At 45.7% G+C, this 144,179-nt stretch overlaps 1 protein-coding gene and 1 long non-coding RNA gene across 3 annotated transcripts; both read left to right on the plus strand.

The window, feature by feature from the left end:
* Nucleotides 1–30,157: 30,157 nt before the first annotated feature.
* KCTD15 (potassium channel tetramerization domain containing 15) lies at nucleotides 30,158–94,853 on the plus strand. 2 transcript variants are annotated; one of them, XM_048516161.1, is made up of 5 exons: nucleotides 30,158–31,909; nucleotides 38,179–38,357; nucleotides 69,140–69,284; nucleotides 80,528–80,833; nucleotides 94,032–94,853. In XM_048516161.1, the coding sequence occupies exons 2-5, from the start codon at nucleotides 38,194–38,196 to the stop codon at nucleotides 94,185–94,187; spliced, it is 771 nt and encodes a 256-aa protein (XP_048372118.1). In that variant the 5' UTR covers nucleotides 30,158–31,909; nucleotides 38,179–38,193; the 3' UTR covers nucleotides 94,188–94,853. The 2 variants fall into 2 exon arrangements, with proteins under 2 accessions (XP_048372118.1, XP_048372117.1); XM_048516160.1 differs by lacking the exon at nucleotides 30,158–31,909 and adding an exon at nucleotides 32,115–32,437.
* An 859-nt stretch (nucleotides 94,854–95,712) lies between these two features.
* Nucleotides 95,713–101,601, plus strand: LOC125443578. Its single transcript, XR_007246145.1, has 2 exons — nucleotides 95,713–98,821; nucleotides 98,956–101,601. It is a non-coding gene; the product is annotated as an uncharacterized LOC125443578 (long non-coding RNA).
* Nucleotides 101,602–144,179: the final 42,578 nt, after the last annotated feature.

Genomic DNA, 144,179 nt, shown 5'->3' on the forward strand with positions numbered 1-144,179 from the left:
GACTTCTCCTCCATAAATCTGTCCAAGCCCTTTTTAAAGCTATCCAGGTTAGTGGCCATCACCACCTCCTGTGGCAGCATATTCCAAACACCAATCACACGTTGCGTGAAGAAGTGTTTCACTTTATTAGTCCTAATTCTTCCCCCCAGCATTTTCAATGAATGCCCCCTGGTTCTAGTATTGTGAGAAAGAGAGAAAAATGTCTCTCTGTCAACATTTTCTACCCCATGCATAATTTTATAGACTTCAATCATATCCCCCCTCAGACGTCTCCTCTCCAAACTAAAGAGTCCCAAACGCTGCAGCCTCTCCTCATAAGGAAGGTGATCCAGTCCCTCAATCATCCTCGTTGCCCTTCTCTGCACTTTTTCTATCTCTTCGATATCCTTTTTAATATCATTCCCTGAGCACCTTACGTTCCTCTGGTAGTAACCTGCTGAAAATCCCTGGCCCCCAAGACACCTGGCTGGCTTTAACCAGGGTCAGAGCTTTTTTGGCCATGGCCCTGACCTGGTAGAACTCACTTCCACCTGAGATTAGGGCCCTGTAGCATGGGGCACAGTGTTGCAGGGCTCTGAACATGGAGATGTTCTGCCAGGGCCACTGCTGAGGCAGTCATGGCCTATTGACTATATTGATTTATATCCCACCTTTCTCTCCTGTAAGGAGACTCAAGGGAGCCTACAAATTCCTTCCTCTCCCCACAACAGACACCTTGTGAGGTAGGTGGGGCTGCCTGAGAGAGCTCTGAAGAACTGTGACTAGCCCAAGGTCACCCAGCAGGAATGTAGGAGTGTGGAAACACATCTGGTTCACCAGATATGCCTCTTCCACTCAGGTACAAAGCAAAGCATAGCCTTCATTGGCATAAACAAACAGAAACAAAGCTAACAGTGGTGATATTAAAACACATCAAAGGACATCAAATAAATATAAACTGTTACAAACTCTGAATTATTTCCATGGGAAAACTTGTTACCTCTTCACAAAAAACAGAGTTGGAATTATTCAACAAGAGAAACAATCTGAACAAATCTGTTAACTCAGGCTGAAAAGGAGGATATAAATTGACATATTTGGATCTAATGTTGGCAAATCTAGTACAGTGTAGTAACTGGTGAGCTGGCGTTTCAACTTGAATGGCATTACAGCTGAGAATCAGACCTGGTTCTCTAGATTAGAATCCACCTGCTCTTAACCAGTTTAAGGACATTGCCCATTTAGTATTCATTTGAAAGTATATCTCCCTTCATCTAATGTCGGAAATAGGGATAGGCATTTGGATATTAAAAATAACACAAACTTTTTTTAAAAGTCCCAGTTCAGGACAAAAAACAAATGCCAGGAATACTTTTAAAGTTTTACATCTAGCCACCTACCTAATTGGCTTAGCATTAATGGAAGCCACAAGGAAGTGAGAGGACTCAGCAAATACCGGTAATATAATTGACTGGGATGTTTTCCAGGCAGTAAAGTTACACAGCCCTTGTCATTGAAGAGTATCATGCAGATAGATCAGCCTTTCCAAATCATGCTTTGTTTACCTCAATCACACTGCTCAGTTACTAGCTTAGGGAGCACTTCAAAGAAAAATAGTAGTGGTCCCTGTTGGTTTATTATTCTGTTCTCTAAACCTGCTAAGCACAAAGGAACAACATTTTATGTAACATCTTGGCACAGAGGTCATCCTGCAGAGTTGGGCAGGTTTCCCAGGACAAATGGGTCGCCCAAGCCACTTTGAGTCCTGTTTTTAAGGAAAAGGCCAGAATGAATGAATGAATGAATGAATGAATGAATGAATGAATGAATGAATGAATGAATGAATGAATGAATGAATGAATGAATGAATGAATGAATGAATGTACAAGGGTGACAAGTTTTCTGGGTAGAAATCAGATACCCAGAGAAGATGTCATTGATGCTATACCCTTTCAGAGCAACCTTGGGAAACCTGGCATAGGTGGAAAGGTGGCGTGGAAATGTTTAAAATAAATAATTAAATCTTGTTTGGTGGGTTTTTGCCACTGGTGGGCTTTTTGACTCACGATATATATTGAATCAGCTCCTTGGCCCTTCAAGTCCGGTATTGCCCATTCAGACTGTTCTGCAAGATCTCAAGTAGAAGGTATTTCACATTACCTACCACCTGGTTCTTTGAACTGGAGATGCCAAGCCGTCGCTCTACCACTGAGCCATAGGCTTCCTTTTCTGCCTCCATACTTGTGGTTCCTTGGGATGAAGTACAAGCTCCAACATTCCTCTTGGGAAGCAGAAAAATAAAAACCCAGTAATTACCACCCCATTAGCCTAATTAGCATCACTGCTACAGTTTATGATCTTACAAGGATTGGGCACCAATAAGTTACGTCTTTCCAGAAAAACAAGCTGGGTGCGGGGCAGGTCTCTCCCTAACAGGTAATTGTTTTGTTGAAGATTGTCTTATTGTTAAACATTTTAAGCTGAAAAAGAGCTGCTTTTAGGATGGCCCTGTTGATTGGAAAGCTGCCTCCAGTTTCGCAAATAAGAGAAATGTGCAGTCTAAACTCCAAAAGACATGCTCAGATTATAGACTTCTGTATTTATTTAAAACCTTGGCTATGTTGCTGTCACTTTATAGACTAGAACCTCCTGGTCAAAAAGGAGACCTGTACTAGTGGAGGGAATGAACTCCTGATTCTATTGGTAACTTCTTTAAAAAATACATATACGTACACATGCAGTGTTACTTCAGAACTTAAGGGCAAGACATTTCCATCCAACTACTGGCTTTCAAGTGCCAGGGGTGAAGGACAAGTTGTTCAAGCAAGAGATGGTGACCCAACTCCAGGTTATTCTAATGGAGAGATGGCGAACCTTTTCGAGACCGAGTGCCCAGATGGCAACCCAAAACCCACTTATTTATTGCAAAGTGCCAACACGGCAATTTAACCTGAATACTGAGGTTTTAGTTTAGAAAAACGGTTGGCTCCGAGGCATGCATTACTCAGGAGTAAGCTTGGTGGTAGTCAGTGGCTTCACTTTGAAGCAACCGTGCAACTCTTCCAACGGGTGAATCACGACCCTAGGAGGGTTTACTCAGAAGCAAGGCCCATTGCCAGCAACCAAGCTTACTCCCAGGTAAAGGATCGTGCTTTTGTTCTTTGCATGTAAATCAGTGGGGTTTAATAACAGGGTTACCTACACTGCTTCCCAAAAACTAGGTCTTAGGTTTAATGCTAATAATCGAGCCCAGCGGCCCAGGCCAGCCTAGATGTGTGTGTGGGGGGGGGGGGGCACTCTGTTTGCACGTGCCCACAGAGAAGGCTCTGAGTGCCACCTCTGGCACCCGCACCATAGGTTCGCCACCACTGTTCTAATGAGACAGGTCATCTGGTCCCTTTACAATCTGGTTTGCACTCCAGGTATGAGTTCCAAAACAGCCTCGGTCGCCCTGCTGGATCACCAGGGCTGGCAGCAACTATGGAGAGCGTGTCACGAAAGACTCACCCAAGTAGCTGCAGGGTTTTAAGATTTAGACACTTGGATCATCTCTGGCTTGGAGAAGATAGTTGGCCAACTGATTGCATTTGTGGCTACTAAGAGGAACAGAAATGCCAGCATGAAGCATGTTTTCTATGCCTCTGGAACAGCAAGAGCACTCCAAGAAACTTTCTGTGCGTGTGCCTAGGAGGGTCTTATTTGACTGTTGTGTTTGATGGTGTTATTTACATACGGCTTTAAATCTTTTCGTTATGATTTAGGACAAATAGATTTCTCCCGAGTCTGACTTCATTTTAAAGGTTTAAAATAAAAAAAAAATCAAACCCTATCCAGACAATAAAGCAAGACATGTTTACAAACGGCTCTCTGTTTCCTCTCTTATCAGAACTGGGTGTTCCAGTCAGTGGATTGTATCTAGGAACAATTTGCCACTAGAGGAAGGGGAGCAACTGTTGCTGATTCCCCGCCCCCATCCCCGGCAGTGCTGCAAACCCTTGATTTGTCTCTCACGCTGTTCCTAAGGGATCCCCTGGTTGCCAGAAGAAGAAGAAGAAGAAGAAGAAGAAGAAGAAGAAGAAGAAGAAGAAGGAGGAGGAGGAGGAGGAGGAGGAGGAGGAGGAGGAGGAGGAGGGGAGGGGGGAGGGGGGAGGGGGGAGGGGGGAGGAGGGACCACTGGGTTTGATTCCCCGTTCTGCCACTTGAGCTGTGGAGGCTTATCTAGTTCACCATATTAGCGTGTGGACTCCAACACACACCAGCTACACAACACACACACCTTGGGCTCATCACAGCTCTTTGGAGTTCTCTCAGCTCCACCCACCTCACAGGGAGGTGTACAGGCTAATCTGAATTCCTGCTCAGGGAAGTGCACCCGAACCCCTCATTTTCAAGCTTCAGAGAACATTGAAAGTAGTTTTATTTAGGACCTCATTTGACTAATTTGGTTTTTATTTGGCTTTTACCAGAAAGCCAGTATGGTGTAGTTAAGAGCAGGTGCACTCTAATCTGGGGAACCAGGTTTGATTCCCTGCTGTGGAGGCTTATCTGGTGAACTAGATTAGCTTGTGAACTCCAACACATGTTAGCTGGGTGATCCTGGGCTAGTCACAGTTCTTCGGAGCTCTCTCGGCCCCACCCACCTCACAGGGTGTTTGTTGGGTGGGGGGAGGAAAAGGAGATTGTAAGCCCCTTTGAGTCTCCTTACAGGAGAGAAAGGGAGCTATAAATTCAGTGCTTCTTTCTCTTCCTCCAACTGTAAAGCCATTTATGCTTCTGGCCATCGCAACATCCCCTGGTACATTTTAATTGCTCATTTTGATGAATGGTTGTTCTTGATACAGATGAATCGCCTACAGTGGCGTTCCTGCCTAGGGACAGGGGGTACCCTTTGTCCCCGGGCGCCCCCCATTTGGTCACGTGGGGGGGCGCCAACATTTCATGGTCGTTTGTGTGTTTTTTAATTTTTAAAGTGTTTTTCACGCTCCGGCCTGCAGGGGGCGCATTTTTAAGGCTAGCGGCACCAACATTTCAGGGTACCATCCAGAGATTGTCCTGATGATACCACCCAAATTTGGTGATGTTTGGTTCAGGGGGAGCAAAGTTATAGACCCCCAAAGGGGGGCGCCCCCATCCCCATTGTTTTCAATGGGAGCTAACCTGAGATGCGGCTACCCATTTGAGGGACCATAACTTTGGTCCCCCTGAACATAACCTCACCAAACTTGGGTGGCATCAAGAATGGTTAACAAATGATACCCTGAAAATTTGGTGTTACTAGCTTTAAAATACACCCCTTCCAGGCACCCCAAGAAATTTGCCCAAGATTCTTTGTTTTGCTGTGACTTTGCTCCATTGTAGCCAATGGGGAATTTCTAGTGTGTGTGTGGGCAGGCTGCACATTTTGAAGATAGAGACACCAGACTTTCAGGGGTGGCTCCAGGAGGCCTCCTGGTAATAGCATCCAGGTTTGGAGGCCTTTGCTTCTGGGGGGGGTTCAGTTTATGGGCCCCAAAAGGGTTATTGGGTTTCCCCGGCTCCTGCACATGAAAGCCTGTGGGCTGAGTTCTCTCAGAACTCTCTCTAACCCCACTCCAGAAGCAAAGCTCACCAAGCTTGGATCCTATTACTTCAAGGCTCTTGGAGCCACCTTGAATGTCTGGCCTCTATCTTCAAAATGTACAGCCTGCCTCAGAAATTCCTCATTAGCTACAATGGAGCAAAGTCACTGCAAAAAAACAAAGAATCTTGGGCAAATTTTGGGGTGCCTGGAAGGGATGTATTTTTAAAGCTAGTGACACCAAAATTTCAGGGGTATCATCTTTTAACTATTCTTATGAGGTGCCACCTGGGTTTGGTGAAGTTATGTTCAGGGGACCAAAGTTATGGTCCCTCAAATGGGTAGCCCCATCTCAGGTTAAGTTCATTGAAAACAACAATAGGGATGGGGCATTCATTTGGGCATCCATAACTTTGCTGCCCTGAACCAAACATCGCCAAACTCGGTGGTATCATCAGGGCAGTCTCTGGATGATGCCCTGAAATCATGGTGCTGCTAGCTTAAAAAATGCACTCCCGCAGGCCTAAAACACCAAAAATACCCCAAAACACAAAATACCTTGCATTCTCATTTGTTCATATTTGGGCAGGACATAATCGATAATTTTGTCCGAATGTGCCCAAATTTGCCCAGATTCCAGCCGAATCTGCTATTTGTTTCATCTGAATCTCCAACCCTCAAAAGTGATGCTGTTTCAGGGTGGGGGAGAATCCACCCCCAAACAGCATCACTTCCCATTTTGTTTGAACCAGGGACCCCAGATTCTCCCTTTAAGGTGGATTTAAAAGAAGAATCTGAGCTCCCTAGTTTAAACACCATTGAAAGTGATGCTGTTTTGGGGGTGGATTCCACTGGAGGTGTTTTGTGAGAGATGATGCTGACATTTGTTTGGTAAATGTTTTGCTGGGGGTGATTTGTGAGAGATTTACATACTTAATACCCACTTGCACTGGCTTGGAGTTGTTTCTCTGGCTAACAACCTACCTCATAGGGTTGTTGTGATTAGGAAAAGAGTTGGTGGGGAGAGAGCCATGTATGTTTTGATGGGAGTGGGAGGTGTTTTGTGAGCTGGTACAAAAAAATCATTGTTTGGTCTTAGTGGGGGAGGGTGGCCACCCATACGCCGGGCGGGGGGTGGGGCGCCAAACTCAGGTTTTGTCCCCGGGCGCCAGCCTGCCTAGGTACGCCCCTGATCGCCTATTGTCATTGGCAGTTGTTCGTTGTACTTCCACGTGGATTGAAGTTTACCTCAGTCCAAAGGAAAGATATGCCCAGGGCAATGGCTCATGCAGAGACTCAAAGAGGGCCTCAGCGAAGAAGAGTATGGATAATGGGAGCAAGTAATCCTTACGTATTCAAAGTAAACCTTTTCAGCTGAAAGTGCGAAAAAGTGCCGGCTGATTTTGATCTAGAAGGTGAATGTGCCTCAGCTAGCCAGCCTCTGGGAACCACAAAGAATTACTGGAGAGAAGCGAAGTTACGCGCCCATCTGGTTCTGCACACAAACCAAGTTAACAAGCTGGGAGAATGAAGGGTTCCGAGAGCCATCTAATTACGTCTATTATTTTCAAAGGCATAATTAACCTTTGAAAATACATGCAAATGAACCAGATGACGACATTGCACATTGCAGATTGTCCGATAGCTGGAAAGTTGCCTGGTATCAAGGAATAGTTTTTGCACGGGGCCAAATTCTATCTTTTCTATTTAGTAAATTATTTATTTATTTACTTACTTTAGATCCTTCTTTTCTCCCCAATGGAATGAATATAGAAAGAGAAGCAAATGCAAAGAATATGCAAAAGACAAACTTGGCTTCTTCCACACTTGCAGAATAATGCACTTTCAATCCACTTTTGAAGCAGTTTGCAGCTGGATTTGACTGCCCTTAGGGGATGGGGCGGTCTACAAATATAATAATAATAAATAAATAAATAAATAAATAAATAAATAAATAAATAAATAAATAAATAAATAAATAAATAAATAAATAAATAGCGAAATCCACTTGCAAACAATTGTGAAAGTACATTTTTCTGCATGTGCGGAAGGGGCCAATTGCAGCACAAAAGTGCAATGCAATCAAACAGGAGAACTGGGAGAAAGGCTTCTGAATACACAGTGGGGGGTCTTCTGTCCATCGGTCTATCTGCCTGTCCGTGATTGTGTCTGCCCTTCTGTCTGTGCTTCCTTCCTGCTCCTGTAATCCTTTGACTTCTCCAGCTTGCATCCAAGGACCCAGACGTATGGGCACACCCAGGGTTTAAGTACCTGCAGAGAAAGCAAACTCAGCTTCATCTCACATAGCTAGTGCTACTAGTCAGCTAGCCAGCCCCGCCCCACTAAACTCTCGTCAGTTTCCACCAGGTGTCTAGGGTTGCCAATCTCCAGGTGGTACAGGGGAGGAGTGGGGTGGGGGAGATTATGCGCCCCACACACACACCATTGCTCCCAGGGTAATTTGACCACCACTACCACCCCAGTCCCCCTTGTAGATACGCCACTGAAGCTGCTCCTGTTGTAACAGGAGAGTGGCTTAGAAATCCAACTGGTCAATCAATAAGGTGCTACTAGACTCAAATCTCGTTCTACATGTGCACAGGATATTTTGAATTTTTGTTCTGATGCCTTCAGGTGCAGCCCCAGGTGGTCCAGGAAGACCCTGACCTGCCTTTCTATACCACTGTATGTGGTGTAGCGATTGGATTGTTGTACTGAGAGCTGTAAAATTCCAGTTCAAATCCCCATGTGCACCTCCCTGACATCCTTGAAGGAGAGGTAGGATAAAATATATACGAGGCATATGCCTCCTTTCCTTTGTGGCCTGACAGAAGGCAGATGAGGTGAGTGTGTTACACTGCTGGTTTCAGCAGTCAGCAGGGATTCTACGAACTGCGTGGTGAACAAGTCTGCAGGCCAACAAACCATACTTTGAAAGCCACAATCGCTCGTGAACTGAGCCTCGCTTTGGAGGCAGACATCCCTGGAAAAGAGCCCTGCCCTTCCATCTGCCCTGGACCTGCCCCATACTGGCTGGAGGGAGAAAGAAAGACTCTCCTTGCCTGCCCAGCTAGGTCCACTCCACTGTGGCTCCACTGGGTATGGCCACCACCCTGCCTCACTGGACAGGCTTGTGGAGGGGAGCAGACCATTGGCCCACTGGGAGATTTGGGGGGTGGAGCCTGAGGAGGGCGTGGCTTGGGGGAGTGAGAGACTTCAATGATGTATAACAGAGTCCACCTTCCAAAGTGGCCATTTTTTCCAGTCGAATGGTTCTCTGTGACCTGGAGATCAATTGTAATAGCAAGAGAACATCCCCAGGAGTCATACATAATAGCCAATCCTCTCCTGCCTCTATGTCTTCCCCTTGCCACCATCCAAATCAAACAACTTTATAGCTGTACATTAGCTAGAAATTGATTTTCCCAGAGGGCCATGGATAGTTGTGTCAGGTGACTAAATGAGTCAGGGTGGAGGAGGGGCGGGAGTGTTTATACTCATTGTTGGAATGGTTGATTTGCTCACTGTTTGTTTAGATCACAGATGTAAAACTCGCAGCCCTCCATATGTTATGGACTACAGTTCCCATCATCCCCTTCCAGCATGATGCTGGCAGGGGATGATGGGAACTGTAGTCCATAACATCTGGAGGGCTGCGAGTTTGACACCTGTAGTTTAGATGATTGGCTTCCACGGCGTGCGCAATTATGATGTGGGGGAGACACTGGAACTCTCAGTGGACTGTGTGAGAAAGTACGCAGGTGAAGGGCTGCCCATTGCCCTGTACCATCCAGTTTTAAAAAATGAAAATTAGCCTGACACATAGGCTTGAACTGCTCATAACCAACTGAGCAAAGCAACGACAACTGCAAAGATTGGCTCCCGGCTCACAAATGGCAAACAAAATGGATGCCGAACTGGTGGGTGTTGGAGAATATCTTAATACTCAGTTGCACTGCACTATGATACTCAGTTGCACTGCACTATGATCTTAATACTCAGTTGCAGTTGCACTGCACTATGATATGGTTAAATATATCGGTCCTGATCCAGCAAACTAAGTCACAGCTCAGCCACACTGGAACCAATGGAATAAGCAACTGACAACTATGATGAGTTTTACTGTTTACGAACGAACAGAGCTGTAAACAGCTGTAGGGTCGCCAGCCTCCAAGGGGGCCTGGGAATCCCCTGGAATTGCAGCTGATCTCCAGAGATTGGTTCCCCTTGAGGAAATGGCTCTTATGGAGGGTGGCTTCTATGGTATTATACCCAGCTGGGTCCCTCTCCTTCCCAAATCCTGCCCTCCCCAGGTTCCAACCCTAAATCTTCAGGAATTTCCTAAGCCAAAACTGGCAAACGTAGCTGTAGCTGGATCAGGGCCACTGCGGTGAACTGGGTGACCTTTAGGCGATGGCTGACGGATGCCCTTGGGTGCCTCGTGTCCCCCCCCCCCTCTCTCGCTTCACATGTTTCCCTTCCTGGTTCTTTGACAATGACCTATTTTTAGACACACATCACCATTACCGAGAATGTCACTTGATAGAATCCAATCCTGAAGATTCACATCTCTGACAAATAAATATGTACGACAAACTGGTACAGGGAAGTTGCCTCTGAGACCTGCTTCCCTGTCCATTCCAGGAGGCAGTAAATGAAAATCATTTCAGATGAACGTCTGCTGGTCCCTGCCGTGTGTCTCGGGTAAAGGCTGCACATCAAAAGAAAAAGAAGATGAGATTTTTCAAAAATTGACAGCCCTGAGAAGGTATACAAGAAAGGAGAGACGGTCCCTTTTCTTAGCCGGCTACTGATGCTTTTCCCACCTCCTCCTTCCACCTCTTGAAAGCTGAGGGGTCACCAGGCTGCGTGAAATGTCAGGAGACGTATTTACAAATTCTGTTGAAAAATAAATCCTTCTCCATATGTGTACTAACAGTCCACTGGGGACGGGGGTGAATGCTAGGCTAAAATGCAGCATTTTATCCAAAAATAGTTCTTTTGCATTCCACAGATAATTAAGCAGTCATGAAATGTAAGACCGGCTTGATCATGTTATAAACGGAGTAGGATTTGACTATTTACTCTTGTCAAGAATCTGTGTTTCTCTACCCTGTCAGCTGACATCCAAGGCCAGTTTGCCAGCGGCTCTGGGCATTCTGACCTCCAGAAGGCAATTTTCTCACTGTCTATTTCAAAATCTTTTTTTTTCCCCTCTCAAATGGCAGGATTTGCTATTTCTCTGTGATTCAGCGGTAGAAATAAGATGCTAGGGCACTGAGAGACACAGCCGTGGGTTGGATTAATTGTGCCATCCCATTGGACAAAAGTGTGAAGTTTAGAAGTGTGAAGGCTGCATCTACACATCACTGGATATTGTGCTATCATTGTGCTACAGACAGTCCAGTTGTAAATGGTTGTACTGCACAGCAAACAGCACAATAGCTCACAACCTGGGGATGCAACCCAGTTCTTCTCATTGGCCCAGGAAATGAAGCTTGGACGATCTTTGCTTTGGTATAACGCAGCAGAGTTTGTTTTTGTTTTCAATTAATTGCCATTGTCACACGTAGGGTCACCAACTCAGGGTTGGGAAATTCTGGGAGATTTGGAGAGGTTAGAGTTTGGGAAGGTATTATTTATTTATTTATTATTAATTCACTAACTCAGGGTTGGGAAATTCTGGGAGATTTGGAGAGGTTAGAGTTTGGGAAGGTTTTATTTATTTACTTACTTACTTACTTACTTACTTACTTACTTACTTACTTACTTACTTACTTACTTACTTACTTACTTACTTACTTACTTACTTACTTACTTTACTTACTTACTTACTTACTTACTTACTTACTTACTTACTTATTATTAATTGCATTTTTAGACCGCCCTCCCACGAAGGCTCAGGCCGGTATAATGGGGTATAATGCCATTGAGTCTACCCTCCCAAGCAACTTTATTTTTAGGGTAGGTGATCTCTGTAGATGGAAGATTAGTTGTAATTCCACCAGATCTCCAGGTACCATCTGGAAGTTGGTGAGTTCTTTGTGATCTCTGAGTTGTGAGGCAAAACTTCATAGACCAACTTTCCCTCATCTTCACCCACAAAACCTGCCCAAACCAAACCCTGTGCCTCATTCTGGCCCTTCCATCTGAAGTGTCCAGACGAGGAGGAACTTAGCAAGAAAGGAGAGAAAAGTTAAGACACCTTCATGACGAGAAGGGAAGGTCTCTCTTGTTTTACAGATGCTGGAGCTCTTTTAATCTTTAGATGAGTCTAAATGGCCAAACAAATCTTTCATTTTGTGGCAGATCAACATACGATCATATAATTTCTGGTGGAAAAGAACACCGAGAAGGAAATTGTTGACACCAGAGCTCTGTGTCAAAAGGGGCCTTACTCTGATTTAATCCATTCTTACGGCTTCCTCCCAGTAAAACCATCAAGCCTGTATCATATCGTATCAAAACTGCACTGTATCAAGGGATATGTTTTGGAATGGTCAAAATAATTATTTATGGATCAGAGAGGGAAGAGGAAGTGGCCTGATATAGCCACATCTTGTCAAATCTTGGAAGCTAAGCAGGGTGGGTAGGAAAGTGGTGGGATCCAAAAATTTTAGTAACAGGTTCCCATAGTGGTGGGATTCAAACAGTGGCGTAGCGCCAATGGGGCTGGGCGGGGCATGCCAGGGGCGTGGCCAGGCATTCCGGGGGTGGGGCATTAATAATTTCTCTGTTACTGTAAAAAACTCTTACTGTAAAAAAAAGTTCCTAATTTCCAGCTGGTATCTTTCTGTCCATAATTTAAACTCATTATAGCAAGTCCTATCGTCTACTGCCAACAGAAACAACTACTTCTCTAATTGACTGCCTGTCAAATACTTAATACTTTCAAATACTTAATTTTGTTTCTAGAAATCAAAAGAAGGATACTTTCCTTCAACAAGGAACTTTACCATATTCCTAAAACATGTTTTTAAAACAGCCCAACAGGGAGAATTATTTCGTTTTCTACCTTCGCTAACCAGCCACATAGGAAACAACAGGACTTTATGATTTTTGGACCTAATGGAATTTCTAATGGAAAAGCAGACCCAATTAGTAACCCCCTCTCGGCACACACAAATAATTAGTAACCCACTCTCGGGAACTGGTGAGAACCTGCTGGATCCCACCTTTGGTAGGAAGGCTCTGCAAAGGAAAGCAACTTGCTTCTGCTTCCCTCATGCCAAGTCAACAGCCCCTTGCAGGGGTCACCATACGGTGGTTGTCTGCACATACATATGTTCATTGGAGGCCATACACCGAGCCTTTTCCATGAATTATTACTTGAGGCTCAATCATAGAATCATAGAGTTGGAAGAGACCCCAAGGGCTATCAAGTCCAACCTCCTGCAATGCACAATCAAATCAATCCAGACAGATGGCCATTGAGCCTCTCTTTTAAAACCTCCAAAGGAGGAGGCTCCACCACACTCCGAGGTAGTGCATTCCACTGTCGGACAGCCCTTACTGTCAGGAAGTTTTTCCTCATGTTTAGGTGGACTTTCTTTTCCTTTACCTTGAATCCATTACTCCTGGTCCTAGTCTCTGGAGCAGCAGAAAACAAGCTTGCTCCCTCACCAACATGACATCTCTTCAAATATCTAAACAGGGCTATCATGTCACCTCTTAACCTTCTCTTCACCAAACTACACATATCCAGCTCCCTAAGTCTCTCCTTGTAGGGCATGGATTCCAGACCTTTTGCCATTTTGGTTGCCCTCCTCTGGACCAGTTCCAACTTATCAATATCCTTCTTGAATTGCGGTGCCCAGAACTGTACACAATATTCTAGGTGAGGTCTAACCAATGCAGAATAGAGAGGTACAATTACATCCCTTGATCTTGACACGATACTTCTATTGATACAGTCCAAAATCGCATTTGCAAACAGCTCAAGGGCCACCCCGCCTGACAGCAAATTCCGGATTGCAGGCAAGCCGGCACTGCTACAGGACATCTATTTATGGGAAGCCAAGTGTCAGCACAGCAGCGACAGCAGCCCTGAGAAAGCCGACAGTTGAAAGAGGTGGCAGCGGCGGCACTTTACGATGCAGCGTGAAACTCTGACGCCTGCCATCCCCGAGGTGGCTGGGCGAATTCAGCAGCTTTTCAACAGGCTGCATTCCGGTCCTCAGACTCTTTATCACTTTCTCATCTCCTCAGCCTCTCCAAATAGACCTTCCAAAAACTGTTTAACAAGCAATCTGTTTCTGTCCATTCTAAGCCCTCTCCTGGCAGGCTTCTAAAAAAGACCCCCCCCACCCACCCCACCCCCACCCCCCCCACCCCCACCCCCAGAATAGACTCTGGCTTTTGCACCTCTTCAGAGCCTTTAATGGTGCTTTTTACCCCTGTCAGGTATATTTTTACCTCACCTTTCCTTCAAAGCACTCAGAGCAGCATTATGCAATTCTTCCTGCCTCCTGTTTCTCCAATGTATTCTCAGAACAACCCTGTGAGGTAGGTTACAGCCTTACACTGAGAAAGAACAACTATGTAAGGTCATCCAATGAGTTTTAAGGCAAGCAAATATTTGAATCTGAATGTTCTCCAGCCTAAAGCAACATCTAACCATCACGCCTGAGGATTCTGCATGATCCCACGCAGTATTCCAGCGTGGTGTCATGATTAAGAGCAGGTGGATTCTAGTCTGGAGAACCGAGTTTGATTCCCCACTCCTCCACCTGAGTGGCAGAGGCTTATCTGTTAAACCAGATGTGTTTCGGCACTCCTACATTCCTGCTGGGTGACCTTGGGCTAGTCACAGTTCTCTCGAAACTCTCTAAGCCCCACCTACCTCACCAGGTGTCTGTTATAGGAAGGGAAAGGAGCTTGTAAGCCACCTTGAGTCTCCTTACAGGAGAGAAGGGTGGGGTATAAATCCAAACTACTACTCCTCCTCCTCCTCCTCCTCTTCTTCCACCACAGATTTTTATTTAACCTGGGGTAATCCAAAGAAGGCTGCACCAAAGTGGAAGAGGTGTGCTTAACCCTTTCCCCGCTGGTCCATTCTTAGGTCAAAATGGCTCAAAGCTGTTTTGCCCACCCACGGGAACAAGTTCAATTAGCCCCCATGGACCCTCCACGCTATTCCATGGTTATATTCATAAAGTCTAAAGTACTCTAGGTAGGAAAGAAGGTGCTTCCAGAATGTAGATAAAAGTCTGAGCCCTTCTATAACTTTTTCTGCTAGACCGAGAACTCTATCGTTAAAGGCTTTCATGGTCAAAATCAACTGGCTGTCATGGATTTGCTGAACGGTGTCGTCATGGTCTGGTAGATTTTTGTTTCTAACATTTCACCCACATCTATGGTGGACATCTTCAGAGGCATGTGATGGTAAGATATGTTTCTCTCCATGGCACAGTGTGGAGTGATTGTGTGGGAGGGTAGATATCTTGTCCAACTTGCATGTGTCCAGGTGGAGTTCAATTGCAGTTGCATACAGAACTCAGTTTTAGGACCAGCGTTTTACTGTTACAACTGTACAGGAATGGGAGAAGTAAAACCAGAATTAATACCTAGAAGTGGGTACAACTGCCCAATTCTACTCCAGAAAATGCTATTAAACTTGAGGTTTTCCTCTAAGTATCCATTAAAGTTCTTCCTTCCTTCTGAAATCCACTCTAGATTCCTGTGCACACACCTCTGTCTTGAACTCTGGTGAGTTCCAGAGTATATCTGGAAGGTTCTGGAGGATTTGTTTTCAGACCTCAACATGTGTGTTCATAGGTGTCCTGCATGGTGTGAACTGATTCTATCTTTGCAACTGAAATCCTCTGTACCATCATGGTGAGAAAAAGGTGTTACCCTCTCCATTGGGAAGGAAGATCCACAAACGTAAGTCAGTCATTGTGAACACCGCACTATTCGCCTTCACATCCACCCCAAAGAGTTTATAAATGACACAGAAGAAGCTCTCCCTCGAGTTGTGATGGAAACTCAACAGCTTCCAGATGCTCGCCGCGCATATGGAGAAAGGCAGGCATAAAGCCACCTCTGCAATCGGGGAATCTCCGACTCTAAGGCAGAGTTTATCTTGCCCTCACCCCCACCCTGTCCCTTCCTGAAGTGGTTTCTAATTAATTATATCCCAGAAACGTAGCCGTTGCTGTACATTTTAATGAGAGGTCGCAAGCAGATGACCCGTTTTTACTGCAGAACAACTACACTTATCAATTAAAAATAGCAAAAAAGAAAGTTCCTTCTTACCCCCTGGAGGTCAGAGTCTTGATCAGAAGGAAGATATCAGATGCAGGCTGAACAGCAGGAGGACACAGTTCCCAGCCAGAGCTGACTCTTCCCGGTGTCATCTCAGTCACAATTACTCCTTCCACCAAATATCCCTGTTTAAGGATTCTTTCTTCAGCAGATAATTTAATCTAAGCGAAGCAGTTTGACATACAAGTGACCCCCAGACTGCTTTCCCCCCATGCTGCCTCTGTCCAAAGCCTTTTTGTTACAGGATCCAGCTGTCCTCAACACAGTAGCCTTTTTTACATCCTGGAAAGATAGATTCGGGGCTCAGTCTCAGCCCAAGAGGACACATTAGGATGCAGAGCCTGTGTTTTCATGTCAGGCTTCACCCCTGAGACATGTGAAATAAATGACTGATTCACATTCCCCTACTTTCCTGAGCAGCAGGACAATTCAGGGCTGGTTTCCTTTGGACCAATGAGTACGGCAGACTTTGATCGTGTAACAGGTTGAGCAGGTAGGGCACAAGCAGGGACCAAGGAAGGTCACGCCAGCCCCCAAAGCGACAGCTGTAGTCTTGATGCCTCAAGTGGCATAATCGTAACATAATGTTTTGTTCTTCTGGCAAATTCAGAATGTTCCTCTCGATGTCAGCCTCAAGAACCGGGCAGATGGGAGGAATCCCAGAGCAACATGACTGGGTTCAAATTGGATACAGCCCTCCAAATAATGACCAAGGGCAGACCAAGACTGCCCCCAGGCAGAGGTTTTGCTCTGGTCTCATTTGGTCTTTAAACTGGAGTCAGGTTTCAGGAACATTCGCACGATGCCTTCTCCGAATGGACCATTTTCTGTACGGTTTTCCAGTCTGCTGTGATCTTTTTCAGACATTATTTGGTACAATCTTGGGGGGAAAGAACCAAGTCAAACATCTCTGCACACTGTGTGGACAAGCAGAGGCCTATTTTTTGCAAGACCTGGCATTTTTCTTACCTTTGGTCACTTACCTCACCACCACTGCTTTTTGGGGGCTTAACAATCCCCCACAGTGACATATTGCTATGTGGTTAACTCACAACAGTACGACAATTACTAATTTTAAGCTATGATAATATATGAGTTTTGATTCCTTCGCAGTCAGATGTAGCTGGGTGTTTCCATTTCTGGATCTCCTTCCAATGTTTCAAACTTTTTTTTCATAATTTCATAATTCATTATGTTTCATATTTATTTATTTATTTATTTATTTATTTATTTATTTATTTATTTATTTATTTCCTGAAAATATTTCTATGCCCACCTTTCTCCTGGCTATCTAAGGACCTGATGTGAGTCACAACAATAGAAACAAAATAAAACATTTCAAACACTGATATAAAAGACATCCAAACAATATTAAAAACCATTCTGAAAACACCTTATGCCCCATTCGCGTTATGTCCTCCTTTCCACCAGCACTTTGGAATAACTGTCTCTCTGGAAAGTTGCTATGCTAGGGTAAAAATGAGTTTTAGGAACTGCTAGGCCACAGAACTCTTAGCAAGTCTATGATCATCAGCTAGGTTCTATCCTTTCAATAAACAGCAGCAAGAAATTCTATAGGTAGGACATTGCGCCAATGAGAAATTGAATCTCAGTGATGGAATCCTGGGCAGGCTAGACTAGGAAGTCCCTAGAAGGCTGCAGTCTTGAAGAGCTCTGGAAACCGCGTTCAAATGTAACCCCCATGCTCAGAATGGGTTGACCCAGAAAGGGGTGGAGACTCAAAGCAGCAGAAGGCTGCAGAGCTCATAGTTTGGAGACAAGGCTACCAGACTCAGACCTTGGTTGTATAAGCCCTTAACACCTTGTTAAGGTAAACTGCAATATTGTTGGGAACTACTGGGAAGGTAATTGTTTGTTTTTTGCTATGTTGTAAATGTTGGAGTTTATTGTTTCAGGGTTTCTTTTTATGATTGTAATGGGTGAGAGTTCTCCTGGAAACCTTCATCATGTTGAATCCTGTTCAACAAGCCCTTGGAGTCTTCAGGAGCCAACCCACTTGCAAAGAAGAATTGGACTTGGCAGTATCAGTAGACTGTAAATATAAGGACTTGAAAATGCAACCTGAACAGGACCTTGAAATGTGATGGTAAATGTTGGTGTTATGTGTTATGTGTTAAGAAAGTAAACCATTTTGTTTTTAAAAATTGTTGTTGCAAACTCATTCCAGGTTCTGCCCCACAGAACCCACAAGCTGAGGTTACACAAACAGAGCCAAGTTCTAATAGCTGTCTCAGTGCCACTTGACTCAAACATTCAGTTTACTAGGAGGAATGATGTGAATTTTGTAGCAAACAGAACCAACAGTCAAACTTCCATGTTTGACTGTATTGATCAGACGCCAGCTAATCACAGGGTGTGGCTTTGAATGACTCAAACTAACAGGTTTGGGTCATGTTTTTGCAAGACTGCGCGTACACAGAAACCCTGCTGATCCAAACAAATCAGCAACCAGTAATGTCACTAAGGACAACTTAAGACGAACAGGAATTAATATGAGTTTTCCTGGGGGAAACCAGGAAATGACATCAGGTAACTCCAGTGGTCAAGAAACTCGATGGTAAAACCTAAAGCTACCAGGAAGTGATGTCACTGCTCACTATGTCCCTGCACCAACCCTCCTACCAATTGCCAGACTGAGCTTGGCCCTACAACAAGGGATGGCTGAATATCCTTGCCTACATGTATATGGATGGTATCAAGAACTGCTAAGATGAATCAGACAAATTTCTAATGCAACACTTGGTCACTTTAAATGGTCCTTATACACAAAAGAGGCTCTTTGTGACAGAAAGTCAATTTCCATTTCCATCCAACAGGAAGTTGAAACAGCAGGAAGTTAATCTGAGTAATAGTTCCCTGCATATTAAATGTCTCTTCCACTGCATAGTAAAGGCCTTGTATAATGTTACTCAAATGGACTCAAACATTAGAACTTAATTGTTACCATAAACTTCCCCTAACAAGCGCCTTCTGCTCAGCCCCACAACACCAAATCATTTTTATTTCAAACTAAATTTACCTGCTCTGTTTATAGACTATTACTGAACTCCACAATTCAAACATTGATTACTGAGTAAATGCTGAATATTAAAATACTTGGGTTTCAATAACTTCCAGCCAGGTGGTTCTGATTGACAGGGGTGTCCAAACCATGACATTAGAGTTAAAACATCTACCAAAATGTTCAGATTCAAATGTAAAAGTAACGCAACACATCCTAATATTTTCTTTATTAAAAGCACAAATAACATTTAAATAAAAGTGAGATGAGGCCATAGAGTAAAAGATAATTATGAGGGGCTGGACAGGACAGCACGGAAAGCTAGATGGTTTGTCTGAGGAACTCAGAGTGGTGTTACATGGTGGTGAGTGTGTCCACCTAGGACTTGGGACACCCCGGTTCAAACCCCACTGAACCACTGAGGCCTCTTCTGCACGGGCCAATAAACACAGGTGTCGGACATTTGGGGGGGGGGGGCTTTGTACAAATCCCACCCTCCAAACAAGTGCGCCCTGCGTTATTTCCCCCAACCCAGGTTTTTTGAAAATCACTAAACAATTGTAAGCCTCTTTGAGTCTCCTTGCAGGAGAGAAAGGAGGAGTATAAATCCAAACTCCTCCTCCTCCTCCTCTTCTCAATCTAGAAGCCTCACATGGCCAGAAGAAGGTATTTGTGCCAACTGTGTCTAGTGTGTGAGAGATCTGGACCCCCTCTCCCTCTTTGGTTCCTGCTCTTGCTTTGCTCTTGCTTTACTCAGCGCTTCTGCTGTCTTCCACACTACTGGAACTGCTGGCTGCAAGAGGAGAGGTGCTCTTTGCAGACTGGACCCTTTAAGGCCGCTCTGCAATAATATGAGTTTTATGTTTTAGGGTGGGATAAAAATACAAAAAATAAATAAATAAAATTATTTGTTTGGGTCAAAAAACAGGAAGTTAATTGGCTGAAAGAACCCCTTACCATTAGTTATTAAATATGTGGGGCAGCGGGGGGGAGACTATTATTAAAGGGCTACCTCTCTTAAGCTGTATCTGCACAGCAGACTAAAAGTGGGAACCTTGAGATATGTAATTTAGGCCACAAATCTCATGTGGAATTTTTCACCACCCTCATGAGACTGCAGTTCCCAAAATTCTTAAGCAGAAGCGATAACAATAAATTGGCAAGAGTTTGTAATTTGGTGCATCTTCTACACCTTTCCATTTTGGTGCATTTAAACCTTTACACATACTTTTGCGATGTCTGTTTCTTCTCATATCTGCAGAAGAACATCATTTGCCTTGTATCTTGGCAGGACTACTGAGTTTCCAGACTAAGAAGAAGAAGAGGAGACAAGTTTTGATTTGTATCCCACCTTTCTCTCCTGTAAGGAGACTCAAGGTGGCCTACAAGCTGCTTTCCCTTCCTCTCCCCACAACAGACACCTGGTGAGGTAGGTGGGGCTGAGAGAGGTCTGTGAGAACTGTGACTAGCTCAAGGTCACCCAGGAGGAATGTAGGAGTGCGGAAACACATCTGGTTCACCAGATAAGCCTCTGCCACTCAGATGGAGGAGTGGGAATCAAACCCGCTTCTCCAGATTAGAATCCACCTGCTCTTAACCACTACACCATGGTAGCTCTAAAGCAACCAACAGAATTCCCACCCATTGCTGTGATAGCCAGGCACTTGAAAGAATGCTGAGATGTAAATGGAGGCCTCTTCTGTTTATAGAAGAGTCCCATCAATGGAAATTAGACAGCATTTCTCACAAGGTACCTTACAGTTGCAATCCTTGTTTTCCAATTAAAATCCTCTTTGATCAAGTTTATGGGTTGTATTTTTCCCTGTTTGCATTTTGAAAGTACACCTAGTGAAGCAGCCAAATGTGTGAGAACAGACATATGAGACTCCTAGCTTGGACAGTCCCCAGGATATCTTCGGCAGTTCCCATGTCTTGCACTCATACATAACTGCCTTATAGCATTATGGGCCACTTCAGTCTAACAGAGTCAATTCAACCTGACAGCTGTTACCGTTTATGATCAGGGAGACACACATGTACAGGATGCACCAGTGGTGGGATCCAAAAATTTTAGTAACAGGTTCCCATGGTGGTGGGATTCAAACTGTGGCATAGCACCAATGGGGTGGGGCATGATGGGGGCGTGGCTGGGCATTCCAGGGGTGCGGCATTCCTGGGCGGGGCTGTGGCAAGGACGCAGCCGCTGCGCCAGTCCTTGGGCGGGAAACGACTTCACACAGGCGCAGGCTGCCACGCACGCCGGTGCACCTCCTACTAGACTGCTTCAAGTTCTGCACGCTACCGCTGAGAGGAGGGGTGTAACTAAGGCAAAAATCACGTGGCAAAATCACCAATTAGTAACCCCCTCTCTGAACACACAAATGATTAGTAACCTGCTCTCAGGAACCTGTGAGAACCTGCTGGATCCCACCTCTGGGATGCACACTGGAAGTATGCTTTCATTGTACCAGGGTCCTTCTCTCTGGGTTCATCATGTATTTTCCAGTCAAGTCTTAGTGCCACAGAAATGAAAATGCATTCTGGCTGGGTATCCTATGCCTATTCTCCGTCCAACTAATCTCCTTTTCATTCTGTAAATATTTGGCTTTCCTTCAGCCTCAATGCCCTGCTCTTGAGAAACTGAAGAATGGGAGAAAAAAAAATGACCAGAAAATTGCCTCCATGGTGATGTTCTAGAAATTTCCCAATGACTCTGTGGGCTTTACCATCGAGATGAGGGGAAATCACCTGGGAGTGATGTCATATCCTCCTCAAACTCCACCCTCCTCAGGCACTGCCCTCAAAATCTCCCAGCATTTGCCAAGGCAGAGCTTGCAACTGTAGCCAAATAATTAGCAGGCCTTTGAGTAAGGCAGAAGAGTGACTGGTCACAAACCAAAGTTGAAAAGAGGGACAGCCCCCCAAAATACAGGCTTAAAAGACAAGGCAACACTATCTAAAGCAAAGAGGGAATACTGCCTGAAATCCATTCATGACCCTATGGACTGAAGGTGTGACTATGCACGGAAACAGGTATTCTACCACTAAGCCCATTGCCCCAACTTGACACTAATCTTTCTAACATTATAGAGTATGAAAGAGGGGAACTGTGTTCTCTTCAGAGTCCAACAGCTCCACCCAAGGGAAATACAACCCCAGTAGCACTTCTGGGACATTGCTTGCAACATTGTAAGTGATCCCCAAACTTTCCAAAGTCCAAAGGAATGTGATGGAGGCAGATTACACACAAGGTGTTTGCTGCGTAGTGGAGGCAAATGTCTGCCGTGGCAAGGTTTTGTGTATGGATATATTTCCTCCAATTCTGCTTTCACTTTCCATTTTCTCTGCAACAAACAAATCCACATATAGCATGATTTTAATTCTGCTTTGCTGCCAGAGAGGGACAGATTTGCAAGTGGGCGCAGCTTTGCCCCAGACTTCTTCCCTCTGCCCACAGCCAGCCCACCTAGTCTTACCCGCCGCCCCCCCCCACCCACACATTCCCTTGCACAGCTTTGCATGCTCCCCCGCCACCCTCCTCCCTGTTGCCGACTACTTTCCACTTATTCTCCTGCCATGTCATTTGTATTGCCTGTGGCCTCCCTGCCCCTGCGTTTGATCAACGAATGTGGGGTGCTGTGTGGTTTCTGGGCTGTATGGCCATGTTCTAGCAGCATTTTCTCCTGACGTTTTGCCTGCATCTGTGGCTGGCATCTTCAGAGGATGTATGACTGTGACCCAAAGTCACCCAGGAAGCTTCCATGGCACAAGTAGGGATTTGAACCTGAGTTTTCCAGGTCTTAGTTCACCACCTTAGCCACAACACCACATTGGCTCTCATGTTGAAATGATGAGGTCACAAAAGATTTATTTATGGAACTAACAAACTGGATAGGAAGGAGAAGAGACCATCCTTGCAGCCTACCTAGCTGAGAGAGAGAGAGAGAGAGAGAGAGAGAGAGAGAGAGAGAGAGAGAGAGAGAGAGAGAGAGAGAGAGAGAGAGAGTTCCAGAAGAAAAGCCTTAGAGATAGCATTCTGCAGGCAAAGAGAAACCCTTTAGAAAAAAGCTACTCCTCCCTTACAGTCCTGTCTACCTAGAGCTTGCTACCCCCTGCAGGAACTTCTTTCTTCATCTTCTTTGTACATGAAACATTGTTGTACAAAGGAGGCAGCGCTACAGTGGAGACCGAGTGAGTCCAAGTCCAGAGCTGAGCAAATCGTTGGATCAGGGCAACTGTGGAGAACCAAAACAGAAGTTCTCTGAAGTTGGCTGGGGGCATGGCTATTCACAGCAACCAGTGAGAGTCTGAGAGCCAGCAACCATGAAGGCCAGGAACCCGTCCAAAGAAGAGGCAAGAGGAACCAGGCGGCAGGAGATACAGGAATTTGAACTCAAGGATGAAGAACCATTGCTCAAACTACAGCCCAGGCCAGTATTTCTGTCCTGGACTGGTTGGTAGCCTGTCTTTGGCTACATGGAATCATGCAAGTATCTCTATGCTTCTTCCTCCAACAAACTACTCCCTATTAGGGGTACTATCACACAGATCCATCGGCTCCTAGTGCAAAGCCTGGTAGATCTTGACTTGAACATTTTTCTAAAAACTCAAGATGGTTCTTGAAGGGCATCCGATGCTCCCTTCCAAAGCCAGAGATGACACATAGCCTTAGTATCTGTCTGGACTGTTCAGGTACCTGCTGTGGGTTGAGTCTTGGAGGACTATCCTCCAGGCTACCATGTCTCCACCACAGCACCATGTTTTTGACATGCGTGGCTCTCCTCCATAGCGTGTCACTTGGTTCACTTCCTTGGGTCATCTAAAGGTATCTGCAGGGCAGGCGCATCCGAGGGTGCTGTTTAAAATGCATGGGTTCATCAAACACAAATTGTTTGACTGCTGTGCAGCAGATCTCACCGGAGGTGAGAGGTGTATCCTCTAGAGTCCTTGTCCCTCTGCTTTGCACACTGTTGAAACACAAGGGATTGAGAACAGCAAGAAATTCACACTTTTGAATGCGTGTGTTAAATATGCCAGTTCCTAATTTCCGTTGCTTAATTATGCCAGGTTACTCATGCGGTTTGCGTTTCTGTCTTCTGGTTGAGTGTGAGCCCAGGCGAGCCAGCATGGTGTACTGGTTAAAAGCAGGGAATTCTAATGCGGAGAACCAGTTTTGATTCCCCACTCTTCCACATGAAGCTTGCTGGGTGATCTTGGACCAGTCATAGGTCTCTCAGAACTCTCTCGACCCCACCTACCTCACAGGTTTGTCTGTTGTGGAGAGAGGAAGTGAATGTGGCTGGAAGCTGCTTTGAGACTCCTTGAGATCGAGAAAAGTGCAGTGTAAAAACCGGCTCTTCTTCATCAAGACAACCAAGAGATCGAGGAAGCAAAACATATTGGGCCATTCCAGAGAAGTATCAATTAATGAGAGTAGTTTCTTTGGCCTTTGTTGTAGGACATATTGAGCCTTCTGATCACACAAAGAAGAATGTATACAGTATACTCCAGAACTAAAATGCAGTAGGCATTTTGATTGTGTGCACATGCTGATACCAGCAGCCAGGTCTCAGTTATGGAGGGAGTGTAACTCTGTAGTAGACCTTTTGTTTGGCATGCAGAAGTTCCCAGGTTCAATTCCCAGCGTCTCCGAGTGAAAGGATCATGTAGTCGGTGAGGTGAAAGACCTGAGTCCTACCTAAGACCCTGAAGAGCAGCTGATCTGATTAGACAATCCTGACTCTGCTGGACCAAGGGAAGCAAGAGGAGGCTTCATGTATGTCCATGGCAGGAACCATGTTGTGTCTGCAAATAGTTCCAAGCTCAATCTGTGACATGTGAAAGGATCTCAAATAGCCAGCCCTGAAAGAATATCTGTTCAAGAACCACTGCCAATTGGTGCAAAAAATTTGTTTACACCAATTGGCAATGGTTATTGAATGGTTTATATGATTTGTAACTGATCTAACTACTTGTGGCTGTTCCCATGCTATGTAGCTCCATGCAGAGGCATTTGGGGGCCAGTAGTGGACTGCTTAAAGTCTTGGGCCCCTTCCGCACGTGCAGAACAATGCACTTTCAATCCACTTTCACAATTGTTTGCAAGTGGATTGTGCTATTCCGCACAGTGAAATCCAGCTTCAAAGTGCATTGAAAGTGGATTGAAAGTGCATTATTCTGCATGTGCAGAAGGGGCCTCAGACTAGGAGCTGGAAGGCTCTGGTTCAAAGCCCCACTCTACCATAGAAGCTTGCTGGGTGACTTGGGGCCAACACACGGTCACAGTGCAACTATCTCACAGGGGGCCTTTCCCCACTCTCTTGGATCCCCCCTATGCCGCGCGCTGCTCTCAGCACGCGGCATCCCAGGTGAGCGCCCGGGGGTCCCCACGACCCCGCACTCTGCGCAGGGTCATCAAAAGGTGCCCTTAAGAAGAGCGCCTGGGATGCCGCACGCTGAGGGGGCGTGACAGCAGCAGCGTCGGGGCGGCTGTGCTGTCGCCGCCCCTGTCGTGGGGAGTGCCGGGAGACCCAGGGGCTTAAGGTAAGTGGGGAAAGGCCCAGGATTGCGATGAGGATAAAATGGCTGCACGAGAATGCATATCCTCTGAAGAGGAGGAGTTTGGATTTATACCCCGCTTTTTTCTCAACTGTAAGAAGTCTCAAAGCGGTTTGCAAACTCCTTTCCCTTTCTCTCCCCACAACAGACAACACCTTGTGGGGTGGGTGCGGCTGAGAGAGTTTTGAATGACATGTGATTAGCCCAGGGTCACCCAGCAGGCTTCATGTGGAGGAGTGGAGAAACAGATCCAGTTCACCAGATAAGAGCCCTGCCTGCCGCTTGCATGGAGGAGTGGGGAAATCAAACACAGCTCTCCAGAGTAGAGTCCACAGCTCTCAACGACTACACCCTGCTGGCTTATGTTGCACTGCTCAGTCAGGAATAGTGGAGCAACCTGCCAAACAAATGGGTCAGTGAACAAAGTCCCTGTTCATGACTGGTCAATAGGCAGCAAGCCCAAACCAGCAAGTGTTCAAACATTCCTTCCATCAACAACTACTGGGCATGATCCACCCCTGCATACTAGAGGCTGGAGACAAAAACTGGGGGAACCCATCATCCCATATTCCCATAGGCACTTGTCTGATTACTGTGGCAACAGAAATCTGCTCTGTATTCCTAGAAACAGAAACACACTGGCCTGATCCAGCAGGGTGTTTCTTATGTTCCAAAACCAAATCCAAGTTGTTCTGAAACCCACTGAGCATAATTGTCATGGGGTCCAATCTATTGGGATCATCTCTGCCACCCCGCCACCCCGCTCAGTTTATGACATTTCTATTTATGGTGTTTGAGTTTTGTAAGTACTTTAAGGATCATGTCCTACATCTCTCTTCAATCGGAGTTTTTTTGTGCAAAATATCACAGAACACAGATTAAAGAGAAAACCGTAAGAAATTCATCATCAGCAACTAATATTTTGTCCTCAAAGCAATCCAAAGCCGCCACATATGTAAAGTACACAGCATAGAGTCGGTCTGTTTGCAATTAAATATCTCCAGCAAGAAATCTTTAGAATATGTTGACTGGAAAAGGATGAAACATCATAGTACATTTTTTTTTGCTGTTTAATTCTTATGTATCATCTTGCTTGTTTAGCAATGAATATTAAAGAACAAGATCCAGGCTGAATTACATCCTATCCTAACATTTTTAATAGTGAAATTCTGTTTTTAAGATCACAAGTTTCATGTCATGAATTTGGATGTATACTATAAAGGGCACAATAGTTCCTGCTTGGAAGACATTTCCTTTTAAAATGGTTTTCTTGGATGTGGCATGATATTTAATAGTTTCCTTTGTACCGTTTTTTTAAATAGTTGAGCTTTAAATGCAATTCTGGAGGAAAAAAAACCCACAGCACTGGTGAAAGATTTTATTTTTCAGGGTCACAAGTACCACAGCGAGATTTCTTACTTAAAACAATGACACTTTAGTATCTCTGTAGTTCTATGAATACTTTTGAAGTGTCATATTAAAACCAATCTTTTGGCCTTCAGGCAAAGAGAAGCAATTAGTCTTAGAGTTGTGAATAAATAAAACTCCATTTATACACCCGTCCTTGACATGTACCTTGCAAATCTTAGAAACTTCATCTAGTGGGAAAAGAAACGTTAGATTGAAAACACTAATACTTAATCACATTGCGATGTTACTTCCTGATACTGTTTAGTTTGGATTACATCTTTGAGAGATTAATTCATATGTATGTATTCATTCGCAGCCACAAAAGAGGTGCCAATACAGCAAAGAAGAAAAAAGAGGCAGCATATAACAGGACTTTGTGCACATGAGGATTTTTGAGATAGCCACTGGAACAGGGCCCCCCAAACTTTGTACATAACAGGCCTGTGTTATTATTTCCTCCAACGTTAATCGATGACATCGTTTGGCTCTTTTTGAAAAAGTCATCTAAATCCATTGTTTCATATCTCACCATGCTTCTTAGCCAAGCTGGAAGTCTTCTTCTGGCTCAGGAGCCTTCCTTAGACTGAAGAAGCTCAGAAAAAAATCTCTTCCATCAGAGGATTTGAGCTAGAAGAGAATTCAAGCAAGAAGGGCCTCTTCCATTGGAAGAAGGTACTTTAGGCCAGATGAAATTATGAAGAGCCTCTTCCATTGGTGGAAGACTTCTTAACCCTGAGTCTCTTGCGTGGAAAGAAGTCTCCATAGACCAGAGAAAGGCTTTCAACCTAAAGAGCCTCTTCTGTTGGCGGAATGCTCCTTAGGGCAGAGAAAGGCTTCCGACTTGGCTGAGTGGGATGTTAGGATACAAGCCAGGGTCTACCAGATGAAAGCATCACGCTTATCTGAGCAGAAGAGTAGGACACAAACACTTTAGGTTCACAATTTCAATTGTGGCTTACTAAACAGATGGTTTAGCATGAGCATCCATTTTAGTACCACTATACAGGTAAAGCGAGGCTACTGACACCATACTCATGCCTATTGCAGACCCAACTGGGTTAGTATTAAGATTTTGGGAAGAATCACTCTTTCTTCCCATTGGACAGCACACCAGGGAAATAAAAGATGCACTGCCAAGTTGCAGCCATTCACCAGTCCCTGCAGCAAAAAGGAAGAAATAGAATCTGACCATGAATTTTCCATGCCCCCCTTGAAAATGTGGATGTTAAAAGGGAGCGGCTAAAACGAGGAAGCTTGCTCAACTCCCATGGAAGATGCTGTTGGCAAATGGAGCCCTCTCTAGATGTTGAGAGTTTCTAATTCAGTTATTCTTTTCAGAATGGAAAAGCCAGAACCCTCCAGTATTGGTTTCCCAGTTCTATGGTTAGGCCGTGCTGGGGAGGTGGCCCAGACAAGCCAAACCAGCAGTCTAGAACAGGATGCAAATCTCTCCATTGACCTAGTTCTCTTCTTCTTTTCTTCTTCTTTTTTTCCCCCATTTCAGAAGCTGAGCTAAAAAATCCATAAATTAAGGAAATTAACTGATGGAGCCTCCGGCATCTTTGTAAGCTATTTAAATCTTTAAATTTACAACATCTTCTGCATATATCAAGTAATTGAACTAACTGCAGGGATGTTACTTTAATGAGAAAATTTCCCTCTTCTCCTGTAGTTTGTACTTGGGAAATAAATAAATAAATAAACCCTTCCCCTTAGGAAAAAAGTTTCTGTTTATCCCTGTTACGGAAGATAACTTTTAAAAAAAGCTCTGGGTTTGTTTTTTTTTAAGAGGCTTTCTCCTCTTTCTCTGGGCTCCTCAGAAATGGAATCAGGACAGACGGCCCTTTCTGCTCGCCTCCCCCCCCACCCCCCGCCAGTAATCAGGAAAGCCAACGGGAAGAAATCTTCATTTAAAAAATCTTTCTTGTACAAATTTTCTTTTCTTTTTGGCAGAAGAGGGCGAAAACAGAGGCGGGCCCAACTCACTGCCCTTCAGACCCTAAACGTGGCATGACCTTTTGAAGCCAAAACAAAAAAAATTAAAAATTACATAACTTTTCTGCAGTGACACCTCTTTGCAGCTAGCAGGCGCTGCAGATGTACACTTCGTTTCATTCTCCCCCACTCCGGCTCCTGTTACACATACATACAGTCATTTGCAAGAGCTGGAAATTGGGGTTGAAGCTGTGACCCTGAAGCTGGGGAGAAGGAGGCACAGTCTCCGGATCCATACCCTACAGAAGACCTGCTGCTGACGAAGAATATGTATGAAAGCACAGAACAGGAAACAAGGGTAAAACTTGAGTGGGAAGAGTAGACAGGATGAGATAACGAATCTGTGCCTAGCATTCCAGAAGTCAGATGAACCCCTTATCAAGATATATAAACTGTGGCTCTGTTTATTTAAAAGGAAGTTTGTTTAGCTAAAGATCCTCCTCCCCCCCCCCCCCAATACAAATGCACATTTGTTCCCCAGGATGTGAAGGGCAATAGTTGGATGGTTACGGAGCATACCAGTTACCCAAGTCACATTCCTGAACTGTTACATGTTATAACTTTGCCAATAAAAAGTACATGAATAATGTTCCCTGTTTATTCCAGATCCACATTTGCACATGTATTGTATTTTAATGCACTTATTGTAGATTTATAATTTTAAAAGTTTATTCTGGAGATTGGAGCCATAAACGACCAAGAGCTAGTGATCTGGGGGACACCCCCATCTTCACAGAAGATCAGCCTGGCTGAACTTCTTGTCCAGAATTGATTTCAAGCCATTGCCAGGAAAAGAGAAGGTGAGGCCTGGCGGCCAATACTTGCGGGGACACACTGACCCAGTTTTTAACTGAAGTTTCTTCCCTGAGGTGGTAGGCCTCTCTTAACACTATTGCAATTTGTCTGTGGAGAGTGGGTGGGGAGGGGGAGAGGTAGGTATCTACTATCTTCCTAAGGAAGAAAAGGAGAAAGGTGATCTAAGAGGAAGCATCCAAGGAGCAGTTGAGGATAGAGACTGGGAATTTGATATGAAAGAAAGAAAGAAAGAAAGAAAGAAAGAAAGAAAGAAAGAAAGAAAGAAAGAAAGAAAGAAAGAAAGAAAGAAAGAAAGAAAGAAAGAAAGAAAGAAAGAAAGAACAAAAAGAAAGGAAGAGAGAAGAAAAAGAAGGGCAAAGAGACAGAAAATAAAAAATAGAAAATAGATAGAAAGAAAAGAAAGGAAAAGAGAGAAGAGAGAGAAAAGGAAAAGACAGAGAAGAAAAAGAAGGGAAAAGAGAAAAGAGAAAGAAAGAAGGGCAAGGGACAGAAAAGAAAGAGGAGAGAGAAGAGAACGAAAGAAAGGAAAAGGAAAGAAAGAGTGACCCGCCCGCCCCAGTTGATTGCAGCCAGCCAGCCAGCCAGCCAGCCCATCCTTGCAGGGGCTCCGGGGCAGGCTGCGGGCGGGCCCGGGGGGTGCTCTCTGCAGAACCGCTTGGCCCCGACCGGAGCTGCTTTTGTTCAAAGTTTATGGCGAGGGCTGGAGGCGCGGGGAGAGGCGGAGGGGCGGGGAGCGGCTCCAAGGGGGGAAGGGAAGGCAAAGCCCCGCTCGGCTGCCGCTCCTGCCGGGCCGGCGGAGGCTGCTCCCCTCGCCCGCCCGCCTCCTCCTCCTCCTCCTTGGCCGAGCACGGCGGCGGCGGCAGACATCTCCATCTCGCCGTGCGCCATCAATTGAAATGGCGCATTTGGCCGGCGGCGGCCTGCCAGGGCCCTTTCTGCAATCGCACAAAGCAAGTCCGGGGACGTCATTTGCTTTCAAGGGCCTGCAGGAAATGTGGCGTTTACAAGGCGAGACGTTAGCGGAGGGGGGTTAAGGGGGGGGGGGCACGGAGAGGGGGCTGCCATAAGGAGACACACACACACAGAGAGAGAAAGCAGGGCATCTTCTGCCCGTCGCCACGTTTCCCTGGCCCCCCGCTCTGCATCCTGACGGCCGTACAAAAAAAAAAAAATTAATTAAAAAAAATTCCCCAAACTTGCTTTAGTTTATCAACAAGTGCAGCTCGGGTGCGCCCCTAATTTACTCGGGGTGGACTCCGGCGATGTGCGAAACGTGCCCCGCGTTACTTCTCCGGGAGCTGGCAATTGATGCCGAGTTGCAAACGCCCCGGGAAATATTACATCAGCCCGAATGACAGTGATTAAAATCAGCTTTTCTCCCCCCCCCCCCCCCCCCGCCTCCTTCCCACTAAGTCTATGCAAGGACGTGACTCCGGCCCTGCTACTTCGGCGCCGTTAAACCGTTATCCCCCCAGCCGAGGAAAAAAGGCGATCTCAGAACCGTTAGCAAAAAAAGGGGGGGATTTTTGCACAGCACCGAGAGAGAGAGAGAGAGACTGAGGAGGGGGTGGGGGGAGAGGTCAGCTTAAAAGGAAGGGGAAAGTAGGTAGCGGTTCCGGAGTGGTGGGGTGGGGGAGGCTGTAACCGGATTTTTCAAAAAGAAAACCCTGTTCGAGAAAGAGTTAATGTTGCAAAAGCAACCACAGGAAATCTGGAAGGGGGGGGGGGAGATCCCCGTTTTGCTCGCAAAATTAGCCAAGGCGAGAGCGAAAGGGCTGCGCTAATTGCAGCCCAGCGCGGTGCCCGCGAGGCGTTTGCACAGCCCGGAGCCACAATCCGCGCGCGTCCCCCCCCCCTCACTCCCGCTCCCTCCCTGCGTTATTTAGAGAGGAGATTATAGCCTTTCTTCTCATAACAGCCGCGGCTGCTTCGTCTCAAGGCGCTTCTGCCCCCCCCTCTTCTTCTCCCCCCCCCCTTTTTCCTTTCCTTCCCCATGTAGACAGACAACAACAACCCGAAAGACACGAAGCGGGGGGCGCAGAGAGCGAGGCGATCCCACTCTCTCTGAATGAGACCCGGGGAGGAGGGGGGGGGGGGAAGAAGCCTGCAAATCTCTAATATTCCGTCGTCGCAGCAGCAGCAGCAGCAGGAGGAGGCGGTGAGCAGCCGGTGAGCTGCAAAGGACCCCGCGGCCCGAGCTTGCCCAGCGCCGGCCAGGCAGGCAGGCAGGCGAGGTCGCCGCGCACCGCCCGTGCCCGGAGCCCGGAGCGCCCAGGGGGGCTCGCACGTCTCCTGGGGCGCACAAGGTAAGGGCGAGCCCCGGCGCCGGCCGGGTCTGTCTGTCTCCGGCGGGTTTGTCGTTCGGCTCCCGCTCGGGCGCTTTGCACGGAGTCAGGAGGGCGCGTGCCCGGGCTCGGCGTTTGCATCGCGTTGCATGGGAATTTTCTCTCTCTCTCTTTTTTTTGGAAAGTGCTTCTTGCAACTCAACTCGGGGTGTGCAGAGAGAGGGAGCGGGAGCGCGAAGCGAGGCTGGGCTTTTAAAGCGACAGCCGCCCTCCCTTTTTCCCTTCGCGGCGCGGTGGGGCTGGCTGGGGCTGGTGCGCCTCCGACGTGGTGCGCTTTGGCGGTGGCTTCCCTCTCTCTGGCGCTCCCCCCCCGCCCCAAGAAAGAGAGGTGAAGCGGCAGCATGGAGAGGCCGGCCGGCGCTGCTTTGGCCCCGATGCCCAGCTGGCTCCCGATGCCCTCTTAGCACCCCCGCCCCGCCCCCCAGGCTGCGGCTGGCGAGGAGGGAAGAAAGCGAGCGGCGCTCCTGGGGTCCCGGCAGCGTATGAATGGTACCGAGCGAGAGCGCATGGCTGGCTGGCCGGCTGGCCGGAACGGGGGGTGGGGGGAGGCAGGAAGGGTTTACGGGGGGGAAAGGGGGAAAGCAGGACGGGGGGGGGCCTGTTCGTGCCTTAGGGTACCCCCCGCCCCAGGGCTGGCGCGGCACAAAAGACCAGAGAAGGATGTCGACAATGGGGAGGGCAGATACTTGGGTGCTTTTTTCCCCCTAGGGGAGTGGGGGAGCAGGCGGGTTGGGACTGAAACTCTGGCGCCAGGCGGGGAGGGGGGGGGCCGCCAGCCGGCTTGGCTTGGAGACTTTGGCGAGCACTGGAGGCGATAGTTGGCATGTCTGTTGGTACATGCTTCCACCGCCTCCCTGATTCAGGGACTTGGCCTGGCCTGATGATCTCCAGCCTTGGCCCCATCTTTGCCCCCCCCCCTCCTTTTCCATCCATCCTTCCTTTTATTTATCTTACCTTGTTTGCAATGTGAGAGAATTAAGTAAAGACGCCATGTTGTGCTTGTAGTTAAATTTTGATTTATTTTGATGGTGATGGTGATTTTGTATGGGCATGCCCTCTGAGCGTGGCCGGCTTCTGCGGCCCTAAGAAGGACTTGGGTGTGTTTTAAGCACAGAGTTTTTGTTTGGGACTCAGGGACCGGCCAGGGAAGTCAGAGACTTGAGCGGAAACTTCCTGCGGATGCGACTGCCATTCGCTTGGCAGGAAAGTCCCCGGGCCTTGGGCCAGCACAGGCCTGGGCGAATGATGGGCAGGGGACTAGTGTGTTGTTGCCCGATGGGTCCTGCGAATGGGGAGCTGAAAAGTTTGGAGGCCCACTGCTCCTGCTTCACTTGAGTTGGTGGGTTTTGTAAAAAATACGCGAGAGGTTTTACCTGGCACCTTAGCCACAATTGGAGGAGCCCTTGGAGTGCCCTGGGCATCTGTGGGTTATTGTGGGTTATCTGGACCACTGAGTTCCCAAAGATTCTGGGTGCTCAGGAGCCAAGCATCCTTTGTGCTGGAGGAGGAGATGGGTCGCCCAGAGCTTTACCTCAGGGATGTTGCTGGGAGGACCACACCGGTGGGCAAGGTCTTTGGTAGTTGTGTATTCTTCAGAGTTTCTTGAGGATGGGGGTACAAGGGACCTTCCCATTCAATCCCTCTGTGACAGAATCTCAAACATGACCTGCTCTGGTGTTTTGGCAAGGAATGTGGTTGAGATCCAACAGGTAGATCTGTGGCCCAACCCAGCCCCCCTCCCACCCTCCAAAAAAGGACTTGAGTGAGACAACTCCTTCTTGGACAGGGCTCCCCACCAATCCACTGGGGTCGACTTGGGTACCTAAGAGGGAGAGTTGATGCCCCTTTGGGTGGGCAGAGGCAGCCTTGCCTGGATCGATCCGATCTGCCCTCAGCGTCAAACCCCACCATCACCCCCGCCTGGAAATCCTGCCGTTTCCATTCCCCGTCTTAAATGGGCATGAAGGAATTAAAACGGCACCGAGTGAATAACAGCATTAGTTTCAATTAATTCTCTCCTCTCTCTTTTTTTTAATTCCTGGCAACAATAAAACTTCGGCAACAAAAGCCTTTTTACATTCTTAATTAGCTGTGCTTCCCATCTGTGGGCTTTTATTTATTTCCCCCCCTTCCTTAAGTGCTTTTGTGCATCGCTTTTAAACTTTGCCCCTCCTTCGGAGATGCCGCCTTTTCTCCTCCTCCTTCGTGTTTTGAATCCCTTGCAGAGGGATGCCTTGTTTCTTTGGGGTGACCTTTCACCTCCCTGGGCCCTGACCTGTTGGGGGAGCCTCCACCTCTCTGCAGCTGATTTTGGCTGTATCTCCCTCTCCCCATCTTCCCGCATCATCAGCAGTGTGGGATACCACGGCCCCCAGCTGTGTGCACGGGAGGGAATGCTCCATTCACCCCAAACTTCTCTTGCACTTTTGAAGTCTTTTTCTTCTTCTTCTTTTTTTTTTGATAGTAGAATTTCATATCTTATCATCCGAAGAGGTTGCATTAAATGAAGGATATTCCTGTAGGCTGAACAGAGAGAGAAAGAGAGAGAGGGGAAGGCAGGCAGGCAGGCAGGCAGGCAAACAACACTGGAACATTCTGCAGTCTTACAGCATTCTCTGCCTTGGGCTGATGGCCGGGGGGCCTGCGGTTGAATTGGAGCTCTTACAACTGCCTTCTGTTTACCTTTTATGGTTAAAATAACAGCTTAGGAAAGAAGCAGCTTTGGTGGAGGGGGGAGGGAAAAGGGGGGGGGGAACCATTCGATGAAATAATCTCAAGCTGTAGCAGCCTAGCTAGTTTAATTACCCCTAGAGTGCTGAACAACTGTGTGCTCAATGGGACACAAAATCATTTTGTGTGTAAATGAGCATGGGCGGGTGATTATTTCACTTTCCATGGGCAAATAGTTTTTACAAGCAGTGTGCGCGCACTTGGCGGAGGGAAGGCAGGGAGAGGCAAGCCACCTGTGCCGAGATCCTGGGGAGGGATGCTTTGGAAGCAGGCGCGCGCCACAGAGAGGGAGAGAGTTTTGGAATGGGCTTGGGGTGCCATGTTGGTTTATATGGAGCCCCGACATTTGTTTCCCTGCCTTCTCCTCCCTTTGCAGTGGCTGGAATCGCTGGGAAGTTCTCCTGTGTCAGCCACACTGAAAGCAATCTGTGCTCTTGCACCTCCTCTGGTGCAGGGGGACTTCCAGTGGACTGTGCTGTCCTGCCCTCAGCAACTGCCTTCAGCAACTTCTCTCCACGGATTCTTGGTGTAGGCAGACTATGTGTAGTTGACTCGAAGTCTGTGTGACACTTGTTGGGATGGGGTTTTTTAAAACTGAGTCTTGATGACCTGTGGCAGCTTTTTCAGGACTTTGAAAAGGCCTTCACTGGACTGTACCTTGAAAGATTTTAAAGCTGTTAAGCAGACACAGAGTCTGCCCCTGCCCGCCAGAATTATATTCTTTTACCGTGTGTGACCAAAATTATTGATGCGGGCAAGATCACAGTTTTCTTTGTTGTGTGTACGGAAAAAAATACCTTTGTGATTGGCCTAGAATAAAGCTGAGGCTGCACATTCAGAGAATGGCATCCCTCTTCTTTGACACCTGGGGGGTTTTTTTCGGGGGGGGGGGGGTCATTTGTTTGTTTGCAATCTCTGCGCCCGTTCTGATCAAATTTTGACTGAGAACTGCTCAACATTCCGGGCTGCAGAGCTTTAGATTTTTGCACCTGGTATGTGATGGAGGAACTATCCAAAAATTCATTTTTTGCCGGGGGGGTGGGGGTGGGGGGTTAGAAATCCCATGTGGGTATGAATTGCTTTGCAGTTAAAATCTGGAGTTGCCATCCTGATTAGAAGTGCTTAAAAGTAAGTCCCTCTGGACCCAAGCAGGGTCTCTTCCATGTAAACATACCTGGGATTGGGTTGTGAAGCTGCGTTCCTATTCAGAGGGGACCGGAAGTGAGCTCCCTGCTGAGGGACATCCTCTCAGATAAATGGACTTGGGCTCAGATGTGTGGTAGGCTTTGCAGAGCGAGGAATGTGCTGGTGGGTAAACGTGAGGCAGATCTGTAGGCATCTCAAGTGCGCACGAATCGATCCAGAACTCCAGGGCTGTAATCCTGCTCCATTACAATCAGCAGGAGTCCAGCTCCTGACTTCCGTGGGGGCAGAGGGGCTCCCCTGCTTTGTATCTGGCTGTAGTGATTTCTGGCCTCGGAAACTGTAAGATTGCAAAGGGCAGGGGGAGGGATTTTTTGGCACATTTCGAAGGTTCCCCTCCTGTTAAGATTTCGAGGCAAAGGAGCAAGAGCGTGCAAAGGAGTTTCCTTTTCAGCGACAAAAATGACTGCCAGAAATTACAGGGGTTTCTAAGATGTCTCCTGTTAACTCAAAACAGCCTGTACTTTTATTAGGGATAATAAGCTACCCAGGGCAAGAACAGAGATGAAGCATCAAGCTCCCGGAAACCAAAGTCCAGGGAACGCAGCCGGAAGAACTGCTAGTCTTATTTGGCAGCGGAGCAATGCATAGTTTCATGTGCACCTATGAGCAAGTCAAAACAGAGGGAGACAATGGGGTTAAAATGTATAATTATTTCTTTTTTAAAAAAAATTAAAAAGCAGAAATCGGCTGCTGGTAAGACCTGCTGGGGGCAGGAGAAAGCAGGGCTCTTCCTGTGTACATTAAAAGCACCTCTCCTAGCCCCTTGAAGGTGGTGCTATTGTCAAAATGCTATCATGTGGCTAAAGTTTTGGGACCGCGCGGATTCCTGGGTCCCGTGCAGGGCAGACGTCTGTTCTTCATGTCCAGAGAAACCGAAAAGCATGTGGATTCCTAATTGGGTGATGTATTGCTGGAGCGGCAAGGAAGTTGCTCCTTTCTCATCACGATGTCAGAAATGATATCCTTGTTCCTTTGCTGTGTGTTGCAGAAGGCGGGAAGGGGAAGGAAGTGCTTTCTAAGGAATGTTGTCTGTTGCGCGGCAGAATGGTTTTGCTTAGGCTGGAGGTGGCAGTCCGATGCCGTTTGAAATGAGGTTGAGGATTCTCAGAGATATGGTCCAAGTAGCAGAAATGGTAATTTGCTGTGGAGTGTGGCATAGGAAGAGCCTGTGAGATTTACCAGGGGTGTAGCTGCTTCGTGGACCCGCTGCAAACCAAAATACCAGGAAAGTTCAGTCACCTCCAGAAACGTTGAACAGCTATGTTGTTTGGCACATTTTCCTTCGCCATGCAAAGGGTGAGAAGTGTGATGGGTTTGCTTTGACGCTTCCAAGAATGGGCAGGATTTTCAGCTTGGTTACCTGTCTCTGCTACGGAATTGTCTTTTTTGCAATTTAGAGGGTGTGTTCTTTGTTGGTGCTTAAAAAATTGATTCTCACCAGTCTCTGGGCGCCAGAGGGTATGCCAAAGTGTTTCAGTTATTGCATTTATCAGAGCCCTGTAATGTTTTCAAATTGATGAGGGTGTTGGTGTGTATCTTGTTTTTCAGTGATTTTGAGTTTAAACTTGTCTTGAAAAGAATGTAAATATGACTAGGATGGTCATGGATATATATATATATATATGTTGCTGGTCTTGTAAGAGATTACAGGGTAATTGGAGGTGACATTCGGCATGGTCACTTATTTCTTAAAAAATATTGATTGGAGTCTTGTGCTTGTGTTCGATGATAAATATTATTGTGTAGATAACAACTGGATGTTACTTTGTTAGGCAGGTGTTTGTTTATTTTTTTAAGAAAAAGATTCCAAAGAAAATAGTTTTAAGTTTAATGTGAATTTTACTACATGTCTAAATGAAACGCCTTAGGTACTGAGGAAGTCACTAATTTAGAGGTGTCTCGTTACTGAGACAAACTTGCAAAAACCCCTGAATCCCAATTCACAAATTGGTTATTCGTTTGTCAGGGGATATTTCACATCTAACACATAAGCCCGCGACCTTTAATTAGAATTTTGCAGTTTGTTTTATGCCCCTTGAGGCTGACACCTTGAAAAAGATTTTTTTCCCTTGATTTCTTATTGCTAATAAGCATCTTTTTCTTCGCCTCTGGTCCTTTGAAGAGTATGATGCAAATACACTTAATTACGGAGGTGGCAATAATTTGTTAGCTGAATATGTGATCAGGCAGATGCAAAAATGATCTTATTAGATCTGTGATCACGCTGTGGAATCAAGGTAATGCACAGCTGCATTTAAGAGAGAAAAAACCTGTTCTTTTTTCCCTTTCTCTAGGAGGAAGGAGGAGCTATGTCCCGGTTGTCTTTAACACGGTCTCCAGTTTCTCCCCTGGCTGCCCAAGGAATTCCTCTCCCAGCTCAGCTGACCAAATCTAATGCTCCTGTGCACATTGATGTAGGTGGACACATGTATACCAGCAGCTTGGCAACATTGACAAAGTACCCAGATTCCAGGTAAGGCTGCCATATTTTCTGAGAGTGTCTTTTCATTGGATGGCAATAGGCCTGATACCTACAGGGCAGTTGGGTAATCATAATTCAGCTTTTGGGATTATACAGAGGGGAACTGCAAAGCATCTATGGGATTTTCAGACCAGCTCTGAATCCCCCCCTCCTTTCATTTAAACAATGCTGCGTTGCAAGCACCTGTTGAGGATGTTTTTCTCTGATCAATACTTCTGTGTGAAAACTAAAGATATTTTTTTTGAAAACTCGGTTTTTAACTTGGGCATGTCAGCAACTCCCAAGAGACCTCTTGCGGGACTGACCGTTCCTTTTTCAGTAGAGTTGTCCAATGGGAATCGCTCTTTGTCGTCTCGGTCACCTTTGTTATGAAATCTTATTTATTTCCATGGAGCTTGCTTCCAAGTCCGTTCTGTTTGCGTTAATCCTAAGCTTGGTGGTAAAATCTGCTGGAGGGAAAAATAGTATTCGGACTCAAAGAAACATGCTTACGATTGACATGTCTGTTGTGTTCAGCAGAATTTTCCACTGTGCTGTCTGTCTGGTTGTGATCCTTGCAAGAGTATGTGCGTTGCTATGGGCCAGAATCTTTGACCCAGCATACAGTAAAGGGAAATGTCCCAGAATGACTCCGTTCTCCAAGTGAATACATTGTGCTGGGAAATGCTCAGGAGTGTGTGAGTACTGTCTGGATGCGTGTCTGTTAAACCCTCCATTGGGTAATTCTTTACCATCCCTATTGAGTTTGGTTTGGGGGCATGTGAGCCAATGCAGATTACAGGTAGGTGTAGCATTTGGGGTGTTCAAATTGCAAGATGCTGCATTCTTCTGCAGTCGGGTCTTTTCAGGCAATGCTTCGATTGAGTTTTGGGATGGTCATGGGGGAAGGGATTTAACAGCAGGTGTATCAGAGAAGGGTATTGTGTCAGGATGGAAAGAAAGGTACCCATGTACTACATAGTCACCCTTCAGAATGAACCAAAGGCTCATAGGTCCATGACAGCATAATCCTGACCATGGTTACACTCCAAGAGCCAGCATAGTGTAGTGGTTAAGAGCAGGTGGATTCTAATCTGGAGAACCAGGTTTGATTCCCCACTCCTGCACCTGAGTGGCAGAGGCTTATCTGGTGAACCAGATGTGTTTCTGCACTCCTACATCCTTGCTGGGTGACCTTGGGCCAGTCACAGTTCTCTCAGAACTCTCTCAGCCCCACCTGCCTCAGAAGGTGTCTATTGTGGGGGGGGGGGAGGGAAAGGAGCTTGTAAGCCGCCTTGAGTCTCCTGACAGGAAGGGTATCAATCCAAACTCTTCTTCTGATTTCCTTGTAATTCAGTTTAAGATTGCCCTTTCCAAAGAAAGACCTGGCAGGTCTCAAATTTGGGCCTGCTGTCATCAAGTTTAGAGACGACAGCAAGATCCCACTGGGGAATTCTCCTGCACAAATCCTAGTGAAAGGAATGGGGGTTGTGTGATTGAAGAAAGACCCACAGATTTTGACCGAGTGCACTCAGCAGAAACGTGACAGTGGATTTCAGTGAACACCCTCCAAGATTTCACTTCACACATTGCAGTTCCAAAGTCTGCAGCAAAGACTTTTCAAGTGTGTACCTAAACATTCCATGTGTGAATAAGACAAATGTGTATTTGCGAACACATCAACCATATAGGTGTACACAGCAGAGATCCAGCATTGGTTGCAGCTTTCGTTCTTGTCTAATGTGTGAAATGGCCCCCAGTGACTAGGGTGTTGGGTTTGGCTGTGGGAGTCTTGGCTTGCAGTCAGTCAGTTGCAAGCACGATTGCTTTGGAAATGCTCAGAATACATGAGTGTTTCCCACAGTGGTCTTACAACATGTGAAGGTCGTCTTTGAAACCTCAGCTGGGAAAATGCAATTGAACCATGTGGACGTTTGAAGGCATTCCCCTGTTACAGTTTGATGCAGGGAACTGTGATGTTTCTTGCTGATATAATGATGGTTGCAGCAGTCAGTGCAGGGGCTTTGGCAATTCACTGTCTTTCAGCCAAGCCTTTATCACAGGGTTGTTGTAAGGCTAATAGGTCTTGAGGAAAGCCGGGGCAGAAGTGGGTGGAGATGTAATGAGCTACCTTTGATTCTGCATTAAGGAGAAATGATTTCCCACCCCCTTCCCCCAAAGTGTAAAGGACCTGTATACATTCGGTAGTTTTGTTTGGAAGAAAGTCAGGAATCCAGACTGTCCAAAAAGGTTTGTTTGTTTGTTTGTTTTGTTCTGTTTGGTTGTACCTCCCTTTTCTCCTCAAAAGGGACCCAAAGCAGCTTATAATGTCATTTTCCTCTCCTCCGTTTTGTCCTCATCTCCAGCCCTGTGAGGTAGGTTAGGCTGACAAAGGCAGAGACTGGCCCAAAGTCACCCAGCAAACTCTCCGGGCAGAGTGGGGGATTTGTAACTGGGCTTCCCAGATTCTCTTCCAATAAGTGTTAACCACAATTTTAGACTAGCTTTTGGCATCATAATAAAACTTGAGCAATACTGAAAAAAATGGTAAAATTTGGATTTGGCTTTAAAATTATCATTAAAGCCAAAACTCCTGAATATCTGATTTGATAAACCTGAATATTTTTGGATTTTCCGAAAACATTCAGGTCCATTTGAATTTTTAGTTTTTTATGGTTTTCAGCTTTTGGGGGCAGATTTTTAAGCTAGCAGTACCAAAATTGCAGGGTATCTTCAGGAGACCTTCTGGATGATACCACCCAGGTTTGGTGAAGTTTGGTTCAGCAGGTCCCAGTCTTGGGCAGATTAAACTTTTCCTCTCTCCTGTGTCCTGTCCCTCAAGGTGCAAAGCTTTGCAAAGTTCTAGCTAGCAGAAATGCATAAGAATCACTGGCTGACTGAGTCATCCAGTCTCCAAACAAATTAACAAAACAACAGAGTTCCAGGGAAGGAGCGAGAGAGACTCAGCCAGAGCCAGCTCAAGCACCATTTCTGCTGGGCTTCAGGCCACTTCCCCATCCCCACCCCCAGACCCCACCAGAGAGCCTCCAACACACACAGCAATGGTAAGTAAAGTGGAGGGAAATTCTTGGGGGAGGGATGTCTCTAGTTTTAACTATATGAGAGCTTAAGTTTAAGGGGTGTGGGGATTCTCTATTTTTAACTATATCAAGTCAAGTTAGTTAACTTTAAAGGGAGTCCAAGGCGGCTAGCCACTACTGAAGGCTGCCTTCAGTTTAAATCCTCCAAATGTCAATTATGTATTCGTCATTCAACATTCTAAGCTATTTGGATCGGCTTTTATTAGCCCTGCATGTTTTGGGGACTGATAAAAGCTGGAAAAAGACGAATACAGCTTTTTTCGGTATTTGTTATCATTTTGTTCTATCGAATCACTGAGCCTAATTATAATGCAGACTGCTGAGATTTAGCCCCCTCAGGTTCCTGTGGACCTGGAAGAGGTGAGAATGTAGGATACAAATGTATAAATCAGTACACAAGTAGAGTGATTTTGTTTCAAGGATAGGTTGAGTTCTGCAGCCATTGCTTGACCATTTAAGTTATTAAGTTAGATAAGTTGGGGTTAAATTTCCACCTGGATTGGACTTTTCATACTTCATACTTTTAGGATGTTATCACCTTCACATTGGATGGAGACCCGCTTAGTTACAGTTACAGCTTACCCTAAGATACATTCAAATTTGGTTTGGGATATTAATATGTCCCAAGATACAACATGTGAAACTCTTTACAGAGTATAGTGACAGTGTTAAAAACGCACGCACGCACGCACACACACACACACACCCCGGCTGGCCAGAGATGTCTCTTTTGATGGTGTTAATTGAGGGCATATTGTTTTCTAAAGTAGCTGTTGTGTTTTTCCTCAGTGTTGTTCGAGCTGTGTTCTGAGAGAACTCCTGGGGTTCTCACAGCAGGCAAGCATCTCAGAAGGACAGCATGAATGATGTCCTCTGCTCTGCAGCCCCTGTTCCCCTCCAGGGTGCAGTGGGACTATTGAGTGCAATCTGGGGTGCACAGATTTGCCATCAAGTAACAGCTGACAAACAGCAACCCCTAGTGGGGGTTTCAGGGAAAGACATGTTGGGAGGTGGTTTGCCATTCCTTGCCTCCGCATCTCCACCTTGGTATTCACTGGAGATTTCCCACCTAAATACTTGCCAGGGTCAGTTCAGCTTAGCTTCTGAGATCTGACAAGTTCAGGTTAGCTTGGCCTATTCAAGTCAGGGCAGAACCAGGTGGACAGAGGGACTTTTTCTCCCTCTCCCAAACAGTAAAACTCAGGGGCCACCTGATGAAGTTGGTGGGCAGTAGGTTTAGGTCGAACGAAAGGAAGTACTTCTTCATTTAATGAGTAATTAAATTGTTCAATTTAACACCAGCGGACATAGTGATGGCCACAAGCATAGCAAAGCTTACTTTAAAAGGGGTTGGCTGGATTCATGGAGGAGAGGTCCATAAATGGTTGCTAGCCAGGTGACTGAGGGGAGCTTCCGTCTACAGAGGCAGCAAACCTCCAAATGCCAGTGCTGAGAAGCAGGTGCAGAGAGGGCCTTGGCTTCTATGCCCTGTTCTTTGGCCTTGAAAGACAATGGATTGGCCCCTTCGTGAAACAGCATGCTGGACCAGTGGTCCGATCCAGCAGGCTTTTCTTGTGTTCTTTCTTATGGTTTGAGGCATTTTATAAAGAGAAAGTGGAGAAGGGGAGAGCCTTGTATATCACTGTACGTTGGGAGGAAGGATGGAATGAAACACGAGAGAAATGCATGGAATTGATTTTTTCCACTTTTTTTCCCCCCAGTAACTTTTTTTCCTGCCTTTAACTAAAAGACTGAAATTTGACATTTCGGGCTGAGCAGCCTTTTAAAATGAATGAGATGGATTATTCCGGGTGTCAAAAGTATATGATACCCAATCACTTTACAGTGTTCCGCAGCCGAGCTGGTATATAATAACCTTGATGCACTACTTTGAGAGCGTTTTCCTTAAAATGGTCCATTTTTTTCCGTATACTCTCTGTTACAAACGTTTTCCTCCCGTTTTCCTCTCATTTCCAGCTTGTTCTGTTTGCTTTATCTTCCCTATCCTAATAATCTGCTGAACCTTAGGCAACCACAACCCTCTTCTGGTTTATTGATCCTTCCATAATTCCTTCAAGGGTGGCAAATCTCATAATCTCTGAAGTACGAAAGAACTGAAACGCATGGAAAGGTTCTTTCCTTTTTCTACTCCCCCCCCCCCCGCCCAATAATTCAGATGAGTTGAATCCAAAGTGCCTGCTCCTCATCTACTTTCCCCCAGGGAAGGAGGCTTCCCCTTCTGCAGGGGTGGTTTTGCAAGATCTAACTCCCCCACTAAACCACAGTAGCAGACCTATCACTGGGTCGACAGCTGGCTTTTGTTGAGCACTTTCGAAGACCAAGGCTGGCTCCAGAGCACAGCTCTGTGAATAAAGCCAATAGATCCTCTGAAGAAAAAAGCCTCATGCAGTAACTTTTCCGCACATGCAGAACAATGCACTTTCAGTCCACTTTGAAAGTGGATTTTGCTATTCCGCACAGCTGCAAAGTGCATTGATAATGGATTGTTCTGCATGTGTGAAAGGGGCCATGGTCTCCACTAGTCTTCTATAGTCTTCTTGCTGCCCTCAATTGGGGAAAAGAAAAAGCAGATCCCAGATAAATATTCAGAAACCTTTGTGCATGGCTTGGTTTGCTTGCACAAGTTATCTGAGCAAAGGATTCTGGGATGGTACCTTAGTTTACCCATCCCACTCACCTACAGAGAGTTTTTGAAGGATTAAACATTTTTTCACGCAACATGTGATTGGTGTTTGGGGAAATATGCTGCCACAGGAGGTGGTGATGGCCACTAACCTGGATAGCTTTAAAAAGGGCTTGGACAGATTTATGGAGGAGAAGTCGATCTATGGCTACCAATCTTGATCCTCCTTGATCTCAGATTGCAAATGCCTTAGCAGACCAGGTGCTCGGGAGCAGCGGCAGCAGCAGAAGGCCACTGCTTTCACATCCTGCATGTGAGCTCCCAAAGGCACTTGGAGGGCCACTGCGAGCAGCAGGTGCTGGACTAGATGGACTCTGGTCTGATCCAGCAGGCTTGTTCTTACGTTCTTATGAGGCAGTCCATTGGAATCCGGTTGCCTCTTGCATAAGTCAGGTGGGACCAGTCTGCCTGCCATTGATGCCCACCCACCAGGTTTGTTTGTTTGTTGTCAGTGATTCTTCCCTTTGAATCTACCAAGAATGCAACTTAAAACAGTTCAGTGGTACCTGAAAGGCTAACAACATTTATTCCAACCTGAGCTTTCATGAACCAGAGTTCACCCTCTTAGATGCATCACTTCAGTTCTTCTGATGAAATGAGCTATTTATATGTTTAGAACATTTCTTCCCCCCCCCCCCCTTCAGAATTTTGCTCAAGGTGGCTTACAATAAAAACCCTGACATTTTTTTAAAAGCCATTAAAACATACAAACAAGCCGTTTAGGAAACAATTGCTGTAAACCACTTTGAGCTTGTTAGGGAAGAGCGTCCTTTAAATCAAATAAATAAATAAAATGTGCAGTATCGCTGAATCCCTCCCCTCCCCAGCTATGAGTAAAAAAAGGATATACAAACAGTAGTAGAAGAAAAAGAGATTGGATTTATACCCCCCTTTCTCTCCTACAAGGAGACTGAAAGGGGCTTGTGAACTCCTTTCCCTTCCTCTCCCCATAGCAGACACCTTGTGAGACTGAGAGAATTCTGAGAGAACTGTGACTGGTCCAGGGTCACCCAGCAGGAATGTAGGAGTGGGAAAACAAATCTGGTTAACCAGATAAGAGTCTCCCACTCATGTGGAAGAATTGGGAATCCAACCTGGTTCTCCAGATTAGAGCCCATCTGTTTTTAACCACTACACCATGCTGCCTCTAGTGGTACCCCAGTACCCGAGACGAATATCAATTTGGGCATATACTCACCTTGGGTTTTGAATTGCAAATCAGGAGAAAGGGAAGCATATACAAATTTGAGACATTAAATAACCAGATGCTTATAATAGTACAGTTCCATTGCCCTGTTCACAGAAAATGGTGACTGTGGCTATTGAGCTTTTCTAGAACCGAAGCAGGAGTACCAAAATTGTATGGTTGAAAAGGACTCACAGTGATATATCTGCCAGTGGCAGAGAATACTCCGTGAAATATAGAGAAACTAATAGTGGTCCAGTTTCCAGGCTGGTTAGGATTATGGAGAACACTCAACACAGCTAGGTAAATGCTTAACTGTTCCAATTATTATTCTGAAATTTCAGTGTCGTTTTTCAGTGCCTCTTGAATCCCCAAAGATTCTTTTCTGTACCGATTTATCTACTGAAGAATCTCCGTCTATTTCCCACAGAATTTTAGCACATCACAGAAGACTATGGGCTGTATTTGCAGGAGCACAGTTCATGCAGGTCTTGGCCAAGCCTCTCCGATCTCATCATGAACTGTATGCATACCATATGGCACCCCTCCGGGACTGAACCTTGCAGGGAAAACTTGATAGTGGTGGGTCAACTATCTTTCAAAGAAGCTTCTCTGCCGAACCTGATCTTCTCATTGAGGAACCTCTAGTAGACCTCCAAGAGAGCCCAGTGTTCCCCAGAGCACTTTGAGAACTTCTCACTGGAGGGAGAATAGCACATGAGGAGCTGCATCATGTTTAGCATTATAGATCCAGTTCAAAGGACATGATCCATTAGGAGAATCGTGTTCGTCCTGGTGGGGTCATGTTGTGATGAGACCATCAGAATTTCTTTCAAAGCAGCCCCATGGAAGTGAACCAAAATTTGCAAGAATTGGTTCAATTGTTGTACATTAGAGCATCTCCATCTGCTTTTCTCCAAGCTTAGTTGTGTGTGTCTAAAGTACCATCAAGTTGCACCCAGTATGTTGCAACCCTGTAGGGCTGTGGTGGCGAACCTTTGGCACTCCAGATGTTATGGACTACAATTCCCATCAGCCCCTGCCAGCATTGCCAATTGGCCATGCTGGCAGGGGCTGATGGGAATCGTAGTCCATAACATCTGGAGTGCCAAAGGTTCGCCACCACTGCTGTAGGGTTTTCAAGGCAAGAGACTAACAGAGGTGGTATGCCATTGCCTTCCTCTGCATAGTGACCCTGTTATATATTGGTGGTCTCCCATCCAAGTATTGGCCAAGGCCAACCCTACTTAGCTCCAGAGATATGATGAGATCAGGCTAGCTGGGCCACCCGGGTTAGGGCCAGAACCTAATCACATCCCCCCTCCCCCACCTAAAGGTATATTCTTGAGTAAACCTAAAATTGCATGGCTGTTTATGCCTTACCTTATGAAAGTACTCCTTAGAGCATCTGTGTTTCGGAGCAGACTCTTCATACATGTTTTCACCCTCACTGCCAAAGAGGAGGCCGGATCTACACATTGGCACCTGAATGGAGATTGACACAACAGATTGGGATTGCTTTTCCAAAAAGGTGAAGTCTCTCATAACATCAAAGGTGACATTAAAAAAAAAAAAAAACTACCTGGTGCACACGTTCCTATGTTGAATTGTTTCTGTAGGTAGATTATTTACCAGGAGCAATGATTGAATAATTAAAGCTACATAATTAAGTTATTGTTCTCGTTGTTGTTAGTTCCTGCAGCTTGTTTGAACAGCTCACAGCCTGTCTAGTACACAGTTATAAGGACAGGAAATGATCCCTCAATTGGGTAGTAATGCAGTTTAAATCACAAACAGGGGAATGATTTTTTTTTTCCTGTGGGATCTTTGTCTGTTTTCTGGCCTGTTTGGGGCTTTTCCCAAGGGTGGCTGCTTTATCATATTCTTTTCTAAGAGTGCTATACAGCACAGCCAGTGTGAGTGTATTGAGTTCTATATGCCCTGTCCTGGCATCTTCACAGCTTTACATGTCAGGAAGGAAGGAAGGAAGGAAGGAAGGAAGGAAGGAAGGAAGGAAGGAAGGAAGGAAGGAAGGAAGGAAGGAAGGAAGGAAGGAAGGAAGGAAGGAAGGAAGGAAGGAAGGAAGGAAGGAAGGAAGGAAGGAAGGAAGGAAGGAAGGAAGGAAGGAAGGAAGGAAGGAAGGAAGGAAGGAAGGAAGGAAGGAAGGAAAGGGAAAGGGAAAGGAAGGGAGAGGAAGGAAGGAAAGGGAAAGGAAGGAAGGAAGGAAGGAAGGAAGGAAGGAAGGAAGGAAGGAAGGAAGGAAGGAAGGAAGGAAGGAAGGAAGGAAGGAAGGAAGGAAGGAAGGAAGGAAGGAGAGGCAATGTGGCTGTTTAACAGTTTTTCATTGTTAATATTTGATATGTTTGATTATATTTTATTTTAAAATGGATTTTTAATTGTCGGTAGCGGCCCCAAGGCTGCAAGGAGAGGGGCAGAATATTGAATGAATAAATAAACAAACATGAGCTAGTCAATGGAATCACAGCTTGTACCAAGCTTAGGCAAACTCCCTGAGGAGTAGGTGTGTCCGTCTCTTGCGGTCAAAAGTAAGCAAGAACCTCCTGGCCTGAATTTATTGTGGAAAGCCTTTCAGGGGCCTCTTGGACTCCTGCTCACAAAAGTTTCTCTGTGCAAATCTTCTGTTCTTCAGAGTTCCACATGACTTTGAGGTTGTTGCATGAAAACTTTTGGTGGGGGAGTAGTTTAAAGTCATTGCTTTATTAGTAAAAATTTGCATTCCTACTTTTGGCTTTGGTGTTCTGTGGAAGCCCTCACTCAGCACTCCACTGCATCACCTGTAACAGTTGTACACCATCAGGCACAGGAACTGCAGGTATCTCTTTCAGTTGTCCCTTGTAGCTCTTCTGAGCACTATTCTACAACGTGGCACCTGACAGACTAACTGGCAGGAGAGGCCCCTTCCGCACATGCAGAATAATGCACTTTCAATCCACTTTCACAATTGTTTGCAAGGGGATTTTGTTGTTTCTCATCATAAAATCCAGCTACAAAGTTCATTGAAAGTGGATTGAAAGTGAGTTATTCTCCATGTGCGGAAGGGGCCAGAGTGAGGGGGTGGGAACATGGGGTGGGGGTGCAGTATTGCCTGCACAAGAATGTCACTTCCAGGGAATACCTGGAAACGATAGCAGTTGCTGTAGGAACAGCCAGAAATTTTATTGTTTCATCATAGGGTTTCTGGCAATTTATAGAGCAGCTACTGTCATTTCCAGATGTTCCTTGCAAGCGACAGCCTTACAAAAGCAGGAAAAGGTGAGGGTTTTTTTAAAAAACATACACGTTTATTATAATTTTTTCCTCCTCCATTGCTCCAAACAGCCATGGGAGAACAGGACATGAGCTCTTGGGATATTTTGTGCCTTTACTGGGGAACTGTTGCCCTACTCCTAATCCAGTTCCTAGAATAGTAAACAAAACTATTGTCCAGAAAGATTTGTGGTTGGCAGAGAGACTGGAGGGTGGGTGAGCTGCAGGCCTACCTGAGCTGAAGGTTTCATGCTGGGATTTTCTTATTTTATTCAATTTAATATCCCACCCAATCCCAGCACAAAGCCAGGCTCAGGGCGGCTAACAATAAAGTAATTTCATACAAGTAGCACAAGCAGTAAAATCATTTCATACAAATCTCATAACAGTTCTATAAATCTGTCCCACCAAGATGGCAGTCCTTAGACTTATGAAATTAAAAAGCCCGTCTTCTCCAGCAGCTCCGAGCTCTTCTCTACACCTGCTGTCAGAGGAGGAGAGCAAACTGACCACAAAGAAGAGAGGATAAAACAACTCCCTTCAACCTGGCAGCCACCTGGGAAATGAGCAGGCCGCCCACAGTGGGGTTGGGGGGTGGTTTTCCTTGCTTTTCTCCACAACCAACTAGATCTCCTCCAGGTATCTTGGCAATCTCATTCATCCAGACTTCCAGTAGTCCTGTGTTTTTTGGTCAGTGATAATTGTGAATGTGATTCTCTGTGAGCTGCAGTGTAAGTACCTCTGGCCTAGGAGCTTTCAAGGAAGAGGGGCAGAACCTCTGCCAGGTAATTGTATATCACTTTAATGGCTTTTTGGGTGACCGTGGTCTGCTTTGTGATGGCATGATACTGCAGGAAAACCCAGGCTTTTGCTGGAAAGGAAGATTTCTAAGCAGACTGCATGGGGGGGGGGGGGTGTGTGGGTGTGGGTGTGTGTGTGTGTGTGGGTGTGTGTATGTGTGGGTGTGTGTGTGTTTCTGTTGGGTGTTGCAAGGTCTAGCAGGCTGGTGTATATTTACTTAATTATTTATTTATACCCCATCTTTTTCCTCTGTGAGGGCCCACAGAAACCGTCTTCCTTTCTGTAGTTCAGCCTTACAGCACTATGAGGTAGGTTGAGAATGGCCTAGCATTCCCAAGTTTGTCCATCCCCTTCTTCAATCTGTCTGAGGTGGAGATCATCCGCACTTCTTGTGTCAGTGAGTTCCAAAAGTCAGCTGCTCAGACGAAGTCATTCTCTCATTTGTGCAGGAGTTAAAGGAGTATGATGCATCTGTGGACACAGGCTACCCCTCATCTGAGTCTTGGTGAAAAAAGGCCAATTATAAGTGCAGTCAGTGAAACAAAATATCCCCCCAAAAGGTAGCTGCTAGTTCTGCCAAGTAAATCAAGCTTCCTGGAAAATTGTGAAGAGAGGCTTGCTTCCTGCAGCTGTGATGGTTTTGCAGAATTTCTTGTCTCTGCACCCACACGTACAGCTTAGGCTGTGAATCCTGTGGCAGAGAACAGGAAGCTTCACACGCTGAGAACCAAGCAGAATACAGTGATGTGTTTTCCCACCTAAGGCCTACCTCTTCATTTCTTGCATGTGCTGATGGAAGTGTCCCAGTTTGCACATCGATGAACGTGGAGCAGAGCATTTGGTCTGCTGGTTCTCTTGCAACTGCTCAAAACAAAAACAACCGAATTTTTCCCCCTCATTGATTTTTCTGTTTTAATTCCTGCACTGACTTCCTCCTAGAGGCAGTGTCAGCTGATGGAGATGAGGTGTATACTTCAGTGGGAATCCTGACCCAGAATTACTGTGAAAGGGCAGGAGACGAGATCTTGACTCTAGATGGCTGGGCTTCGCATGCAGCGTGTGTGTGTGTTTGGGGTGGGGTGGGGGGGAGATTTCTCCTGCTTTGATGAGCATAAATCCTTTCCCAAGCATACATGTGTGACACAGGAGGGACATACATGGATGCTGAGAGGGACAGTGGCCTGGTAATATTGCTCAGATACAATTACTGGGCTGTTCTATCACTCTTTGCTTCATAAACCATTGCTTCATAAACTTTTGTTCTTTTCCTCCTTAGCCAGGACTTTTAGAAACTGGAAAGGTTTACATGAAAAGGTCTCTGTAATCATTAAAGGTGCCTTTTTCAAAGGCCGTGATGGCTTCTAGGATTGTTCTAAAGTACCCATCAGTCCAATTATGGTTCTGTGAGAGAACTTTGGATTTCGGAAAAGACATCATGATGTTGGCTGATAAGTTCCTAATGTAGGAAAATGCAAGATGTGATGTTGATAGGGTTGATCGTGCAGATTCATTCCACTGACGCTCTTCCTTCTGGTAGAAGGAGCCATCCTGATGCTAGAGGTAAAGAGAAGGTTCCCTTCATTAGGAAAAAAACCCTCCACTAGCAAAACGGATCTGTGAGATCCACCCAGTGAATCCTGGGAAAGGGAGCAAGTTTCCCAGTAATGTGATCATAGAATCATACAACGGAATCATCGAGTTGGAAGAGACCACAAGGGCCATCAAGTCCAATCCCCTGCCAGGCAGGAATACACAATCAAAGCACTCCTGACAGATGACCATCCAGCCTCTGTTTAAAAACTTCCAAAGAAGGAAACTCCACCACATTCCAAGGCAGCGCATTCCAGTGTCGAACAACCATTACCATCAGGAAATTCTTCCTAATGTTGAGGTGGAATCTCTTATAAAGATGATGTCATTACATGCTTTATGTTGCTATATATTTATTTATTTACTTGCTTTGTTTATGCCCTGCCTTTTCCCCCAGTGGGATCAAGGGTGACTTCCTTATTTTATCCTCATAACAAGCCTGTGAGGTGGGTTAGGCTGAGACCAAGTCACCTAGCAGAATGGGGATTCAAAAATGAGTCTGCCAGCAGCTACTCTGACCACTACACTTCGTTGTCCGAACCATGGTGTGGATGTTAAGTTCAGTCCCAGCTTTAGTTGAAACACTGTGAGGGGCCATTGGTCCACATTCACACTTGTCTCAAAGGTGTTATAAATGTCAATAGATTTTATCTTAGTTTAATTGTTTGGACTTGTTGGGGAGCATAGTTTTGTAAAGATGCCGAATATTCTGTCGTACAAACTACATTTGGGAGGAGAGAATAATATTAATCCACTTTGTGTAAGTACAGTCACAGAGTTCGTAGGTAAATAGAAGAAAACAAATCAGTGTGGCAAAGTGGACCTCTTGGTCAAAAGAGGAGAGCAATCATCTCTAATGCCACCCTAATGGGAACATTGCATCTGAATTACAGTCTTCAAACCTGCAAGCCATGACCAAATCCATCCAGGGGCTGAGCGCCATTGAGTTCTTCTGTGTTGGAATTGAGGCCCCCTTCACTGTCTTCATCCTCCAGAGCTGGAAGTGAAGTAACATGGAGATATTCATTGGGGGAATGTGTCTTCTAGGAAGAGCTTTCACTCAGACTTGGAATTTACATCCCAAATTTGTGTTACTGAAACATAAAAGAGCACAGGGACCTAGCCGGAGCCGCAGCCACAGTGCGATTATAAAACAGGATGTTTTATACATTTTGTCGTATTTTTTTAAAGCTTTTCCTGCCAATAAGATGCCTCAGTAGAACTGGATGAATTCCCAGTGAAACAACGCTACTCTCGCACAGTGCCCCCCCTTCCATTTCATGACATTAAGTGAAACTTCTGCCTCACAATCTGATGGGATGCACGTGTCTTAAACAAGATGACTGGTGATCACAACCTATTGGGAGATGGAATGGACCTGAAGTATTCAACATACCACCTGGGAAGAGATTCAGCAATATGGCCACAGTAGTGACATCTTGTGAGATGAAAGTCAATACTCAGTTATCAGGCTCCAAAAGACCATGTGACCAAGAGACTTTGGCTTTCTCATTGAACGCCACGTCGTGTGTTAGGGTTAATGGACAGTTCCTTCTAGGTGGTTCACTTCTGCCTCACGAAGTACTTTGGAGTGGAACAACTTGGCTCACATGTTTTTCTCCTGCCCCTTCTCTAAGGAATCCAGGAGGGATTTTCTTGTTCATTGTTGTATCGAATACTAAACTGACTAACCCCTTTGCGAAAAAAGTCAAAACTGCAGAGTAGACAGAGAGTCTCTCTCTGTAAGACCAAGCATGCAAAAATAGGATTTTGTGAAAGAAAGACAGAAAGGCAGCCTGGGCATATATCAGGTGTGTGGAATGTTGAAATAGTCCCTAGCTCCCCAGTGATTCCTTGTGAATAATAATGACAATTTTGGAAAGTGCTTTTTTTGTTTCTTGTCTTACCTATTAGTTAATAAAGTTCGGAAAATATCCCTACAGTCCAAAATCACTCCAACCATTCCAAGAATGGAAAATATTTTGGGGTGACACCAAACATACATCTATACAATTCAAAGTTATAATCCTGTTTGTGTGGATGAATTGACGTATTTGGCATATTGAAGAATTTGATGCCCTTGGCTTAGGGGCTGGTTGTAGCATACGTTGGCTTGGACAGTATAGTCCTCTTGTGGCACTTGGCACATTGTTTGTCTTCTCAGGGGAGTGAAGGTTGACCCTCATATTTTTGACGTGTTTACAAATCATAATGTTTAGCCTTTCAAACCCCAGCCAGAGTTTATTAGGTCCCAAGAACTGGGACTGACCCCAGAGATATATAAAATATTAATAATGTTTGCTTACTAAGCCAGCTCCCTGTTGAGAACCTTGTCACACATTACAAAGTATGCTGGTAGGGTCTGGGTCTCCACCCTGTGTCAGACATAACACAATCACACGTGAATTGTGAGTTCTTCACAGTTCTTTAACATGCCATTCCCAATTAGAATCAGCTTGAGTTCTTCCCTCAGTGTTATTTTCCAAGCCTGAAACACTTGAGGTCCAGCCTGCTTCAGAAATCCACTTGCATCCCAGGGAACATGTAGGTTGCCCCAAATACCCCTTCCAGGACTATTTCAAGTTGGGATAATGGTGTAAGGGAGGAGGCTGAAGGAGGAACTTCAAATGCGCCAGGGTCCTGATACCCATTGGGCACCACACATACAGAAATTGTAGAGAATCCATCACTCAGATGTAGTTATTATATCTGACATATGTGGGGGACCAGACCTGCTCTGGAAATATAAGAAGAGGGTCATCTCTTGACCAGGGGACTGTTTCTAAGAAGGCTTGGATCCTGACACCTCTTATTGTAGACGCCCCTTCCGCACATGCAGAATAATGCCCTTGCAATCCACTTTCAATCCACTTTGCAGCTGTGCGGAATAGCAAAAATCCACTTGCAAACAATTGTGGAAGTGGACTGAAAGGGTGTTATTCCGCATGTGAGGAAGGGGCCCAAGTGTTCTTCAGTATTTGACCACTGAATATTTTGCCTTCAGGCTTTTCCTGTTCTTGAAAGGGGCCCATTCCAGATAATGTTCTGTGGTCAAGTGTCCGAGTCTTCCCTCTAGTGGAGCGCTGTCTCCATTTTGCTGGCATTTGTGTTCAGATTAACTTGATAAGTGCCTGGCTTTTGATCAGGCTCTCCTGTTTCATATATGTTTCATCAGCATCGGTGGCAAATGGAAAGTCCTAATTGGATTCATTATTCAAATTCAGAAGCGTTACAACACGGAATTCTCAATTCCCTTTCATCCCCTCATCTTCTGTTAAAGTTTTATATATCCGTCTAGAACTTTCAAGATTTATTTCCTAGCAGCCACTTTGGTACACTGACTTTTAAAAATAGATATTGATGGCACATACCCTGGCTCCCTTCTATGGCAAAAATAGATATTCTCATCTGCACAGAAAAATATAAAAGTATTAAATTGAGGTGGTAGTAATAGATCCAGCAGTTCCTCCGGGTGCTTAATAGTTAGTGGATGTAATATCTTTCAAAAGCATTGAAGAAGTAGCATATGGTTGTGGAAAGAAAGATCCTTGTGGCATTCTAGCATCAAAGTCAAAAGGTAGGAACACAGTGTTATTACAAAAATTAGAGATGGAGAAACCTATTACCTCAGAGGACCCGACAGAATTGTGCAGCATGTTAGGACACAGACACTTGTACTTTGGGCTCAGTGTTCTTATGCCGAGGAGGTGTCAGGCAGGCCATCCATTTTGTCCCACTGACTGGTGTAAAAACAAAGGAGATCAGGGCCTTGAGGGATGTACAAAGACTGTAATCCTAAAAACAATTTCCTGGGAGTAGACCCTATGAAATTAATTGGGGCTTACTTCCAAGTAAAGCTGCTCAGGCTTACCAGTATGGAACCACAGCCAGCCCAAAACATCTGAGGTGAAGTGCAGGAGCTTCCTGGGGCAAATGCTGTTACTTCCAACTAGTATCTCATTTTAGAGGTTTATGAACTTTACTTGAGTTGATCACATCAACTCAAGGTGTATTGGAGGAGCAGGAATGAGAGAGCAGTAGAAGATGGTAACAGTGTTCCTTTGTGGGGTCTTGAAACCCAGTACCTACTCTACTGTCTGCTGGGCAGGCCCAGCATTAGATTCTAGCTTCAGCAGCCATTGTTTAACACCCCACCACCACCACTGCCACCCCCAGGACGGAAGCATTATGTAATTTATTCAGTGGCAGAAAACTCCTGTCAGGAGCACAGTTGAAGGATAAGGTTGCAGTAGGTGGAAAAGCAAGAAAATGCAAATTGGAGCCATTCTTGCCCTCCGGGGCCATCAGGAGAGCCCTTCACCTCACGCTCTGGCATGAGGTAGTCAGAGAAACTCTCGCTCTTTATAGCCTGCCTCATAAACCAGTCACTAATTGGGCACCGCAATTAAGGTTGCGAATGGATTAAATTGCCTCAGAGTTGGAAGTGGGCAGTTGCTCTCTGATTGACTGCTGTGTTTAGATTAGGATCTGGGAGACCCCAGTTCAAATCCTTGCGCTGCTCCCTTGGTGACTCTGGGCAGTCACTTTCTTGGCATTACCTGCCTAAACAGGATTGCTTTTGTGAGGATACAGGGGAAGAAGGCAGAATTATGTCATGAGTTGCTGTGGGTCCCACTGAAGATAAAAATGCGGTGTACAGTTATCCCTTCCACATTGCTGGCTTTAGGGGCGTGGTGCCCCCCATGATCTGGAAATCTGTGTAAAAAATTTCGGCCTTCCCTTCATACCAAAGAAGAAGTCTGAATGTTTTATTTTAACTTTAAAAAGGAAATTGTGTATATTTTATGCTATTAAAAGATGAAATATATTGATATTATTCAGTTCTATACATTTTATGCGTTTTTTTGAGTGTCTAAACTTTTTCTGTGTTGTGTGTTGGCCTTCTCATGTCATCTGCGGCTTCTGCAAAACTCCCAAAAAAATCCCATTTAATTTCTGATGCGCAATATTTAATACACCGATGCGCAATATATCTAAACCATGATGGGGAAAGTTGCGATGGGGAAGGGATAACTAAATAATTTTCAAAGTTTTAAGAACCTGCATTTTTCTTAGGAATATACTCAGGCTGGACAAATATGCATGTTCTAAACTCCCATTCTTCCCAGTTATCTGAGGCCGTGATTCAAATCAGGGCCACAACACATTGAGACAGGGGGCCTTGGCCATCATCCCCTAGTTCCTGTCCTGAAATGACGGGGGGTGAGGAGGAGGAGGAGGAGTTGCCATGTTGTAGAACACTAACTGATTCGTACACATGCAGCCCCAATCAAACAAATGGGACCCTGGGGCCATTTTGGTCTGGAAAACCATGTAGAAGGGCGGTCTAAGCCCTCTCTCTACGCCTTGGTCTCAAGCCCATCACCCCCAACACCCTCATGGAAAGTGTGAAATTTCTGAACACATCTCTTCAGTCAAACCAGGGATTTTCCCAGAGAAAACCCTACTGTCTTAAGAAGTTAAAATGACTGAACTGCGGCAGTTGCACTTTGGTGACATTATGGGAAGAGAGGAGGGACTGGAAAAGACAATAATGCTAAGAAAAGCAGCAATTGTACTTTGGGCAAGCAGCAGGAATAGAGGAACATCCAGTATGAGATGGATTGACTCTATAAAGGAAGTCAATATGTAAGACCTGAGCAAAGCTATTAATGATAGGACATATTGGAGGACATTGATTCATAGGGTCGTCATGAGTGGGAAACAACTTGATAGCACTTAACACAGAGTTATGTCCATAGAGGAATCCTTTGCTGTCTTCTGTTGTAACACAGATTGCACTTTGTTAAAGTAGACTCCCAAGAAGAGTACTAAGAACATAAGAGCTCAGATGAGACCAGTTGTCCACTTAGTCGAACATCTTGTTTCATGCATTGACCAACCAGTTCCTGTGCTTCCAATCAGCTTTAGTAGCCATCACTGGGTCTTCTTTGTTCTAAGCTGTCCCTAGACATGTGACAGTACAGAAAAGACAAGGCCCCTTGGAACATGTGAAGTAGTTTCCCTGCTTGACTGATCAGGAGCAAGGACTGAAAATAAAATGCTTCCTTAACGTAGCCATAGTGGTGTAGTGGTTAAGAGCAGGTGCACTCTAACCTAGAGAACCAGGTTTGATTCCCGGCTCTGCCACTTGAGCTGTGGAGGCTTATCTGGTGAACTAGATTAGCTTGCCAGCTGGGTGACCTTAAGCTAGTCAGAGTTCTTTGGAGCTCTCTCAGTGCCACCTGTCTCACAGGGTGTTTGTTGTGAGGGAGGAAGGGAAAGGAGTTTGTAAGCCCCTTTGAGTCTCTTTACAGGAGAGAAAGGGGGATAAAAATCTAAGGCCGTTTCCGCACGGCCAATTAACGACGGCCTGGGGGCGGTAAAAACGCCGCCCCCAGGCCGCTGTTCGCACAGGCGCCGCTGCTGCGTTGGATGCGCTTCCCTTCCCCCAGGGCGGCCTCAGGCCGCCCTAAACAACAACCCTTTAAAGGGTTGTTGTTGGGGAGGAAGCGTCTTCCCGGTGGCGCGGTGCGAACCGCGCCGCTGGGAAGACGCTGTCTCCCGTCTCCGCGGCTATGCCGTGCTCAGCCTCACGGTGTCCGAGTAGAGTGAAGTAAGCGCCTGCTGGGCGTCGCAGCCCTGCCCACACTGTCCTCCGACCTCCAGGGGTCGGAGGAGGGGCGAAATGGCGGAGCCTCGACTTGCCAACATTATCTTGGCTGGCTCCATGCGGAGCCTCCTGCCGCCTGCCGGCCTCCGCTTCGCCCGTTCATGCGAACGGGCTTGTGCCCCCACGCCGCCCGCACTCTTGGCGGCGTGGGGGCGCAAGGAGGCCGTGCGGAAACGGCCTAACTGTTCTTCACTTTGAGACTCGCCTAGCTTTTACCTTCTTTTAGGTACCAAACTGAGACACATATTTTTTTCCCCAGGCTTTTAATTATAACTTTATCTTAGCAGCTTTTTAATGGTTTTCTTCTGTTTTATGGATAGTATTTATGCCCCTTATGTTTTAATGGCCTGTGGGGTTTTTTGTTGTTGCAATGTGCCTCAAACAGGACTCTGAAAAGGTAGCATAGAAAAATGGACACAAATAATAAATACATAAGGTGGGATTTGAACCAGGCAAACTCTGAGGGCTCTTCACATTCAAGGATTCTGTGATTCTACAAGGCAGTGGGTGTTTCTGATTCTAAGGTAGCCCTGAGATGCAGAAGCCACGCTTTGTGCAAGTCTGAGCTTGGCAGGACTGCAGCTCCTTCCTTTGCAGATCCCTGAGGCGACTGAGCCTCTGGTCAGTCCTGGAACTGCTAAGGCAGATTTCTCCCCAAGCACCCAGATGCTCCAGCGATACAAGCAGTGGGGGTTGGTGAACGATAATGACATTCTGCTCACTGCGCGTCTGTGATCCCCACTCACAACTGCTCGGCGGGGACAGATTTCACTGTTTAGAAATTTGGAATGGAGACACCACATTTTAGTAAACGGGCTTCACGCAGTGGCTCGCCAATTTCATAATCAGCCCTTGAGTATAATTCAGCCTTGGTGGGATATGAGAAGGTAGTCGTTGGTGGCATTATTTAGAGCATTTTTAATAGCTCCATGAGCACAATGGGATGGCATTCCCTTCCTTCCAATGATGCAGATACGTCTTACACTTTTGAGAGATGGATCAGGCAGCCTGGACGTTTATTTTTAATTGATTTATTAATTTTATTTCATGTTTTCCTCAGCTGTCTCTCAGTGGAGAGTCAAAGCAACTTCTGTCATTTTTCTCCTCTCTTTTATCCGAACAACCATAACTGTTGGTGATTCTGCACAAGCCAAATAAAATGGGTTGAGACCCTTTTTAAAAACATTGGGGGGTCCCACAGAACTCACCCCCAAAATTCCTGTTTCATTGGCCAGAACCCTGGTGAAATGACAATCACTAAATTAGCTACTTTTCCCCTTTAACCTAGGTTTCAAGCACTTCCTACTTGCCTGTGCGAACCATGGCGAGCAGGAAGTGTTCAATCCCCATCCCCTTCCGTCCACCATTATGGTGGATTCCCCAAGCGGCCGCCATTAGAGTGGATACTCTAATAGGTGACTGCCGTGCCGGTAGGTGGGGGGATTCTCAGGTGTGAGATTATCGGAGGGGTGGATTCTCGGGGGGGATTCTCAGCTGCGTGGTTTCCACCGAAGCAGCATTTCTGTGTGAATCACGCTGCCTCTGGCATCCCAGTGATCCCAGCTAACCCCTGCAACCGCTGTGCAAACAGTGGCGCAGGCAACGGAAACAGGTTCCATAAACCCACGTTGCCTGTGCGGAATCGGCCAGTGAGGTATTCATTACTGGGTCTCCCGGATCTCGGTCCAACACTCTAACTACTACACCAACCTGCTTCTTAAAATTGGGTTCTCTGGTGTTTGGCTCCCTTTTGCCAAACCAGAAGGTGATTCCCAGAAGCTATTGAATTGGAAGCCAGGATCAAACATCTGTAGGAGGGACATTTTCATTGGAACTTAGTTTGGAATTTCAGGAGGCTGAAGGGTGGTGTGTGCGAATCTTCCCCGCCTTGTTGCCCCTTCGCTTGTTCTGACAGCAAGGGTTTAATCGCTGAATGGAATTAGATATGAGAAGAATGCCATTTTATAAGAGCCCAGAGTGTTGGATGAGGAACTCAATTCAGCCCCGCTCTCCCCTCCAAAACCCCTTTATTTCTTTATTTAAAACTTTTCATCAGCCTCTCTTTCTCCCAGCAAATTAGCCCCGCATAAACTAAAGCATGTAACAGAAATGAGACCAATACATCATTATTTAACTCAATTTATTTCGCACTTTTCTCCTCAGTGGAGACCCTAAGTGACTTACAAAATTCTCCTCCTCACAAATCCTCACAACAACATCTCTGTGAGTTAGGTTAGGCAGAGAGTGTGTGACTGGCCTGAGGTCAGCTTCGATGACAGAGTGGGGGTACAATCCTGGGTCCCCCAAATTTTAGCTCGTCACTCCACTGTTAGATCCTTTTGGTTCCGATATTATTCAAAACCAAGAAATAACCATTAATCCAGCAAAAGCATATTTTTTAAAAAGTTTTAGCTGTTGCCCACCAAGGCAGAATGTTAACTGATTAAATCACAGATGTCAAACTTGCGGCCCTCCAGATGTTCATGAACTACAGTTCCCATCAGCCCTTGCCAGTATAACCAATGCTCATGTTGGGAGGGACTGATGGGAATTGTAGTTCATGGACATCTGGAGGGCCGCGAGTTTGACACCCCTGGATTAAATGAACCAAAAGCCCACCTGAAAAATTCAACCGTATATTTCCTCCAAAGCTGCCGAAGGGATGTGGCTGGCTTAATATCCTCCAGAAAACTATTCTATAGCATTGAAAAGGCTACCACGAAATGGCTACATGAAGCCCACTAGGCAGTCTTGGACCAATCCTTTTCTCTCAGCCTAACCTACCTCGCAGGGTTGCATAGGAAGAAGGACAGAACAACATACACTAGGTAGATATTATTCCCACCCTATGCAAGCCATTTCATCGCACATCACTGCAAGCACACCCCTCTCCAGCTATGTTGTGCTTTTTTGCCACTCCTAAAATTGGTCCGTTCCCCCCAGCAACTGATTGTTTTGTGGGCTCAGTGGACTGGCTCTGCATACCCCCCCCCCCCCCCACCTTCCATTCCTCAGTTCCCTCATGGCATCTTCTCCGGAGATCTTCTTCCCTGCTCGATGACGTCCCAATTTCCCACCTCGGCTGTTTGAGCTAGGCGTCTGAGCCAAAGAGCAAAACGTAATTGACAGACTCCATTTCAAGTGCCAAGAAGGCCTCAGAGATCTTGTCAGCTCCGCTTTGCCCTTCTTGTTGCATCTGGAATAAAACAGCTGGAGTGTGGGGAAAAAAGCAGCACGGTGCAGGCGATCGGCAGAAGAAAGTGGAACAGTGGAGCAGCGGATGAGCCATGCGCTTGGGGCACCCAGACAAATAGAAATCCAAAAGGACACCTTTCAGGGCTTATTTTCCATAAATGCGCAATTACAAACCAATTTGACATGGGGGCAAGAGGAGCCGTCGACAGCATCCATTTTTAATGAGGGTAAACAGATAAATTATAAATAGCGCAAATATTGCCAAACAGTTAAATATTAATCGCGTAATTGCTTAAATTAACGTTCTCTCTCGGCCTTCTTTGCAATGGAGACTTCGGGGATGTCAGCGGAACGCCTTGGAGTTAGTGACCCCTGGACTCTGCGGAAAGGCGGCAAGTCAGAAGGGAAAGGGGTGTGCATATGTTGCTTATCCTGACACTGCAAGGCAGGCTGCGGACCTTGTGGGCACCTGAGCTGGGACTTGGGCTATGGGGACTCATCTTCCTGCATTTCATACTGTAAGTTACAGTGGGATGGAAGAAGCTCCTTAAGATGGAGGAAGAGTGGCAACTTGATGTAAAAATAGTACCCGGAGTCCAGTGCCGTCTTGAACATCAACACCATCTATTCCAGCAGAAGTTCTTGTGAGCTGCACCTCGAGGAAGTGAACTTTGGCCTTGGAAACTTCTGCTGGAATAAATGTCATTCAGGCACCCCCGGGCTCCTGTTCAATTGTGCTGTAACAGAGTCCCTCAATGACCTTCCTCTAACGTCACTGACAACTGCAGTGTCTTCCAATGAGTGGGGAGCTTGATGCACCGGGCTGTTGCTGCATTCCCCAACCTTAACAGAGTTTTCTTTTCAGCGTGGCCCCATCCTTAAAAAACAGCCTTCCAAATGAGATCAAGAGACCATTGGCTATGGCAGAAAGCACTACATCAGTTTCTTATGGTGCCTTTTTTTTTTAGCTATATGGTTCTATTAGGGTGCTCAAAATGATAGTCTGCTTGAATATTGTTGGATAACTGGGTTTGTTGTTTAGTTGATCTTGTACTGTGCCTAATTAGGTTCATAAATTTCATGTGAGCTGCCTTAAGCTTCCTGGGGGGGGGGGGGGGGGGGGGGGAGAGAGAAATAGTTCAGTCAGGGGAGACATGCTGGTGGTCTCTGTGGTAGGAGACCCTGGGGTGCACCTTTCAGATTCCGCCCACCCTGATGCACTTGTTGACACCCCCAGCCAACTGGTGACCGAGCAATGAGTTGATCAGCAAATGGGTGCCACAGATATTCTGTAAGAAAAGGCACACTGCAAGGTTACTACAGTTGTTGCTGTTATTCAGAGATGTACATGCTTCCCACTAAAAAAATATTTTGTGCCCCAACAAATTAGAACCTTCGCTGAGAAAAGCTGCATTTTGTCATCTGTGCACAGAACTCCAGTTTGGGCAACTTTTCTTATTTTGCTGAAATTATTTCTGCAGTTTTTACTTTTTGCATGATTTGGTCTGGCTTTGGGGCAGGGGGATGTTCTTATTTTCTACGTAGCACCTAACCGTTCCTTTGACCATCAGAAACCTTCATTTTTCTGGCATTCAAGATTTCATCAACAATATCACATTCCTTTGCTGCCTGTAGTCAGAAGCTTTTTTAAAAAAGAAACAAAGAGAGTCTGAGATGTTTAAAAGACTGAATACGCTTTGGGTCTGCTCCTGTGCAATTGCCACAAACCCAGATTCCACAATCAACCCTCAAGAACCCTAACCCTAAGTCCTATGAAAAATAAGCATAAAAGCTGGAGTGAAGAAATGCTTCTGTTTTTATCCCCAAACCCAATGCCTGTAGTGAGCATCAAAACTGTAATTTGTGCCGCTTGTTACTTTCTCTCCACATTGTGTTTAGTTCCCACTCGCTTTTTCTGAAGTTGTGGTCATTTTTAAAAGAGTATTTTTCATGGGCATCTCAGACATAACTTTGCGTATGGTAGGGTAGAATAGGATACAGATGGTTTATTTACTGTGTTGTTCTGTACCCAAAACATTGCCTTGTTCTACACCTAAAACTAATAATACGCTTGACTAAGTAGAAACGAAATATGTGCCCTAAATAATGAAATCCGTTCTTAAACGAACACTGAATTGGTCCCTCAGATTCCATGTCTCTTTCCAGTATCATCAACAACTGGCATCTTTGCACATTAATATTTCTCTCAGTACATCCTTGTGTGGTGTAGTATGTCTGACTGGGATCTGGGAGACCCAAATTCAAATTCCCCACTATGCCGTGGATGCTCACTAGATGATCTCGGCCCAATCACATACACTGTGTGTAATCCTGCCTCATATGGTTCTTGTGAAGGTAAAACGCAGGTGAAGACAGCAGTATTAGCCACTTTGGAGAAAGGTCGAATATAAACAAAGTACCGGTTAAATAATATTTCAGTAGGTCACAGTTGACTTCCAGTTTTCAGAAGATTTGCTGATGTTGTTTGGCCTTTTCTGGCATTCACCAGGTCTTACCAAATGTGGCCATTTATGCATATATGGGGCATACAGGATGGCCAACTCCTGGAAATCCCTTGAGATTTTGAGGGCAGAGCCTGAGCAGGGCGGAATTAAGGGAGGAAAGGCTGCTCTGTGCCATATAATATAGGGTCACCAACTCCAGGTTGGGAAATTCTTGAGAGGTTTAGAGCAGAGAGCCCAGCAGGGACGTGACCCCATGTCTAAGGCTCCCATATTCTACAAGAGCTCTGTCAAGTGAAGGTGAGTTGTAATTCTAGGACATCACTTGTAATTCCAGAGGCCCCAACTGAGGATCGGCAACACTGATGTAATTCCACCCTCCAAAGCATCCATTTTCTCAGAGAACCGATTGTGTGGATATCAGTTGTAATTCTAGGAGATCTCCAGGCACTGGCTGGGGATTGGCATCCCTAGAGATACCTGGCCAGCTGAAAGTGGGGGTGGGCTTTTAGCTTTTTTCAATTGTACGAGCCAGTTCATATCCGGTTGTAATCAGCCCCATCGGTGTGACTGAGCACGTGCTTTATTGGCAGCCTAAATCATAAGTAAGAAAAGGTATTTCACGTAGATCGTGCCTTTTCTGCAGCCATTTTATTTTGTCATGGAAACAGTGATTGCTGATGACAGTGCAATAGGCTCTGAGTTTTCCCAGCCTGGGGAAACTAAGGTGGGCCAGGAGCCACTCTGGACAGCTTCTGATATTCGGTGTGGCATGACGGTCGGAGGTAGACGCAGAGCAACGCAAGGTTCGTGAACGAGGAGGAAGGTTTCCTTGAAATTGCAGCAAATAATAGGAAGAGGGAGGGTGAAACCTCTTGAAGGAGGCTGGCTAAAGAAAGCTGTACAAATTTTGCAGGGAAGCAGTGGAGAGAGGTTTCTCTGTAGGCCTTCCAGCTTCGGGGCAGAGCGCTGGACCAAAAAGTAGTGCTTTAAGATCTGATATGTTGTGGACCTTGAGAAAAGATGGGGGATATCCCTTCTGGACCTGACCTCAGGTGTCAAGTCATTGTTTTGCTTCTACCGATTCGTAGGTTAGCTCTAGCCTTGTTCTTACAGAGGTTATCTAAGTGGATCTGAACTGTATGTAGACTTAGTGGTGGCATTAAGAAGTTTTCGCCTGTTATCTGAAGCAAAGCAAGGTCGTTTCCCAGCAGGCCTTAAGAACATAAGAACATAAGAACAAGCCAGCTGGATCAGACCAAAGTCCATCTAGTCCAGCTCTCTGCTACTCGCAGTGGCCCACCAGGTGCCTTTGGGAGCTCACATGTAGGATGTGAACGCAGTGGCCTTCTGCGGCTGTTGCTCCCGATCACCTGGCCTTAAGAAAGAGGGCATTGCACCTAGTGAAATACCATTGGAAGGCCCCTGCCTTCTGTCATTCACCCCACCTCATAGTGTTCCCTGTGGACTGAAGGACTCAGGGAGGGAGATGGTCTATTATAATATTTAGTAAACTCCACTGAACACTTTTATCCCTTCAGGGAGCTCAAAGTGACATTCATGATTTCTGCCCTTATTTTTCTTACAATAATCCTGTAGGGTAGGCTGAGAGAATAAGTACAAGGTCAGATCAGCTACCTGTCTCACTCAGTCTGGACCAGTCCCCTCCTTACGAGAGTCTCTGGCTCCTTCTGCACATGCAGAATAATGCACTTTCAAACTGCTTTCAATACTCTTTGAAGCTGTAAGAATGATGTAAAACCCACCCCAAACAAAGGTGAAAGTGGTTTGAAAACGCATTATTCTAAGTGTGCAGTAAGTAAGGGCCTTCATATTATATAACCTTTGGTTCCATGCTGGTCACATCTCCTGAGACCATCACTAGAGGTAGTATTCCCTCTTTCTTTGTTGACCAGCTGAAAAACTGATTGGCTCCAACATGCAGTACAGAAATAGTATTTGGGGTAGGGTTGCCAGGCAGTGGATTGGCAACTGGTGAGCGGGTTGTGGGCAGGGATGGGGAGTGGCTGACATACCAGTAGCTCTAAGGATATATCTAGAAATTGCTGGAGACTCTATGGTTTTACCATAGTGCCATAGGGTAGCTCTAGGGATCACTGGAGACTCTATGGTTTTACCATAGAGTTTCCAGATTCCTAGGTTTACCCCTGCCATCACTTCTAAGCTTAAACTGAGCAAAAGCCTTCTTGCACAGTGTTGCAGGACCAAGGGGCAATGCTCTTCCTCCCTTATCAGGGGGATGAGACCTCTAATTCAGAATGAGCACATTCTCCAGGCTAAACGCTTGCATTGGCCCCTATATACAATTCACCATACTGGGCCTAACTGGGAAACTTGGATCTGTTGGACCTTGAGTAGTCATACTGAGGGATCCAAAGGCAGTCCCTGGATTGATTTTCATACAAAAGGACATGAAGCAGACAAACATCTGAAGAGGAATGGGCAGAGTTTGCAGGAAAGGAGAGGCTCAAAAGTCTTCGCCCACATTCAGCATTAAAAGCTGTGACTTTCTGGGAGTTCCAGCAAGCATCTAATCTGCTCCCATCACCGCTGTGGATGTTCTCAGAGCTGCAGCATTGCGAAGTTAATTCAGTACAAGATTGAGCACAGGCCTTATCAGTGTATCCCCCACTAATTGATTCCAGTTCCAACCAAGAGGAGCAAAGATTCAGTTGAATTCCAGCTTCATAATGTTGAAAAGAAGTTAACTCTTAGACGACTGGAGACTGTTAAGCCAGAGAGCTTTTCCACCTCCTTCAACGGTGTGAATCCAACAATCACTGGGTTTTCTCAAGAGAGATCTTCTCTGTCCCCTCCCATTGAGTCTGTGAAATACCATTCCTTTGAGTTGGCAGACCTCCGGAACAGGACAAGGGGCAAATTAGGGGACTTCCGTGCAAGGAGAGAAAGTGCTCTTCCAAAGACTTGAGGGCCCTAAAGTCTGCAGAACTGTATGGTCGCATCTATGTCAGTATGTTCAGAAATGTCATGTTGTACACCCTGCCTGCCACTTCTGACGGCAGAGAGAGGAAAGCACATGGTAGAATTTATTTATTTATCTGCAAAATGTATCATCCGCCTCTCCAGAGAACCACTCAAGGCAGTCCATCAACAATACAATAAAATCAGGAAAAAGCAATATCTGAGTTCTCTATTATTAGAACAAACCATAAACAAGCAAGGCAAGGGTATAAAAACAGCATTAAACAATGTTCACCAGCCTAAAGGGATATCTTTAAAATGTGAAAATTTCTTCATGTGGAAAACCCCCACTTGTAGAAAGCTAGACCATTAGGAAGGTTGTTGCTGAGCCTTCTTCCCTTGCTAGTTTTCTTAGTGTAGTGAGGATGGGGGGGGGGTGTTAATGGGAAAATGTTTAAACCTGCAGTCCCTGCCTGCTTTCTGAAATGGTACAATCCATGAGGGTTGTGGCGCATAGTAGTTCCGGATGTGGTAGGTTTGTATTCTTCAGTGGACTGCTTACAGGGATTGATATTTGCCTCAAGCAAATGAAAAGGAGGAGGAGGCTTTAGGAAAGGCAGATTGGAGCCAAACTGCATTCCTCTCTTACACTATACTTTGTACGTATGTGAGCTGTGTAAAACATGTTTCCAAAGCACAGTGCATGGTGTATCCAGTGTGTCATGGTGTCAAAAGCAGAAGATGCTGTCCTAACTATCTATGGATGGATGGATGGATGGATGGATGGATGGATGGATGGATGGATGGATGGATGGATGGATGGATGGATGGATGGATGGATGGATGGATGGATGGATGGATGGATGGATGGATGGATGGATGGATGGATGGATGGATGGATGGATGGATGGATGGGAAGTGTATTAGAATCATAGAATCATAAAGTTTAAGAGACCCCCAAGGGCCATTGTCCAACCCCTTGCAATGCAGAAGAAGAAGAAAAGTTTGGATTTATACCCTGCCTTTGTGTCCTATAAGGAGACTCAAGATGTCTTACAAGCTCCTTTCCCTTCCTCTCCCCACAACAGGCACCTTGTGAGGTAGGTGAGGCTGAGAAAGTTCTGAAGAACTGTGACTAGCCCAAGGTCAACCAGCAGGCTTCATGTGTAGGGGCCGGGAAATAAATCCAGTTCACCAGATAAGAGTTCACTGCTCGGGTGGAGGAGTGGGAATCAAACCTGGTTCTCCAGATTAGAGTCCACCACTCTTAACCACTACACTAGTTGGCTTTTTAAAAAAAATTTATAGTCTAAAATATATTAACAATCAAATTTTAAAAATTAAAACAAAACATTCTAATATTGCAACCATCATAAAATTTCTCACTAATACTGTATTTGTAAATCAAAGAAATGAGGGTAAATTCTGTAAGAACAAATATTTCCAAGCAAATAACTTTGGAAGAAAAACGATCCATAAGAAAAAGGATGAAGAACAAAACATTATGGCTTTGTTATGAATACTGGAGATTTCCAACCATAGTCATTCTGTCCCAGAACTTCCAAGCTTAGTTTGTTCTGTCCCAAACAATTTAATGTGCATTGCCTGCCTAGAAAGTTGGTTGGCAGATCGTAAACAAGGGAGGGAGTGACCAGCCACAAACTGTAAATCCCAGCACGGGTGCGGAATTTTCCCCTGGCGTTCAGCAGGAAATTATTTGAGCTCCAGCGATATTAAATATCTCTGTAATTAATCCAAAAGAGAGTAGATGGCACACTAATGAAATCTGAAGATGATTACTAAATTAGAAGAAACTGGAAACACCAGATTTACGGAGAGATACCGGAAAGAAAATTATGCATGAAGTGGGGGAACAATGCGACTTCAAAAAGAGCCTCCTCAATCTGGGCCATGCAGGAAGGAGGAGCCCACCCTGTGCCCAAACTACCCGCATACAAGATTGCATCCCAAACTGCAGCGGTTCTAGTGGGAACCCCTTTGCTTCCTGAGAGTTGAAAACTAAATTAGGAAGGAAAGACGAAGAGCGGCTGGAGGGATTCCATTTGCAGGGAAAGACGGAGAAGTCTTAAGAGATGTTTGAAATTTGCGTCACATTTGGTAACGGAATGACTGTTGGGAAAGGAACTGAGGATAGTTTCAAGGCAGACGTGCGAAAGGAAATCCTCACGGACCTTCTAGTTAATTGTGTCTTCTTTATCATTTTTTTAAATTTATGGCTCTGTTCCCCTCACCCATGGGATGCTTGTCTCCAGGAGAAGATCAAAGATCTAGTTCCCTGTCAAAATATATCCCTTGCCCCAATGTGTGTTCCAAGTGTACCCTAACCTGACCAGAAACAATCTGAGAAGTTCTCTAGGAAAAAGCAGGTACTTTTCGTTCAGGACACACCCACACTCCCGGCCGTATGGGAATTCATTGGTCCCACACTGACCATGCTCAACCATGCATATCAGTGATAGTTTAATTTATCCACTTGCACTCATGATCTGTTTTGAGTTGGGTGGCTGCTTCCGCCCTAGAGTACTATAGTCAGAGGCGTAGCTCCGGGGGGGACACACTGGGCCCCTGTGGGGGTGTGACAGGGTGGGGCGGAGGACACACCCGTGCAACGGGCGCTTTTCCCCCTTGCTACGCCTCTGACTATAGTCCTTTAGTCTTTGTAGAGCACCATCTAATACAGGGTTGGGATTTAACTGAGCAGTGCATGTGGAAGAAAATTCTATGGACACCTACTGTAGAATTTTTCAAACTTCTGCAACAGGTTCTTTCTGCTGCAGTTCTGTTTGATTCAAGGGCACATGCCAAATCTACTTCTACCCACTCTTATCTCTTTTTTTCCCCTCTCTCCCAGAATAAGCCGTCTGTTTAATGGCACGGAACCTATTGTCTTGGACAGTTTAAAACAGCACTATTTCATTGATCGGGACGGTGAAATTTTCAGATACATATTAAGCTTCTTAAGAACGTCGAAACTGCTGCTCCCGGAAGACTTTAAGGTAAGACAGGTCAGGGACCTGTAATTGTCTTTTCCGTTCCTTTATTTCAAAGTATTTCTTTTATATGCGGTGACCTGAAACTGCCACTTAGACCAGTGCAGACAAAATGCTTCCCCTGATAGGGGTTTCTTGGCGGGCTGTATCTTTGTGCCCTTCCTTTCCCTTTCAGCACCACCTGCCATTCTGTGTGCTCCACTGTTATGGTAACCATGGCTGACTGCAAAACAGTGAGCAACCATTTGGTTTGCAAAATTATAGTTTGTGTGAAAGAGCAGGGGAAAGAGTTCACAAATCCGCTGGGCACTCCCAAATCTGCTAATCACACTGGTTGTGCTGGGTTTTCCAGGCTGCATGGCCGTGGTCTGGTGGATCTTGTTCCGTGAAAGCCTTCGACAATACACTGCTAATCACAGTTAGCAAACCGAGCTAACTGTTAGCAAACCACGCATTAGCAAACCAAGCTGTATTAAAGTGTTAGCATCGAGTAAAATTTCCTGCAATGCTATAATTCGCTTTTTCCATAATAAGGGCCACAGATACATTCTAGCAGCTTTAAAGGTATTTAATACCAAAGTTTGTCAGCAGCTTCTTCATGGCAGCCTGTTGTGGATACAAGCATGGAACATCGAAATTGACTGTATTTAGGCTTGAATGTACATTGTGTTGGATCCGGCCAGCTTTTTTTTTTGTGGGCAGCACCATCCAAACTTGGTGGCGGTGGGCTGTGGTGCCACCCCACTGCTCCCATGGAAGTTTCCTGGTGGCATGGGGAGGCTTGAACAGTAAAAAAGCCTCCCCATCACCGAGAAGCCCCCCCCCCCCCCCCGGCTGAATGGCCATCTTTTTGGCAGCATAAGTCCAAGGCCCAGAGCTCTGGCGTAACACTAGCAAAGGCTGGAAGAGAGCTGACTAATGTCGACCCCTTCCCTATCCATGCTGCCAGCCCACCCCAGTGGTGGCAGCAGGGACCCTGGGACACCACATCCCAGCTCAGGAGGGCCGCAACTGCCACATGTCAGCAGAATTGTCCCTCCGCTGGAGCAAATGCCTGGGGAAGGACAAATCCGACAGTACAACTGCACGCTGTTCCCATAAGCGGATTTGCCTCCCCCCTTTTGGATGGGGCCGTGAATTCCTCTCCTTACTATAGCATCTGTCCCTCGTGGCTTCTGTCCATTCAGGTATCATGGTCCTCAGCAGTCTTTTTGGGTGGTCAGATGGAGCAGGAAAGCTGGTTGGATCCAGTTAGCGCTGTTGAGAGAAAACTCTTTTAATTCCTCTATGACCAGTTTCTCCCTGAAATCCAGCAATCCAGATCACTTCTTCTTTTAAGGAATTTGGAATCTGTTTCAGATCAGTTGAGTTTTTATCCAAAGAAAAAGTTGGGGGGTAGAAGGGAGGCTCTACTGAATGCCAGCATTTTATTCTGCAGATGCTCGAGAGGCAGGCAGTGATTCCTCAAACCTTCCTGCCCTCCTGCTGGAGCATCTTGTGGTCTTTAACATTTAAAATCCCTGCAAGGGCTGAATTTGCAAAAATGCTGCACAGAAGGGCAATGAAGCAGCAAAGAGAAAGGAAAGAGAAATTCTTCTTTGGAAAGAGAATCAGAGGAATCCGTGGCCGTATCTGTAAAACATTAATTCCACAAAAAATAATTCTACTCCCCGTAATAATGCTAGACCAAATCCATTGTGTGGCTAAAGGACGTCATCCTTCGAGACACTCATGACCCATTCAGACGAATGGAGATTTGCTGAAGTGAGAGCATTCCCATTTATTTCAGTAGGATTTGTACTGGAGCAGTGATTTTTGCCCCTTTCTGTGCAGCACTTTGGATGAATACTAGTTCATGCAATTTTTTAAAAAGCTAATGGCATGATTAATTTCATATCAGACAACACTCAAGAGCTGGAGGACAAATTCTTTGGCATTTTTAAATGCAAAACAGGAGTAGAAGGGTTTTTAAAAAGAAAGAAATCTGACATACTCAGTGCTGAAATCTGCATTATGTGTTGCCATTTTGGAGGAGGGTGCACCTTTCCCCCATCCTCTCCTGCAAGTTGTGGAGAGATAAAGGCCCCTTCCACACATGCAGAATAACACACATTCAGTCCACTTTCACAATTGTTTGCAAGTGGATTTTGTTATTCCACACAGTAACATCCAGCTGCAAAGCGCGTTGAAAATGGATTGAACGTGCATTATTCTGCATGTGCGGAAGGGGGCACACAGCTTCAAATAAGTTGCTTTTGAAGGATATCAGGATGTGGGAGCCACGGTTGACCCTTATTAGATTCATGGGTTAGTCCAGTGGCTTTGCTGAAACAAGATTGCTCTGTTGAAACCAAATGGTGTCCAGGGTGTGCCATCTGCCTTCCTCCTCCTCCTCCTCCTCCTCCTCCATGTTTAATTGTGCTGCGGATAAGTTGAACAGCAGCTACAAAGAGCAAGGGGGAAGTCAGGGCTTGCTAAAGGAGTATCTTGGCCAAGGAGAAGAGGGTTAAATGGTTACTGGGTGAGGCTGTGAGACACGGTGATAGTGGTGGTTTTTAAGGGAGGCGTGGTTAGGTGGAACAGATCACGTGATTCCCTCAGTTGTGGATTCTCTCCATGAACGGAGGTACACTACACGAATAAGCAAATGTCTTAACATGAGGGTTACACTCACAGGCTGTGCTTACAAAGTGTTGCCTCACAGAAAACTTCCCTCATATTTGTTATGTTGGAGAAGAGAGAATTATGTGAAGTGGCCACCACCTTTAAGGCCCTGTATATGGACCCTCATGGCCCACCTTTATAGGCACAGTTGAGCATCACAGTCCAGGTAAGCAAATGAACCAGGCTGTCAAATGGAGGAATGGAGCGTGGAAAATTCGTTTGCAGTCACCTCAGGTGTTGGCTTTCTGTCTGTGGTGATTTGGAGGCCTCTTCCCAGAACAGGCCAGGTTCTAAAAATATGCTAATGGTTCTGTTTTAGGGCCACAGTCCTGCAAATAGTGGCATCAGCTTGCAACCACATTTCCACAGGCAAGGCATACAGTGATTAAGGTTCACTTTCCTGCTTTTATGTACCATGTAGTTTTGGGAATCTGCTTATCAGGAGCAGCAGGGGAGAGATAAGACAGCTGATAGCCCACAACAAATTGACCCTCTCTCATACAGTTGGCTTTGGTGGGACCCTTTTGTCATAGATACTTAGAGATTTTCTTCTTAGGACTACAGTTTTGGTTTTAGCAAGCCCCAGAGACAGCCACACATGTGTTCCTAGCTAGCGAGGCCTTATTAGCGCATCTGACTGGTGTGTTTACAGTGAATATTAACTACCGTTTCAGTTGCTAATAAGAGGAGAGTTGAAAGTGTTCTACCTTTGACAGGCCCCCCTCTTGAGAGCTCCTTCTGATAGTTAATACAGTTTTCGTGTGCTTGTGAATTCTAAATACGGCTGTAATTACCCGCTGGGAGCCTTTCCTGTTGTGTACTGTTCTGTTCTGGGGAGTCAGACGGATGCAAGTGTGTCCTATATAGCAAAGGCAAGTTGTGTGGGTGAACTTTGGGGACAACATGCGTCCCTAACATATGGGCAGGGCATTCTATGCTAACGAAGCCCAGGCTGCTGCCGTTCATTTGTGAGCGTGCGGCATTCTCCAGCCCCTTTGCAAACTCTGTTACAAACAATGGGGTGGACAGATTGCACGGCTTTGTTTGTGCATAATGTCTATAAATAGGTCTGTGCACGCATAGAGTGTCAGAGGAGCCAGTATGTTGTGAGCATGTGGGACTAGAGCCTAGGAGACCCTGGTTCTCAACACACAACAACAAAAGTTTATTGGATAGTCAACTGACCTTGCAGTAGTACAGATGGTTCGAATCCCCATTCGGGCAAGGAGCTCCCTGGGTGACTGAGGGCCAGTCAATCTGTCAAAGCCAGACGTCACACCTTCTCCATTTGTGAATGGAGAAGGGAGAGCCACGTACACTGCCCTGAGTTCTTCAGAGGAACAGTGAGATTAAAAGGTTGCTAGAAAGAGGGGAGACATGTTACCTCTTGAGAAGAATTAAGCTGAGGTGCAATTTATCAACAAGCTATCCTTCATAAGGACCACTAAATGAACCTGAGAAATGAACATAAGAAAACTACTATACTGGACCATGTTCATTTCAGTGGGGTTTGCTTCTGGGTTTGAACCTCCAGGCCAAGTACTGTCTATGACGAGAGCCCTCCCACTGGTAACTTGCACTGCCTACCATCTCTCCAAGCGGTAGCTGAAGATTTAGGAAAAAATGGTGGTGCATTCACCATGACTTCCCCAAAAGTGACTATAGGTAGCTCTAGGAATTGTCAGGAACTCTATAGTAAAGCATAGAGTTTATGCTGATTTCTAGGGCTACCTGCCATCACTTCCAGGGTTTCTCAGAAGTGATGTCGCATAGCAGTTGCATGAAATGTTAGAGTGGAAGCTTGTTTTATGGTTGATTCTTGGAGAGTCAGTGGCTCACTGCTGGAGGACTTGCTTTGCACACTGAAGGTACTAAATTTGATAGGCCAATGGCTGGGCTCAATATAAGACCGCTTCGGTTGTAGATATGTCTACCAGGCTGCTCCCTTCTGTTCCGGAATCTGCCATACAAAATACCCACCATTCCTCACTTCTGCAATGTGAGTTCTAGCCTAAGCGCAGAATTCTCAGAATATTACAACAGCTGGATTCACTGAGGCCTGTTCTGCGCAGGCCAATAAACACAGGAGTAGGATGCTTAAAAAACCGTTTTGGGGGGGATTTCGCACAGATCCCGCCCCCCAAACGAGTCTGCCCCATGTTATTTTCCCCAAACTGGGTTTTATGAAAATTGCTAAACTAGCAAGTCCTTTTAAAAATCCCAGGTTGAAGCCCCTCGCAAGCAAACAGCTGGGCAGGAGACGCTTTATTCGCCTCCCTTTTCCTGTTTTTTTTTAATTTGCGGCTTACATCTGCGTAGCTACGTAGGTGCAGATGGTTGTGTCATGAGACATCAGCATGGCTGTGGGGTTCATTTGTGCGTGACTGCATAGCTACTCATCGGTGGGAAGTAAATTTAAAAAATAGACCCGTCTCCATACGAAGGCGCAACTCCAACACGGATTGTTTCTGTGGGCTCCTGCCTTCATGGATGCATCTGAATGCGAAAACAGGAAAACGGGTTACTTTATCCCGACTGCAACCTGTGATACATTTTACATATTATAATTCGATGTAATGTTTCTTTTTATTTAGTTAAAACGATTGCAACTATTTTAACAATTCTTTAATAAAGTATTTTTTTAAAAATACATTTACTGTGCGGAAGGGCCAGAGTGTTACACCTGTCTGCAGCCAATAGGCGTTCTTCACACAAATGTGCAAAAGTGTGCTCGTGAGGGGGATACTAGCAGCTGCCGTTATTAAGGAGTCGGCTTGTGGGAGGGGATTGTTCAAATGCACAGGAGTCTGTGAGTGAGAACTCACAGGGAGAAGCCTCCAATAACTATAGTAGCTGTTGGCTGTGAGGCAGCTGACTGAGAAGCCCATTCTTAGCTCCCTTAGGAACTCTGGTACTGCTCACCGACTTCCCTGCAGTGTCTGATTTCTCTGGACAGTGGAGGTAAGTAAAGAAAAGAAAGTCACACTGAAGGGAAGTCCCATTCAAGGGAAATCCCATCAACACCTGTTCCCCTTTTTTCTGGTCCCTGAAGGATGCCTGGGAAAGTGAGCAGCTGATTCAAGGGCTGTGAGCCAAGGCTGGGCAGATACCTGGGGACAGAGAGGCTGCTCCTCTGCAGTGCGGAGGATGAACACGGTCTCCCTAAGCAGCAGCTTGCTCAAAATGAGGGCTGTGCAGCAGATCTGTGAGAATATAAATCACCTGGCCAGGAGGATTCTGGGCTTGGCCAGCAATAAGTGATCCTCAGGTTTCCTGGTTTGAGCCCACAGTGCCTGAACAAGGCTAGGCAGTATTGTTATGGATCAGTGGGGTGAATGTGGGGTTTCTGGGTGCCTGTAGCAGCTGTCATAGCTGCTTCTGTGTAAACTAGAGGATACCACCGTAGAAAATGTTGACAGAGAGAAATTTTTCTCCCTTTCTCACAGTACTAGATCCAGGGGGCATACATTGAAAATGCTGGGGGGAAGACTAATAAAAGGGAACAATTTTTCACGCAACATGTGATTGGTGTTTGGAATATGTTGTCACAGGAGGTGGTGATGGCCACTAACCTGGATAGCTTTAAAAGGGGCTTGGACAGATTTATGGAGGAGAAGTCGCTCTATGGCTACCAATCTTGATCCTCCTTGATCTGAGGTTGCAAATGCCTTAGCAGACCAGGTGCTCTGGAGCAGCAGCAGCAGCAGAAGGCCATTGCTTTCACATCCTGCATGTGAGTCCCAAAGGCACCTGGTGGGCCACTGCGAGTAGCAGAGTGCTGGACTAGATGGACTCTGGTCTGATCCGGCTGGCTTGTTTTTATGTTCTTAACCTCGTGGGGCTTCCAGATTCTTTGCGCTCACTGTTTCGCCAGTGCTAAAAGAGTTGTGTTTCTCTCTGTGTGTCTTTAAATGTCCATTGTCAGCACTCTCCGGGCTGGATTCCCAGCCGCTTTCCTCCCTGACTCATCAGTGCAAAGTGGGTGTCAAGCACACCCGTATCAGATGAGCAGTATCAGATTGGCAGAGGCGGATGCAGCAGAGCCAGGAAACAGATTCCAGAGACTACCTTTGATGCCTCGGTTGGATGTCACATTGTTGACAGTGTCACAAGAGCCCCTGTTCAAACAGGAAAGAGGGGGGGGGAGGGCAACTGGTGATAGTGCAGTTGGAGGTTCTTTTTCTGTGGTCCTGGGTTCAATTCCAGCAAGGGGGCTAGGAGAAACCCCGGGGAGCCATTACCTGTGAGAATAAACTGTAGTTCTGTGTACTGACTCTACAGGAGTCAGCTTTGGATCTCCTCCATTGCTTGCATTTTAGGTTTAAAGAAATGGTGGCGGAGACCATCAGTAATCCCTCTTCATTCACCCCTTCCCTGCTCCTCGCTGTATAAAGCAGAAGCACTTTGGACTGAGCAGTCTTTAATGACGTGTTCCTGCGTTGCAGGAGGTTGGACTTGATGGCCCTTGGGATCTCTTCCAACTCTAGGATTCTATGACCACTCCAGAGTGCTCCAGGGAGAGGATGCAACCACTGTACCATTCAGCCTGCTGTTCCACCTGTCCTTTACCCAAGACCTTTGAACCTGGGTGGGTGCATTTTACAGTGCATTGGGTGGCAGTGAGAGAGGTGTGCCCGTAAATGCATGGATGTGAAATGCCGAGTGTATCATCCTCAGGCTATCAGATGGATTATCCCAAGGGAGCATAGACAAAGATTAAAATGAGGACCTCCTCCTTTGCTCTCGGGCAGCATCATAAAAGAGGGCGCGTCTTCATTGCATCCCGGTCCTCAAGGATCTCATTCAGTAGTACAAAATGCAAAAGTCACTAGAAATAATTCCGAGGATATTTCATAATCCTGCAAAAGGGAGGAAAACCTTTATAACACGTTCTTGTCTAGCCATCCTCTGATACAGAGGAAGGCCTCTTCAAGGTCCAGTGAGACCCTCAGCTGGGGGAGTTGCAATTTCCCTCCATCATAGTACTAACTGCAACACGGTTTCTTTTATTCTACTAGGTAGTTAAATCCATTGCAACTCTTATTGTGGGGTTGGCTGTGGAATGCTTTAGAGATATTGCTGAACTTTTTGGCTGAAACAGTGTCCCGTGGTAGGGAATTCCATAGGCTGCCTTTTTGGCAGGCTGCCTGTGAGTTGTGTTTCCATGGATAGCTGAGAGGTTTCTTATCCTTAAGTACGAGAACTTTGGCTCAGGGATTTGGCAGCAAACCAGGAAGTTGCCCGTTCACGGTGCATCTCTGGCCCGGAGATACACAGTGGCCTACGGCAAGTCGCTTCCTTCAGCCTCAGTCCCCATCTGCAGTATGCAGGTAATAACAGTGGGTCTAATTCATAGGGTTGCTGTGGGAAGAACTGAGATAATGCATCTTGTCTTGTATCATGCCCATGGCAGCGAAGCATCTGACGCCGATAGGCTAGCCTCCTGGGGTCCCTTGAGCAGTGCTCGGTTTCGGAGAAGGGGGGCTGAACCATTTGCAAGTTCAGCTCCTGCATGAAAAAGAAAAATTTTGGAATGAAAGCTTCACAGAGGAGCCGGATGAAGCCTGAGAAAGAATCCTGGGATGTAAGAAAGCAAAAGGACAGGGAACACAGACCCTAGCTAGAATAGAAGAGACACGGGGAGGTCCGTAAATTGATTTCCTGAGTATTTTTAATTGGGATTAAATTAATCCCAGTGATGTAGGAGAAGTTGAATCAGGGCTCCAGAGGAAAGAGTGTTTACCTCTTCCCTTTGTACCATGTCCCCCTAGAGTTGCTGATGTTCCTTCGGGTGAAAATGTGCAGGTACTGTAAAAGCGACATAGGTATTTGCCCCCAACAGGTAAATAGCTTTGATGGGGGTGTTTGTGGCTGGCAAAGCAATACACAGGGAAAGATCAACAGAAACCGCTCCTGTGCTTCCCGGCCTCGATCCAGATTCCCTCCTTCACCCCACCAGCCCTTTCACAGTAAAAAGCGTTGGGAAGATTTATTCCCCAGCTCCCCCAGCTACCCATCAGCTTTTGTCCCAAAGAGCCAAGAAGAAGAGTTGGATTTATATCCCCCCTTTCTCTCCTGTAAGGAAATTCAAAGGGGCTTACAAACTCCTTTCCCTTCCCCCCTCACAACAAACATCCTGTGGGGTAGGTGAGAAAGCTCCAAAGACCTGTGACTAGCCCAAGGTCACCCAGTTGGTGTGTGTTGGAGTTCACAGGCTAATCTGAATTCCCCAGATAAGCCTCCACAGCTCAAACGGCAGAAGGGGAATCAAACCCGGTTCCTCCAGATTAGAGTACACCTGCTCTTAAACACTATGCCGCTGCTGCTCTACAGTAGGGTCCAGAGCAAGGAAGAGTCCCCAAGACGATGGAATTAAGTGTAAATCTACAAAAAGTTACGCTTTTCTAAGCCACTATATTTAGAAGAGTGTAGCTGTGTTTAGGATTGCAGTGTTGGTGTGTTATTTGGCTCTTGAAGGCAAACTGAGAGTGAGTTGCTAAGATGTGGAAGGAGTTCTTCCTTTGTTTATCCTTCTTGATAGGGGGGAAAGAAAAGATACCCTGCTGTGCCAGATTCTCCTCCTCCCACAAGTCTGGTTTGCAAAAGAGTACAGGAGAACTCAAAAACGCACATCCTTCTGTTGTGTGTGCTTGTGCGTCACTCATTCTGTTGAAGCCGGTGAGTGAATGGCTTAGGCCCCTTCCACACATGCACAATAATGCACTTCCAATCTACTTTGCAGCTGGATTTTACTGCACGGAATAGCAAAATCCACTTGCAAACAATTGTGAAAGTGGATTGAAAGTGCATCATTCTGCATGTGCGGAAGAGGCCTTAGTAGCGGGACATCTGTTTTGCATGCAGAAAGCCCCAAATCCAATCTCCAATTGAAAGGCTTAGCTTGTAGGTCATGGGGAAGATCTCGACCCAAGACCCTGTAGTGTTGCTGCCCAGTCAAAGTAAACAGCACTGGCCTTGACTGACAAAAACTCAGTAGAAGGCATCCTAAAGAAGAGGTTGTGGCTCATGGGTAGAGCCTCCGCTTTGTATGCAGAAGGCTGCAGGTTCTATCCCCAGCGTGCTCACTTAAACAGGCCAAGTAGTAGGTGATGTGGAAGACCTGAGGTGCTGGAGATCCACTGCCGGTCAGAGTAGGCAATATTGACCTTGATGCACCAGGAGTCTGAATCTGCACAGGGCAGCCTTGTGTGTTCAGTGAGGTTGCTAGATGGCATGCGGCACATGGCTCCTGTCTTTTTATAGCCGTGCAAAAGAGGGAAGCCCTCTCATTGTGACAGGACGAGTGCCGCTTGCAGTAATTCCCTCTTTGCAGATGACCTGCACTTTGTCACCTTCTTTGAGCAGCTGTGGCGTAGTGGTTAAGAGCAGGTGTGCTCTAATCTGAAGGGACCGGGTTTGATTCCCCGCTCTGCCGCCTGAGCTGTGGAGCTTATCTGGGTTTAGCCTGCACACTCCAACACACACCAGCTGGGTGACCTTGGGCTAGTCACAGTTCTTTGGAGCTCTCTCAGCCCCACCCACCTCACAGGGTGTTTGTTGTGAGGTGGGAAGGGAAAGGAGTTTGTAAGCCCCTTTGAATCTCCTGTAGGAGAGAAAGGAGGGATATAAATCCAACTCTTCTTCTTCTTTTCTGGCACCTGCCAGGGCGCGTGACTCTCGCGCCACTTCTTCCACAGCCCAGTTCTCTTTGTGTGGCGCCATTTTCTTTTTATACCTGGATAGGCTGGGCTAGCCCCATCTCATCAGATTTGGGAAGCCAAGTAGGATCAGCTCTGGTTAGTACTAGGATGCGAGATCGTCAAGGAAGCTGAGGATCATGACACCGAGGCAGGCAATGGCAATCAACCCCTGATTGTCTCTTGCCATGAAGCCCCCATAATGGGTTGCCGTAAATCAGCTATGACTTAATGGCAAAAAAAGGAAGAGTAATAGAACAGACACAAAAGGTCCTGCAAAATTACCAACATGATACAGCTTGGCAAATTGAGGCTTCAGATTTCAGAAACCTTTAATAGGCATTAGGGAAAAAAGCCCCACCAAAATGGTTAAAACTAAATAAGGTTACAGTTAAAAGAACATTATTACAAGGCATGCAAAACACTTATTAAAAATGTGGCTACAGCTTCGGATATTATTACTTCTACCTCAGGATTGTTATTCCATAGTAACTTAATCATTTTTATTTTGTCTGGAAGAGACGCAAATCCTGTAGGAAATAATGCAACCAGGTCTGATCTAAGATTATTATGTTTAGGGCAGTGAAGCAAGACATGAGCAAGCGAGTCTGGTATATGGAGGCAGAACAGGCATCGTCGCTCAAGATGAGTGGTATTAGAAAAACGACCTTGGAGTAAAGATGCGGGAAAGGAGTTACATCTTGCTCTGGTCATAAGCCATCTAAGTTAGATGGGCAAATCGAGGATTTTAGCACAGTTGACTCTTTGGGGTTTGGGTACCTGTTGCCTCAGGCTGAATGTAGGTCAGCAGGAACGACAGACATTTGACCGAGGCCCGTAAGCATTCCTAAGCCGTTTTTCTTTCTCCCGTTTTATTTTTTATGGAAGGACTTCAACCTTTTATATGAAGAAGCCAGGTACTACCAGCTGCAGCCGATGATCAAGGAGCTGGAACGGTGGAAACAAGAGAAGGAGCAAAGGAAGCATTTTCAGCCATGTGACTGCTTGGTTGTGAGAGTGACGCCGGATCTTGGGGAGAGGATCGCGTTGAGCGGGGAGAAGGCGCTCATCGAAGAGGTCTTCCCGGAGACCGGAGACGTGATGTGCAATTCCGTCAACGCTGGCTGGAACCAGGACCCCACCCACGTCATTAGATTCCCTTTGAATGGATACTGTCGGTTGAATTCTGTACAGGTAACGGGGCGCTTTTTAAATTATTATTCCCAAGCATTTATGACTCGCTTTTATGTCATGTTCAGTTGTATGCAAATGAGTCCCTTCTGCCCAATTACCTCTGTCTGGTGCTTAAACTGCAAGGAGACATTTTCTGCCTAGTGAAATGGCAGTATGGGGGGTGGGGAGATATTTTTCCCTTCACTCAGAGCAGAGGGGAAAAAATACATTCAGATTTTGTGTATGTTAGCGCCATGCTGATCTCATAATGTTGTTAGGCTGACAAATGCTAATTTTTTTCATCAACGCCATACCCCGCAGCTCTTCGTTCCCTCTAAATTGCCCCTAGGAAGAAAAAGAGCAGAAAAACTACAAAAAAAAAGCACCCGTCTCTATGCCACTTTATAGAAAATGCAACAATGTGTAAATGCATAATTTATGTCCCACTCATAATTAAATGATAGAGCCTGCGGGTTGGACTTTAAAAAAAATGATCTCTGCACTTTTTTTTTTCCAAGAGGATGTTCTATAAAAATTGCCCAGAGTATTTTAAACAAAAATGTGTTCCACTTTATACTCAAAGGGGTTTTGTGGGGGTTTGGCAGGGCTTGGTTTGGTCTCTCTCTCTTTTTTTTAAGCTTTAAAATTAAACATGTGAAACGAAGGAAGATAACCAGGCAGAGATGAGATGTGGGAAGGAGCAAGAGATGTCTGTTTGCCCTTTGGGGAAAACTCTGGCTCCAAACGAGTTTTCCCACAAGAGAGAGAGCCCTGGAGGGTGACCCCACAGAAGGCCTTGGTGCTGAGCTGTCTGGGCTGCCGTTCACTAATTAGTGGGGCCAAAGCAACCTGGTTTCTTGTCACGTGGGAAGGGTAGCTGTAAGTATGGTTGCGAGGGGCTGCCCACCTTGGGTCATGTGACGGAGGCAGCGGGGAAACTCACCTCTCAGGAACCAGGAGGTGAAAATCTTTGCTAGAATGATTGACGGAGTCTCGAGTTAGCAAACCAGAGTTAGAGGGGAGTGAGCAGCCAAAGAAGCAAGTAAAGCTTTTTTTTTTGGGGGGGGGGGGGGGGGCCTACTTGGCAGTTCTCTGTAATTCAAGCTCACATCCAGCATATTTAGGTAGATGGTTGGGTCAGGTGACTGAATCATGAAGTCCATCCCTTTATATCAAGGGGCCCTAATGTGGTGCCAATGGATGCAGTGGTTCCCGCTGACAGCTTTCCTGATGGCTTCCAGGTATTTTAGAAAGTGGGCCTCGCAGGCTTCTGATTGGCCACTGGAGATCTCACTGCGTGCGCAGATTCAAAAGAAACCATTGCTTTTGGCAGCTGCCATCGCAGCACAATTATCTGCACTGTGTGACTGAAGGGAGTATGCAAAAAAAAGCTTTGAACCATTCCTTCATTTTAAAAGGCATCCTGTTAAACAGAGCTTCTGCCCAGTGGAAGAGTTACCATTAGAGTGACGCATGACCTCACTTCCGGAGATCATACAGTTGACCGCCTCTTGTGGCAGCCATTTTGTGGTTGTGCTCACCTTGCAGTGTCAGAATTCCAAAGGTGCCCAGAGACACAAAATGTTGAGATACCTGATTTTCATCAAGAATACTTTTCAGATGTTAACAATTATTCATTACCAAGAGGCTCGTAACTGTGCCTAATGGGAGCAGAGCACGCACTGCCTCCAAGCTTCCCGATAAATGCGATCGCCATTTTGTAGAACAGGAATAACTGGCAGATTAACCATCCATGTGCGTGACCACTTGTTCCTCTCTTGAATCTACGACTGACCAGTGTGACACCTAATAAACCAACTTCCTGATCATAGGTCACGTCATGACTGAAATCGGTCTGCCTCCCACTCTGCTGCCCTCAATGAAACCCCATATCTGTCCCCCGAGGCTGTGTGGTGGATCGAGCACCTACTAGCTGCCACTTCCTGTCCTGAAACTGTTGGCGGCTCTGACGGTTCTAGACGAACTGGAAGTCTTCTCTCACGCACCTGTGGAAGTTGAGAGGACGATCTCCAGGGAATAGAACATAGGTCGTAAAACTTGAATGCTTTAGAGCCAACGTTTAAGTACTTCCTAGTCAAATCATTAGTCCCCATTGAAGTGAACTGAGTTTCTAAAATCCATCCCAAAGTTTCTTGAGATGAGAAGGTGTGCTAGGTAAGGTTTTTGCCCATGGGGACTGGTTGAGATGTTTCGGGTTTCTGAATTACCAGTTGTTTCTGTCAGGGGTCTGTGTAGAACTAGAAGAAGAGGAGTTTGGATTTATACCCTGATTTTCTCAACTGTAAGGAGTCTCTCAAAGCGACTTACAAACTCCTTTTCTTTCTCTCCCCGCAACAGACATCTGATGAGGTAGGTGGGGCTGAGAGAGTTCTGAGAGAACTGTGACTGGCCCAAAGTCACCCAGCAGGCTCATTGTGTTGGAGTGGGGAAACAAATCCAGCCTGCCAGATTAGAATCCGCCACACGTGTGCAGGCGTGGGGAATCAAACCCGGTTCTGCAGGTTAGAGTCCGCCTGTTTCTAACCACTACACTACGCTGGCTCTCCCTATCCTAACAGGACAGGTGTTGAGGAAACCTCCCCCCACCCCAAACAAAATAATTTTGCTCTCTGTGGTTGGACTTCACAGGTCCATTCCAACATTGGGTGCACTTTACTCCAATGGCGGACACCTTCCTCAGGGAATACTCTTTTCGCTAACCAAAGTACCTCAGCTAGTGGAATCATCCTGCTGGATCCAAGCAGGGCATGACGGAGTGTGAAACAGGGCATGGCAAGTTGGACCAGGACACCTAGGCTCAAATTCCTGCTCCTCAACTGTGATTCTCATTAGCTGTCTAATCCTCAGCAAGGTTACACCCTTCTAAGCCTATGGACTTCTCTGGGCTCTGCGTAGGGTGACAGAGTCAGTGACGCCACAAGATAGTGAACAGTTATCTCTCAAGATAATCCACCCACGGGCTTCTTGACAGCATAAAATGGGACGATCCCATGGATGTTACTCACAGTCTCTTGAAAGGCAAGGTACAGATGTCGCCAAGAAGAAAAGCCTAATATTTCCTGCCCATTTCATGTATCTGTCTCCAGGATCTAAAGCAGTGAAGAAGCTGTAAGTTTTTACACTGCTCAAATCATGTTATTAAGACCATGTTTGTTAATTGCACTGAAAAATGTAAAAGAAATTCATCCCAGATAAAAGGTTGTGTTCCTGGTTGGAGGACTTGCCCTATCAATTAATGAGCTAGTGCTTTTGTACAGAATGCAAGGGAAATTAGGAGGTACGCCAGAGTTGTACAGCTGAATATTGTCTGGGGAATCTTTTGCAAAAGGGAAATAATCACAGGAATTCTTTGTTCAGTGTTCACCCAATATTTTCAGTGTTAGAATCTCTCTCCTGTGGCCAGATTCCATCTGTGCAGCTTTGTACGGAAGCAGACCTAGGGACCAAATCTGAATGTGCCTTTTGTTCCTCTGTGTACGGCAGGGTGCGTTCAAACAAACCTGCATGAATCTTCCCTGTTACACAAACCCGTATGCAATGTTTCTGAAGCCTACATTCTCTCCTCCCAACTGGAGTGAATGTTGTTCTTGTGGTTGCCATGGGAGTAGGGCAGAGTAATGGACGGCCGAGAGGCAGGAGGTCGTCACTTTGTAGAAGAGCCAGATTCTGGCAGCCTAGAAGTAGAGACCACTCAAGGCATGACAACACTCTTCTGGATTGGGAGCATTGGGCTGTAGGCAGCCCCCGGCCTGGGAACCAAAGCATGGCAGAAGAGGCAGGGATCTGCAACCTGCGGCTCTCCAGATGTTCATGGACTACAATTCCCATCAGCCAATTGGCCATGCTGGTAGGGGCTGATGGGATTTGTAGTTCAAGAACATCTGGAGAGCCGCAGGTTGCAGACAGAGGATTGTTCAGTATTGAAAGGGCACTAAGAGAGAAGTAGAAGAGAGACAAAATCTGGAAACAGGTAAGCAGTTTAGCTTGGGGAGACCTGCAGTCAACGTCAGGAGTAGTCAAATACAATAGCAAGTTCGTCCAGGTATAACAGGCCTGTTTCAGGTGGATCTAAGTCCGGAGACTCAGCAGAGGAGCAAGAAGTAGGAAGCCCAGAAATCCAGGTAATACAAACCTTTGAGCTCAAGACTGGGTGGATCCAAAGGATCCAGACCTGATACAGGAGTCTTTATAGGCAGGCTGAGAGGAACTAGTGAGTTTCTGGGAAGAGACTGTCGCTCAGTTGCTGCACAGCTTCATCATCACCAGCACCAAAATAGATGGCGGTTCCCTCGTCAAAGCCTGACATTCACAGAACAATGAGGAAGATCCTGCAAATGGCCGCCGGCTACACTTTCCCATCCTCCTTGGGGGCGGTAATGTTAAAGTTACCCATCCCAGTTATACATAGGGATGCTGCAAATGTTGCATCAAACACATTCAGCAAATTAAGAACATAAGAACAAGCCTGCTGGATCAGACCAGAGTCCATCTAGTCCAGCACTCTGCTACTCACAGTGGCCCAGCAGGTGCCTTTGGGAGCTCACATGCAGGATGTGAAAGCAATGGCCTTCTGCCGCTGCTGCTCCTCCTCCAAAGCACCTGGTCTGCTAAGGCATTCCCAATCTGTCTCCATTAATTCCATTAAAATTAATTCTGACTGTGTAATACAATAATAAGAGAGGGGCCGAAAGGGTTCATTGGATCTTTCAGGTGTGGGACGCAAAACTCCTGCCAGTCATCATTGCACTGGACTTTTGTGAAACCACACATGCGCAGTAAGGCTGCAGATCCAAACAAGTTGGCAGTTATTAGTGTTGCTCAGGTCCACTCAGGTGCATACCAACAGGTAAGATTTTCTTTAGAAATGCAGCATTTGTATATTTGATTTGCAACTGATTTGATGGTTTAAACAGTTGTCTGCTGAGCAGAGCGGCAAATATTGGAGGTGAGGTAAAATTGGGCTGTGTAAGAATGTGCGTGCGTGAACAGATGATTGCATGGTACTGTGATGTTAGACAGGAATAAAGTGAAGCAACCTCCCCAGCAGCCACAGGTCAATGAACACTTGGCCAACAACTCTGTTTTTGCAACTGGCAAACAGGATGTGAGCCAAGCCATTGGATATTCAACTATTTATCATTCCTGGAGGAAACTGTGTGCCCAGTGCATCCAGTGGGAAGTTAGCAGCTACCCAAATCTACTTACCTCTACCGAGTATCTTTGTGATGCCAAAACTTCTGTTGCAATAACACATCGAGGACACTGAGCAAAGCAGACAAACCAGGCAGAATTGTGTGTTCCTGCATTGCAGGGGGTTAGACTTGATGGCCCTTGGGGTCTCTTCCAACTCTGTGATTCTGTGAAAAAATGTCTTCCCATCCTTGGCCACCAGCAGGGAGATTAATTAAGGATGAGGAGGTTGGGGAAGGGGAAAGGGTGTCCCTTTTCAAAGACCTTTCCCTGAAGAGGAGAGACCGGAGCGAAACAATCACCTCTGATGAACATTCAGTTGCACCCCATCCTCTAGACCTAAAGCACAAGTGTCGAACTCGCGGCCCTCCAAATGTTATGGACCACAGTTCCCATCATCCCCTGCCAGCATGATGGGAGCTGTAGTCCATAACATCTGGAGGGCCAAGACTTCAACACCTATGACCTAGAGTGATGTTCGCCCTTAAGGGGAGGAGCATGCTGCTGTGATTGACACAGCTGTCGCTGAGCAACCACACCCATCAACAGCCCCGGCTCCAGGTCTTGACTTCCTGTCCCTCCTCCAGTGTAAACACAAACAGCTTCCCACGCTAGGCTTGGCTGCCTTCTCCTCTGCTACCCAGTTCCAGTGCCAGCTGGGCAGGGTGCCACTGTAGGATTGATTCAGCGTTGGAAAAATTGATGAGTCCTGGTTTCCTTTTTGCCTTTTTTCTTCCCTTTTTTCTTTGCCTTTTTTCTTCCCTGGTGATCGCCTGCAGCCAAGTCCTTCAAGCACATTTGTAGCTCAATGAAATGCTTTGTTCTGCATGCCAGGCTTTAAAAAGATCCTGTCTGCCTGGCTTGTGTGTTTTTATATTGCTGGCTCAGTTGAAGAAAAAGGCCTACTGCGAACCCCAGCCTCCCTCTCTTTGCTTGGGGACTCCGTTCGGCGCTTGTTTTCTGCTTCCTCGAGAAAGCGATGCCTCGCTTGAAACGTTGGAATGGCACATTGTTCAGCAGTGTAGTTACAGACGGGCTGAGAGATCATGGCAAACGTGAAAGAAGGCAGAGTCACCCCTGAGCAGTTCTGTTGATGTGATTGCGATTTTCAAATACCTGAAAGGCTGGAAGGGAACAAAGATGCAATTTCTGCTGGTCCAGAGGGCAAGACTAGGGGCTAAAGTACACATTCGTTTTTTAAAACAAGTTGGGCCCGGGTTCTCTTGACCCCGCGTGGTTACCTGCAGCCACACAGCAGCTGTGAGAAATGGCTTTTTTTAAAAAAACAGCATGCCCAAATGGGCTTGGAACAGGACAAGAAAGGATCCCACGCCACCTGTGCCCCCGGAGCTGATTCTTTGCACCAACCTGTGCTGGGAAGGAGAAGAAGAGTTGGATTTATATCCCCCCCACTTTCTCTCCCTTAAGGAGACTTAAAGGGGTTTACAATCTCCTTCCCCTTCCCCCCTCACAACAAACACTCTGTGAGGTAGGTTGGGCTGAGAGAGCTCCAAAGAACTGTGACTAGCCCAAGGTCACCCAGCTGGTGCATGTGGCAGTGCACAGGCTAATCTGAATTCCCCCAGATAAGCCTCCGCAGCTCAAGCGGCAGAGAGGGGAATCAAACCCGGTTCCTCCAGATTAGGGTACACCTGCTCTTAACCACTTCAGCACTGCTGCTCCCCATTTTTACTGATGTACAAACACAGGATACTCTGTGTGCAACACCAAAAACAGGGAAACAACTTACCTCTCGCTCTGTTTTGGCCCAGGAAAACAGTTGGGGGGGGGAGAGCCAATGTCTTGCCTCCCTCCCATTATGGTGGCGCAGCAAGTCCATTTGGGCTGTTCTTTATTTTTGAAAGCCACCCCCCCCCCCCCCCCCCTGCTGTGCGACTGCCGGGAACCTGAACGTGTCATTTGGCCCTAAGTCTAGTGAGTTTAAATCACAGGAGAGAGAATCCATAGCTAGTGAGCATCAGAGAAGACAATGCTAAGGGTAGCAGCTGTTGGAAAATGGAGCCCATTACTTGTCTGGGGAAATCTGGATACCTATTTGTTGGGACTGTGGATTTCCAGCACGGAGTTGGGAGTTGGGCTGGAGGACTTGAACGGCCCAATTCATGTCTCAGACTCCTAAAGGCTCCATTCCGTCTGCACTTTTGTGCAGCTGTACCGTGAATGTACACCCTGGAGGCAGGCGTGGCCGGCAGTGTGCTTCCCCGCACCGTGTTTTATATGACATTTGTGGGGAGAAAGGGGCTGTAGGCCTTCCCTCTAGGCCATTTCAGACAAAATCTGGAGCCGAACATCTGTGACAGCTGCTGTTTGGGGCAGCTACCTCCCAGTAGAAGCCTCGCATGCAAACCACACGCAGGCAAGGCCGGCCCCAGCATTAGGCAACGAATAGCAGCTCCTTGGGTGCATCAGTAGAAAGTGTCAGCAAATTGACTGTTTAATGTATTGCTGTCTCTTGGTTGCCCCGGTAAGGTTTCGATTTGGATTGTCCTCCTGAGATGCTGAAATATTGTCAGCCATCTCTGCCCACCGGGCAGTCAAAACTCGAGAGCTGGTTCGAAAGGAAGCCCTTCTTTTGCAAAGCACGTAAACGAACCATTCAGAATTTGCGTCCGCCAGAGACGTGGTGATGCTCACAGGCCAAACCAGGAATGCACAAGGAGTTTCATATTCAGAACTCTCAGCAATTTTGTGAGTTAATTCCCAGGCTCACAGGCGTCCAATGCAAATAGAGCCCTCAGGGAAAAGGGTCTTAAGCTCCTGTCCCCCCCCCCCCCACACACACACACACACAAACACACATGGCGCCCCATCCAAGTGCCACAACCACGCTGTCCTGCTGCTCCCAGAGAGGCTTCTCGCTGGTTCAGGGGGGCATGCAAATCAAAACAGCCTCCCCATCTCCGAGAATCCTCTGTGGGGCAGAATGGGGGTCCTGATTGGCCTCCAGTGGTGTAAACCAACAAATGGCCCGGCAGGCAACTGACTAATGTCAGTTCCTCCGCAGCTGCACCCATGGACCTCCCCCACTGAAGCAGTGGCATGGGCACTGGGAGCCTCACACTGCGTCCCAGCACGAGGGAGGCCAGGGACAGGCACACAGCAGTGGTTTCACCCCTCCTCCGGGGTAAGTGCCCCAAAGAGGGAATTTCCACCGGTGGAAGCCTGTGCCGCTTCCACCAGTGAATTCATCCCCCTGCCCCTTCCCCAACCCAGATGGGGCTCATACACACACAAAGTCCCATGTTGGGCACCATTTTCCAGCCTCCTGTGGAAAATTTCCATATGTTCATAGATGTAAATGTTGAGGGCATGGTTCCCTGAGGCCATTTCTGGTCAGGAAAATAGTATGGTGAAAGTGCTGATCTGAATCAGGGCCTAGCTACCACAAACACAGAACTCCCGGCACACGTCTCGCCGTCTGGCCAGGGTGGTGTGGTGGTGAAGTGTCATAGAATCTGGGAGACCCAGGTCAGTATCCTCGTCTGTGCCATGGAAACTCGCCGGGTGACCTTGGGCCAGTTAAACACTCATAGCTTAACCGACCTCACAGGGTTGACACAAAGATAAAATGGAAGAGAGCAGAACAATGTGATCCACCTTGAAATACAATTCTGCACAGGACCTTAGATAACTTAAAGGGGCAATTGCAAGATAATTCAGCCAGCAGCTGTTAGCCGTGATAACTAAATAGAGCAGCCTCAGAATATCTCCCAAGTGTTTGGAGGCTGAGCAATTGTGGGGAGGGCTTTGGACCTCATGCCCATTTCCGGGGCATCAGGATGGCTTTCCTCCAGAATAAAACTCCTTTTTATCTTCTCTGTCTTGGCAGTAGTAGCCACAGCGAATCACTTCCCCCTGCACAGTGGAGAAGCTGCATTCCAGTCTAGGAACTTCCAGTGTGGTGTCGTGCCTAGAGTGTTGGACTGGCATCTGGGAGACCTGGGTTCAAATTCCCTCTTGTGCCACAGAAGCTCATGGGGTGGCCTGGGGCTAGTCAACCTTCCTCTCTGTCTGAGCTACCTCACAAGGTTGATGAGTAGATAAAATGGAAGAGAGGAGAACGACGTAAGCAATTTTTGGTCCCCACTGCTGAGAATGGTGGGGTATAGATGAATAAATCATTAAGTGGGAAGCTTTTCCTGCAAACTTACACTCAGTTGAGCACCTGGTAGCCCCTTCTGCAAAGAACTGAAAAACCAGAATAGAGATGTCAGTGATGCTGGGTTGTAAGGATTCTTCGGAAGAAGACAGCAGCCTTCTCAGTGGATTCTCTGGCATTTCATGCTAATAGCAACATGGAACTTGTGTGGTGGTCCTTCAAGCTTCCTATTTACATACAACAAGATCCAGTGTATCTTCTGACACCGGTCTTTGCTCTGAAAAAGAGCTTAACGATTTAACCCAAAGTAGCTGGGAGATGATGGTTGGGATTGTTTTCCCCAGTCTGGCTATGTATCCTTCTTCCTCTTCTCTTTCCATATTTTGTTCTCTGTTCCTCCTCCTCCCTCTGGTTCTAACATTTGCGTGCAGAAACACTGCCAACCTGGGGCAGAAATGTAGGAAATTTCACAGCAAGAGACAGCAGCGCAGAGATAAACGTGGTCCAAACTGAATTGTGTGAATGACTTTCTATGAGACAAATCCAACGTACATTGAAAATAACACATACACACAAACCTCTGAAGATGTATCGAAGCCAGATATTACGGGGTACCGGCAGCTCGTTGTGGGTTTGTCTAATTAGCTCAGAGAAGCTTATACTGAGTTGATGACATGAGTTATTGTAGGGTTTGACAAATTTGTGGGTAGTGGGGGACTGTATCACAGCCCCGTTCGCAGACTTTGTTCAGGTTATTGATTAAGTAAAGTGTGAAGTTACCCGTGTCTCAAGGCCAATCAATGCTTGCAGGGCTAAAAGCAGATCAAAGCTCGGCTCTGCCTTGCCCGTCTTGGGAGCAAAAGGCGGCGAGGGGAAGCCGGAAATGCCTGCCAAAAATGTGAGCAGATAGTAGAACCGAAGGCAGACAAGGCTTGGGATTGAGTGGCGGGGGCGGGGGCGGGGGGGGGGAGAGAGAAGAGGGAGAGTTCATAGAAAGGTTTAAAATCTCCTCAGGCAAAACATATACTTTCTGCCATATGAGATGATGCTGTAGGTCCAGGGGGCCAGAACAGCAGCTTCTGGAGAAAGTCACGAGGATAGTTAAAAATGTGCCAAAGCCAACACTGTATTTTACTGCCTGGGGAAGGGAGGGTAGGTGAGCTTCTTTCTTTCCCACTCACAGGAGCATATGTCTTGAAAATTGGGCTTCTCTGAAAGGTCTGGCAAAATTATGTAAGGTGAGAAATAAGATAGGAGCACACACAGAAACTGGGAGTCTTAAACCATCAAGTGATTCTTTTGGCCACGCAGTTGAACTGCCCAAAGATGTCTTTTGAAGTCTTGCCTTCCAGTTTTTTAGCTCTGCAATTGTACCCAATTTTTGTGAACTGGTGCTTGGGAGAGCAGATTGGGGAAATAGTTTAGAACAGAGAAGAAGAAGTCGTCATCGTCGATCTATAGCTCCCAATCATGATCCTCCTTGATCTGAGATTGCAAATGCTTTAGCAGACCAGGTGCTCGGAAGCAGCAGCAGCAGCAGAAGACCTTTGCTTTCACATCCTGCATGTGAGCTCCCAAAGGCCACTGCGAGTAGCAGAGTGCTGAACTAGATGGACTCTGGTCTGATCCAGCAGGCTCGCTCTTATGTTCTTAGTGGTCCCCTACAAGGTGCCTGAGGGCATTTGGTATCTGCCATGTGCTTCAGAACAATTGGAAGGATCATTATAAAGGCAGAACCAGTGACTGGCTGCCTTCATGCCCCTCCCTGGTTATCTTTTCTGTGTTTTTTTGTCCTCCCTTTCCCCTTTATTTGTCTTCTTCTGTGTCCATATTAGCTCCCCTTGGGGTTCTTCTGTATTTTATATCCCTCTTGGCTTTTCCACTAGTGTGAGTGCGTATGTTTGGCTCCGCCTGTTATGGTAGCCATTTTGTAGTGGTGTCCACCAGCCTGCCTCAAAATTCCGAAAGGGTCCACAAGCCCAAAACAGTGGCGGGGAGGGGAATTAGGAAAATCCACAGTTGGCCAAAAGGTTTCTTGACAACACTAAACTTCCGGTGATGCTCGCTCCTGAAAAGAATGTTTCCAGTGGGAATAGCTCACATCTTATCTGTGTGACACAAAAGAGCACGGAATTGCAGAGGTAACCCTGCTGTTCTTGGCCCTTATATTTGGTTAATAATTTAGTCTAGTACAGGAAAAGTTTTGTGTCTAGATTTCAAAGATTTAAGTAATCATAATAAAGAAAATGACCCAGCCCTCTTTGCTGACACTGGTGGTAACCAGAGCATGCCACACGCTGGCTATTCTGTGGTCAGATGAGCATTTGTGCAAACTTCAGGGTATTCAGTTAAAACACACGGGTTTGCAGGGTGTTGTCAGAGAGAGGGGTGGACTTGGAGGTGTACTAAAAGGGTGCCCCCCCCCATCATAACATGCCTTGGTGGGCAACCCCCCTAATCTTAAGCTTAGAAAACAGGTGTCTGTCTACTTTCCACACCTCTTCCAATGTCAGGGATGAACCCTCACCCCAAACTGTGGTAAAGGCAGGGGTTGGGACCGCCTCTGCTGTCGGGCTGGACCTCTGAGGCAAGCACAGATTCTGGCCAGATTCCAAAAGCCAGCCTCACTTTGGGGAACCTGACTAAAGGGTGGTAGATTCAAAGGAATAGTCGGGTGTCTAGCAAATTCAGGTCATTGCAGGGGACAAACCCAGTGTGGGAGAACCTTAGAAATGGCAGGAAATACCCACAGAGGCAAGGAGCTGGTGGACTCTTTCTGCTTTTCTTCCCTTCTGATGTGACGGATTAATAATGAGTTATGGCCTCATTTTACTATGACTGAAGCCCCTGTGTTGCTTTTCCTTAAGAGGTAGCATCAATATCTCTACCAGCCAGTATTTTACTCAGTAATGTACTGAACTGCCCTGCAGAGTGCTTGTTTGTTTGATTAATATTTGGTTTTTCTACCGAGGTTTGCTGTAAGCAAGACTTTAATCACACTGTAGTCATTTAGGAATAAGTTATAGAATTATCGCTGCATAATATTCTGGGAGATCCTGAAAGACCAGAATGCATCACGTAAGGCTGTAGCAAGCTCTTGTGGGTCTGTTTTAAACACCTTTGGACCTTGGGGCCCACAGTTTTGGAGAGTCACCCGCCAGGGGAAGAGCTTAGATAATCTGGTGGGAAATATGATGCAGGGAGCACGAAGAAAACCTGGTTGTAGGCCCTGGTTTACCTACACAGTAGAATGAGGTGGCAGGATTCTGAAACAGTAGAATGAGCTATGCCCAGAGGTGGGATTCAGCCGGTTCGCACCACTTTGGCAGAACCGGCTGTTAAAATGGTGCTTGTAAACAATCAGTTAGTTGTTAAATTATTTGAATTCTCACCACCAGAACCGGTTGTTAAATTATTTGAATCCCACTCTGGCTGTGCCCCTTGGGTCTGCAGGGGGAGGGTCCCCTTTGTCAGGCTGTGCAGAAATAGGGGTCGATGATTAATCTGGAGGAACCACTTGGTGCCAATGCATTCTGCTGCCGGAATATATCAGGCCCCACAAGTTTGGGTCCAGTCTGCCTTCATCTGTGCACGGAAATGACAGAATCTGAGAAGTAGCCTTCTTTCAGCAGCTCCCAGCTACAAGTTTTGTCTCAGCTGGAAGCAGAATCGCTTTAGCAAATGCCTAGTCTTTCAGTGGTAGCCATCTTGTGATTGGCCTCAGTCCCCAAGGCAGCCATTTTGTGGTGGGGCTCATTCTCCGTTCACAAAATTCCAAAGGTGCCCATAGGCTTAAAGGGACACAAAGGACCTTTTTCAAGGGGGTGGGTATGTCTTCCATGCAGTGGTTCCCACTGTTAACCATTGGTGTGTGTTTTTCACATGCAGGTACTTGAGCGATTATTCCAGAAGGGGTTTAACGTGGCAGCGTCCTGTGGCGGTGGTGTGGATTCCTCTCAGTTCAGCGAATATGTGCTATGTCGCGAGGACAGGAGATCACAGCCCAATACCACAATCAGGATAAAGCAAGAACCCCTGGACTGAGGACCCAATCCCTTCCCCTCCTTTGTAAAAGTAGAAGTGTCAAATAGTCCCTCGTGTGGAAAAAAAAAAACTCAAGGATTTTCAAAACAGTATTATGCAGGCGACTTGGGTGTTGCCAATTAGTGGTATTTTGGAAACTACCTGTCGCGTTGCCAGCCATGAACTGCATTTGACAACAAAGACGCAGACCCACACACAAACAAAAATTCAGTTTCTTTTGTTAATAAATCACTGAGTTTGCGCCTCGCTCAGAACGGTTTGTGGGCAAGAGCTCTTGGCAGAATGGCTGCAGCGTGGACAAGAGGCGATGCTTCAGTGAAGAACAGACATTGACTGGATTTGTGCAGAAAGACCAATCGGTATCATTTGAATATGTCTGTTGAAGGAACACATCTGCCAGCTCGCTGGAGGACAAGCCCCCTCCCCCCCTTGGTGGCATTAAAGACATGGTGGCCACCCCAAGGAAGATGGTGCTGTGTTGAGTGTCTTCCCCTCTCCCCGTGGAATGCCACACCTTCATCTGATAAGATATGCTTTTACACCTCCATTGCTTTACCTCTTCTTCTGTGTTTTCATTTGCTCGTTGTTATCAAATGGCTTATTTTTCTGTACCACCCTCTCATTGTTCGTGTGCAGAAGCTACCCTGAACAGGGCCAGTTCTCAGATCTTTCTGGTGCTGAATTATTTCCAAATGGGCGCCCCTGTTGAGGTCAGCAGATTTTGTGCTGTGGTAATTTCATGTGTTGCACTCACAATCCGGAGAAGTTCAGTACCGCTTTTGCAGTTTGGGGAGGCTCAGCAAAGGTTCTGTGTAACATTAAACGGGCCCTGTCGAGTTATGGCCATGGTGTTTTCAAACTGATCTCCAGATTTTTGGAAAAGTTAAGACATAGCAAAAGAAGATCAAGCCCTCTTGGAACACACCAGAGTTAATCGGACTTTTTAGCACACACGGTTTGTTCTTGATTTAATATATGAGGTCGTCACGGTTTCTGCCTTTTTTTCACACACACTTGAGCCGTAATGTGGCCCGACCCCTAATCTGTCGCTCATTTCAGCCTTTGTCTCACATTTTTCCTGTCGCTCGATAATTGTGCAACTTTCTTGGATAAAACGGATTCCCCCCACAATCTGGTGCCTAGGTGCAAAACGCAACTGGAACAAGCTACTGCGAGGGATCACGCCCACTGTGTGATGTGATCTCCTCCAACCAATCAGGATGCGGTGGAGCTTGCCAGTTGTGCGCGCACATTTCACTGTTTCGTTTCCGTCTCACTCTCCTCCCGCCCCTCCTTGCGGTCACTCACGCAGTGCATTGTTTCCAATGCCGCCCCGATATCTCGAGATAGCGAGTTCTCAACGCAGTGGTACACTGAGATAGTGAAATCACGCTGACTCGTTAGCTCATGATGACGGGGGCCAAGCGTCACACGGAACACGCCCTTGGACGGCGCAACAGCCAATCGGAACTCTCGTTTGTACTGCATTCCAGGGCAATGCAAAACCAAGGGGTTTCTGAAGCAACAAGAACATCCACAACAACCTGGTGATGTGTGAATGATCTCGAGCGACGAAACAGCAACAAAAAGGTCAGGATGTCGATGCGGATTGCCTTAATTCAAGAACAAACCATGTGTGCGAAAAAGCCCAATCCAGTGCCGAATCTGATTCCTTACAGCGGCCAACAAGGTAGAAAAAGAAAAGTTTGAATTTGTATCCCGTCTTTCTCTCCTATAAGGAGATGCAAGGTGGCTTACAAACTCCTTTCCCTTCCTTTCCCCACAACAGACACTTTGTGAGATAGGCTGAGAGGGTTCTAAAGAATTGTGACTAGTTCAAGGTCACCCAGCAGTCTTTGTGCAGACAAGCGGGGAAACAAATCCAGTTCACCAGATGAGAGTCTGCTGCTTATGGGGAGGAGTAGGGAATAAAAACCATTCTTAATCACAACATCATGCTACCCCTGAAAGGCCTACCTGCAGGGCATGGAAGCCATATTTTCCCACTGTCCTTGCTCTGCAGAATTAGTATTCAAAATATTACTACAGGGAAAGGCTATGACATTAGGCATAATACTATCAATCAACCCTGTCCTTCATGAATTAGTTCAGTCCCTTTTTAAAGCCATCTGAGCTAATGACCATAACTACATGGCAGTGAATTCCACAGGTTACTGGTGCATCATGTGACATCCTTTTCTCTCTCCTGAATCACCTGCCTTTCCATAGATTGGTCATGCTAGTTCCGTGATCACCGGCCATCTTTATTTAGCCCAGCATGTTCACAGTGCTTTGAAGTAAGCCAGACACCTGATGGACCAAGCCTCTGTTTTGCAAGTTTGTGTTTCTGGGTAATATATTATAGAATTAGAGCCTATTAGTGTCAGGTAGCCTATTTGGGGCTCTTGGCATTCCACGAGCTTCCCATGGCTCAGGAGAAATCCCATTTCATTTGGCAGGACTGCGATATCAAAGGGCAGGTGGTAAAATAATCCCCATAGTTTTCCTGGTGGGTAAATTGGGGGAGCCCCATTATCATGTGCAGATGCTCTTGCAATGCGCAAACAGATCAGGTTTGTGAAGGAATTGTATGAGCTACATGGGAATATATTACTTGGAGATACTAATTCACGGAACTTTAACAGAAAGTGGATCTTTGAATTGGAACTACCAGATACCTCCGTCTTTGTTCAGTGATCCTGCCTGGAAGGGTGTTCAGATGTTAGTAGTCTAACAGGATCGCAAAGAGCTGCAGACATACCATCAGAAACTCCCCTCAGAAAGTGGTATTTTATAAGCAGTGAACAAAATGTACGTCTGTTCTGCATTCATTTCTTTGTCGTGGTCCTTACTCTTCTCTTTCACTCCCTGTTCCAGACGGAGTCCTGGGAATTGTGGTTTGCTGAAGGCACTGAAAATTCTGTGTGAAAATGTCCCTACCTGCTGAGAGACCGTTCCCAGAATTGCCTGGGGTGCAGGAGCGACTATTACACCGGCTTAAATATAAGCTGCTGATTCAAACCATTCTGAAGAAAAGGCAAACCAAACCTGGCTAGCTCCGAATGTCAAATTGTTCTTTCTCAGTCATTTGCAAATAAGGCACAAAATTAGAAATGACAGTGGTAATCGTTCCCTCTTTCATATCAACAAACTGCCCTCCTTCCGTCCTTGCAGTTGAAAGTTGGCATTCAGTCAAGTAGGGTTGATGCTCAGAGTTGAACAGCCAATTTTTGGCTTTCTCTTTTTAAATCGTTCAGCAGAGCTGGTGAAATTTGTAGCGGGGAGATTTCTGGGCCTTTGTGAAATGTTGGTTGTAGGGTTGCCTGCTTGAGAAGCAGCCCCTGTAGCTGTGTCTCTCACAGATGAAAAGATGGCCTTGGTTATCTTCACGCTACAAAAAGGCTTCCCCGGTGATTTTATCAAGTCCCAGTGGTTGCTAAAGGAACAGGTTCGGGATAGGGAGTGGTTTGGTCAGTTGGCAACCCTGACTGGGCTTTCAAACCCAGGCCTTACTGATGAAGCTGAATTAAAGACTTCAGCTTCCCCTCGGTCCCTGTCACAACAACAAATCTTCCCCAGCATTACCAGCCCAACGTTACCAATGCAGAGCAATGGCTGCGCCAGCAGATAAATCTGCCACCTTCAAATACGATTATTTAATGTCCTTTCCACTTTTATGGCACTCTAAATAAAACAACTCAGTCCTGAGGACATCACTTTTGTATGTAAGATACCTGTTGAATTGTATTGTATTATATACATTTAAGATTGTACCTTCCTCTGCCCCGACGTCACAAAACCCAAAACCATCCGTATGTGTTTATGGACATTTCATTCCCTCGTTTCATCCAGGCATTCTCACAAAGGCAAAAGCTGTTTGGGAATCATCTGTTATTTAGCGCATTCCTCAGGAATGTTTGGGGGTTCCACTTGGTTATTCTTCGGGACCCGGTTTGCCAAGAAATCCTCTTGAACAGACAGAGCAAAGAGGACTTCTTTGGAATTGTGTCTTTGAAAACATCTGCTTTGATTAGCCTGGCGCCCGGAAATTTAAATATATTCATTTTTATTACAATCATCAGCCAATTGAAGCAACTCTGGTTGATTCACTGTACAGTTTTAGTTCCGTAATTAATTGATCATTAAGTTTCACATGGGAAAAAGAAACCCACTCATTAAAAAAAAAACAGGTCTCATCAGCTAAGCAGGGTCATTTTTGGTTAGTGACTGATGGGAGGTCCACCGTGGAAACCAAGGGTTGCTATGGGAAAAACCATCTTTGTTCATCTCTGTCCTTGAAAACTCTATGGGCTCGCCTGCAACTTGATGGCACTTTCCATCTTCACCACTTATGCTGTGCCACGTATCATCTTAGAAGTATTCCCACCTCTCGAGAAAGAATACCTCTTCTAAAATTGCGGTCGCTATTTGCAGCTTTAATTTTTAAAAAGGCGTGTATCTGCTGCTCGACTCATTCAGGGGCAGCTTTTTAGTGGATCAAAAGATTTTTGAACCAATTAGGTTCAGTTAATTTACTAAAGGTTGTAGCCCTGATAATTAAATTCTTCAGTTTCAATTCTTTCAGCACAGTCTACCCAGCGCTTGTGTATCATGGTGTTTATGGGATGTGCAGGGTTGGTCCACCAGATGCGAATCCTTTACTCCAGCATAAAGAGGATTCATATCGACAGCTCTGCCAGCATGGCCAATTGGCCATGCTGGCAGGGGCTGATGGGAATTGTAGTCCATAACATCTGGAGTGCCAAAGGTTCGCCACCATGGGTCTAGACTCAAGGAGTTTCTGCTGTGGACTCTTGGGAGTATGGAGGAACGTTGGACACTTCTGGGTGGAGATCAGAAAAACTAAGAAGTTATATAAGCTGCACAGTCATACCCATTCCCACGTGAACTTTCTCGTGTTCCGCATTCAGGTTTATTTTTTTTAAATGTACTCAATTGTTGTTCTCTTTAAATGTTTTATAGCAATCTAAAGACTCTGGTTTCAAATTGTTCATAGGTTCCAGTTAGAGCCGCAATGGAATTTTTTTTTCAGTTTTTCATCAGACTATCAAAATTAGACTGAGCATTTAGACTAGTTTTTTTTTTGTTGTTGAACAGGTTTGCAAAATGATATGAAGAATCAGCACTATTCATCATGACAGTCCTGAACACAGAAATCCCATTTTCAGGGGGCAGTAGAAAAAACAATGAAAAGAGAAAAGGGTTTTAGATTATATACGGTATAGATACTTTCAGTCAGGTCCAAAACATGGGTCCATAGGGCAGAACTAAGATCTGACAACAACCTGTCCAAAACTCCACTATATTTGCAGTCCTGAAAACGAGGAACATCCTTCTAAAACCACTGCCTTAAGCCCGTTTACACGTTGCAGTGAATGCACATACAGTCTGTGTACAGTGTACACTTGATTGTTCTTTATGTGTGTGTTGAGTCGTTCTCATGTTACATGCGACACATGTAATTGGAGCCCCACATTTGTCCAGGTCATACTTGTAAAGTGAACACACATTGGTTTTTTCTTACGAGCAGATGTATGCACGTCCGTGCCAGTTGTACATGTGAAGACGGGAGTGGACTTAGAAGGCTGTAACTTTGCTTAGATTACTCAGACCCAGACTGATGTTAAAATTGATTTTTAGGCAAGCACAGTATTGGATGAAATTGTTCAGACTCATTACTCAAGTCCCTCTGGAACATGAGTATGTGTTTCCCCAAGATGCACAAATCCTAAGAACACTAAATCTAGAGGGACTTTGTTTTTGAACAAACATAGGATTGCACTGTTGGATACGTGGACATCTGGAACCAAACTCTACATGACCATTGTCAAAAGATCTGTTTTTCTGTTTACCTGCACTGGGATACTGTTGCTGATTATGGTACCCAGCATGATTAATAGGCACACTGATAATTGTTACAAGATTCATCCCATAGACATGCATACACATGTGGATGAAAAACCCATATAAATTGGCTGAAAGCCTTCCTAGTTTTCTCAGAAGGCCATATTAAAAGGTTTGAGGCTTCTTCAACTTCTCCCCCACCCCCCTTCAGTTTGAGGTTCCCAATCGTTTCTAAGATTTCCATAAATGAGTTTCAGGACTTATTCCGCAGTCTGACAAGGTGGCACCATAAGAGGTTCCAGGCTGCGCCAAAGCGGATGGAAACTTTGAGCCATAACATCACAAAACAGCAGTGAAACAGGCAGGACATGTGGAAGCAATTACTTCCCAGGGAGAAATCGGCTTCCTTAAAGGAAAACGTATGTGAGGCCATGTTCTCCTCAGAACTTTCCAAGCTTCTAAATTGAGGCTTTGACGATTTAGTACTTTTAAAAAATATACGCGCTTATCTTAGGACAGCAATATGTCAGCCGTTTCAATTCTTTTACTTCCCTTCTCAAATTGTGTGAAGCAAAACACAAGGGAAAGGGTTCTTACCAAACTGGTACTCAGTCACTGTATGTCTCTAGTTGGACAGCAAACCAGTAGGGTTTGACTAATTGAGCGGATTGATGAGAGGTTGTGGTTTAATGGAAGACTACCTGAGGTCACGGGTTCAACTCTCAGCAACTCCAGTTAAAAGAATATGGTAGTGGGTGATATCAAAAACCTCTGAGAGAGACCGTGCAGAGCCGCTGAGTAGACAGGATTTTGATGGGCCAAGGGTTTGATTCAGTAAGGGGCAGTTTTATGTGATTTTATTTATTTTTTTGGCTGAGCAATCCAACCCAAGTAACCGAAAATATTGTTCATTTCCTGGGCATTTCTGTGTGACTCAAATGGTTTCTGTTGCTAGCAGCATTTTCAGGAGTACCCATGACATCTTATGTGATGCAGGAGGTGTGGTGTTGGATCCTATGCAGCAATAGGCAAAGGATGCTGGGATGCATCTCTCTCCTCATTCAGAGCAATACTACCACTCTCGACCATCGTGTTCTTTTAAGGCAAGGAAAATAAGAAAGAGAAGGGGGATTATTTGGAGGGTGAGACTTCTTGGACAAATCGCTTCGGCCAAAAATGCCGAGAAGTTATTTGTTGTATAAACAGCGTCCAAGTTTGTTGACAGCTTTAAAACACAAAAAAGCGAGTGCTGGCACAACAGACCATGAAAAGCTATTACTCTATCTTTGTGGGCTATTCTGTTAATATTTCAACACGACATGTTTTTTGATCATTGCTTAAGACTACACCACAATATGAAGCAAGAGTCATGTTTGATAAATTATTTGTCACTCAAATGTGTTATTCCCCGTGAACGTTTTATTTCTTTGCAAAACATGTACAAATAAGGAATTACGTTTTGCACAAACTGAGTTATTCCCAATTATGTAAAGAAATCATCCAAACGATTAATAAACAGAAGGTCTTTATAAATGCCTTGTCCAAATGAGCCGTACGTTTCAAACAGAATTTTGTATCGCCTGGTCTCATTAACGCACTTGGATAGCAAGCTGAAGTTTCTTTTCCTTTAACTTTGTTGTTGTCGGTATCTCTTTGTTTCCAGTCATAACAAAAATCAAAGCAAAATTTCTACTTACCCCACAGCTGTTAAAGCAATCATCGGCAACATGGTGCCCATAGCCACCCCGGTGCCTGTCGGTGTTTTTCTAGGTGCCCCATTTCTTCATTGACTCTCCTACACCTCATTAGAGCAGGGGATACTTCTTAAGAGCCCAGAAGGCCTCACCTTTGAGAAACAACAGCCTCCTATGCACCCATTCAGAAAAGGCTACCTCAGCTGGAGGAGGATGCTCGGCTTGGAACTTGCTTTTTCTGCACAGAACATTTAAAATGTTTTGCAGACGTTTTGAAAAGAACCATTTTTGTGGGGGAGGGGGTTGGACACATTTGCTTAATTGGGAGCCAATAATAAGTTTATAAGTGCACGCAATGACAGAAATAGCATGCAGCCAGACGACAAAACATCCATAGGACACTTCAGCGAATGGTGGACAGAATAGAGAACCACTAAAGCGGCAGAAAATAGTGGGCCACAAACAGCAGAGGAACAGAAGTAAGAGTTTCAAAACTGGGTGGGAGAAATAAAATGTGGCCTGATCCTCGCAAAGCAAGCAGAAAATTTGAAACTGTTTTTGGGAGGAAAGATTGCTAACTAAACAGATTCTAAATAAAATGTTTTCAAAATGTTGGGGGGGGGGAGCCATGCAGAAGTCTTCCTCAGAACACTTCTATTCCTGTCCTCAAGATGTTTTATTTATGTTGAATGGAAATGGCCACTGTCCAACATTTTTTGAATCTCCCAGTGTTTTTTGTGATTGGCTCCAACCCTTGGGGCAGCCATTTTGGGGTGAGTCCCCTGCACCAGCCATTTTGTGATGTGCACAGTACCTGTTCTCACTATTCCAAATGTGCCCCTGAACAAGATTTGACATCAAATTATGTATTTATTTTAAACATTTTATCTCCCTTCCCATCCAATTAGAGACATAAACCAAGAAGGAGGATCAGTTAAGGAACAGGCATGTTTTAACACACATGTAACTAGAATGATTTTATTTCATGCTATTTATAGTTCACCTTTCTCACTGTGACTCAAGGTGGATTACCTGGTGTAAGTCAAATATAGCCAACAGGTTGGCGTAGCTAATAAACAGTGCAATAGGGTTTGGACTACAGGAATCTGAAGGCAAGATAAGAAACTGAAAACAAAGCATAACTGTTTAAACATTACATTCAATCATGCAAAAAATACATAATCCATCTGTATTATGGTCATAGACCAACATAAGGTACATAAAATATAACTAAAAGGATGAAACGTTTTAAAAATTGAAAATATATATCTAATAAAATCTGAAAATAAGAAATAGGAAACACAAGATAAGTATGGAAACATACAACAGTAGGATAACAGCATAGATATTAAAAGGAAACAAAATCCTTAAAAAAACTATTAGGGGGGGGGGATAGGCATGGGGGAAAATTACACAGTAGGAAGCACACGGCCAACAACAGTATCCTTCTCTGTCAGGAACGCTGATATGTTCATCATGTTTTATTCATTCATTTATTTACTTTATTTGTTTATTCATGACCTTTCTGCTCAGTGGGGGCTCATAACAGCTTCCATTGGTCCCCTTTCTTCCATTTTATCATTACGACCACCCTGTGAGGGAGGCGATGCCTCAAGGGTGCCATTGGCCTGCAGTTATCTGGCAAGCTTCCATGTTGTGGGGTTGACAGCTGCTTCTCCCTCCTCAATATGGCCTCATGGCACACCTCACCCCTGCCACTTTGCAGTCTAATTTCAACACTTCCCTGAGTTTGAAGAGCACTTTCCTAAGCAGGGGGCTTCTTGAAGGCATGCGGCTAGGCTCAGCTGGAAACAGGATATGGTCCTGATTCAGTAGGCCTCTCACATTCTTAGGCTGATTATGCATTGCTGCTCTCCTGCGCAGCAAGGGAACGTTTCCTTTGTGGCAGAGATTTCTGAACAGAGGCACTTACCCTCACAGCACCAAAGATCCCAGAAGCCCTGTGGTTAGCAAGGGTGGGGGAAACCCTGATGTTCTCCCTTGCTTTGGGGTTTCTGCTCCTTCTAGCATTCCTTCCCCAACACCTTGCTCTCTGCTCTGTGAAGGAGGGACAGAGAGAAAACTCAGAGAATAGAGTAGAATAGAATAGAATACTTTATTTACAATCAATGACCAAATATAGAGAAACAGAGGGAGAAGGGGAGGCGGCGGCGGCAGCAGCAGGCGGCAGCAGCAACTGGCAGCGATTAGGGGAAAGCTGTAAGAGAATGAAGAGAAGCGTCCTACGGGCCATGCAAGCAGCCCGCCAGTGCTCCACCAAAGTTAGTCCACCACCTCTCTGAGACGACAGCTGGATCTGCTGCTTTTGTTTAAAAAACCCAGCAATATTGATATAAAGAAACCAGGCATTGGTTGCCAACTCCAATTGGAAAGCTGCAGACAGTCAGAATGGTAAGGCTGACCTTGATAGACAAGGGTCTGACAAGTGTGTGTGCGTAAAGTGCCACCAAGTCACAAGTCACACATCCCTGCTTAGCTTCTGAGAAAAAAAACAACAACAATGGTGACTCACGAACAGCAGCTATATGACAGAAGGCCTCACTCTGGCTATGGCAGAGATTGAGGTGATTTGCCATTGCCTTCCTCTGAATAGCAGCCCTAGACTTCCTTGGTGGTCTCCCATCCAAGTAGCAACCAGGGCCAACCCTGCTTAGTTTCTGAGATCAGATGAGATCAAGTCAGCCTGGGCCATCCAAACCAGGGCAGGGTCTGACTTATGGCAGCTTAAATAAGAGGCTCCGGCTCAATAGCAGAGCATTTGTTTTTCATGCTGAAGGTCCCACAATCCTTAGTACTTCCAGCTAAAAAGAGCAGGTAGGTGGTGATGGCAAAGACCTTTATCCAAGACCTTGGACAGCAGCTATCAGTCTGAGTAGACAATGCTGACCTTGATGGACCAGTTGTCTGATTCAGTATAAAGCAGCTTCATCTGCACAAGCATTCATATCAAAAGGACCATCTCCTCTCATAGGTCCACAGGTGCCTCAGGTACAGTCCTCAAGCTGCCACTGATTGGCTGTTCCCCATCCTCCACCACCTGTAATGTTCCACTGTGGATCCCAGCCTATGGAAATGGTTCCTTGAGGAAATGGGGTTGGGACATCATCTGGGAAAAGCGTTAGGAAGTTCTGAAAGTCCCAAGTGCAAGGGCTATAAATGGGGTTGTCAACCCCACAACCCCTTAAGCACTTGGGGAGTGGGGGATTGTTAAGAGGTTGTATATTGTGCACTGACCTGGATGGCCCAGGCAAGCTTGGTCTCATCAGTTCTTAAAAAGTAAGCAGGGTCAGCCCTGGTTGGGAGACCACCAAGAAATACAGGGTCACTATGCAGAGGAAGGCAAACCACCTCTGTTGGTCTCCTGCCTTGAAAGCCCTGCTAGGTTGCCATAAGTTGGCTGCAATTCAACGCTTTCCACCACTACTAATGAGATTCCAGATTCCTGACAAAAAAATCTGGACAATGCAGAAATGGTTGGAATATATATGGGAGCAAATACAACTAGAAATTTTTGACATAATGTCAAGAAACCAAATATGGCAAGAAAAACAAAAAGATATGAAGTGGATCTGGATGGAATTCAAAGACTGGTTAAACAAAATTGGAATTACAGAAGAAAAATGGACAAGAAGATTGAAAAGAATGGACCTGCTGCTGCACATCTAAAGAAGAAAAGAAGAGGGGGGAGGGAGAAAAAAGGGGGGGGAGATATGGAGGATGAAATATAAGATGTACAATATAAATCTGTAATAATCCAAAATATCAATAAAAAAAAAATTTAAAAAGAGATTCCAGATTCCTTCTTAGAAGAGGTATTCCCACCTCTCGGGAGATAATACCTCTTCTAAAATTGTGGTTGCTGTTTGCAACTTGACACATACAAACATGAAATGGTAAGCTATTGAGCCATGGGGATAAGTGGGGCACAATTTTTTAAATTCACAAATACATTTAAATTCACAAATACATTAGTATTTTGCATCAAGCACACATCATTGGCCACCTACAGCCCTAGATTTTAGGGGATTTTTCTCCTAGGCTAGTCCTGCTGACCCACTAAAAGGAAATCCAGTCCACCTATAAGGGTACTCAGTTCTCTGCCTATTTAATCCTGATAGCCTCTTGCTTGTTATGGGAGGCACTTCTGAGTGTTTGTAGTTTTTATGATGATCTCAACCTTCCAGCTGGGAATACTCTGAAATCCTGATTTCATTCTGTCCCCTTTTCCTCCTTTTTAGGTCATATGGTGGCCAATAAATATCACCACAATTTATTACACATTGGGAGGGGGGATAATTAATGTGACAAACCAGCTGCTCCAACTTTGTAATGGCCTGAGCAGTTTTGTAGAACAACTGGATGCGAATCAAGGTAGGTCAGCTGAGACCCAAACATACAGATTTCACATGCTCAGGGTTTCATCGGTCAAATGAGCACCAAGCTGTGCCATCAAAGCAAAAGTCCTTTGAGGACTGATGTCTGTTTGTGAGGTTTCTTCTTCTGTGCATGTGTGCCATCAGGTGACAGCTGAATTATGGGTATCTTATAGAATTTTCAAGGCAAGAGACATTCAGAGGTGCTTGGCCATTGTCTGCCCCTGAGTGGGCCGAGAGAGTTCTGAGAGAACTGTGACTGGCCCGAGTTCACCCAGCAGGTTTCACGTGGAAAAGTAGGGGACGTAATTCAGTTTCCCAGATTAGAGTCCATCACTGTTAACCACTACACCAGACTGGCTCTCGTCTCATCTGGGGAGGAAAAAAAAACATAACAGTGGTGACGCGCGAACTGTAACAGCAGTTGAATGACAGAAGGCCCCACTCTGGCTATGGATGACTAGTATACACGGAAGGGAAGCAGAAAAGCAAAGCCTCAAATTCAACTGTTAAACATGGGGCTTTTGTGCGCTTACCGCTTCCTGTGTCGCTGTGTGCTTTCCAGTGGGTTTTTCTTGCAGTTTGCAGGGGAAGCCTACAGCTGCAATGTGTCCTCCAGCCTCATGGATCCACCCTTTGGCCTGCCCCCCCCCCCCCTTCCTTGTTCTATCCCTGCTGGAAGAACTGCTGTCAGGTGGGCATGGAAAGCTGGAGGAATGAGAAAACTCAGGGAAAGCAGAAATGCATGCTGACTGTTTTTGCTTTCCCTGTGAAACGGGGGGAAAGTTGCACTTTACTAGGAAAGCCCAACAAGGGTCTGATCTAAGGCACGTGAGTTCTGAAGAGGCTAAAACCTGTGCGTTAGAGAGAATTAATCCCAAAGAGAGCAAACGCTTGCTATGATGCCAACTACGAGTGCATAAAGGACCATGCTCAACCAAGCACCACTGCAAACTATTTCTTGGTGTATGCTTTTCTTTTCCTCCAAAAGGTTCAAGTCAGAAAACATGAAGACGCACTATCCCCCTAACTTTGTAAGGTTGGCTAGGTGGTGGAACAATTCGGCTGAGGCATAAGCATATTCACAGAACTGGCCTATCTATCAAGTCGTGTCTACTCTGACTGGCAGTGTTTCTCCAAGTTCTCAGGTACAGGTCTTCCATATCATCTGTTCCTTTTAATTTCTAGATATAACTTATATGAAACTCAGAAAGAAGGGGGAGGGGCTACACATGAAGTTAAAAAAAGAATAACTTTAAAATGATAAAGTAACTAAATAAAAACACATAAATACACAGCATCAAAATGAGGGAGGAGGCCAATAACTGTTACTGGGGGCATGCCAAATAAGACAAAGAAGTCTTCGCCCAGATAAAGAGAGACAGACAAATGTCCTTGGAGAGGGAGTTCCAAAGTTCTGGTGCCACAACTGAAAAAGCCTTTTCTCAGGTCACCAGTCTCAGATGGTGGGGCAACCGAAGCAGGACCTCTAAAAAAAGACCAGAGTGAACAGGTAGGCTTGCATGGGAGAAGGCAATCCTTCAGGTTGTAGAAAAGGTGAAAGAGGCCCACATGCCTACAACTAGAGTTGTCAACTCCGTGTTGGGGAATTCCAAGAGATTTGGAGGTGGGGAGAGCTAGAGAGGGGAGGGTTTGGAGAGGGGAGGACATCAGTGGAGTATAATGCACTGCAGTTTGCCCCTCCAAAGCAGCCATTTTATCCATGGGAATAGATCTTTATAGTCTGGAGATGAGCTTTTATCCCAGGAGACTTCCAGGTCCCAACTGGAAATTGGCAGCTATAATAGATTACCCCTCTCCCACAAGGCACTTTGCATTCAGAAAGGTTGGTAGCTCTGTGTGGACACTCAGAGATCTATTCCTATCAATCAGAGAAACATTAAATTGGCACCAGAGGCATGCAGAATTCAACATTTAGATGCTTATTTTTTTTACAAGGTAATGGAAGTAAATCAGGGTTTTAAGCCAAGAATCACATTAAGCATTATTTACAAGAAGCTGGTTCATAGAAGATACTTGTTTACAAGATGTTTCAACATTGCTTTTACAAGGGTAGCACTCGGCACTAACTCCAGTGCCTTCAAGTTTGCAGTCACTTATTAAAAAATTATCCTAATCCTCAGGAGGTATTTCTTTTACTGTTTGGAAATCTCTATTTACAGTGCTGACAAGACTTAATCCCTCGCTTCATTTAAGTGTAACCGACACAGGTCCTAAACCACTAACTCCTAGACTATTTGAGACGTCTGTTTCACATGGTGCTTACCAGAGAAGGACTTGTGGTTTTCCTCCAGAAACCTAATCCTGTCTCTATTTACACTTCCACCACCCTCAGGAGCCTCACTGCCCCATTGCTGGGTGAGTTCTCAGAGAAACTGAACCAATTAATTAGGGTTTAATTAGGGTTTCTGTGTAATGGGGACCTACAGGACCTCGGTGCAGATTCCGTCACAGAAATCTGCCCTTACTGGCCCTTACTCTGAGTTGCTCAGCTCTCACAGAACTGGCCCTCAGCTTCCATAGAACAGATCTCTGTCAGAATAATCCACTCGCTCTCGGGTTCCCAACAGTTCTCTGCCCTCAGCACCAATTGCTTTCAAGAACGCCCAGCAGTTCTCTCTAGTCAATTAAGCTGTGGTCTTCATCAACCCATTAGGTTCACAACATTTTAATGTCAAAATGAGTTTAAGTTGCAGTATATATTACAGCAGCCCTACCTACAACCAGGAGCCGACTCCAAGTTTTACACACACACACACACACACACACACACACACACACACACACACACACACACACACACACACACACCGCCTCATAGGTGCTTGAGCCAGCCAACCCATGCTGTGCCCCCCTGTGTTTGGCCCCTCACACACACCTCTGCACTCCCCATGCCCCACTGACCTGGCTGGGCAAGAACGAGAGGCACAGCTATAAGGGGGTGGGGGGGAGAACTTACCGCCAGCCCTCGCCCCTTATAGCTACGCTGGGGCAGGGACTTGAGGCTGGCCCAGCAGCAGCCTCTGCCGGGATGGGTGGGGCAGGGCGGGGGAAGGGTCTGGGGGCAATTTTCTACCCTCCATGTGACCCACTAGCATGCGCCCCATGCACCAGTCCCCACCCCATCCCCTTATAGCTACGCCTCTGCCTACAACTACTCCAATTCAGGTCTGTCCTGCCAAGTGACCACACTGCATCTATTGCTTGCCTACAGAAGCAGTTGCCAACTCCTGTTGGTAAATTCCTGGAGATTTGTGGGTGGAGCCTGAAGCGCTCAGGGTTTGGGGAGGGATCTCACCTGGGTATAATGCCACAGGATATCGCCTCGTAAGCAGCCATTTTCTCCAGAGGAGCTGATCTCTGTTGTGAGATCAGTTGCAATTCCAGGAGATTTCCAAGCCTCACTCGGAGTAGGCCTCGATTCTTTCCCTTTCTGTGAGCAAAGATAACTGTGGCCTGTGTGGAATGACATCCGATGCCTCCTCTGGCGTCCTGTTTCGCATTAAGCTCTGAAAGGACACCCTGATGGGTTTAGTTCAGCGATAGTGCTGTAAAGGATTACAGCACAATCTGAATTCTGATTTTGCAGTCTAGTGTGAGTTGCGGGGGGGGGGGAGAGAGAGAAGGCACTGAAAGGAACAGGGTGGGGGGGGGGGGTTGACTGCAGTTGTGGTAATAGCTTGGCTGGCTGGGTTTATGAGTCCAGAAAAAGGCTGGCTCTACCCTCCAGGCTGCAGAGACAAAAGCCAAATGCGGAGCCAGATTAAAGCAATCTAGCCGGAGGGCACCTCGCAATCCACAGCTGGTAGATGGACGGAATATAAAGAGAGAAAGAGATCTGGAATGGAAGGCATCACCCCCTGCTGAGCTGCTCCAAAACTGGCTAGAGCAACGCAATGTTTCTGTGCAAAGCGGCCTGGTCTCCAAAGGCCAGTGGGGGCCTTTTGGCAACACAGAATTTTAGGGTGTAACCCAGTGCCGTTGAAGCTGAGTGAGCCCTGAGATTTAGGCTCTACTTTAAGAGAATTTAAAATGATATGGAAGAAGCACACAGGCTTGTTTTGCCTCTGGTCAAACCCAATATTTCAAGTTTTTGCAACAACACAAAACCCTGCCAAAGCTATATACCAGAGGCAGAAATGGGACAAGGGTACCCACTGTCAAAGTGCTTTCAGCTCTGAACAAATTACCTCCTCTGTCTTATTTGGGAAGATGAGAAGGCAAGTGGATTTTGCTATTCCGCACAGCTGCAAAGTGCACCGAAAGTGCATTATTCTGCATGTGCGGAAAGGGATTAAGAGTGCACTGTTTAAGACCTTCATACAAGAGTGCAGGGCCATAGAAACAGGAAAAAGCATATCAGGCGGTCTACAGATGGTGGATCGGTCTATCATGTTCAGAGACAATTTACTCCAGAACACTAAGTTCAATTCCCCACGGTCAATTAATCGCATGATGATACTCACGCAAAATATCAGAATTTCAGCAAGAACTCCCCACTATTTAACTGCCAAACACAGATTCATCCCAGTTCTGGCGTGCACTCTCCCCCTCATCACACTTTTTTAGAAACCTGCATGTAAGTACACCTTTTTTAAAAACATGCGCCGAAGCCAGATCGATGGGGAGGTTCAGGGGACAGAATCTAGATTTATCTTCCCACTGTAGGAAATGACACGGAGCCTTCCAGCCAATCAGAGTGCAGTGGGCTGTGCACGAAGCGCGTGCAGCCTTTTTTGTTGTTGTTTCACGCCAGTGGCGGCTACATTGTAAACAGAAATTAGATTTTCGTGCCAATGAAGCTGCGTGGGTAAAGAGTTTAGAAAATGTGGAAGCCGCGCATAAACGTAGCTGTGCGCGAAAAACAGCTATTGTTCCCACTCCAACACAATAGCCAATCAGAAGAAAGCTGCTCCCCACATAGGTGGGGAAATTCCATCTACGCATCTATGTAGTGATGTAGCTGTGCAAAAAAATAAATTCCCGCCCCAACACAACACAATAGCCAATCAGGACGGGGAAGAACAGTCGCTGAGCAGATCACATGTTCGTGCGGTGTGCTGCATTGCTTGAAACCATGATAGACATCGAGGTCACTAGAAACACGCTGCAGTGGGGAGGGAGAAACTGCGATGAAAAGGTGCTGTTTCTTTTGAAACCTGGTTGTATTCGGCTTTAATTTCTCAGTGGGGAAATGGCCTAGTGTAATCCTGATCCCCTTAAGCAAAGGGCCTCTGTTCCTATGAGTTCCTATCACCCCAGTGGGTACACAACCATCTGCAGGAAGTCACAGACTCCAAAGTGTTACTGATAACTAATTTAAAAGTTTTATTAGAAGGCACTATTGCACCATACAGTAAAAAAGCAAATTACAAACTGGATCAGATGCATAATACAGATATATATGAAAAAGGCATGGGTCTAAAACCATCAGAAAGATGTGGCTACAGCAAACAATTTCAGATACATAAACAGGGATTGCAGAAGTATGAACAAATAAAGCATGAGTCTACAGGACAGTTCTGAACCAGGCCTCGCTGGGCCGCAGAGCAATCCTAAAATATAATTCAGTTAAAATACAACGTGCGGCGACAACTCACTGCCAGCCAAGTGTTGTGCATTACATTCTTACTGAATTGCGCTCGCTCTCCCCTGCTGGGTATGGCAGGATTGCTTCCCTTCCCCTGCTTCCTGATTCCAGTCGGGGTTGAGAAGCAAGCAGGGGGAAGGGAGAGGACACAACCCTGGGTGGCTGTCCAAAAAAGAAAGGGTTCTAGCCTGAACACAACCTTCCTGTAAGGTAGGAAAGTAGCATGACAAAAAGATTTGTCAAGTTAGCAAGAGCGCTGGAGAGCTTACGTTCAAAGATTTACTTCAGGCAAGAGCAAAACACAAAACAAACACTTAATCCAGACAACAAGAAAACAAAAGTTACCTCGTCCCATTTTAGGGCACTTGCTGAAGACGTTCTCTGGCCACAATACAATACAAAAGGGCAGACCCAACTGGCGATTCCACAGCATCAGTCTTTCAGTCTGGACTCCTTGACTATGATACACAGACTCCTCTGTCATCTCTGGCTACACAAACTCACACCCCATAATAGCTGCTCCTTTGTTCTAAACCAGGGGTAGGGAACCTGCGGCTCTCCAGATGTTCAGGAACTACAATTCCCATCAGCCCCTACCAGCATGGTGGCCATGCTGGTAGGGGCTGATGGGAATTGTAGTTCCTGAACATCTGGAGAGCCGCAGGTTCCCTACCCCTGTTCTAAACTTTAGCCAATTTCATTCTTCCTGCCAGGGGTTCCAACTTTACTGAACAAATTAAATTTCTTCTTGGAACTGGATTATTTTCAGCTGGCTCTTCACCCTTGTCTTCACACAGGTATTTTTTTTAACAAGTTTATTCTCATTGTACAGGATGTAAGCTCACCTCTTCACTTTCCCACTCATCTACCTCAAGTCTCATTTAGCAAAGCAGGCTATAAATGAAGGAAACATATGTGAGTTCATTTTGCTTGCTGGGAAACTACTCTGCATTGTTCCACACTGTAAACATGTGCAAGTGTCAAAACCAATGTGGTATCATGGTCAGTGTTCATCAAAATTAGGCATGGGGTGGGAAAAGATAACTTTCCCGCCTCTCCCAAACTACTAGACCGCAGGAGCACCCAATGAAATTGCTGTACAATAGAGTCAGGAGAGACAAAAGGAAGTATTTCTTTATTCAACCCATGATTAAATTGTGTGCTTTGGTCCCAGCAGACACACATGATGGCCACGAATATTGATGGCTGTAAAAGGTCCATTTATGGCTACTCGTCAAAGTGATTAAAGGAATTCTCCCTAGACAGAGGCAGTGAATCTCAGAATGTCAGTGCTAGGAGGCAACATCTGGAGAAGGCTTTGACCTTTGTCTTTTGTTGGTTCTCCGAGGCAGCTGGTTGGTCACCATGGCCGAATTCCCACTGAAAATTGAACCTAGATACAACCAAGTTTCAAAAGAATCGGCACCTTTTCATCCAGGTTCCAACATCCTCACTGCAGCATGTTTCTAGTGAAGACGTCTAGCCCTGCCCCTTGGGGGGGGGGGGTGTGCCTGCTGTCAGGGGTGCAATTGTTAAGCTAGCAGCACCAACATTTCAGAGTATCTTTAGGAGACCCTCCTGATGATACCACCCAGGTTTGGTGAAGTTTGGTTCATGGGAGCCAAAGATATGGACCCTCAAATGTGTAGCCCCCATCTCCTATTAGCTCACACTGGAGTGTTTTCTCGAAAAGGTGCATATACAAGCAGGTCCAGGAAAATCCCATGATAAGTGGGAGAGGGGGGAGGAGTGCCAGAAATGGGACTGATCTGTGTTCCACGGTTCAGCTGTGAGGAGATCTCGAGGGAACCTGGATATTTCGGGTGACTATCCCAGGATTAATCGCCAGTGAGGAAGTCACCTGTGTAAGACAGGATGCCGGACTGGATAGATCACTTTTCTGATCCAACAGGACTCTTCTGATGTTCTCAGCCTGAGGAGACCCAGGCTCAAATACTAAAATAAAGGAGTCGAGTAAATACTCCATTCACCGATATTTGGTGGGGATTTTTTTTTAAATAAAAGATCCTGAATAAAGAAAACAATTTTAAAATTCTCAAGGGTAGCAAGTTCAAGTAATAAAGATTAATGTAAACAAATAACTAAATTGAGGGCTTTTATCAATACCAGCATGTTTTTCATTAATTTCAGTAACACCTTGTGTTTCCTGTAGCCATAGCAACTAATAATGAAATTTCAAAGATTAAAGCTTTAGTCAAACAAACAAATGACTGGGAATTATTTATATCCTATATTGTGATGTCCCACCTCGCCCAGACTACTATGGAATCTGAAACGAGAGAAATAACTATCCAAACTATTTTTTCGAAAACTCTGTAGAACTTGGGGAGGCAGAGGCTTGGATTCTCACAGGGCACAATCCCGCTCGCCCCCATCTCTTGTACGCCTTCTTTTCATTTCAATGGATTTTGCTCCGCAGAACTCCCCGGCAGATTGTGCCCCCAAGAAAAAAAAAAAAACAGCGCAACTTCTCCAAACCAGCAAGTAGAACATTCTCAAGAGAAGTAGCATGGCTCAAAGGTTGGCAGAAATTATCAAGACACAATCAAAAATTCATGGGTGTTCGCGCAGCACCCCCATCTCAGCCGGAGCAGACCAGGAGAAAGATTTGCTGCTTTCTCAGTGGCAAGAGCCACTCTTAACCCCAAACTTAACCTTTATAATGGATCCAAGGTATTGCGACTTCAGGGAAGCCCAATTATCCCTCCCACCCACCCCCACCACCCACCCATTGCACAATCAAGGCATATTTTAAATCAACAGCATCCTTAGTCATTAAAAAGACACCTTTGTTTTCTTTTTCTGAATTGCAGGGGAGGGCGAAGAAAATCCATAGTTTTAAAACCACTGAATTAAAGGGCTTTGGAAGTGAGCGGCAAGATTCTTTTTTGAGGCATACAAAGGCGAGGGCAAACACAAGGCTGCGGTTAATATTTTATCCATCCCTCCTTTATCAGAAAGAAAGTCAGACTTGACATCTCTCCTTTGAACATGGTTTTGAGCTGAGGTTATTGCTTCTCTGTGACCCAGAGAGGCAAGGCAATCAGGATAAAAGAGACCGGCTTGTTTTCTTCCCAGGCTATGTGGACCATTCTCATGGCAGCCAACCATGGGTAGCGCGAGCCCAAAAGTAACAAACATGCAGGGGGGAAATTCAGAGATGCCTCTCTGGATCCTGGAGGGGGTTCCTGTTCCTTTTGAAGCAGGGTTGCCAGCTTTGAGTTGGGAAATACCAGGAGATTTGAGGGCAAGAGCCAGGAGAGGGCAGGGTTTATTTTTTTAATTTTATCTATTTATTTTTCTATTAGTATCCCGCCCTCCCCTGTAGGGCTCAGGGCAGCGAACAACAGCAGCCTAAAAACATCAGTAATCAATCATAAAACATAGGTAAACCACAGAAAGGCGACAGACCCCCCTTTTCGTTCCCACAGGAGGCCAACAATGACATTCTAACCGGCTGACTAGATGTAAAAGCCTGGCAGAATAGCTCCGTCTTACAGGCCCTGCGAAAACTATTTGGATCTCGCAGGGCCCTGATCTCACTGGGGAGCCCGTTCTACCAGGTGAGGGCTAAGGCCATAAAGGTCCTGGCCCTCATACTAGCCAGCCGGATATCTTTTGGGCCAGAGACCACCAGCAGGTTTTTCTCCGACAAGTGGAGAGTCCTCACGGGGCAAAACGGGGAGATGCGGTCCTGCAGGTTGAGGAGGGGAGTGATCTCCGCAGGGTATAAGGCCATTGAGTCCACTCTCTTAAGCAGAGGAACTGATCTTGGCCATCTGGAGATCAATGCAAAGGGAGATCTCCAGGGGTTACCTGGTGGCTGGCGACCCTACATCAGAAAACGCAGGCCTGCATTTCAGGATAAGGGATGTGGTAGCGGCAGATGCATCAGGAATGAAGGCAGAGGGAACAGGGACAGGGCATAAAGCTGCAGCAAGAATTACCACCACTTTTTACATTTTCATGTGGAAAGGATTTTTTTTTTGTCCAGACCCATGAAAGAGGCAAAGGAACCGGCAGGCCGTTGAAAGTCTTTTTGCATGAGTTCGAGGGACTTCCAGCCTCCTTGGAAGATTGCAGCGCTATCAAAGAAAGATCAGAGGGATGAAATAATGATGATATGGACTGGATGAGAACTGGATGAGAACTGGATGAAGGAGACGGGAGTCAAAGAAGACATATGGATGAGGAGACAACAACGAATGAACTTACTGCTGTTTGGTTAAAGAAAAATAAACATAAAATTGGGGGAGGGAGGGTGAAAAAAGGGAAAATGTATTGTTTGGAAATTATATCGGAAATGTATAAATAGAATGATTTCAAACTATACAATAAAAAATTGTTGAAGGCTTTCACGGCCGGAATCACTGGGGTGCTGTGTGGTTTCCGGGCTGTATGGCCGTGTTCTAGCAGCATTCTCTCCTGACATTTCGCCTGTATCTGTGGCTGGCATCTTCAGAGGATCTGAAAGCCTTCAACAATACATTATACAATAAAAAATTATTTTAAAAAAAGAAAGATTAGAGGGAGGCAGCTGGAAACAGGCATGCTCCCTTCCTTCTGCAGCGGCTCATTTGTTTACAATAGTAGCTTGCAGCCCCTGGTTGGCCCTGAGTGTCAGAAGGGAGCACTTCTCCAGACCATCTTGATCAACCAGGAATCTCAGGCCCAGAAGAGATGTGGACAAGACAACCAGTCCCTATTTATCTACCAAAAGCAAATGACATGCATTCAGTTCCAACTGGGACTGGGAAGGGGGTTAACCATGTGGTTAACATGAAACAGGAAGCTGCCTTAACCTGAGTGAGACCCTCAGTCTATCAAGGTCCATGTGGAGGCCTTTCACAGCACCTATTACCTGATCTTTTTAACTGGACATGCTGGGGGCTGAACCTGTGATCATCTCTATGCAAAGTAGATGCTCTGCCAATGAGTTATGGCTTCTCCTCATTAACACCCACAGGATTTTCTAATCAAAACTCTCCCCCTCCTCCTTTTATTAGCACTTTAAAGGAAACAAAATGTGTTTGTGAAGAAATGGCCTTGCAAGCACCTTTTCCTTGAGGCCTTCACTACCATCCCAAATCTCTGCCTGATGAGGCATCTCTTCTGTTTACTCCAGAGGATTATCAACATTTCTCCAGATAGTGACCACTGCCACAATATCGGATTTGTACATCTAGATATTTTCAGAGGGTAGCAGGGTTGGTCTGCTAGAGTCAAGTCCTTCGAGGCCAAGATTTTCTAGGTATGAGCTTTCAGGGGTCAAAAATCTAGTACCTGACAAAGGAAGCATCAGTGGCATAGCAAGGGGGCGGGGCGGGGCGGGGGGGGCAGAGCCAACAGTGCAAAGCTCCGGTCAGGTGGCGCTTGAAGGGCGGAGCCAGCAGTTTAAAGCTGGAATTGTTTTCGCAAATGGCATCCAATTCCTCTACCACGTGCAGCTAAATGTGCATAGCTGAGTTGTGAAAAATGGGACCAGGAACAATATCCCTTTAAGCCAAAATGGATTTTGTTCTGAATTGGTGCTAGAGGACCTTCAACTACCTAAGAATGGGGTTATATATCACAGCAGGTAGGATTAAGAGGCAGAAAGATTGTTGCAGACTTGCATATTTTCCAGGGGAGAACAACAGCTAGGAGCAACCTGAACTATGTTCTCACATGGTATAGCCTGCAGCATGCAAACTAGAAGTTCATAGGGTCTATGTATTCCCACTATGTGTGGCTTCTGGGCTCCCAGTGTCTGAGAATTCAACATCTGCAGAGCGATCTCCATTTTAAAATTTAAAAGACTGCCTATTTCCTTCACACCTGAAATATTTTTTTCTCCCTTTCCTGTGGGGTTTTTTTGGGGGGAGGGGTGGTGTTGTATTTCGAACATCTAGCCTGAAGAAGAGTTCTGCAGAACTCAAAAACTTCTTTTCTATTTTGTGACCTTTTAGTTGGTTCTCTGACACCTTAGCTGCTTTTAAGTTTGTGTGAGTGGATGTAATGGTTTCAGATCTCTAGTTTTGTACTGGATTTCCTGATCTGAGGGTATCTTGGTTCTTCAATTCTTCCCTCTACCTTCCTGTCTGAGAGGAGGTTGTGTCAAAGAGACATCTATGTACCACGCTGAGAACTGTTTATGCTGTCTGGCTCCTTCAAAAAGCAGCTGTTCGCTGTGAAAGCAGAGTCTATATTTCTGAAAATGGTAATGTACATGTGTACATGTCACTTGCAAGACCTGGAACATGTCAGACTAATGCAGGGGCATGCTGCCCAGGGGGACATATAGGGTCAAATGTCCCTGAGCTGTGGCCATTTAGTCATGTGGGGGGCAGAAAATTGCCCCCACCCCTCCTTCTTCTCCCTTGGGTCCATACACTGACTTCAAGACCTGATGCATAAAAAGTGTTTGGTTGTGGTGGGGGAGGGTGGCTGCCCATACGAGGGCAGGGGAGGGGGTAGAAAACTCAGACTTTGCACCAGGCTACATTTCCCCTAGATACGCCTCTGGGCTAATGCATTGCTTTCTTTAGTTAAAAGGATGAGCATGCCAGTTTTGTAACATTTCCTGATGGGCACCATTCTTTGCTGGGCTGATTTGGCCCCATCGCACAAAAACAGTCGGTGACCTGTCCGTTCTTCTGACAGGCATGTGCCGTAATCGCAAAATGTTCTTCTTCTGGGAAAAAGAAAAACAGGCTAGAGTAGATTAATTAGCAGGCCCCCCAGGCAGCTGAGATGATTCCAGATATGTTTTATGAATTTTTTTTTGTTTGAAAGGGGAAAAAAATGTAAATCTAAATACGCGCTATTTATGTATAACTGGAGTAAGTCAGCAAGGCTGTGTGTGCAGTTCCGTCATCTTTCCTTGCCTGCTGCTTTCTCTAATGACTCTGTTCTGGCACCCGCTTGCTTGCTGCACCCTCTTGGATGCAAATGCACCTCACTTCCTCTGGGCATTGAAACACACCCATTGCCCCGCAGTTAAATATCAGGGGAAAAACTGATCTGCAAGAGTATTTACAAGTGCCTGAAATACCAACACAATTGCAACATTTTACAGACACCATGCAGTCATTTTTAATGTTATGAAATTCAGAGCAGGCTAGGCATCCTGGAGCCACAAACACGGAGGGGGGGAAAATCCCTCATTAAATTTGTTCTCAGACACCTTTCCACTTATATCACCTGATGCGATTCCAGCAGAGTTGCTACAGCAAGAGAGGGGGGCTTTTTCCCCCAGCAGCACTGTGTGCATGTTTGGATGAGAAAGACATCTGCAAAATAGGACCACACTGGAGACAGTGAGAGAGGTCGATTCTGTGTTCCCCAGTTTTTCTTTGCAAGGGATGGGCTATGGAGACAGAAATGTGGCATCCTCTATTTATTCGAAACAGCACTGAAATCCCCAGCAAGCTCAGGAGAGGATCAAGCACTTAAAACAGGAAGAGCTGAGTCCGTCCTCTCTTAAGGAACCCCAAAGAGCACCACAAGTGGGGATGCCAGCCTTCGGGGGGACCTGGGGATCCCCTGGAATTACAGCTCACCTCCAGACTACAGAAATCAATTCTGAAGAAAATGGATGCTTTGGAGGGTGTTTTCTATGGCATTGCATTGAATACAGTTTGTTTTGCCTGGCGATCCCGTGCCCATCTTTTTTGTTTTGAGGAGGATGTCTGTGAAGCTACAACAACACAAATGCGCACATATTGCAGATTCTTGTGTTGTCAAAGCTTCGCAGGGATCCTTCTCAAAGCCGAACAAAAATAAAGGGAAAACTTCATATATGCGGGATTGCCAGGCAAAACGAACTTTATTCATGTACTTTTTACAGTGAAATGGCCATCGGATGAGCAGCAAGCAGAGGAAACCTCCGTGGGGAACCCTCACCAAATGGTGGAAGCACGGAGAATCTGTGCCACAGCATGCAAAATGGAGGCACAACTCCAGAAAAAATGATAGTAAGAGCCAGCAGTGGGATTCAAAACAACCGGTTCCGGTGGTGGGATTCAAATAATTTAACAACCGGTTGTTTACAAGCCCCATTTTAACAACTGCCAAACTGGCTGAATCCCCCCACTGGTAAAAGCTGGGGAGAGGAAGAAATAAAGCATTTCCTGCCTGTTTTTGTTTGCAAAGGCAAGCAGGAGACATCTTCAACCCATCTTTCGGGGGGGGGGGGGGGAAGATTGCTAGTTTAGTGATTTTGAAAAACCAGGGGTGGGAGAAATGAAATGTTCTGAAGACATTTGGGGGGAGAGAGAGCTGTGTGAACTTCTTCCCCAAAATGTTTTTTTATAACATCCTCAAGACGTTATATTTCTGCTGTGTGGAAAAGACCATGGATTGACTCTACAATGGAAGCCATGGCCCTTAGTCTGCAGAATGTGAGCAAGGCTGTTAATGATTGGAAAGTTTGGAGGACACTCATTAGTAGGGTCGCCATAAATTGGAAATTATATTATTACATATTCGATTTAATAAACCGCTCTACCCCCGGAGGGCTCAGAACGGTGTACAAGTCAATAAATAACAAAGTACAAAAAACATCGAATAACATCATTAAAATACATAAAACCAATAAAACAGTAGCAGCGATACAACCCACCCACAATTTGGTGGATGGTGTCCGGTCCTAATGCCGGGAGGGGACCTAAGAAAGACAGATGGTACATAGGACATCAGGAAGGGAAGGTAATTCAGCAGCCAGCCCCCCCCCCCCCCCAAGCCCGGTGGAACAGCTCAGTTTTGCAGGAAATGACATTCCTGCACTTGACACACAGAGATAATTTTTTTGAATATTGTGGACTAATTTACACAGCAAGATTTTCTCTACTGGGTACCACCTCCCTGTGCTTTGATGGGTTTATAAAAGCAGAGGTAGACACATCCTATGCAAAAAGACGCTTGCACTGAATACTGCATGTTCAACCCCACAATGGAGCAGATAGTTCCCATGGAGCCATTTTGGGTCATGAAAATGCTGCAGAAGGGAAGGCTGTGCTCTCATCCTTTTCCCTGGTCCATAGTCTCAATTCAAATTGGGCCCAATTCAAATCTTGTAAATTTGTTTTAAAAACACTTAACAGTTGGCTGGAACTTCTATACAAGTCAGGTCAGGACACCTCCACATGCTACTCGTGCCAAATGTTGTGTCTAGTTTCAGCCCTGTGCTGGTGCAGGAGTTCAATTCTGTTTCCACTCGTGTAATTCTCGTTGACTTTCTCTGTCTTGGATAACATCAGTGTTTAGGGGTCTCCTTGTCTGTGCCCTCTGGTGAAACAATTGCCTTTCTGCAATCAAATTACTCTTTAAGTAAAGAAGGCTGTCCTTTTGACCATCTTGCAACTATCACCGTGGCCCATTATGCCTGGAGCACTTTCCTCAAGGCTCTTCGCTCCACAGAGGGGTCACAGTGGGGTCACCTCACATTTCTCTGTTTACACATGAGGAAGTGCCCCACTGCCTGATGCGCTGTTTGCCTTCCCTCACTTCCAGGCCATTCCTGGTTGGTTGTAAAATTGCCACCTTTTTCTAAAAATCTCTTAATTTAAAAAAATTGTTATTTTTCATAACACCATTGCAATGGCTCGTTATTATTAATTTGGGGAAAGGGGGTTGAAAAAGCCAGCCAGCCGTCCCTCAGAAATGCCTGCAAGGAGTTGGGGGGGAAGAGCAGAAAGAAGAAAAACCCCAAAGCCAGGGAAAACATCAGGGTTTGTCTGCTCTCAGGAACCACGGGGCTTCTGGCATCTGCAACATCCTAAGTGTGAGCACGTCTACAATGAAAACTTTGCCCCGAAGGACATGTACCCTCGCTGCAGGGGAGCGCACTAATGCATGTTCAACCTGTGATAAAGCACACTGTGCAAGATAAATATGCAGGAGGGAATGCATGTTGTACAGACCAATCCCACACAAGATATATTGATGAAAGTCCCACTAAGTTCAATGGGGCTTACTTAGTGCCAAAGTGACTTGAGCAAGCAAAGTGTTCGTATCTTGCTGGTCTTCAAAGGCACTTCAAATCACCATCATCTGGAAAATGTCACCAGTTATCTGAATTCACCCTCCTGGTTAAAAGGGCTGTGCAGTTACGAGTGCCATAGCTCAGGTCGAGAGAAAGTGGTCTTTCCAACTGTGGTGCAGAATGAAAGCCGATCAAGGATCAAGTTTGGAGGCAGGAGACACAGAGAAAGGCTGGTGAAATGAATTAACCAAGGCAGAGAGGCATGTCTGAGACTCCCAAATGGTTCTCCAGGCCTGTTGTTACCACTGGCAATAAAGTTATGAGGCAGAGCTGGGTCTAGGAGAATACACTTTCTTGTGATACTACACAAACAATATCCAATGTGAGACAACTCTAGAGCCTACAGGCTTTCCGCAACCCTCTGAATCACAACTCCCAGCCTTCCTTTGTCTTCTTGGCTACAACTTCATATCTCTTCTCCACTAGCTTAACCCTTTGTTTGCAATACCCTCTTCCATCAAATTCTTTACAAATGGGCAGAAAAACAAATGAGAAAAGGCGGTGACAAATATACTTGATCAACATGCCCTGTAAGTTGTGTGCGTGTGCAGCTGGGCTGCCACCGTATTGGTGCTGCACAAAGAACGGGTTGACCCATTTGAATGTTCTTCCTTCAGCAGTCTTGAATGGCAGATTTCATCAGATCCCTTATTTATTTGTTTGTTTGTTTGTTTGTTCAATTTATATCAACAAAGAACTTGTCCCTGTTCATGAAAAGACATCGAAACAATTGAGCACGTCCTTCTAGATTGTGACTTATATGCTTCAGTCAGAAGACAGTATGTAGATCCTTATACTTAGAACTATGCCCTCTCACCGTATAAAGTTAAAACTTTTTACCTGCTCTGTGACCAATGTCCTCAGAGAGTCTTAGATGTTACCGAATTCTTGGCACTGGCGCAACAGATCCACCTCAGATCCTAGTGTTTATCGTTTTTTCCTTCTTTTAAAACACATTTTAATTAATTAATTACAATGAATGAACTTATCTTAACCTAATCCTTCTCAACCCTTTTATTGTATTATAAGCTCATGCCAATAAAAGGTTGATAATGATGAAATAAGAGGCTGCTCAGCAGTGGAAGCTCTCCCAGATGGCTCAGTTCCAGTGGCATACCGGGGGGGGGGGGGATGACACCCAGGGGCAACATGGATACCCCATGTTCCCATTAGCGGTACGCCACTGCTCAGTTCCATGCAGTGTTTTTGGAGTCTAAAGCCTACACATTCACCATGACTCTCTCCAGGCCCCACCTACATGCTGGCAACCATATGGAGAGCCGAGGAACAAACATGTTCCAAACAGTCCTTCTAAGAGTGACATGACCAGCAGTCCTTCACTTTAGCAGGATGCTTGAGAGATTGTCCTCTTAAAGAGACTCCTGTGCCATTCTCCCAGCAAATAACCTACCCCTCAAGTGTCTGAAGAAACAAGACTTAAATTTCCCTGGTGTGAAGGAAATCAGCTCATGAGCTACAATTTTAGTTTTTTTTCACACATGAATTGTTCAAATATGTTATGCAGTGTTATCTTCAGGCACCAACCAAGGCATGTAACTTCAAAAAGTCAAAAGCTGCAGCTTCGAAAACTTGCGATGCTGGTACACTTTTGTTTAAGCTACCAATGAAATATTGAAGCTCAGGACTGCTTAAATTACCTGGACCCAGAACCGGTAGCCAAGTCCCTGGGAAATGGACTGGGGGGATGAATTTTGTGCATAATCTTGCAGGCACATACACAGTCCCAATATGACAGAATATGCCTGCATATTTCCCTCGGCTGTAGACTTTGACCCCAAAAGATGTATCAGCTCCAACGGGGTTCCATAGTTAAAAGGAATTTTTATTTCTAATATTTTGCAAGCTCCTCCACCCTGCCCCGCCACACAACTGCTCAGAGTCGTGAATGTGGCCACTTGGAAATGAAACTTGATTCCCAAACAAAGCATCTGATCACTGCCACTTCATAATCCATCGCTCTCATGGCTGGTCAACCCATGGTCTTATCTGACCACCTTCACTGATTGAAAGGAAACCCCAGCACCAAGCATCAGACTCAAAGCCATCTGAGAGTTTTTGAGGCAAAGCTCACTATGGATTAATTGATTTAGAAAGTTGATGTGCTGCCTCTCCAGAGACCTGCTCAAAATGACTCAACGACTTAAACAATCAAACAAGATCATTAAAACACAACCGCTAGAAACAAAACAAGGATGCTGTGTAATGCCAAGTCCATCAACAATCAGACCAGGGCACTACTGGATTATCTTGTAGCGTATAAGGTGGACCCGGCATGTGTAACCAAGACCTGGATGCAGGAAGCTGAAACTGTCACCTTAAAAGAGATTGCCCCCCATCCATATTTTTCAGTGCTTCATCGGTCCTGGACCAAGGACCTGGGTGGGGGGAGTAGCGATCCGCATCTGGGAGTATTTCTCCTTCAGGGCAATCCCCGTCCCAAAAATCATTGGCATTGATTGTGCTGGTCTGGTGTGGTGTGGGAAGCAGTGGAGTATTCGGCTATTCAGCTGGTGTACCAACCACCTAACGCACCAGCAGATGCCCTGCCAAGCCTGTTGAAAGTTGTTACAGATTGGGCCTTGAGGTTCCCCAAACTGATAATGTTGGGGGATTTAAACATCCATGTAGACTTGGCCTCTTCATGACAGGCTTTGGAACTGGGGTCATCTTTGGCAGCATTAGGCCTCTCCCTGGCTAGCAGGTCCCACATATCTAACAGGCCACACGAGGGATTCAATTTGTGGATCTGGTGTTTGTAGAGTGCCATGGTCAGACCACTTTGCCCTGGAGACAGTGTCCCTGTGTAGGCAATGAGCGGATTTATGCTCTCCCACAGAGACTTATGGATCCAATTGGTTTCCAGAATACTCTGCAGGATCCAATGCCCCCTGTTGCCCCATTGGATGAGCTGGTGGAGAACTAGAATTGCCATCTCTCCAAAGCCATTGAGGAGGTTGCTTCCTGATAGCCCCTGCATCCCCACCCAGAGGCCTAGCTCCAAGGGGGCAGGGGGCACAACGCACTGGGCAAGCACCCCTGTGGGGGCATGGCAGGGGCGTTCCAGGGCGGGACGGGGGAGGAGGATGCACCAGTGCACCAAGCACCTTTCCCCCTTGCTATGCCTCTGCCCCCACCAAAACCCAGCACCCTAGTATACTAGAGAGCTGAGGAAGATGAAGCAGGAGTTGAGACATCTAGAGCAAATTTGGTGGTGAGCTCATGACGAGGCTACAAGAACCATTTAAGGGACATTTATGAAATCCTATGAGAAAGAATTTTTACATCCTCCACTGAGTCTGCTAGCTCATGCCTGACCCAATTGTTTAGGGTAGTTCAGTCTTTTACGTCCCTCCCAGAGGGACCTAACACGATTAGTGATTTGAGATTTGGCTGTGAGGCTTTTATGAGCCTTTTTGCTCATTTTTGTTGCACAATGTTGTTGCTCCACTGGGACCTTCTCGTCAATACTGATACAGTAAGTGAGCTGGAGGCCCCTTGGCTGTCTTCAGGCCTTTATTGGACCATTTCAGTCTACTCTCCCAAATTGAGGTAGACAGGACCCTGGCAGCTGTGAAACCAACTACTTGCCCCTGAGATCTGTGCCCCTCATGGCTGGTCAAGGCCAGTAGTGATGGGGTGTGAAATTGTCAACCTGTCCTTAGAGACGGGGACTTTCCCAGAACGGCTGAAGGAGGGTGTGAAACAGCTCTTGAAGACACCATCTTCAGATCCATTAGATCTGATTAACTACTGCCCAGTTCTGAATTTGTTATTTCTGGCAATGCACTTACAGCAGTTCCTTGATGAGACTTTGGGATTGGATCCATTTCAGTATGGCCATGGGGCGGAGACCGTGCTGATTGCTGTCACAGATGACCTCCAGTCCTGTAACAAAGGCTTACTGTCTACATAACACAGTAGGATCTTACATGCAGCTGGCACTTCAGTTGGTTTCAGTACATGTGCGGGGTTCCAATAGCAATGGCAAAATCCATGGGGAGGAGAAAGGAGAGTGGAATAGGAATGCAGGTTACATCATAGGTACTAATTTATGGTACAAATAAATAGGTTCTAACTTATGGTACGTTGGTACAAATCAGGTCTGAGGCAACCCCCAGACCTGAAAAACCCCTGCTGGGTTCCTCTGCTCTCCCATAGGAGCTGCAGCTGATTCCAAACTCAGACCGGAAGTCCACCTTCCAGATGTAAAATCCTGATGGATTTGAGTTACTCTAACTGGAAGGAAAAAAGAAAAGAAAGGAGGAGAGGGGGAGGCCATGTTGATGGAGACTGTACTGCTTCAACCATACGCCTGGAGGAACAGCTCTGTTTTACAAGCCCTGCAGAACTGCATCGCATGCCACAGGGCCTGGGTCTCACTGGACAGAGCATTCCACCAGGTTGGGGTCAGGGCCAAGAAACCCCTGGTTGAGATCAGCTGGATAGCTTTCAGGCTGGAAATCATCAATAGGTTTTCATTCGCTGAATGCAGCGATCTTTGAGGGACGTACCAGGAAAGACGGCTCCATATTTACACTGTCTCCGGATGCATGGCCCATGCAGAAACAGAATCAGAATGGGTCCAAAGCTCCTAAATGTGGAATGCCCATCCCTTCTCACTTCACTTGGAGCTGTTGCTAACAATCTTTAGTGTCCAAGCAAATACCCTTTTCATTCCGAAAAGCTTTTGTTTGGAGGATTCGCCCTTCTGTTTCTGCACCTCTGTTCTGTTCTTTTTTTTAAATCGTCGTTCATCATTTTTACAGCTCTCGATTTTTGTAGCAGCCCATTTTAGTATTTTTGGTTGTGTTACGGATTTGCATTTGGTCATCTTGCGAGTCACCTTAAATGTTAACCCAAAAGTCCTGCACAAACTTCTTCAAAAGAAAGATGAAATAAGCACTAAGGGGAAGATTGCTAGAGGACTGTTCTGATCAAGCATCTTGTGTGTGTTGTTCTGAGCAAGAAAGATCCCAAATATTCTGTCGGGGTGGGGGGGGGGGGTACAGAGTATTTTGTCTGGAGCTTAGTGTGGCTCTTGGCAGCGCTGTGGAGAAGAGAAGAAAGAGGTCTCCATACGCTCTCTGCTTGTCAAACATCCATATGGCATAATCCATACTGCAAACTCTAACTGGGTGAGTTGACTGAAATCCCTTCCAAACATAACATATATTCACATCAGCAGCCTTCCAACAAAGTTCCGCTGGAGAAAATGGCTGCTTTGGAGGTTGGACCTTGTGGCACTACGCCCTGCTGAGATCCCACCCTCCCCAGGCCCCACCCCAACATCTCTAGGTATTTCCCAATCCAGAGCGGCAATCCCATTTGGTATGCATGACGTGACTGCTGAATGTTATTGAGGGTTCTGATTTAGAAGCCGTCAAAGCCCGCAGAATTACACACATTCCCTTTGTTCAGATAACATGGTAATCATACATAAGGCTTTGCGTGGCTTGGGACCTTCCTACCTTCAGGACCGTCTTACCCCACATGTCCCAGCTCAGTCTCTGCGCTCAGCAGAGGCCAATCTTCTGGTTGTCCCTGGCCCCTTTATGATGTGGCTGGCCTCCACTAGGGCCAGGGCTTTTATGGCCCTGGCCCCTGCCTCGTGGAACAGCCTCCCTCCATCTGTCCAGGCCCTGTGGGACCTTGGTGAGTTCCGCAGGGCCTGTAAGACTGAGCTGTTCCACTGGGCTTTTTTTTGGGGGGGGATCGGCTGCTGAGGGTGCCCCCTGCTTCCTACCCCCTTCCTCTTGTTTTCTGTTTTGTTTTAACTATGTGGCCCATTTTAGTGGGGGCCTGTTGGGTTCCCCACGAGGGTTTGGTTTTAGTTCTCGGATGTTGGTTGTATTGTTGTTTACTGGTTTTAGTAATGAGACAGAGCTTATATTATATTTGTATTGGTTTTAACTTTTGCCCTATCTGTATATGTTCATTTTGTACACCGCCCTGAGCCCTTCGGGGGAGGGTGCTATATAAATCCAATAATAAATAAATAAATATCAGGAGCACTGTAGGCAGCAGTTACTCTTGATACATGTGGCTGTAGGGTTGCCACAAATACCAACAGATTTTGAGGGTGGAGACTGCAGAGGGTGAGATTTGGGGATGGGAAGGATGTCGATGGAGTATAATGCCATAGAGTCCACCTTCCAAAGCAGCCGTCTTCTCCAGGTGAAGAAGAAAAAGAAGAGTTTGGATTTATAGCCATTTTTCTCAACCTTGTGGCTTACAAACTCCTTCCCTTCCTTTCCTCACAACAGAGACCTTGTGAGGCAGACGTGGCTGAGAGAGTTCTCAGAAAACTGTGACTAGCCCAAGGTCACCCGTCAGGCTTCATATGGAGGAGTAGGGAAAAAACCCCTGGTTCCCCAGGTTAGAGTCCACCACTCTTAACCACTACATCATGCTGGCTCTCTATTGCCTGGAGATCAGTTGCAGTAGCAGGACATCTTCAGCTACCACCTGGAGGTTGGCACCCCTATGTGGCTGCCAAGGTCATGGTACAAGCGAACACAACGGTCTGAACAGGTTTTGACTTCTGTTCTCCTTGAAGAATGGGAACGGACGGCAAGGAGTTATCCTCACACAGCTGGCCTGGCCCGCACTTGTTTACCTCCGGTTATCTCTCTCCCGTTGCTCCTAATCTCACCTCCTGCTCTCCCTCCTGACTGCAAGAGAAGATTAGCTGCCATAAGAAAGATAACCGGCGAGAAGCAAGAGAAGGAGACAGGCCGCCAGCAGTTCTCCTTCCCCATGGCTTCAAGTCCCTCCGGCTTTCTTTGCCTGTCAGGAGGCAGCCTTCGTGGTACTGAAGAGGCAGGATTGGGCGTTTTCCCCCCCTCTCCACAGAGTAAGCGTAGCATGCAGCCGTCGTGCCCAGTGGCCCCTGAGGCGGCTAACACTTTCTATGCCATATATAAGGCTTTAAAGTTTTTCAAAAATACAAACACAACATGGTCAAAGCAGGCATCTGACTGGCTTCCAAAGGCCTTTTGAAATTACAAAGTTATCAAATTATTCTCCTAGAAGTACCTAATGACTGACTCTGATGGGTTTCTCTTGGGAGGGCATTTCAAAGTCATTCCAAGCAAGGCAGAAAGCCAGCATAATGTAGTGGTTGAGAGCAGCAGACTCGAATCTAAAGAACCGGGTTCAATTCCCCATTCCTCCATATAGAACCTGCTGGGTGACCTTCGGCTACTCACAGTTCCCTCAGACTCAGTCCACACGGAGGCAGGCAGTGGTAAACTCCCCCTGAACCTGTCTTGCCTTAAAACTCTTATAGGGGACCTGTAACTTGATAGCACACACATCAAGCAAGAAATGTACGCTTACTTCTTCTGCAACCTCAAAACACTTTCAGGACACATATAGTTCTAACAGCACATAATTCAAACCGCCTCTCTGGACCCCTTAACTTACTCCTGCTTGGGTGGCTTCAGCCAATGGGTAGATCTTCACAGGTTTCTGAAACAAGCAAGGTCCAGCTAAGGGTGATGTGTTGGAGACAATTCCAGAGGGAAACAATGAAGGGTTTCCCATGTGGAAGGTTATTTCCTCTACTGAAGAGTGTTCAATAGAGTTAACCTTTGGTGTTAACCCTTAAAGCCCTAAACAGGCTGGGACCTGTGTCCCTTGAAGGTCGTTGCGGTCAACCAATAAAATTTTTTGATGATCCCTAGCCCAGGCAAGATCCATCTGGCCTCAACCAGGGCTGGTGCTTTCTGAGCTCTGCACCCTGCCTGGTGGAATGCTCTGTCCAGGGAAACCAGGGCCCTGTGAGATTTTATGCAATTCTGCAGGGCCTGCAAGACAGAGCTGTTCCATCGGACATACGGTTGAGGCAGCAACGGTGTGGCATCAAAATAGCCCCCCCCCCCCCAAGTTTTTCCTTTTAGGTTTTCCCCGTCAGGTTTTTTCCCGTATGATGGGATTGTGTGTATATTGATTAAAAGGGGACTCAGATGTTAGTGAATGTGAGAATCTATGAGTGTCCTCTCTGATATATTTCAGATTGTAAATAGTATTTTTGTACTGAGGTTTTAAACTATTTATTGTTGTTTTATGTATTGGGTTTGATTGTTCTGAACCACCCTAGGTCTTCCAGGGAAGGGTGGTGAATAAATAAATAAATAAACAATCAAACGAATGAATGAATGAATGAATGAATGAATGAATGAATGAATGAATGAATGAATGAATGAATGAATGACATTGATTCATAAATATGGAAGGTGCAGTCTTTAACTGTAAGGGGTTTCAAACAGTTCAAAGGGTAAAGTCACAAAGCAGACTTTGAATGTTTATCAATGTACCTGGGCAAATGTCAGAATCTTTTGCAATTCCTCACTGGAAATCTTAAGAATTGTTGTTAAATGTTCACTTATACCATATTCAGACATTGCACCCAAATACCTGCATGGTTTAGGCCAGGGGTGTCCAACTCTGGTGCTTCAGATGTTCATAAACTACAATTCCCATCAGCTGCTGCTGGCATGGTCATGCCAGCCGGGGCTGATGGGAATTGTAGTTCATGAACATCTGAAGCACCAGAGTTGGACACCCCTGGTTTAGGCCATCAAAATATACATGCCCATCAAAACTTATAGTAATCTCTTTGGTTGCTGCATGCACCATCTAACTCTTATGTTGGACAAAGGGACTGTGCATTACCATGCTTCGCATTGAAAGGATGGCATCCGTTTTTGATTAAGATGCCAATAATTGTGAGAGCATTTGAGAGTGCTCGGGATGGCCAGAAGAATTCCTTAAAACCAGATTTCTCTTTCCTGAGCCCCATTCCACAGTTATATTGTTTCTCTTATTGTGCAATCCTAAACAGAATTACACTCTTCTAAGTTCATTGACTTCAAAGGGCTTAAAAGGATATATAACTCCACTTAGGATTGCACTGAAGTACTAATTAACAACAGAAAAGTTTCAGGCTGAAAACTAAGGACAGGGCATTTGAAAAAGAGTTAACAGATGTCCTTCAAATTGCTCCTGGCCTAATAGCAAAGCTGCAGTAATTTACTCGATGCGGTGTTTATTTAGCTGCTGAAGACATCGAGGGTATCATAATCATACGCATGCTGCAACAGATAATTGTGAAAATTGTGTTGTAGAAAGCAATGCATTCAAGAATGTGCACCCTAGCTTTCCTCTTCCTGTTCCCCACACCCCACTATAGCAAAACTTTACAGAACCTGAGAGATGATAAATAGATCTAAGCTTTCAGATCGTTTTTAACCTTTATCATACAAGGAAATGTGTTCAGGGAAGCATGTGGACTCTACCTTTCTTCTTCCTTCCCAAAAAGATGTTCCATGGAGAATCTGACTGACTCGGGAAAGAGACAGATATTCCAAAGGATCCGAGTTTTGTGATAACTGTTAAAATAGTATCACCTCAGGAATGCATTTAGGAAATCATAGGTATCCTGTTCTCCTCCTCCTAAACCCAGGGGAGAGGGTATATCACAGAGAATTTCCCTGAGGTAGATATAGGTAATATTGAGTTTTGTGATAATTATTAAAATTGTGTCATATAAGGAATGCGTTCAGGAAAGAATATGGATCCTTCTATCTCCCTGTAGAGAATCTGAGCTAACAACTGAGAGGATAAGGGGGAATATGTGAAAAGATCTAAGTTTTGTGAGAAACTGCAATCCCGGTCCTGGAAAAGCTGAGAATATAAACCCTGCTACCAAGTAGAGAATCTGGCGAAACAATGCCGAGAGAGAAATATTGGAAAAGATCTAAGTTCTGTGAGAAACTAGAATCCAAATCCTGGAAAAGCTCAGAAAAGCTCAGAAAAGCTCTGCTGGCTTTTTGTCTCCCTACACATACAAATACACACACACACACACACACACACCCTTGAAAAATGAAAGAATTAAATTCAAAACAAACAACTTCAATTTAAAACCCAACTACAGGATAACCAATCTTAAAAATGTCAGCTTGTAATGGATCTTAATACCCACATAAAATACACACACGCACACAAAGAAAGAAGGAAAGAAAGAAACAGCGGCATTGTTCCTGGGTAATGTATAGCAACCTTACAGAATTTCAGTGAAGGAGAAAGCAGGGGGGGGGAAAACACCTTATTACTTCTAACTCCTGCGAGCCATTTTGGTCTCCAAAGGTTTGAGACCGCCCCCGGCCATGTGTCTGCAGTGTTTCGGGAAATGACTTGCCTTCGCACGAACACGGCTCTGCTCTGAAGCACCGCTGCCCCCCGGCATCCCCGCACCGTGCCTGCTTAACCCTTCCATCCCCACAGCTGCCTGCCTGCCTGCCTTGGGAAGCTTTTCTCCTTCTTTTTTTAAAAAAAAATAGATACCTTTTGGAGCAGAGAGGATTTGTATAAGCGGCACCCACGCACTCACACACACAGACACACACAGCTTCCCATCTCAGAGACACAAACAGAGGAGGGCTTTTCTTTCACTCAGAAAGACATTTAAAGTGGGGGGGGGGGAGTGATTTTCTGGTGTTTTGATTTACTACTGAGATGAAAAGGTCCAAGTTTGAATGTACTTTTCAAAGGACCAGAGAGGGCCTTTTCATCTCAGTAAAAACGGGCAGGGTGAATGTCTAAATACTCGTGGGGCTGGAGGAAATGACATTATAGGGTGGCCATACTCCTGCTGGGGTCTGGAATTATAGCTGATCTCCAGACGATAGAAATCAGTTTCCCCTGAGAAAATGGCTGCTCTGGAAAGTGGTCTCTATGGCATTATACCTGTCTGAGGTCTTGCCCCTCCCCAAACCTTGCCCTCCCCAGGTTGTACCCCCAAAATCTTCAGATATTTCCCAATCCAGAGTTAGCAACCTTACTTCCATGACAACAACAACCCCCTCCGGGACACAGAGACATATCTCTTGACCTTTTTTTCTTCTGTGTGTTTGTTACACTCTGAAAGGTGGATTCTTTGGCATTACAGCCGGCTGAGGTTTTCCCCTCCCAGGGCTCCTCTCCCAAATCTCCTAAAATTTCCCGACCCGGAGTTGGCAACCCTAAGCTAGGGAGCAAACCTCAGCAGGCCTACTTGGAAGCAAGTCCCGTGTTCTTCCATGCGACTTGCTCCTAAGAGAATGTCATTAACATTGCAGCCTCCCCTATGTGAAGCCCTTGAGAGTAATTCTAAAGTCGTAGTCATGTCATGGTGTAAAAATAAACAGGACTCTCAGTAGCAGCTTGAAGACTGAGATTTCGTTCCAGAATAAACTTTTGTGGACTAGGGCCCACTTCATCACAACATAGGATTTCCAGCTCCAGATTGGGAATTTTCTGGAGATTTGTGGGTAGATCATGGAAGAGGGGAAGAGAGGTCCTCCATAAGATATAATGCCATAGAGTCAACCCACTAAAACCACAGTTTTCTCCAGAGAGACTGATCTCTACAGTCTCGAGATTAGCTGTACTTGTGAAAGAGCTCCAGGTCCCACCTGGAGGCTGGCAACTGTACCAGTTAGGCAGCCATTTTATGCAGGAGGCTTGGGATGGGAAAACAAACAGTAGGATGAAGGAACCATGAACTGGGAGACATTCAGGGTGAAATATAATCATGTGCACAAGGTTACTAGTAAATGATTTCTGCACATTTATTTCCATGATAGTAAACTTGTTAGGACCTTGCTGCATGAGGGTTTTTTTTCCTGTAACTTTGTCATCCTCCTATCAAAAACATTCGCACAATTCACTTATTGCATTTAAGAAGGAAGTGGCCATTCTGGCAGGGGCTCATGGGAATCGTAGTCCATTAACATCTGGAGGGCCAGAGTTGGACACCCTGTGCTAGACAGGAATGAGCAATTCGTGGAGTGGAAAGTTTGGCGAGAAACCTCACTGGAGTTTTATGTCATATAGTGCCAACCTCATACTCATAGTAGCCATGTTCTCCAGGGAAACTGATCTTTGTCGTCTGAAGGGCAGTTCTTGTTTATTTAATAATTAAAACATTTCTACCTCTCCTTTCTTTGTGGGTCAAGGCAGCTTAAAATAACGGCTACCACAGTGGGAAACATTCTGAAAAACACCAAAAATAAAATAGCAACCCCCAAATCTCTCCCTCCCTTCCTCACTTGAGAGATTTTGGGAGAGTTTCAGGCCCTACCAGGAAGTTGGAACCCCAGTGCTAGAATACCTCTACTGTAGCAAAATTACGTTAATCTACAAGGTGACTCCTCCTGTTTGTGGATGTATCAATTAGGAGCCTTAATCTTGCTTCTCACTAAATTTCCCACTAAAGGTAGCCTTAGACAATCTCAGCTGTAACAGTGCTGATTCCGGCCTACAGGGCTTTTGGAAATTGACAAGAAATAAGAATTGAGGGCCAAGCAGGTATAGCTAGAATGGGGTCAGGGTGGCCTGCAGTCAAATACCAACTCAGTCATGCAGTTCTCTGGGCATCCTTGGGTTATTTCTCTAAGCTTAACCTCCCTCACAGGGTTGTTGTGAGGCCACAATGAGAGAAGAGGACAATGTATGCCACCCTGAGTTCTGTGGTGGAAGGATGGGATTTTTAAAAAAGGAGGAGAGAGAGATGATTGAATTTTTTGCCTCAGCTTGGGTGACTGCAATCTAAGTAAAGGGTTTCAGTCACCACACTGTGCTGTTCAAAAAGTGGGATGAAGTATGTAATGGAGGAAAGGGAGGAAGGTGGCTTTCCCTTGTGTCCTTCTGAAAGGAGTTGTGGGCACTCAAAATGCACAAGGATTTCTGGGGTGAGGCAACTGAAAGCAGTGCACAATCTAAGAAGTGTATCCCAGAATCCCTTGCAATGTTGCCAAGGGTGCCAGGTCACATATAGCTGTAGGCAATCCCAGCGTTGAGTTCTCCCTCTCACCTTCCACAACACTGCAAGGGATGCTGTGCTGACACATCTCTGATTGTGCAGCAGCTTGTGGAAGTAAAAGGTCTAGAGGCAGACTTGGGTCTACCCTACGGACACGGACACACGCTTCCCCTGAAACCAAAAAAAGGAAGAGATGTAAAAATGCACAGGAGTAAAACACTAATTCTTTTTTTTCATAGCTCTGGGGTGGGGGAACCTCTGGACAATTCCAAGTCAAGGAAAATAAAAGAGCGAGAGAAAGTGACAGTGTGGGAGAGCCCACAAAAATATTCTACACTTCCACGAACAGGAACAAACAGCTCTTGACACCAATAAAACCCAGCACTTCTGAACGAAAGAGAAAAGAAGAGATATGGCTGGAGCGGCTAAGTGGTTAATGCAATTCCTAAGTGTTTGGCCCTCATTGCAATTTAGTGCAAGTGCGATTATTACACAATAAACAGACTATGTTGTCTGGAAGCAAATTTTTATGAGAATGGCTGAAGGGGCTGCAACTTATTTAGCTGCTGAAACTCCCGAGGAAGAAGCGGCGGATGCTAATGCTACAGATCAGAAACACCCAGGTACAGAAGAGAGGTTACTTTGGGGTCACTACTATGGTAACTAGTCCTACTAGACCTTTTTAAATTAAGTGAGTAGTTTAAAACGGTCTTTGCGTAAAGGCCGTTCTTAACAAAGGATGCTGTACGCTGCTATACAATAAAGCATGCTGTAAATCTGGCAAAGCAATGGGTTTTTTTATTTTTTAGAAAGAATATCATGTTCCAAATACATCCAACCCGCAAAAACAGGCAGGCACTTTTCAAGTTCTGGTTGAATTACAACCAAATGTACCTTTTTTCCGAGAAGACTTGCAAGAAGCTAAGGAATTCCTAAATGTCGGAGACAGATAAAAGAGAAACTGGAAGGATAAATAACAGCTCAAAATTGGACCATGATGTGGACTGGCAGTCGAGAGAAATGAGGGTAAGTAGCATTTGACAAAAATTAAAGGTAGCCATGATAGCTTGCTGAAAAATCCTAAAACAACTGTTCTTGCCATTTTTTTTACGACCATCCAAAATATTACAGAAAAGATGCAAGTTTTCAGGTTCCTCAGAACTCTTCTTCAGGATTGGATGCCCAGCACAAAGCATGGAAAAAGGAGAGGGGAAAGAGAACGTAAACAATTTCCCTTCTGAGGCTGTAAGAAGCTTGGGCTGAACCCGGCTTAAAAGCTTAGGGGCTCATTCCTTTACACGCAGAATAAATGCACTTTCAGAAGCTGCTTAGAGGGCTTCTTTGAAGCTGTCTTCTTGAATGGCAAAAACAGTTGTGAAAGCAGCTTGAAAGTGTATTATTTTGCGTGTGCAGAATGAGCCTTAGTTTCGCTAGTTCCAATAGGGTTTGGGCGCAACTTGAAAGCTGTTTCACGCCCAGAACCACCCATTCCAACTAGTTCCGCTGCCCAGTCTTGATTCCTTTTTAAGATCCAATTTGCACAATGCTCGTGTCCTGAGTTCTATGCCTCCCAAGTACCTAGGAACCATATTCCGATCACGACCACAGAGCAGATGGAGAAGGGGCTTCAGTTTCCCCTCCACCAACTATTCTCATAACCCAAAGTAGCCCCAGGGCTATGGGCTCTGGCTTGGAAACTTACATATAGTTTGGTCATCATTACTTGTAATTTTCCCCAGTTGCACAAACAGCAGCTTACTGGGCTGTTTCAATTCATGAAAACAACACAAGGTGAGGGCTTGATGCCCTTTCTGCATATGAACCACAGTTTTGCTTCGAATACAACCTATGTGCATCTGGAAAGCGCAGGATTACTGACATAACCTGTGATACAAAGTCCTTGTGAAAGCACCGAGGACGAGATTGTGTGAATCAGCCTGAAGAACCTACGAATGCCACAATATAATTTGTTATCCCTCAGAATGGCATTTTGTGTCATTCTCTTCCCACCTTTTTTGAAACCGATCATTCCATTCTGGCTTCCTCAAAGCTTTCCAGGGTGCTCTGTAGGAATCTTTTTGGTGGTCCTAAAGAAATCCCATGGCTATTGCTTTTGGCATTGCATTAGGATGGCTAAGTATTTGTGAAGGTGAATTTTAAAAAGAATTGGGTTTGGGAGATTATAAAAGGAGTTTTTAGTGGTGGAAAGTGCTGGGACCTCGTGGATGTATGGCAACCCCAGAGGGTTTCCAAGGCAAGAAATTGTTTACCGTTGCCTGCCTCTGCATAGCAACTCAAACTTCGTTAGAGTTCTGCAACCCTGTTGCTAACCACAGCTGACCCAGTTTACCTTCCAAAGTCTGACAAGATCAAGCTAGCCTGAACATCCAGGTAAAAGGAGTTATGCCTACCAAAAAGACAGAAAAAATTGCAGAAGCACTTTTCTATGATTATTTGCCCCTCTGAACTAAGTCTTCATCCTCCCAAGAAATAGATTCAAGAGAAGGGTTGCCAATTCCAGGTTGAGATATTTTTGAAGATGCGGGGCTGAGGGGGAGAGACCTCAACAGGGTAGAAGGCCATAAAGTCCACCCTCCAAACCAGCCATTTTCTTCAGAGGAATTAAATTTCAGTGATGACGTCTGGATATCAGTTGGAATTCTGGGAGATCTCCAGGCCCCATTTGGAGGTTGACAACTCTACTTAAGGCTGACCTTTAATTGATAAATTTGGGGGCCAATTGAGAATCTTGTATTTCAAACTTTTCCAAACCTTGTTTTTCAAACTTTGCTCGAAATCTTCAAGGTGTATTCGGGACCTGCTTGCTAAGGTATCTGCAAGCAACTTTCCCCCTCCCCAGTGCAACAATCTCACATCAGTTCACATGGAATAAGTGTCTGTTTTATTTTTCATGCTTCTTGGGGCTACAAGACCTCCCTCTGTGGGCTCAAGCCAGAAGCAAAGCAGCAGCAGGAGAATATTTTTACAAAACCAGCAGCCTCGGCTGCATGACTAAAATAACAGTGGGTAGCTCTAGGAATTGCCATTTCCGGCAATTCCTAGAGCTACCCTATATCATTTTTGGGTTTTCTCCAGAAATGAGGTAGCACCATAGCCGATGTTCCACACTCCTCCATCCCCTATTTACCCGCTTTCAACTATTCTGCCCTCTCCCAAGCTCATCCTGGAAACCTTATGTTAGCACTTATATGCACATCATCTTTGCTGAGCAACAGGCTGTATTTCAAGACCCTTTTGCATGATCCACAGAAGCAAATGCTAGTTTGTCATCCTAGAACCCCTTTACCACATCATCCTGTTCTACCTCCTCACACTTGGCCTCATCTACCTGCAAAGGATTCGTGACCCACTTTGGCTTCTAACCCACGGTTTAAGAAATCCTGGTTTAGAAGAACACCATAAGACAGATGGAGGAAGATTCAAACAAGCGTCTGGCAATCCAGGTCACACTGGCTCACCAGTTCCAGCACAGCTCTGGTTATCAGATAGCAAACTGCCAGGGGTCATGAAAACAAATGAACCACTAGGGCTGATGTTAGTATTTTCATACTCTTACCTAATAACTGCAAATTATCATGCATATTCCACTCTATGTACAGTAAAAAGATTAACATTTCTTAAATCAGGGTGACATTCTGGTTATTTTCTGATAGTCCACGGCGTCCCACCGCGAATCAAAATGAGAATCCCGGGTCCCTGTCTTCCCGGTGACGATCCTTTTTGAAAAATTGTGTGAACCAAGATTAGGGCTGTTCAGAAATCAAGTAACTAAATGCAGTAAATCTGTGTTTGTTTCTCACTCATTTTTAATGAAAGCAGATGTCTTTTTCTAAGCTGGACTTCCTGCTGAACAGGTATTCCATTTCTCCAGCACATGCAAGCCACAAAGTTTTACTGCTAGGAAAATAGCAAAGAGATTTAATCCAAGAGACGCATCTACCTTTGGAGTGCGGTGTAGAATGTGATCATATTAATATCCATGGCATCGATTGAACAATTCCTGGAGTCACTTGAAAACTACCACTAGAAGATGGAAAGGCCTCTCAGTGGTCAGGGAATTGCTTGTCAGTATTTTAGCGCTGTCTCATATCTTCATGTCTCTTCCTGTCTTTGGCAGATATGGAGAGAGGTGCCAGACGAACTCACTATCGATATTAGAGAGAGCGAACAAAATGTGTCTATTGGTTTAAAGTGCACTTCATCCTGTTCTGTCGTTTAAGAAAAAAGCAGCAATATATAGTAATATCAAAACATAAAATCACAATATTAAAGGAGAAAATGAAACAAAGCAAATGTAGTCCACTTAATCCTCAGGCTTACCCACCTGTCTATCATATTGTTTTGTTTGTTTATACCCCATGTTTCATCCTGTTAGGGATCACAAGTGGCTTAAACATCTATCCTCCAGTCCTCCATTTTATCTTTTGCAAAATTCCAGAGAGGACTTCCAAAGTCAACCAGGGTGGTCAACCTCCAAGTGTGGCTTCGAATCACAACAAATCTCCAGACCACATAAGCCAGTTCCCCTAGAGCAGGGGTAGGGAACCTGCGGCTCTCCAGATGTTCAGGAACTACAATTCCCCATCCCTGCCCCTAGCTGTGAGGCTTAACCAATTGGCCCGTGCTGGCAGGGGCTGATGGGAATTGTAGTTCCTGAACATCTGGAGAGCCGCAGGTTCCCTACCCCTGCCCTAGAGAAAATGGCTGCTTTGGGGTATGGTCCTCCCCCTCCCCAAATCTCCCCCTCCTCAGGTGCCAGCGCGCACACACACCCTCCAATTTTCAGGACTTTCCAAAACTGGAGTTGACAATCCTATGCAACAAAAGTTCATGACAGAGTATGGATTCCACCCAGGCGTGCTATTTACTTCCCCAAGTTGAGGAATTACCTGCCCCCATGTCCAATTTTCCATCCCCAAGGAATTGAGGAGCAGGAACAAAACTTGTTTCCTCATAGTGATCTTCTAGAAATTTACCCTAATCTCATTGGTAAGGATCATTAAGACTAGGGGAGGCAGCCTAGAAGTAATACCACACCCTCCCCAAACTCCCACCTCCAAAATATCCTGACATTTGCCAAGACAATGTTGGGAACCCTAATTCAAACATGGGTCTCCTAGTTCCTAGTCCATCACTGACAATTCCACCACACCAGCCTAGACCTTAGTTCTACCTGTTAAGGAAGTGGATGGATTTTTTTAGGATCACGAAAATTTCTAAAAGGACATCCTATAGCTGGAAAAGATGCAGGAAAGGCTATAATACAGTTGACCAACAAGCAGGAGTCAAAAAGGAAAGACGAGTTTGGAACTTTAGGTTTAGGCGGGAAAATGATTGAGGGTAAACTGATAGAAATTATACATGGTATGGAGAAGAGAAAGAGAAAGCAATTTTGCCCCTGATCATGTAGTACTAAAATTTGGTGAAACTGTCTGTAGGGGCATCAAAAGAAAGTCCTTCACACAGACCATAATTAACATAGGGAAACGTGTTACCATGCAATTTGACGAAGACAACTGGCCTAGGGCCAAATCCACACTCATATTCACAGTAGACCAATGTGGTAATGAGGTGGTAAAGTCTGGAAGGAGTCTGAATTGACTTTACCACTGGACAGAAGATGGAGGAGTCACATTTTTGAGGTCCCTTATACTAAAACAAAACAAACCTCCCCTCTCTAAGCACAAAACTAGCATATCCTCTAGCTGCCCAAGACTCCTATTTGATTTAACTTATTTTGAGCCCCTGGCAGACTCTCCAAATGCCCTCCATGCACTAGTCAGCTCCATTATATATGCCCTGTGGATGCCTCACATATCCTCCAAAAATACTGGGAGACTCTTATCAGCTGCCCTGCTGGTCACCCAGCAGACTTCATGTGTAGGTGCGGAGAAACAAACCTAGTTTACCAGACTAGAGTCCACTGCTCATGTAGAGGAGCAGGGAATCAAACCCAGTTCTCCAGATTAGAGTCCACCTGCTCTTAACCACCATCACGCTGCCGAACACACACACAAGACACACCAATTATGAGCAAACCAAAGTTTTGCATACTGTTCTAAGCACCTGGATTTTTCTGGCCTTGAATTCAATGGCTTTAGAACGGTGCAACTCTGTTTAGGATTGCATTATAATTTCCAGAGGTCATCCTTTTACTGTGTACTTCACTTCTTCCCATTTCCTTCTGTTGGTTTCAAATCTTCTTTTTAAACTGAACATTAAGCTCTGAACACCATTTATTTCATATCCAAAAAAGCATCACAATATTAAATGCCAAAAAAGTAAAATGAAATAATTAGCATGCTCAGGGTTCTGAAATCCTGGCTTTTATACATTAGATGTAATTTATTTTGAAATTTGACCCATATTTGTGTCTTTTGACAGGAATCAAGGAACCATACATCCAGTTCTTTACAATTATAAAAAGTTACCTTTTAGTGATTTTTAAAAAAAAACTGTGAATAGAAAACATTTTTAAAAAAGAATCTGTAGATTCTATAGCACAGTTAAAAACTAAATATTCAAAATACTGTAAGAACGCTCATTAAAATAAATACCGAAACATATTATAATAAACTATAATAAATAAAATAATAAATAAAACTCTGCTATAGCACCCAACCTAGAAAGGTTTTAAACTTTAAAACTCTAAGGGGTTTTTTTTTTGTTTAAAAAATCATTATAAAATGTTATTCCTAACTTGTTAAGATTGATCAAATAGAAAGCTCTGAATGTGAGGGGGGGGGGAATTAAGCCAACTTGAAAAGTGTGACTTGGATTTAATATTTTATAATTGCCAAGGGACATACTGAGATCAATGAATTTTTGCCCAAGATGAACGTCAGAAAGAGATGTACTTCGGTCTTTTAGAGAACATTGGTCTATTTAATTCTTCTGTCTGATGCATGTGAAATATGCCTGCCGTGGCCCTATTTCAAGCCCGCAGGCAATGCCCGAGGTAGGCATTACCACTTTTAATAGGCCGCCATCTGAGGAAGGCAAGAAAGCCAATAACCCATCGACTCTAATGGATTTTCCTGTTTATTCTCTTCCACCTTTCTCTCCCCCCTTCTTTTTTTCCCTCCTCTTTTGCAGCTAATTTTAGTTTTGCATGCTGAGCGGCTTCACTTTAAATTAAATGAATAGAAACAAAGGGAGAAAGACTGTGCAGCTAATAAACCATGATTATTTGTGAAGTTCTTCTCAACAGGATCCTCCATATAGCAAGGTATATCATTTGTGAACGAAGCCACTGCTGGGCTTTTTCCACTTGTTGTCAAAATTAAGCTCGCTTTCTTTTACATTGAGTGCAAGGGGCGGGGGGGGAGAAACTAGGTTATCGCAAACTCCCCTCTCTTTTGTGCCGCGATTAGTAGCAGTGTTCATACCACCCCGGGTTCTTAAAAAACCCCAAAACAAGGCTTTATGGAATGGAAGACACAAACAAGAGCACAAACAATATGTTCCTTGGTGGTTGTGGTTTTTCCGGGCTGTGTGGCCGTGGTCTGGTAGATCTTGTTCCTCACTTTTCGCCTGCATCTGTGGCTGGTATCTTCAGAGGTGTATCACAGAGAACAGTGGACTTTTCTCTGTGATACAGCTTTGAAGATGCCAGCCATAGATGCAGGTGAAATGTGAGGAACAAGATCTACCAGACCATGGCCACACAGCCTGGAAAACCCACAACAACCTGTTGAATCCGGCCATGAAAGCCTTCGACAATATGTTCCTTCTCTCCTTGCCCCCACACAAATGTATGCCTTCAAGCACATGTTCATGTACAGTGGGACATAGTGGTTAGTGTATCAGACTAGGATCTGGGAGATCCAGGTTGGAATCCCCATTTTGTTCTGGAAGATTGCTGGATGACCTTAGGTCAGCACACTCAATCTAACATACCTAGCAGGAGTGTTATTGCTGCTACGCTATGAGGGTAAAATTGAGGAAAGGGAGAATTATGTTTTAAGCCTCTTTGAGCCCTGCTGAGGAGAAAAACAGGTAAAGCGGCCAGGGTTCCTACTAGCAGAAGACCTCCCACTCCATGATAGAGCCACAGGAGCAAATATGGGGTGCAAACTGGAATAACACCACAATGACATGCAAAAGCAGCACTATAAGCAAAACCATAGAGTTTTGGATTAATCTTTGAGACTTATCCTGACATGGTGGTATCATTTCCAGGTTTGCACTGGAAGTGATATAGAGTTCACTTTCACCATCTCCACTACCCCTCCACTGTCTCCTGCCATTGACCAAAACTCAGCTGGCAACCCAAAAGCGGGTAATAAATATCGAAACAAACAATAAATAATTCATGTATGGTCTGACAAAACACTTCTGGATGTGGAATGCAAGCAACGTTGACTGGAAAACACACAGTTGATTCTTGAAGGGAGAGAAGTTTCCAGGAGTACATCAATTGGGCACATCCCATAGGCTGGTTTAGGTACAAAGCAGATTGATATTTAAATAGGATTTAGGTGAACACAGTATGTTCTTGATCTCCAGCAGCTCCCCTGCAGTGTATGCTCTCTTCCAGCCATAACTCTGATTAACTGTTCTGCCTACACTGAACTTTGCTCCATGCTGATAGAACAACGAACAACCATCTAGCTGTGGTTAGGAATTTGGGAGTAATACAAATGCTCTTCATTTCCTGCATGGGCATTCCCTTTCTTTTCCTTTCAGAGCTAGAAATGGTTAGCATTGCATCTACATTTTTTGCCAGAAATAGTTAGTACAAGCCACGATTTGCAAAGATGCTTCTAACCATGGTTAGCAACTGTGATTTGGCAGTTGCTATGGTCAGTAGAAGGACTTGGGTCATCTTCATACTCACTGTGCTGGGGTCTAAAACAAAAAGAGAAAAGAAATGTCCATGGGCAGGGTGGAGTGCCCAAGTACATTCTGGATCTCATCATATTTATGAGATTCGATAACAGTGTATAGGCCGAGGGCCACGAATTGTGGCTACTGCTAAAGAATGCAAAACTGGATTTTGAATCAGGTCTCAAATCACTGTAGGAATAACTCCTGGTTAATATTATTCGTAGTTAATGTTGGTAAATGTAATGACTAACCATGGTTGAGATTGATGCAGCAAGTAAAGGCTATGGAAAATGGGAAAGTAATGGTTTGAATGGTCAGCATTAGATTGTATGTATATCGCTGATAGTAAGGGAAGATGGCATGGTATAGACCAGTGATGGTGAACCTTTTAGAGACCGAGTGCCAGGGGCGAAGCAAGGAGAAACTGTGTCTGGGGCATGTGTGCGCCCTGTGCCCTTCCACGCCCCGTCTGCCCCCACCCTGCCTTGGAACCCCCCTGGAATGCCCCAAAACACCCCCACCACACCCCTGGAATGCCCTTGCCATGCCCCTGCAGAAGCGTGCACCTAGTGCATTGTGCACCCCTCGTCCCCTTGGTGCTATACCACTGCAGAGTGACCAAACTGGGGCAACAGTGCGTGTGCCCACGTGCCATAGGTTCGCCACCACTGGTATAGACTTTGACCCCAGTGCCTGGTAGATGG

Source organism: Sphaerodactylus townsendi, linkage group LG14 (assembly GCF_021028975.2).
Source record: "Sphaerodactylus townsendi isolate TG3544 linkage group LG14, MPM_Stown_v2.3, whole genome shotgun sequence".
Lineage (NCBI taxonomy): Eukaryota > Metazoa > Chordata > Lepidosauria > Squamata > Sphaerodactylidae > Sphaerodactylus > Sphaerodactylus townsendi.

Coding starts and splice junctions, on each gene's coding strand:
- KCTD15 (XM_048516160.1), top strand. Junction 38,358..69,139: donor ACAAAGTACCCAGATTCCAG/GTAAGGCTGCCA, acceptor CCTCTCTCCCAG/AATAAGCCGTCTGTTTAATG. Junction 80,834..94,031: donor GTCGGTTGAATTCTGTACAG/GTAACGGGGCGC, acceptor TTTCACATGCAG/GTACTTGAGCGATTATTCCA.